Source organism: Bufo gargarizans, chromosome 3 (genome assembly GCF_014858855.1).
Source record: "Bufo gargarizans isolate SCDJY-AF-19 chromosome 3, ASM1485885v1, whole genome shotgun sequence".
Lineage (NCBI taxonomy): Eukaryota > Metazoa > Chordata > Amphibia > Anura > Bufonidae > Bufo > Bufo gargarizans.
The window spans coordinates 235,379,859-235,490,614 of record NC_058082.1 but is presented as its reverse complement, the minus strand read 5'-3'; the positions used below and the strand labels follow the sequence as shown (position 1 = coordinate 235,490,614).

General features: G+C 43.9%; 1 protein-coding gene across 1 annotated transcript; it reads right to left on the bottom strand.

Annotated features, from left to right (window-relative positions):
• Positions 1–253: 253 nt before the first annotated feature.
• Positions 254–62,883, bottom strand: STK24 (serine/threonine kinase 24). The gene is made up of 11 exons (XM_044286868.1): positions 62,580–62,883; positions 39,900–40,130; positions 20,545–20,601; positions 19,914–20,022; positions 16,490–16,647; positions 13,532–13,717; positions 11,500–11,642; positions 11,168–11,291; positions 4,073–4,141; positions 2,802–2,938; positions 254–880 (listed from the first exon to the last, which is right to left on the bottom strand). Exons 1-11 carry the CDS (start codon positions 62,619–62,621, stop codon positions 844–846), a joined length of 1,293 nt encoding a protein of 430 aa, XP_044142803.1. The 5' UTR covers positions 62,622–62,883; the 3' UTR covers positions 254–843.
• Positions 62,884–110,756: the final 47,873 nt, after the last annotated feature.

The following is a 110,756-nucleotide window of genomic DNA, read 5'->3' as shown; positions in this document are numbered from 1 at the left end:
GCATCTAGACTGAATCTTGACCCATTATGTTCAATGGGTCTGTGTATATGAACATTGTTGTTCACTGATCATCTTTACGTTCAGAAAAAATAAAAATAAAAATCGCAGCATGTTCTATATCGTCCATTTTTTCACTCAGTCCTCAACCCCTGGGGGTAACTTCAAACAACCAGAATACCAATACAAATAGCAGTTAAAGGGGTAAAGTGATTAACATTAATAACTTAACCATAAAGAGACCTTCTGACAGTACCCATTTTTAGTCTTTTTATAGCAAATGTACATTCAAAGCTTCAGCAAACATTAGCAATACTGTATTTTTTTACATTGGCTTCATGTAGCATTTTACCTCTAAAAGTAACAGAAGTAGAAAACCACTTCACCTGCCTTGTCATTTACTATATACAGGTAACATTAGGGTAAAATATAAGTGTGGTCTTTTAAATAAGTCATCCAGTAACATTATCTACAGAAGCACTCTCCTGATAACACAAACATCAGAGGCTCTGGGCATGCTCAAGGAGTTTCTGTAAAAATGATGCTATATACATACATCTCTGTACACAACTTCAGTGCAGCTTTTATACCACCTCCCAGAGGAGCTGCCTGCTAAGAGCGAGATACCTGAGTATTCAAAATATTTCATCTGCTTTATCACAGTCCTTACTATACATGTCTCATATTTGCACTATGATTACAAAAAATAAAATCATAAAAACAATAGCTTTTAGTGGGTGTTCAGTAGAGCCACTGCTAATTAGAGCTACATCCACATTCTGTGACTCCATAGAAAAAACTGATCGAGACTATAAGGTTTGTCCATCTTATACAGAAGATAAAACTTCAGTGTGTTGAAGCGTCTGCTCCATTAACAGAATATCTGGAAGAAAGAACAAAAGTCAAAGTAATTACATTAGTATACTGCTCAGAAAAAAGCAATGGTACAGATTTAGGGGTTGTGCACATGGCCTGCTATGACCTTGTACCAACTCCTGATGCTTTTAATTCTTCACATACGCACATGGAGGGTTTCCTAATTGGGGAATCACATGCCATAGGACAAGTATTTCACCTCCCCCTCCATATATTAGCAGAATATAGGGCCCTTCATGGCAAAACACATGGGATACAATCCAGATCTTCACTGCAGGCCTCTAATGCAATATATGTACACAGAATTAAACAAGGTCAATAAAGGTAATTCACACGACTCTGGAGAACAACCGTTTTTAGAACCATTGCCATCTGTGGGGCTATTCACATGGCCATTTTTTAATGGCCAGTGAATAGCCATCATAAAATAGGACAAATCCTATTTTTGGCTGTTGTGGACAGATAGATCCCCACAAAAAATCAACAGGCCCGTTTTTAGCTAGACATGAATGCACCTGCCTAACAGCCATTAAAAATGGCTACATGAGTGGCTCAGAAGGCAGGGTGGTAAAAAATAAAATAAAAATCACCTATGGCACATGCAGGAACACTTGCTATGCACTGGAGGCAGCAAGACCTGTCATTATGTCACATGATCATGCTGGGAGCATCAGGTCCCGCTTCCTCTAGTGTGGTGCGAGTGACTGGTGATGTCAATATTGGGGGGCACTATGGGGTCCATTATATACTGAGGGTACTGCAGGAGTTGTAACCAAAAGACAAAATTAATTCATTCATTTTTAGAGAACATTAATAATGGATAGATGGACAGAAAATTGATGGTTTCAACATTGGTTTTAAACGCAGTGTTGTTGTTTTTTTTAATGCATCCTAATTAGCTCTTTGGAAAACAAAATCAACATTTAGGCCTCTTTCACACGGGCGTCCCGGATTTGCTCCAGATGCATCGCGGGAAACCCGCACGAGTGCGCACGCAATTTCAGTCAGTTTTGACTGCTATTGTGTTGCTCAGTTTTTATTGCGTGGGTGCAGTGCGTTTTGCACACACGGAATAAAAAACTGAATGTGGTACCCAGACACGAACTCTAACTTCTTCACTAAAGTTTGGGTTTGGGTTAGGTGGTCTGTAGATTTGATTATTTTCCCTTATAACATGGTTATAAGGGAAAATAATAGCATTCTTAATACATGTCGATTGAATAAAAAAATTAACTCATCTTATCCACTTGATCGCGCAGGACCTGCAAAAGGAGCTTTGACATAATCGCGCTCACCACGTGGTGAGTGCGATTACGTCAGCGCAGGTCCTGCAAGAAGAAGAAAGAAAACTATAATGGCTGTGCGATCAGGTGGATGAGGTGAGTAATTTTATTTTTTAACTCTGAATGGACATTTTACTTAGCATTCTGTATTAAAGAATGCTATTATTTACCTTTATAACCATGTTAAAATGGAAAATAATAAAAATCTACAGAACACCAAACCCGAACTTCAGTGAAGAAGTTCGGGTCTGGGTACCAACATTAGATTTTTTATCATGCGCGTGCAAAACGCATTAAAATGCTTTGCACTCGCACAAAAAAAAAACTGAACGCAATTGCAGACATATTGCGTGCAAACTCGCACGGTTTTTCCTGAACCAGCCCGCAACGCATCTGCACTGGGCCTTAGAAGCCAGAATTCTGGTGTGCAGGGCTTGATAAACGCCTCTTCCCACCGTCCAAGGTGTAAAGAACATGGCTGACATTAAATAATAATCCATATTCCTCACAAATGTAATAAAATAAACATGGATGTTGGGGATGACTGAGCAAAAAACTGTATGCCAGTTTAACACTTCAAGGACTCAGGGTTTATCTTGTGTAAATTTCCTATCTTGCCGGTATCCAGAGATTATATAGTTTTACCTTTGAAGTCGCATAAGAAGCTGTGATACCATGGAGTCAGATATGCCTGGACAGGCCTCCTCTGCTAGATAAATTGCCTCTCGTAGTTCCTCGATAGATCCTACATTGCCACCGTTGGCTTGGCTTCTCTCTTTTAACTGACAAATATTTAAACAGTGTGAACTTACATTAGACAGTCTAAGGGGCTGTTGCATCACGTTTCTGTCCCACATTTAACATATACACTGGAGAAAAAGGATGCAAAAGCGTAGTACACTATGCTTTTCCATCCAGCAGATTCCAGCAAAAAAATGTATATAAACTTTTTTTTATTTTTATAATGGAACCCTATGGTGATGGATGCAACAAACACAGCCTAAATTTATCAGTGTTTATTTCTGGATGATACATTTAATGCATCTTTAGACACTTTTGTACACTAGCCATCGGTTGCCTAACTTTGCGTCAACACATTGGTGCATCTTAAAGGGAACCTGTCATCAACTTTATGCTGCCCATACTAACGGCAGCATAAAGTAGAGACAGGTGAGTTGATTTTACCGGTCTGCCATTTAAAAGTTAAAAGTAAGTGGTTGCCGAGAACCAACATCACAATCATTGCAGACTGGGCCTGGAAGAGAGTCACGGCCACCTGAGAAGAGTCATGGTTATTCATGACTTCCTGCTCTCCCTGCCCACCTGCTGATGACTGACCGTCTCCTACCTAGTTGTCTCCCTTTCTCTCTAGGAGAGAACGGCCAATCATCAGCAGATGGGTGAGAGAGCAGGAGATTATGAATAACCATGACTCTTCTCAGGTAGATTTGACTCTTTTCCAGGCCTGTACTACAATGATTATGATGCTGGTTCTCAGCAACCACTTACTTTTAGCTGATGAGTGACACACCGCTGAAATCAGCATGTCTGTCACTATTTTATGCTGCCCTCAGTGAGGTCAGCATAAAGTTGATGACAGGTTCCCATTAAGCCATGCCCCTTTCAAAAGAGACAGTGTCCATAATAAACATAATGCAAAGCACATTCCCCATTTATTTGGTGCAAATTAAGTCAGATTGTGTTCTCATTTTACCCAAGGTATTCAGCATCAAGGCTCCTTGCTGCCCCTGAGTAAGATGTGTAAGCCATGTTCATAGGACTCTAGATGGTGGTGGTCCTATGATTTACCAACCTGATGGCTTCCCTGCAGCCCCGGGAAGAGTTCACATGGGTGAATGAAGTAACCAACACTTTCCTATAGAATTAAAGTAAACTTGATAATAAATACTACATACCTCCGCAAATAACGGTGACATTATTGTTGACAAGCACTGAGATAACGGTCTTTTTTGGATGTCTTTAGCCTTAGCAATGAAGAAAAGAATAAAAAAAATCTTAAGAACTACTACAAACACTGCTGAACATAAACATTAAAACCTTTTTTTTTTCCCCCATGTATTGCAAAGCACTAATTTGGACCCATGGTAGATTAAATGAGGGCATAAGTAGCTATCTTAATGTCGTTATTGTCGTTAATACATTTCAAGGCTATAATGAGTGTTTCATAACATTATACATTTTCAATGGCTGTTCATTCAATTGCTGGATATCAATTTTACAATGTCTTTAAATTGGATTAGAGGCATGTATTCTGGTTAAAACGGGTTGTTATTATACAGCTGGGACATGTAGTCCTACACATCCAACATGCTGCAGAGTCTCCCAGCAGGTAGACATGTCACTCAGGGCAGCTCTTGTATCCACTCCCTTAGCAGTGTCATTATACAGCTGGGACTTGTAGTCCTACACATCCAACATGCTGCAGAGTCTCCCAGCAGGCAGATATGTCACTCAGGGCAGCTCTTGTATCCACTCCCTTAGCAGTGCAGGGGGAGGGGCAGAGATTGTTTTTATTGCATGTAAATAAATGGCCAGAAAAGAACCAGGGAAATGAGGAAATATATACATTTATTTTGCATAAAACTTGCTTAGCTCAGTTATATATCAGATTTTCAGTGCTATATTATTTTTTTTCATAACTCGGACAACCCCTTTAAGCGAGATGTATCTGCAGAAAGTTAGACAGAATTTTTTTCACCCATGTCCTATACATGAATAAAACTTTATATAATTAATTATATAAATAAAAAAATCATATTATACCCCATGTATTTTCTGAAGTTACTGTCCAGCACTTTACAATTACGGGTGCGTTCACGCAGTTTTGCAATAAATTGTAACCAGGGGCGTACACAGAAATCACTGGGCCCCATAGCAAGAATCATTTATGGACTCTACACATCTTGCATAGAATTTTCATGCATTTTTTACAAAACGTTACAATCAATGGCGTACCCACCATGTAGGCAGACCATGCAGCTGCTATGGGACCCGTGAGGGGGGGGCCCGCAGTGGAGGAGAGGCCCCGTCCCCTAATTGCTCCCGTCTATCTTTCTAAAGCTAAAGGACCTTTGATAATGTCATCACAGGTCCTGTAGGGGGTCTGCACAGTGTAAAGTGTAGTTCCCAGGTTAGAACAGTTCATCTGTCAGGACCTGTGATGACATCATCTTCAACATCACAGGTCCTGCAGGATCTAGCAAAGGAAATGCACCAAAAATGGTGTAGTTCCCAAATTTTAAAGGTACATCTGTCAGCTCTGCATTGATCCATACAGACTGGAATACAGTGGTAAGAGGAGGTCCTCCACTTTTCTCTTCATTTGCCCCCCACCCATGCCGTTTTTACTCATTGCTCACTCATAATACTTCAGACAGTTACAGTGACTACTATCTCATGTACAACTGACCACATATCTGTACACACTGCATCTATTAAATTTTTTATATATATATATATATATAAATATAAATATAATATCGCCCTATAAGATGCACTTTTTCCCCCTAAAAAGTGGGGGGAAAATACCCCTGCGTCTTAAGGGGCGAATGCTGCCATTTTGCATTGCAGACTGCGATGTATCAGCTGGGGGGGGAGGAGGGGCCGGTGTCATGCAAATGCGGCGGGGCGGTGCGGTCATTCATAAAGTAGGCGGCGCAGGCACGTGACGTCCGTGAGTTACGACCGGCCACCCGCTCTGCCTGCTACAGGACATTTAGTAAGTACGGTAGTACAGATGGGGCTGGGGATCGGAACGTCAATTAAAGTTATTATTATAAAAGGTTTAAGCAATAAAGCAATGAGTGAGCGGCGGGGCCGGAGTACAGTGACCGCACCGGCCCCGCCGCATTTGCATGACACCAGCCCATCCCCAGCCCCCCCCCCCCCCCCCCAGGTTTAGCTATGGTATATTATGGCATCTGTGGATGCCACTATTATGGGGTGGGGGATATGTGGATGGCACTGTTATGGGGTGGGGGATCTGTGGGTGACACATATATAGCAGTGCCATCCACAGATCCCCCCCCCCCCCCCCATAACAGTGCCAAAATGGTTGCAAATGCGACCTAGAATTGCAAAATGGTGACAAGACTTTGCAGTCTTGTCGCCATTTGCACCTAGACCCTCCGCTGCTCTGCCGCTTTAAGAAGAACGGGATTTCATACAGCAGGCAGACGGCAATCAAATAACAGAGCTCTGCACAGTACAGAGCTCTGTTATTAGTGAGGAGGCTGCTGATTGGTCATAGTATCCCCAGGCTGCCCTGCCATTGGCTGCTCCTCTCACACCCCCATTCTCCCCCGCTGAACAGAGTAGCAGCTTGCTCTTCAGTCATGCCGACTGCTCCACAGAACAGGTTAGCTTGAAAAGTTTTTCATCCCATACTTAACATTCCACAAACAATTCACAGTCACCCCTGCGCTGCTAAAGGCTAATCCTTATGTCTTTACGACCCTGATAACACTCAGGGGTCCGCTGCTGGTGCTCCGTGTGAGCGCCCTGCCTGGGCTCACAAAAATTATCTTAATAAGGGAAGAAAAGGATTAATAGGAGCCCCACGCTGGTCAAGACACTAAAAAGCCAGTGAACCATATCTCTTTCAATAGTCCAAGCTTAGTAGGAGGAGATAACCTCCCCTCCTACCAAGCACGGACTATTGAGAGTTATATGGTTCACTGGCTTTTTAGTGTCTTGACCAGCGCGGGGCTCCTATTAACCCTTTACATACTTAACATTAGCAAGTGGCGAAATGACTGATGATCACCTCACCACTTGCCAATGGCTGCCGCTGCCCAGTATCCTCCCACCTACCTAACTCTCTCTGCGAGTTTCCTATTTTATGATGAAGTGTGTGGGGTTGGGGGGGGGGGGCGGGGGGCTTTTCTGGTGTGAGCCCGATAAGTGCGATTGTAACCAGTTCCATCGGTTGGCGCACGTGTGGCGGTATGAGGGAGCACTCCACCATTTGTACAGCCTACGATGCGGAGATGCCACCACGCTGGGGATGCTCAAGTGTGGCTGGCAGTCAAGGTGTTAAGACCGCAGGGCTTCCGGTCGTTAAAGTAACGAGCCTGGTATAACAGGCTGATATAAGGGGCAGCCGCGCAGCTCACCTACTCCTTGCAGGACTCTGATCATGCACCCTCCCTATCCTCCCTTCCCAAACTATGGGCCCACTTACCGGCTACAGTCCCCCTACTATAAACCCAAGGGGCCCTACTGGAAGCCTCCCTACAAGGGGGTCCCAGGGCCCATGAAGTCTGCCCTTCCCTTTGACTGCCTGGATAACTACCGGTGGGCTCAGCTGTAGGCCTTGATCAGCCAGCTGGAGCCGGAGTTGGGGCCGACTGAGCCGCTCTTACACCAAAGATGTAGGGGTTCAGGTGGGGCACCGTACGCTGAAAAGAGGGATGGCCCCTACTGTGCCGTGTGTACTATGCCCGAAAAAAGTGCGTAGTATTGAAATATTAAAAAATATTTCCTATGCGGTGAACGCCGTAACAGAAAAAAAAGTAAACGTGCAATTTGCCTTTTTTTTTTTTTGTCACCTCGTCCCGACAAAAATTAGGTTAGGACTGTTCTATTATGGTCCAGACGTTCCATAAAATCTGTAATGCATGTGTTTTTTTTTGGTGTTTTTATTTTTTTTAACGTGGTATCTAGTATCGCAGTACTTTTTTATGGTATCAAAATAGAGTCAAAATTTTGGTATCGTGACAACCCTAGGTAAGACCCGTTTTTTTTATTATTCTTATTATTATACCGTATTTATGTGCAATTTTAATTTGGCTCCTAAATCTTTCAGGTTAAGAGCCAATGGCTCCTTGATATTTTTTTTTTTTTTTGTCTGGAGCCCTGCATAACAGTGCGTCATCCACAGATCCCCCATAATAGTGTCATGCACAGACCACCATTAGTTCAAAACCCACCAAAAGGACACCTTTTGGTTAAATTTATTTTCTTATTTTTCATATAATTATAAATATATTTTATATATATATATATATATATATATATATATATATATATATATATATACACACACACACACACACATATATATACCACACACACACACACACACACACACACACATATATACCACACACACACACACACACACACACATATATACCACACACACACACACACACACACACACACACACAGTTGCAAGAAAAAGTATGTGAACCCTTTGGAATGATATGGATTTCTGCACAAATTGATCATAAAATGTGATCTGATCTTCATCTAAGTCACAACAATAAACAATCACAGTCTGCTTAAACTAATAACACACAAATAATTAATTGTTACCATGTTTTTATTGAACACACCATGTAAACATTCACAGTGCAGGTGGAAAAAGTATGTGAACCCTTGGATTTAATAACTGGTTGAACCTCCTTTGGCAGCAATACCTTCAACCAAACGTTTCCTGTAGTTGCAGATCAGACGTGCACAACGGTCAGGAGTAATTCTTGACCATTCCTCTTTACAGAACTGTTTCAGTTCAGCAATATTCTTAGGATGTCTGGTGTGAATTGCTTTTTTTGAGGTCATGACACAGCATCTCAATCGGGTTGAGGTCAGGACTCTGACTGGGCCACTCCAGAAGGCGTATTTTCTTCTGTTTAAGCCATTCTGTTGTCGATTTACTTCTATGATTTGGGTCGTTGTCCTGTTGCAACACCCATCTTCTGTTGAGCTTCAGCTGGTGGACAGATGGCCTTAAGTTCTCCTGCAAAATGTCTTGATAAACGTAGGAATTAATTTTTCCTTTGATGATAGCAATCCGTCCAGGCCCTGATGCAGCAAAGCAGCCCCAAACCATGATGCCCCCACCACCATACTTCACAGTTGGGATGAGGTTTTGATGTTGGTGTGCTGTGCCTCTTTTTCTCCACACATAGTGTTGTGCGTTTCTTCCAAACAACTCAACTTTGGTTTCATCTGTCCACAGAATATTTTGCCACTACTGCTGTGGAACATCCAGGTGCTGTTGTGCAAACTGTAAACATACAGCAATGTTTTTTTGGACAGCAGTGGCTTCCTCTGTGGTATCCTCTCACGAAATCCATTCTTGTTTAGTGTTTTACGTATCGTAGATTCGCTAACAGGGATGTTAGCATATGCCAGAGACTTTTGTAAGTCTTTAGCTGACACTCTAGGATTCTTCTTCACCTCATTGAGCAGTCTGCGCTGTGCTCTTGCAGTCATCTTTACAGGACGGCCACTCCTAGGGAGAGTAGCAACAGTGCTGAACTTTCTCCATTTATAGACAATTTTTCCATTCAGAATGCATTAGGGCAAAACTGATCAGTTTTGGACCGCTTGTGAGCGCCCTGAACGGATCTCACAGACGGAAAGCCAAAACGCGAGTCTGAAAGTAGTCTAATACTATGAAGACCCTGTATCCCATCCCACTTGACTATGACCTTTTTGCTAATGTCCCTTGCAGCTTCACATGCCTCCCTTAGGCTACCTTCACACTTGCGGCAGAGTAATCCGGCAAGCAGTTCTGTCGCCGGAACTGCCTGCCGGATCTGGCAAAACGTATACCAACAAGGATCCTGATCAGTCTTAAAAATGCCGGATCAGTAAAAAAAAAAAAAATGCATTGAAATGCTGAAACAGTCTTTCCGGTGTCATCCGGCATTTTTTTTTTTTCACCTTTTTTTTTCCAGTACGGACGGATTCGGCATTCCAGGTATTTTGAATGCCGGATCCGGCACTAATACATTCCTAGTGAAATAAAATGCCGGCATTCAGGCAAGTCTTCAGTTTTTTTCACCGGAGATAAAACCGTAGTATGCTACGGTTTTCTCTTTTGCCCGATTAGTCAAAATGACTGAACGGAAGACATCCTTATGCATCCAGAACGGATTACTCTCCATTCAGAATGCATGGGGATATACCTGATCAGTTCTTTTCCAGCATTGAGCCCTTTTGACGGAACCCAGTGCCGGAAAAGAAAAACGCTAGTGTGAAAGTACCCTTAAACACACACAAACCAAAAACTTTTCTTTTTGCTACCGACTTCAAACCAGTGTTGCATCACAAATACAGCACCTAAAACCTTTTCGTGGTTCTTGCAAAAAAAATACCATAAAATTCAATGTTTTTATAAACTCTTTTTGTAGATTTTTGGTCAGACTTTTTTGAAATGCATTTTTTTCATGTCTCACCCAGAACGTGCTGTAATTAGGAAAAAAAAAAAAAAAAAAAAGATGAACCCAGGAAATGTCGAAACACACTACAAAAAAAAAAAAAGGGGGATGTACTGAATTACTTTATTCCCACAGCCTTACAGCTAACATCTGAAGGCTGCTTTTATTTCCCGATAAAACCCACCAGAATAAAAGGCTGCAAAAATATCTCTCCAGAATACTGGCTTCAAAAGTCGCAAGCAAGTGTGGTGGTTAGCTATGTTAATGAGTCTCACTCCAGATTTATCACTGAGACTCTTTAAAAAGTCGCAAAAAAGTTGCCATCTCATTCCAATGGAAGAGTGGAGTAGGAAAACTGGAGTGGCTTTTCTAGACAAAACTGTTAGGTTTAAGGATAAGACAAATGTATCAAACCCGATGTGACATTTAATAAATGTGGCATAAAGTACTCCAATGCAGACTCAAGCAAAACTGACAAAATATTCCCCTGATGATAAATTCCCCCCATAGTGTGAAGCTAGCCTTACTGATCTAAGGTTAAAACACTAGTTCACTAGAACAGTAACCCTGGTATAACTTGAAAGTCAAGACTAGTACCAGTATCTAAGCTCTAGGCCTAATATTCTAGTCGCAGTAAGGATTTGAAGTCAAGACCCATTACACAGGTCACGGAGCATGCCTAGTACACTCTCCCATAGAAGAGTCATCTCCAAAGTACAAGTTTCTATGGTTCACGTAGCTGCTGTAAAGCATACCTCTATACATTCTCTAAGCTTGTGTGTGATATGTGATACATTCCCTTTGAGTATGGTGACAAACCTCATTTTCCTCCAACTCCTCAAGTTGTGCTGCACCATTATTCATCTTCTTCAGATCTGCCTCCTCCATTGTAAAGTACCAGGGGCCTTTATCAGTTCCACCTGAAGCTTGACCTTCATCCTCCCTTTAAAAAATAAAATAAAAATCAGATAAGATTTAGCAATAGAAATATCAACAGGTTTCATCTTCCCTGTAATATTTAGACTAGAGAACAATGGGGGGGATTTCCAATCACTAAAGCAAACATCAACAAATATACACAGATTTAAGTACCCACACTCAGATTAGAAGGCCAGCAGACTTTATACTAACTTTCATTTCTATGTACTTACCCCTCTGAATCCGAACTGGAATCCTCATGACCTTGCTCCAACTTCCACCGCTTGTACCTATCAATTAGATCTGTTAAATAGGAGGTCTTTTTGGCATGACGTACAATAAATTTGTGCTTCAGAAGTTCCTTTGCTGTTGGTCTCTAAAAGGAAAAACAAAATGAAATCAGAATTGGTATAAGTTTATTACTTAGGCCCAGTTCAAACTTCTGTGATTTGGTCAGTTATTTCCAGCAGTTATTGTGAGTCAAAACCCGTACTGAAGCCTACTCAGAGATAATTTATAATGGAAAAATCTGCAACAGTTCTGTGCTGTTGACTTACGGTATACCTGGTGTTGGCTCACAATAATGGAAATAACTGATCAAATAACTGAAGTGTGAACTCAGCCTTAATAATGAATATATATATATATATGGGATGCCACAATGGTTTGCCTCAAGACTGTGTCACTTTCTGCTCATCAGTGGCTGAACAAGATGACAGGAGCCACCATAACTAGAATAAACGACACTCATTCACCAGCATCATTAAAGGGAAACTGTCACCGGGATTTTGTGTATAGAGCTGAGGACATGGGTTGCTAGATGGACGCTATACTCAGTCCCCATAGCTCTGTGTGCTTTTATTGTGTAAAAAAACGATTTGACTCATCTAAAGGACAGGACTCATCTCAGGTTAATTTGCATATGTATCAAATTGTTTATTTTTTACACAATAAAAGCACACAGAGCTGGGTATTGCGGATGTACTAGCGGCGATCTAGCAACCCATGTCCTCAGCTCTATACACCAAATCCAGGTGACAGGTTCCCTTTAACCTTTATCATTTCTGAAAGGGGTATTCCATCTACAAACATTCATCGTCTATCCATTGGGTAGGTGATATCAGTAGGGGTCGGAGCACCAGGCCATGGCTGCAGTAAGAAGGTATAGCACGCATGCTGCCCCTCCATTTAGGATCTGCAAAAGTTATAAAAACAGCCATGTGCAGGCCTGATCATGATAGCCTGTCATTGTCTATGAGACCTAGATGTCTGTTCTCATAACACACAGCAAATAGGCTTTAGCTGTGTGTAAGATTTGTGAAAGGCTCTGGTTACACTAGGTTCGTGTCTTCCTTTTTATTACCAGAGCCAGTTATGTTATAGCCATTGTGTAAAGGATCTTGCTGGATCCTCTGACTTATACTCTGTTAGATATTATTCAGATTTCTCTTATTTTTAAGTGGAGTGGCAAGAGTAGTTAGAAAATGTAAAAATGGCCATACATTAATACAGCAGAAGTTATTTCTTAATTATGTACAATTTACCTAAACATCTTAAAAGATTTACTTTAAATAAAAAAACAAGATGGCAAGTTATCGTTACGCAAATGCAACCGCCATGTCTACACCTGTTCCCACTTTTGCATCACAGAAACAGAACAGTCAAAGTTTGTTCAGTAGAACTGATACTAGTATATGGCCGGTAGTAATTATCGAGAAACATGTACCGTGAGGCCTGAAATATATCAGACATGATCCTAACTAGGGAAAATCTTTACAGACAGAAGACGGTCTGGTACATTGAAAGTGGCTTCACTGACATCAATATACATTTATTTCATTCTATTTGGATACTATTTGGATAAATAGATAAAAATTGAAATCATGTATCTGGTTATGTGCAATGAATTTTAATACAGTAAATTAAAGCAGAACAACCATTTCAAGTCGGGAGAAAGGACAAAAGTACGGTAGTACGGTAGCTACAGTGCATTCGGAAAGTCTACAGACCCTTTCACTATTTCCACATTTTGTTATAATGCGGCCTTGTGTTAGTTTTCGCCCAACATTCTGCACTTAATAGCCCATAATGATAAAATGAAAACAGAATCTTGGAAATCTTTGCAAATTTATTGAAAAGGTAAAACTAAAATATTGCATGGACATAAGTATTCAGACCGAATGCATCGCAATTCAACATTACAAGCAACATACTAAATACGTGTGTGGAAAAGTCTAACAATACATCTATATTTTCAAGACTTACAAAGCTGGGCTCTTTGTTTAGGCAGGCTTCTACAAATTCTTTGAGGAGCTTGCTGTAGTTTCCTTCAAGTGTAGGTGCGTTGCTTTTGGGAATGTGGAAAAGCACTTTCATAGGATGTAATTCAGAATGAGGGGGTTCCCCTTTAGCAAGCTCTATAGCAGTTATGCCTAGCGACCAGATATCAGCCTATAAAAAAAAGGGGGGATAATAATTATATGTTCACTAACTAGAGGAAGCCAACATTGTGTTTAATACTTCTTCATGCAGAAATTTACGTTATGATAACTATTGGAACACAAGAGTCTCTGTGGAGATTTGTGCACAGAAAACATAGAAACATAGAATGTGTCGGCAGATAAGAACCATTTGGCCCATCTAGTCTGCCCAATATACTGAATACTATGGATAGCCCCTGGCCCTATCTTATATGAAGGATGGCCTTATGCCTATCCCATGCATGCTTAAACTCCTTCACTGTATTTGCAGCTACCACTTCTGCAGGAAGGCTATTCCATGCATCCACAACTCTCTCAGTAAAGTAATACTTCCCGATATTACTTTTAAACCTTTGCCCCTCTAATTTAAAACTGTGTCCTCTTGTAGCAGTTTTTCTTCTTTTAAATATTCTCTCCTCTTTTACCGTGTTGATTTCCTTTATATATTTAAAAGTTTCTATCATATCCCCTCTGTCTCGTCTTTCTTCCAAGCTATACATGTTAAGGTCCTTTAGTCTTTCCTGGTAAGTTTTATCCTGCAATCCATGTACCAGTTTAGTAGCTCTTCTCTGAACTCTCTCCAAAGTATCAATATCCTTCTGGAGATATGGTCTCCAGTACTGCGCACAATACTCCAAATGAGGTCTCACTGGTGCTCTGTAGAGCGGCATGAGCACCTCCCCCTTTCTACTGGTAATGCCTCTCCCTATACACCCAAGCATTCTGCTAGCATTTCCTGCTGCTCTATGACATTGTCTGCCTACCTTTAAGTCTTCTGAAATAATGACCCCTAAATCCCTTTCCTCAGATACTGAGGTTAGGACTGTATCACTGATTTGCAGTGCATTACAGTACAAGCCATGTGGATTAGATTTTAAGAAATCCACATTAAGTGGAAATTTGCAGGAATTGACCTGCAGTGCAAATTTTTACATCTGCAGAATGTCAGTTTCTATCATGGATAGGTCGCAGATTTTTCCACAATAAACTCAATGGGGAAATCCAAATTCACAACAAAATCCAACAGTTTCAGATTTTGTTGTGGATTACGCACAAATCATCAAACTCTGCAAGTGTGGATTTAAAAATTGAGTTTTTTTTCCCCTTTCTGTGAAATCTAAAAGAAAATTGGCAGCAGCAAATCTGTATCAAATTCTGCGCAATATGGTACAGGTTTACTGCTGCATTCCCAGCAAGTATGGAAGTACCCTTAGGGCACTTTCAGACAAGCGTGTCCTGTGCGGAAAACACTGTGTGGCAGCGCAAGCTTCTGTTATGAACACTGCTCCTTTCACTGGACCACACAGCATTACAATGATTTATAATGCCGTGTGTCTCTGCCCAACCATAAATCTACTGTATTATACTGACACCATTATGTAAGTACAATTCAGTAGATGCAAGGTTGGGCAGAGACACACAGAATTATAAATCATTATAATGCCATGCAGTCCTTTGAAACGAGCAGTGTCCATTACCGGAAATCATACTCTTACACGTAGTGCGTTTTCCTCACTGGAGATGCTCACCAGAAAGTACCCTTAGGCTGGATTCAGATGGCCAAAACACTAACATATCTGGCCAAACATGTAGAGGTGTGTCTGTTTTTATTAAGACCCAGGGGCAGCTGGGAACTTAAAGTGGCCCTGGCCCCATGTTCTAGGCCAAATTGACAGAAAGTGGGATAACAGAAGTAAACAGGACCAGCAATACCGCCACAGCAGAACCAAATTGCACAGTTCAGCACAATATCCTGCCTCAGCAGAACCAAATACCACAGTGCAGCACAAAACACTGCCACCCGCGCCACAGTATGAAACCGTATCATCGTTCTGAGGACTGCAATACAGTTGAATTCAGAAGGGCACCCGCAACCGCTGGGCAAGTGCCTGATGCTCCTACATTAATTAATGCCAAGACCATCAGACTTTTATGTAACTGGCTGGTGACTAAGATGAGGGCTTTGCCGGCCCCCTGGGCATTAGCCCATCGGGAAATTTCCTTGTGTGGTCTATGGCCAGTCCGCCCATGTTAAGACCCATTCATTTGAATGTATGACTATCAGATGGAAAATGACAAGAAAAGTGATTGCTGCTGACGTGTAAATTGCATCATTTACTTTAATGGGTCCAGATAGCACACAGATGTCTGACTCAGGCCTTAGAAGATTACTGTGTGTCAACCTTACGTCAGACTGGCTGATACACACATCAGTCTTTATAGAAATCACATTTATTTACTTCCTGATATTAAAAAGCAATAACCATATTCAGTAGGCAGCTAACCAAGCATCCCTGTGCTGCACAGTAACATAGCATCTGTTGTGTTGGGATTAGTATGAATAAAATGTGTACAATATATCAAAAGTATTCATGAATAAAACAGGGGCACTGAGGTTTCCGATACTCCAGAGGAGTTGCCTTTCCCACACTTGAAGCGTGAAGAATGTGAAATCTTGCAGAACAGAATGGCTTGTCTTTAATAATATCTAAATTGCAGGAAAACAAGTCCTGCGATGGGGCCCTACACATTACTGAAGTTGTTTTACAGGTTTGCTGTGTTCCTGTGTGTCCCATCATCAATATTCATGAAGACTTGGCCACAGAACACAAGTATCTCAACCCTTAGTGGGAAACACAAGTTCTTTGTGTACAGACAGTGATTCATTATTCATTATATTACATGTGATCTTTAATTAACATTAGGCACGAGAAAAACAAGGACAGTAACCCTTTCCCCTTACCTTGAAATCATATGCCGACTGTTTTATGACCTCTGGTGCCATCCAGAATGGTGTGCCAACAAAAGTATTCCTCTTAATCTGCGTATCAGTTAGCTGACCAGCTACACCAAAATCAGCCAATTTAACCTCTCCATGCTCCGATAATAACACATTGGCCGCTGGAACAAATAAAATGCATTTCTTCAAAAAAAATACTGCTTCTTAAAGCTGCCGTTCCCCTGTACACTACATAGCACTTTTATATATAAAAGAGGCTGTCCAGCCAGGAAAATGTATTTTAAAAAACAGCTTAGAACCTTCTAAAATAAAGAAATAGTCACCTTTTTAATTCCCCTGACACTTTGCAGGTCCCCTAAAAAGTCTCTTTTCTCCCTGCTCCCTCTCAACATGGATATGTCTAGTACCACAGAATAGGTTATATGCAAACTGTTTTCGTTGCATAATGTTATGTAATATGTTAATGCCTTGTAATGTGCCAGTATATCTCTGTATGGATCAGTTGAGGTTAATAATCTTGACTGTGCTTCTGTAGGTAGTAAGGAGATGGACTTTGGTCTGCCCCTAGATCAGTTAGTTCAGTAGTGTTCTAGTAGAGGAAGCTACATGTGCTCGCTTCTCACAGAACTAGGCCTTCATCCCAGAGAATCACTATCTCTGAGAAATTTAGAGAAAAAAAACATATTTACGTCACAGTACTCCATAAAGCAAGAGAAACTAGAAGGTCCAGAAGTTGCTTGGCCAAGCACTGGAGTTAGTCAGTAAGGTATTTGATGTTTAAAGGATAACTGTCATATTTTTTTTTTTTTTTGCTAAAGTGTAGGGCAAGTGATAGATAACAATTTTGCAATAGACTTATTTTTTTTGCCAAAACGTTTATTTTTGGTAGAAAACTGGGGCTGATATGGCCCTTAGCAGCACTCTTCAAAAGAGCGTTGCTAAGGGCCATCCGTCTCCGATTAGAAAAAAAGACAGGCTGTGCAGCCAGACTCGGCTTCCCTGGGAGACAGAAGTCTGGGCACAGGAGTCTTAGGAGTTAAAATTACATTTATATTCCCCCATTCTATGCAATCTAATGCTCTGTTACATTCACTGACCTGCGATCCCTGTGATAATAATTCATGAATCAGCCACCGGAAGTAGAAGCACTGTGCACAGTGAGCCGACGGCTGCTGCTTCATGAATTATCACAGGGATCGCAAGTCAATGAATGTAACGGAGCAAAGGGGGAATATAAACTGTACTATATACAGCCCTTACCTACTGACAGCCAAAACCAAGAAACAATACTCTGTCCTCCTTCTCCTCGACCTGTCCATTTCAGCCCCAGTCTTTTACCAAAAATAAATGTTTTGGCGTTAAAAAAAGTCTATTGCAAAATTGTTACCTATCACTTGCCCTACACCACTTTAGCAAAAAAAAAAAAATATATGACTGTTATCCTTTAAACATATAAAAATATGACAATTATCCTTTAAGAGTGCATTCACATGACCGGATGTATTTTGCAGTCTGCAAAATGTGGATCTACATAAAATACGGATGACGTCCATGTTTCATCCGTTTTTTTTTTTTTTTTTACAGACCCATTGTAACCATGCCTATTCTTGTCTGCAAAACAGACATTAGGACATGTTCTATCTTTGTTACGGGACTGTAGAACGGACATACAGATGGGGACAGCACAGGGTGTGTTGTCTGCATTGTTTGCAGCCTCAATGCGGGTCGGATGCAGACCAAAAATACGGTTGTGCCAATGGCACCTAAGGCTGATAGTGACTTTACTGCATTGACATTGCTAAAACACCTTTCACCCAGGGACACAGTCTTGCCCACCGTATCTTAATCCTTTACCCATCAGCTGGGAATTACAGCCACTATTGCAAGAATAATATTGCCCGCCTTGAATTCTGCAGAGAGAGACTTTAGAGACATAAGGCGAAGCAGTACTACAAGCCTCATCCTGGACTATATTCTTACATTGCTATCTGGGAAGATTTGCACTTAGAATTGTCTTGAACTGCGTTGTGATAAGATTGGATGTACTACAACTCCTATTATGCATTTTAGCAAAGAGACATTTATCTTCTATAACGGGCCTGGTTACTGACTCCAGCACCATTCACAGGCCATTGCACCTACATCTCCTGCCTTGCACCTTCACCAAACCCACAATACCAAGCACCCAACTACCATCAGGCAGGATCTACAACATTAGGATGTGCCCTGAGGGAAGAAGGGGCGAGCCCTCTTATCACTACCGTGAAGATTGCCACTGTGAACGACTATTGCAGCCCATTGGCTGCAGCCCATGTGACCAGTGCAGCCAATCATTGGCTATAGGGGGTCACTTCTGGAGACAGTGCTAGCCTGCAGTATCAAAAGGGAGAAGGAAAAGGTTGAAGAACCTGGGAAGAGCCATAACCGGAGAGGTGGGGGATCAGTAAGGTTTTCTAAATAATTTTTCATGGCTGGTAGTACAATGAAGTTTGTGGTTATTTTGACAGGGTTAAAGTGCAACTGTCATTCTTTTTATTATTATATTATTTTTAATGTGTAGGTGCAGTGATACTGACCATTTTTTTTGTAATATACTTTAAAATCACTGAAATTGTACATTTCTATCAGAAAAACATCTCTAAAGTGGCCCATTTTGAGCCTTAGCAACGCTCCTCTGTTTACATAACACGATCAGTGCTGAGAGTGTCTACAGTTATGCAAACAGAAGACAGAGGAGCATTGCTAAGGCTCAAAATGGGCCAGTTTAGAGAGGTTTTTCTAATAGAAATGTATAATTTCAGTAATTAAAGTATATTACAAAAATGGTCAGTATCACTGCCCCTACACAATACAAAAATAAAAAAAGAATGACAGTTACAAGGATTTTTTTCTTTGTGGTTATGGAGCTCATATTATGTTATACAACCAATTACAGGTTTAATAAACGCTTAAAACTGGATGATTGAATACAAAGGTTATATGTGTCATGTTTATAGTTTACTTGACACCATACTAAATGTAGAGAATTGCAGTGAGGTAGTAAATATATGTATGTGAAAAGTCACTAGACTATTTGATCTTGATATATGTACCAGATACTGTCTGGTAACTGGCTATTGCTTGCCCACTGTACAACATAAGTGCTTCTACCTTTTTTGTCACCCCCATTTCCCCATGGATTGCCTTTGCGAGTAGGACCCTGCGCGTCTATCTTCTGAATTTGTGATTAGTTGGTTACTCTGTAATGTCTGATTTTGTACATGTACCCTCTGATTTATTGTGACGATTGTAGTGTATGCTGCTGCTGTATAAAAAAAAGATTATTATTATTATAGTGTGACAATGCAGGTAGACAAGATGATGACCACGAAAATTAGTCACCAGTCATCTAGTGTATAATGGTACAATCATTTGGTGACCTAGGTACCTTTAATGTCTCTGTGAATTTTCTTTTCCGAATGTAAATAATCAAGTCCTTTTAATATTTCCCTTAATATTGTGGCAATTTGCGTTTCATCCATTTGACCGGGTTCCAGCTGTAGGCAAACAATACATTACATGCACTTTACAATACATAAAACAGCACAAAGCCTGAAATATAACACTCCAAAACCAGAGGAGGAGAATGTGTTTTAGGATGTATAGCGAACCAGACAAGATTAAATGAGAAGGAGCAACTAACAAGTAAAATAAATTATGCCCAATTATAGCAACTGGTGAATTGCCATTTACTTTCAATTGGGGCCTATAGTCACATTACAATAAGTGACTGGGTCAGCACAACACTATCCCATGTACACATGATGCGGCACAATTCTCGACCAGAATCATCTTGTGGCAACATCGAGCAGATAATGCTTAATTACCCGGCACATCTAATTACCCGGCTGCATTCATTCATTCCTTCTATTCTAGATGTCATTCAGTTATCTCAATTGTGCCATCAGCTGCAGCTCCTTGTTTCATTGCCTATATCAGTATGACTGAATCTGCAGGCTGTAATAAGATACAGCTAAAACCCTACTTATTTTATTGGTAACCTTAATAAATATACACACCAGATCCAAAGCCGATCCTCCTCCAAGATATTCCATAATGATCCATAATTTTGTATCCTAGAAAAACACACAGGTTAACATGATATTATTCAGTGTGGTGAATAGGCAAGCAGATGGATGCTGATGTGAGTCTGTTAGATCTCGATAGTCCCTGAGAGTTTGGTAGTGGACATCTTCCATGCCTCATTACTTAAATTAGTTATTGTTTGGTATTATATGGAGAAAGCATAGCATTACATTTTCTCCTACCTCTTTCCTCTTCTACGTTTTATTCTCTCTTCCTTTCTATGGATTTTTGAGGACTAACTGTTGTGGTCCTCAAAGTTTGTATAGATTGGAGCTCATCTATCACTAGATGGTCCCTCATAGTATACAGCGTTTATTGTATTTTTAGTTACTTTCCCAGACTTGGGGCTTTGTACGTCTACACTGTGGTGCAGGTCTCTTTTCTTTACTGGCCAGATACTGCATACTGTGCTCTTTTTTTTCCCCAAAGGTTTATGTCCCTGTATTATGTTTCTTTATTGTTAAAATCTATTAAAGGGGTTGTCCAGGTCCAGACATATCAACATTTTCACCTAGACAGCCCCCTTAATACCAGCATTGGAGCATTTCAGACTCTGATATGCTCCTTTGCCCTGCGCTGAATCTTTCATTTGGGAAAAGGATTGGCCTGTAAGCGTTCAGGTGTATGACCCGTTTCTGAGTAACAACTATGTTGCTATATTTGTATTTAAAAAAGCAGTAACACCCTTGTGATGTCAGGTCAAAGAGATCCCTCCACCCAATACCTTCTTTACAGCCACATGTTTTTAGCACAGTCAGACAGTATCTACAATTATAATGTAAACTAGACCTGCTAAAATCCAACAACCTGTAGATGCAGAAGACTGGTGGAGATAAATAGTTAGAAATTTATTTTAGGAATATTTTAATTAATTAGAGTAGCACACTATTTACCGTAATTGGTCTGAAAAATGTTCAGCTTTATCTCTATCTTTAAAGAAGCACTCTGGCACTTTTGTTACATATAATGAGAACTCACTGTCAACATTCTCGCATTGGTATCAGCCCAGCTAAGTTGCATTCATACACTGTGAACCCTTTCATTATGGGCAGCTGGGACACGTGATCCCCAGTCTTCCAATCCAAACCTTGCTTTCCTGAGTAGAAAGGACATCAGGCTCTCCTGTTTGGAGGACTTCCTCAGCTCCTCCCTCTTGTTCCTCTGTATGTCCCTCAATGCATAGAGTACTGATGAAAATATCATTTCCACCCTAAGAGACCAGAAGTGCTGAGAGATATACTAGTTGAGGCCATACAATGATTCAATGCAGAGGTATAAAATGTCCCTGACTCACTAACTGTCTATGCTATCTGTGAGTGCTGTATGCAGAACCTCCCATCTATTCCTCATACTATAAGATGCAGATTTACACTGCTCTCCCCTGCCTCCTGCTCATAAGAGGTGACAGGGAGAAACCGTGAGGAGGCCGGAGAGACAGACTGAAGATGCATGTCGTAGGAATACACTCTGCAATGCGAGTTAAAGGTCAGAAGTTCTAGGTCACTGATCTATCACTTGCTGCCCTTGGTGTAATGAAACTCCACCCCGTAAAGCCCTGTAAACATGTAGGCTGCATTAGCGGAACCAGAATCAAGGAATCAACATGTCAGACAACCAACAAAAAGGCACATCAACTAAAAAAGGTGTACACAATCCATACACAAGAGCCTCCATATTATTTTTGATTAGTCTATACTGCAATATTTGGCAATTTTGTTATTGCTGGCGTGATTCTTTAAAGGGTTGTCTGAGATATAAAAAAAAAAAAAACTAAGCAAAAGGCAACCTATCAGAACGCTTACCATTCGGAAGCTCCTCCACCCCCGTGGACCTTTGTTGTTCAAACTGCAGCAGTGACATGCCTTTATACCACACATGACCACTGCAGTCAATCACTGGTCTCAGTATCGTGCTGTTCACCCCTAAGTCAGCGATTGGCTGCAGAGTCACACAAGCACATCATTGCTGCAACCAAAACCTTATGTCATGGCTGTAGCAGCAGGGATACAGAAGGGGTTTGGGATCTGATAGGTTCCCTGCAGTTTGACATATCAATCAGAAAGCCCCTTTAAAGCGGAGTTCATATGCAGTGATAATGGGCCACACAGCCAATTACCACAAGGTAAAGCTGCACATATTTTTCACAGGTAAAACATTTTTAATATGTAAAAACCACATGACCATTAACCTCATAATCATGATCATTAACCTGCAAAATCATAGCAATACACAAGCTGCACACTAGCACTGCATGTGATCCCAGAGTAAACAGTTCCTTCAGTAAAGGGCCTTTTACACGGTCTGAGAATCCCGCAGATAATCGTCAACAGTGTAGATGTGCCAAAACGCTCATTCATCGGGTAATAGATTATTCATCCGGTCACAAAAATTATCGTTTGCCGGCAGCAGATCGTGCTGTCTAAGCAGCATCTGCGGCCGGCAAACAACGAGTCTGTATGGGGACGAGCGATGGCATTAGCGATCGCTCCTCCCCATACTGTGAAGGAGACTGCTATATTTCCATGCAGCAGTCTCCTCCGCTGACAACCAGGCAATTGCAGGGAAGGAACGCTTCTTCCCCGACAATCTGCTGCTGTGTTGTCCCGTGTAAAGGGACCTTTATTTTTATTTGTCCTTAATCTGTTTTTTTTTCCTACATTACGTTATCCCTATTTTATCAAAGATTGTAAGTTCTTGGGAGCAGGGCCCCAGTTGTCTGAACATGTACCCTTTGTTCTGCAGAATATGTTGGCTCGATATAAAGATTATCATTTACAATTATTGTTATGACAAATACAATCTGTGATCAATTGCACAATAAATGCACAACTCAGCTTTAACTATATTGATGACCTATGCTCAGGATAGTTCATCAATAGCACATTGGCTGGGGCACGATTCCCGTAACCCCCTCCCCTATCAAGTGTTTGAAGAGACCACAGCACTCGTACGAGCGCAGAGTTCTCTTCACTGCTTTACATGCTCACTGATGACATTGCAGCAGTGGGCAGGTGTATTTATAGCTCCACCGTCCCGGGCTTCATTGAGTGAATGGGATGCAGGAGCTTTAAGTACACCTGCTCGCCGTGGACAGTGAAGACAAACAGTGAAAAGAAGGCAGAGCTTGTATGAGCGCTGTGTTATCTTCAAACAGCTGATCGGCAGGGGTGCCGGCAGTCAGGCCCCCCGCCAATCTGCTACTGATGACCTATACTCAGGATGGCATACAAAAGGGGCACCAACATTCGTGATAGAGTTGTCAAGGCAGATGTTGAAGGAAAAAAATCTAGATAGACAACTACTCCTGGCCCCCCAAAAATATGGGAATTTCTTTGGTGTCTCATGCTGCAACTGTAGTGGCGTCATGAGAGGCGATAGCGTCCCACATCCATACAGTGGCAAAATATTTAAGTTGAAGGGATATTATACATGCAGATCTAGAGATGTCATTTACATGATACAGTGCCCATGCAGTTTTATATATGTTGGTGAGACGACAATGGAATTAAGAGAGCGGATCAATACGCATAAGAGCACAATAAGGAAAGGGATGATTGACAAACCTGTAGCAAAGCACTTTATTGAATGTGGACATTCCATAAATCAATTACGGTTTCGTGCATTTGATTGGGTAGGGTATCTCCGAAGGGGAGGGGACAAGAACAAGATCTTAAGGAAAAAAAGAACTCAAATGGATATACAATTTGAAGTCACTCCAACCCTATGGATTAAACATTGAGTTCAATGTTGCCACAATAGATTAAATTCGGGTTGTGTGATTTCTTTGTGGGTGTACAATGCTATTATTGTTTTTACATACAGTGGCCTTTTCCCCATCCGTGATTGTCTGAGGGAGTATATATGGCATTTCTGTCTTTTAACAATGGCGGAGCAGGAGATGCTGATGCCCGCTTGAGTTGTTGGGGGGGACAGAATTAGGTGATGAGGAGTGTGTATAGTGACATCAGGATATGGATTATGCCTCTGCGGATTAGATCACATAGGGGTTGCCCTGATCACATGCGTGTCTGACTCTATTGTAATATGCGGATTGATTATCCGGACAGTCTGGGGTCATTACCCCACAATCCATACCTGGATTGGGATCATTGATCATCAAGTTTCCCTTATGCATGTAATCAATCACTGTTTAGAGTTATGGGACTTCTATGGATCCCTGGATACCTTCAGTGTTTCTGTGTGTTGCCGCGGTAACAGTGGGACGCCTTCCGTGAGGTCAGTAAGTTGCACGTCGATGCCAGGATGATGTAATCGGGAGTGCTTGTCGGGACCGGATGACGTCGGCAGTAGAGGACAGAGCAACGTGACGCTTAGGGGCGTACCCACGGACGCAGTACGTAGACCATCAATGATGATGTGAATGATTAGACAGCTGGGTAATTGAGTGGTAAGGAACGCCGGATATGGCAAGTGTTGTTTTGCTTTATATTGGAGACTCAGCAATTACAGACGTTATGCAATGATGGGGTTAACCTTTAGGAGGATTGTTGGATACTCTAGTGAGGCATATAGGTGAATTAGACTTAGTGAATACGCATTCTCATTGGTCAGTCTGCGCCATTGCCCGCAATTGGATAATCCGGATGGGGGTGGCGCACTTGTTTTTACTATAAATTAATATATGTAACACAATGTAAGTAGGCTTGACAAAGGCAGTGTATCAGCCAAAACATTGACATTTGTATTATTGCTTTGAAGTCCGAATAAAGTCGATGATGTGAGATGCTGCTGATACCGTCTGCACATTTGTATCCTCAGGATAGGTCATCAATATAGTAAAAGCGGACAACCCTTCTAACGCTCTTTGCCCTAATGGTATGTCTCAGCAATGCCGCATGCTCAGGAGCTGGGCTGTGCCATCACTAAAAACTATTTTCCCATTTCACATATGTATACAGTACAGACCAAAAGTTTGGACACACCTTCTCATTCAAAGAGTTTTCTTTATTTTCACGACTATGAAAATTGTAGATTCACACTGAAGGCATCAAAACTATGAATTAACACATGTGGAATTATATACATAAAAAAAAGTGTGAAACAACAGAAAATATGTCATATTCTAGGTTCTTCAAAGTAGCCACCTTTTGCTTTGATTACTGCTTTGCACACTCTTGATGAGCTTCAAGAGGTAGTCACCTGAAATGGTTTTCACTTCACAGGTGAGCCCTATCAGGTTTAATAAGTGGGATTTCTTGCATTATAAATGGGGTTGGGACCATTAGTTGCGTTGTGGAGAAGTCAGGTGGATACACAGCTGATAGTCCTACTGAATAGACTGTTAGAATTTGTATTATGGCAAGAAAAAAGCAGCTAAGTAAAGAAAAACGAGTCACCATCATTACTTTAAGAAATGAAGGTCAGTCAGCCCGACAAAATTGGGAAAACTTTGAAAGTGTCCCCAAGTGCAGCCACAAAAACCATCAAGCGCTACAAAGAAACTGGATCACATGTGGACCGCCCCAGGAAAGGAAGACCAAGAGTCACCTCTGCTGCGGAGGATAAATTCATCCGAGTCACCAGCCTCAGAAATCGCAGGTTAACAGCAGCTCAGATTAGAGACCAGGTCAATGCCACACAGAGTTCTAGCAGCAGACACATCTCTAGAACAACTGTTAAGAGGAGACTGTGTGAATCAGGTCTTCATGGTAGAATATCTGCTAGGAAACCACTGCTAAGGACAGGCAACAAGCAGAAGAGACTTGTTTGGGCTAAAGAACACAAGGCATGGACATTAGACCAGTGGAAATCTGTGCTTTGGTCTGATGAGTCCAAATTTGAGATCTTTGGTTCCAACCACCGTGTCTTTGCGCGACGCAGAAAAGGTGAACGGATGGACTCTACATGCCTGGTTCCCACCGTGAAGCATGGAGGAGGAGGTGTGATGGTGCTTTGCTGGTGACACTGTTGGGGATTTATTCAAAATTGAAGGCGTACTGAACCAGCATGGCTACCACAGCATCTTGCAGCGGCATGCTATTCCATCTGGTTTGCGTTTAGTTGGACCATCATTTATTTTTCAACAGGACAATGACCCCAAACACACCTCCAGGCTGTGTAAGGGCTATTTGACCATGAAGGAGAGTGATGGGGTGCTGCGCCAGATGACCTGGCCTCCACAGTCACCGGACCTGAACCCAATCGAGATGGTTTGGGGTGAGCTGGACCGCAGAGTGAAGGCAAAAGGGCCAACAAGTGCTAAGCATCTCTGGGAACTCCTTCAAGACTGTTGGAAGACCATTTCAGGTGACTACCTCTTGAAGCTCATCAAGAGAATGCCAAGAGTGTGCAAAGCAGTATTCAAAGCAAAGGTGGCTACTTTGAAGAACCTAGAATATGACATATTTTCAGTCGTTTTACACTTTTTTGTTATGTATATAATTCCACATGTGTTAATTCAGTTTTGATGCCTTCAGTGTGAATCTACAATTTTCATAGGCATGAAAATAAAGAAAACTCTTTGAATGAGAAGGTGTGTCCAAACTTTTGGTCTGTACTGTACATAAAGATAAACATCATCTGTACCATAGTGTCTGTAATGACCCAAAATATTAAAATATCTTATTATTTAACTCCATGAATCCCCAATGCAAGAATTATCATTTCTGGTCACCTGCCTCCACAAAACCTTGAATAAAAAATTTAAAAAAAATGATCAAAAAGGCGACATATATCACAAAATGCTAATCACAGAAATTGCAGATGGCACCGCAAAAAAAAAAAAAACACAACACAGCTCCTTCAGTAGAAAAGAAAAAAATAAAAAAGATATGGGAGATACAAAGCAATCTTTTTTCTAAAAAAAGCGCAATTTTTTTTTTTCAGAGTAGTAAAAATCTGCATAATTATACTGATCCACAGAATAATGTTAACCTGTCATTTTTAGAGCGTTGTGAACACTGTAATGAAACAATAGCAGAATTGCATTGTTTTTTTAAACAGTCGTCTTCCCCCCACCACCTAGAATCTTTTACAATTATAGAATACAGTAGAGGTACCCCAAATAGTGGCATTAAAGGGAACCCGTCACCAGGATTTTGTGTATAGAGCTGAGGACATGGGTTGCTAGATGGCTGCTAGCACATCCGCAATACACATCCCTATAGCTCTGTGTGCTTTTATTGTGTAAAAAAAAACGATTTGATACATATGCAAATTAACCTGAGATGAGTCCTGTATGTGAGATGAGACAGGGACAGGACTTATCTCAGGTCAATTAGCATATGTATCAAATCGTTTTTTTAACCCAATAAAAGCACACAGAGCTTTGGGGATTGGGGATTGCGGATGTGCTAGCGGCCATCTAGCAACCCATATCCTCAGCTCTATACACAAAATCCCCGTGACAGGTTCCCTTTAAAGGAAACCTGTCACCGGGATTTTGACCATAGAGCTGAGGACATGGGTTTCTAGATGGCCACTAGCACATCCGCAATACCCAGTCCCCATAGCTCTGTGTGCTTTTATTGTGTCAAAAAACAGATTTGATACGTATGCAAATTAACCAGAGATGAATCCTGTATGTGAGATGAGTCAGGGACAGGACTCATCTCAGGTTAATTTGCATATGTATTAAATCATTTTTTTAACACAATAAAAGCACACAGAGCTATGGGCACTGGGTATTGCGGATGTGCTAGCGGCCATCTAGCAACCCATGTCCTCAGCTCTATACACAAAATCCCGGTGACAGGTTCCCTTTAAAAAAAGAAAACTAGTCCTCATATCGCTATGTTGATAGAAAAAATTAAAAATGTACAGCTTTTGAAACATGGAGATAATAAAATTAAAAACAAAATGCTGGAGCCTTAAAAGGGAGTTTCCAGTTTGCATCAATATGTTTTAAAATAATCATTTATAAAGGGTATCCGTAATATTCTCAATTCTGGGTTGTGGTCACTTGACCATGTCTATGCAGACTTTTCTTACTTCCTATGAGGTAACGTCAATGGGAATGTCAAAGCAGTAACAGGGTCAGTGATAGGGGAGTGTTTGTGTGTGTGTGTGTGTGTGTAACTAGCTGAATGGGGGAGCTATAACCTACATGGGTGTTAGGGGCGGTGCTGGAGCGGTGGCTGAGATAGAAACATAGAATGTGTCGGCAGATAAGAAACATTTGGCCCATCTAGTCTGCCCAATATACTGAATACTATGAATAGCCCCTGGCCCTATCTTATATGAAGGATGGCCTTATGCCTATCCCATGCATGCTTAAACTCCTCCACTGTATTTGCAGCTACCACTTCTGCAGGAAGGCTATTCCATGCATCCACTACTCTCTCAGTAAAGTAATACTTCCTGATATTACTTTTAATCCTTTGCTCCTCTGATTTAAAACTATGTCCTCTTGTTTTTCTTCTTTTAAATATTCTATTGTATCCCCTGTCTCGTCTTTCTTCCAAGCTATAAAGGGGTTGTCCGAGTTATGAAAAATAATAATATAGCACAGAAAATCTGATATATAACTGAGCTAAGCAAGTTTTATGCAAGATATATATATATCTATTTATTATTATTTCCTCATTTCCCTGGTTCTTTTCTGGCCCTTTGTTTACATGCAATAAAAACAATCTCTGCCCCTCCCCCTGCACTGCTAAGGGAGTGAATACAAGAGCTGCCCTGAGTGACATGTCTGCCTGCTGGGAGACTCTGCAGCATGTTGTATGTGTAGGACTACAAGTCCCAGCTGTATAATGACACTGCTAATACACACAGGATCTTCCCCCTACCTTCTTGTGCAATGCTCTCTCTAGTATGTCAGCTTCTGTGCCCAGAATTGTCTCCTCACTGCCTGCAGAGCTGTGAAGCTGAAGGGGTTAAGAATCCTAGGAGAGAGAGTAGACGCAGTGAAGGGGGGCGTGGCCAGCACAGTGACCTCGTTTATAAGAGAAGGGAGATAAGCTGACATCACAGGTCATGTGACCCTCAGTGAAATCTGAGAAACCAGCCACTGGAGATAAGGTGAGTTAATTGGAAAGCTGTTACATTTGCTTAGTTAGGAACATAGAAAGAACAAAAAAATTTACTCTGATAACCCCTTTAAGGTCCTTTAACCCCTTAAGGACACAGCCTTTTTACACCTTAGGACCAGGCCATTTTTTGCAAATCTGACCAGTGTCACTATAAGTGCTGATAACTTTAAAACTCTTTGACTTATCCAGGCCGTTCTGAGATTGTTTTTTCGTCACATATTGTACTTCATGACACTGGTAAAATGAAGTTAAAAAAAAATTTTTTTTTGCACCAAAAAATACCTAATTTAACAAAAATTTTGAAAAATTTGCAAATTTCAAAGTTTCAGTTTCTCTACTTCTGTAATACATAGTAATACCCCTAAAAATTGTGATGCCTTTACATTCCCCATATGTCTACTTCATGTTTGAATTATTTTGGGAATGATATTTTATTTTTTGGGGATGTTACAAGGCTTAGAAGTTTAGAAGCAAATCTTGAAAATTTTCAGAAATTTACAAAAACTCAATTTTTAGGGACCACTACAGCTCTGAAGTCACTTTGCGAGGCTTACATAATAGAAACCACCCAAAAATGACCCCATTCTATAAACTACACCCCTCAAGGTATTCAAAACTGATTTTACAAACTTCGTTAACCCTTTAGGTGTTGCACAAGAGTTATTGGCAAATGGGGATGAAATTTGAGAATTTCATTTTTTTGGCTAATTTTCCATTTTAACCCATTTTTTCCACTAACAAAGCAAGGGTTAACAGCCAAACAAGACTGTATCTTTATTGCCCTGACTCTGCCGTTTACAGAAACACCCCATATGTGGCCGTAAACTACTGTACGGCCACACAGCGGGGCGTAGAGTGAAAGGTGCGCCATATGGTTTTTGGAAGACAGGTTTTGCTGGACTGTTTTTTTGACTCCATGTCCCATTTGAAGCCCCCTGATGCACCCCTAGAGTAGAAACTCCATAAAAGTGACCCCATCTAAGAAACTACACCCCTCAAGGTATTCAAAACTGATTTTACTAACTTCACTAACCCTTTAGGTGTTGCACAAGAGTTATTGGCAAATGGGGATGAAATTTGAGAATTTAATTTTTTTGCCTAATTTTCCATTTTAACCCATTTTTTCCACTAACAAAGCAAGGGTTAACAGCCAAACAAGACTGTATCTTTATTGCCCTGACTCTGCCGTTTACAGAAACACCCCATATGTGGCCGTAAACTACTGTACGGGCACACAGCGGGGTGTAGAGTGAAAGGTGCGCCGTATGGTTTTTGGAAGGCAGGTTTTGCTGGACAGTTTTTTTGACACCATGTCCCATTTGAAGCCCCCCTGATGCACCCCTAGAGTAGAAACTCCAAAAAAGTGACCCCATCTAAGAAACTACACCCCTCAAGGTATTCAAAACTGATTTTACAAAGTTTGTTAACCCTTTAGGTGTTGTACAAGATTTAATGGAAAATAGAGATACAATTTCAAAATTTCACTTTTTTGGCAGATTTTCCATTTTAATATTTTTTTTCCAGTTACAAAGCAAGGGTTAACAGCCAAACAAAACTCATTATTTATGGCCCTGATTCTGTAGTTTACAGAAACACCCCATATGTGGTCGTAAACTGCTGTACGGGCACACGACAGGGCGCAGAAGGAAAGGAATGCCATACGGTTTTTGAAAGGCAGATTTTGCTGGACTGGTTTTATTGACACCATGTCCCATTTGAAGCCCCCCTGATGCACCCCTAGAGTAGAAACTCCATAAAAGTGACCCCATCTAAGAAACTACACCCCTCAAGGTATTCAAAACTGATTTTACAAAGTTTGTTAACCCTTTAGGTGTTGCACAAGATTTAATGGAAAATAGAGATACAATTTCAAAATTTCACTTTTTTGGCAGATTTTCCATTTTAATATTTTTTTTTCCAGTTACAAAGCAAGGGTTAACAGCCAAACAAAACTCATTATTTATGGCCCTGATTCTGTAGTTTACAGAAACACCCCATATGTGGTCGTAAACTGCTGTACGGGCACACGACAGGGCACAGAAGGAAAGGAATGCCATACGGTTTTTGGAAGGCAGATTTTGCTGGACTGGTTTTATTGACACCATGTCCCATTTGAAGCCCCCCTGATGCCCCCCTAGAGTAGAAACTCCAAAAAAGTGACCCCATTTTAGAAACTACGGGATAAGGTGGCAGTTTTGTTGGTACTAGTTTAGGGTACATATGATTTTTGGTTGCTCTATATTACACTTTTTGTGCGGCAAGGTAACAAGAAATAGCTTTTTTGGCACCGTTTTTTTTTTGTTATTTACAACATTCATCTGACAGGTTAGATCATGTGGTAATTTTTTAGAGCAGGTTGTCACGGACGCGGCGATACCTAATATGTATACAATTTTTTTTATTTATGTAAGTTTTACACAATGAATTAATTTTTAAAACAAAAAAAAGTTTTAGTGTCTCCATAGTCTAAGAGCCATAGTTTTTTTTAGTTTTTGGGCGATTATCTCAAGTAGGGTCTAATTTTTTGCGGGATGAGATTACGGTTTTATTGGCACTATTTTGGGGTGCATATGACTTTTTGATCGCTTGCTGTTACACTTTTTGTGAAGTAAGATGACAAAAAATTGCTTTTTTTACACCGTTTTTTTTTTTTTTTTACGGTGGTCATCTGAGGGGTTAGGTCATGTGATATTTTTATAGAGCCGGTCGATACGGACGCGGCGATACCCAATATGTATACATTTTTTTATTTATGTAAGTTTTACACAATGATTTAATTTTTGAAACAAAAAAAATCATGTTTTAGTGTTTCCATAGTCTAAGAGCCATAGTTTTTTCAGTTTTGGGGCGATTATCTTGGGTAGGGTATGATTTTTGCGGGATGAGATGACGGTTTGATTGTTACAATTTTGGAGTACATACAACTTTTTTGATCACTTTTATTAACTTTTTGGGGAAGTAAGGTGGGCAAAATTTCAATTTCATCATAGTTTTTAATTTTTTATTTTTATGGCGTTCACCGTTTGGGTAAAGTAACATGACCGTTTTATAGATCAGGTCGTTACGGACGCGGCGATACCAAACATGTGTAGGGAATTTCATTTTTATTTTTTTTAATCAGTGATAAATGTGTTTTTTTATTTTTACTTTATTTTCACTTTTTTTCACTTTCTTTTTGACCCAGACCCACTTGGTTCTTGAAGATCCAGTGGGTCTGATGTCTGTATAATACAGTACAGTACAATATATAGTACTGTACTGTATTTTACACTTTGTCTGAACAGATCTATGCCTTTCAGCACAGATCTGTTCAGCACCATGGACAGCAGGACGCCTGAGAAGGCGTCCTGTTGCCATGGGAACCTTCCCCGTCTGCTCAGTTATGGTCAGAACTGCGCAGACGGGGAAGGGTAAGGACGGGGCTTGGGGGGCTGCCTGGGAGCTCTCTCCCTCTCCATTCGGAGGGGCTGCAAAGGCACAGCAGCCCCCCGATGGGAGAGGGAGGGAGCTCCCTGCGCTGTTAACCTTTTCCATACAGCGGTCCGTACGGACCGCTGTATGGAAAGGGTTAAACGGCTGACATCGCATCACCGATGTCAGCCGTTTATACCAGGGTGCCAGCAATGTGCTGGCACCCTGGTATACCCACTAGATGCCAACGATTACGCAATGGGAGGCGGGCGGGGGATCGCGATCCCGCCTGCAGCACCGCCCGCCTCCCGCACCGCCCGCAACCCTCCCCCTGCACCTCCCACCCGGCAAAAATCACTAAGGGGTGCAGGGGGGAGGGATACAGATGCATTTTAGGAATACTAAAGTTTCTGATCCCCGCGGTCAGGGACCGCGGGGATCAGAAACTGCAGAAATCGCAGCAAACCGCAGGTCTGAATTGACCTGCGGTTTGCCGCGATCGCCGACATGGGGGGGTCACGGGACCCCCCGGCGCATTTAGCCTAGGTGCCTGCTCAATGATTTGAGCAGGCGCCGGGTTCCGATCACTGCCAGCCGCACGGCAGTGATCAGAAATACACAGGGCGTACATGTACGCCCTGTGTCCTTAAGTACCAGGGCACAAGGGCGTACCTGTACGCCCTATGTCCTTAAGAGGTTAATCTTTCCTGGTAAATTTTATTCTGCAATCCATGTACCAGTTTAGTAGCTCTTCTCTGAACTCTCTCCAAAGTATCAATATCCTTCTGGAGATATGGTCTCCAGTACTGCGCATAATACTCCAAATGAGGTCTCACTAGTGCTCTGTAGAGCGGCATGAGCACCTCCCTCTTTCTACTGGTAATGCCTCTCCCTATACACCCAAGCTTTCTGCTAGCATTTCCTGCCGCTATAGAAACACAGAAGTGAATCGTGGTTTGGTTGGATACAGCAACAGAAAATGCTACATACAGGATGGATACAAACCAGGGGGATTTGTCTACATGTTGAAAATGGGTCAGTAGAGTCCAGATTGAGAAAAAGCATGGGAAAGATGTACATGAGGAAAGCATATCTAATAAAACCACCGTAACCCCAGAAAACCCCTTTAACCCATTCGTACATGTACGGCGCTGGAGCGATGTGTAAACATGGCGCCTGCTCGCACGTGCAGCAGGCGCCATGGCAGTCAGGTCTCTGCTGTTTCATACCAGCAATATTGCCGATCGCGGTAATTAAAGGCTTTAGATGCCGTGATCAAGTGAGATCACGGCATCTAAATGCGCAAAAACCCATAAGCTCGAGCTTCCAGGCTTCCTACTAATGCCCCGTGCGACCAATGTGGGCATCGGTAGTTGCTCTGACGCAAAAACCTCCGGTATTCTAAGGGTTAACCTTTCCCTTTCAAATTAAACATTGTGTTTGAGCTGTAGGCAGCATGTTATAGATTGTGAGGAACTGAAGAGATTGATATATAGTTTAGTGGGAAAAGACTCAGTATAACCCGTATTTCATTCATTTATATTCCTGCCCATTCTGGTCTTTGAAGACAAGGAGGCGGTCCTATCAGTGATCGACAGCCTTCCCACTATGACTGTATACACAGATAGCTGTCAATCACTGATAGGACCGCCTCCTGGACTTCAAAGACCAGAATGAACATAATTACAGGTATAATAAAATACAAGTTGTATTGAATCTTTTCCTACAAAAATTATATATGAATCTGCTCAGCTCTTCCAGCCCTGTAACATGCATTTTCATTATGACAGGTAAGTACCAAACTAGACGGCATCTTTAAGGAGGTAAAAGAAACACTGCACTAGGGGTGGGCGATATGGCCTAAAATCTATATTTCGATATCATTTTAAGCATGTGCGATATATATTTTTCTATATTTGGGGGAGGGGTTAAACTTTTTTTTTTTTTCTTTTACTTTTTATTTAATAACTATTAGCCTCCTCAAGGGCTAGAACCCTTGTCATATTCACCCTAATAGAGCTCTATTAGGGTGAATAGGACTTTACACTCTCCCTGCTGCCCTGTGCGTTGTGCACACAGCAGCAGGGAGCCGACTATGGCAGCCAGCGCCTCATGTGCCCCCCAGCCTCTGATCAGCCCCCCAGCCTCTCCCTCTTATCAGCCCCCTCTGGTAACTCAACCCCCCCCCCCTCCCCCCCACATCATTGGTGGCAGCAGCAATGCGCCCCCCCCCCCCCTTCCTTCCTTAGTATTCATCAGGCCCCCTCCCCCCCACATCATTGGTGGCAGCAGCAGTTCCGATCGGAGTCCCAGCAGTGTAATGCTGGGGCTCCGATCGGTTACCATGGCAGCCAGGAGTCACGCTACTGAAGTCCTGGCTGCCATGATATGTCAGCGAGCAGCATTATACTCACGTGCGCCGTGGCCGCCAGGAGCTCCTTCTTCTGTCTGTGCGGCGCATTGCTAATGCCTATAGCATTAGCAATACGACGCACAGACCTATGAGAAGGAGAGCCTGGCGGCCACGGCACATGCGAGTATAATGCTGCTCACTGACATATCATGGCAGCCAGGACTTCAGTAGCGTGACTCCTGGCTGCCATGGTAACCGATCGGAGCCCCAGCATTACACTGCTGGGACTCCGATCGGCACTGCCGCTCCGTGATATCGCGGTCCAGCGATATAGGTGATATGCACAAAATCCATATCGTGGCACAAATTTATATCGCCTATATCGCCCACCCCTACACTGCACTTCTACAAATAAAAAAGTGTAACTTGCTGGTACTCCAAATGTTGATATGCAGTCTGGACTGCATATTAACATTTAGAGTACCAGCAAGTTATCCAGCTTTGAGCTATCAGGCTACACTTTCATCCGCCTATCCCCTGGTGAATCTGCCATAATATTTTGGACAGGGGAAACACGTCGGGAATTTGTTTATTGGGAGCTATCTACTTAGGGCAAGTTCATTCTAGGGTCAGCCACTGATAAGTGGGGTCGCTCTTCTAGGGGGTGATTCTCCCGCATTTAAGCGGGAGACCTCTCCGCTTTTAGGTAGGGCTATATAGAACTATAGGGATATTACCTGCCCCCATCTTAACCTTTGGACCATTTCCTACAGTGGACAAGTCTACAACCCAAGTCTACAGCCTGGACAAAGGAACCACTTATCGCATCTATTTGACCCGAGACCCTGGACTTATTACAGATACCTGAAGATATTGTACATCAAACGGTGAGTGGTTACAAACAATTCAGTGTAATAATAAACATCATCGTATGTTTAACGTGTTATGTAACCTAAAAAAACTCAGCTAGATAACTATTTGCAGTCATCTACAACATATATCAAATTTTGTGGGACTTATTTTAATGAATATCGTATATAAAAGTTAAGTTTTAAGTACCGTAGGTTTAATTCTTCAGTGATTTACTATATGCAATATGTCTTGCACTGCCCTGTATACTTACCTACCTCTGGCTTTTTCACTTATATTTAAAATTATTTTCTATTCTTTCATTTTCTATCATCGGTAGTAGTAATATTACATTTACAGCCAAAATCCCCATTTACAAGTTTCAGTTTTTTTAAACCATTAATTTATGATTGCTTACTAGCATTACAAGTGCTTTTTCAACATTTCAAATATCATACATACTGTAGTAGAATCTATTTAAATCGTACTAGTAATGCAGTTCTAAATGAAATGTTTGAGGACAGTCATTAACAGAGAACAATTTTTGGAATGATATGTTCATGTATGAGCAATCAAAGATTAATGACACTTATGCTGTGCGTCATTGGTGCATGTACATAGGATATTGTTACCAGCACTCTGATTCATTGGAATGGCAGGGATAATTGCCATGTGTAAATGGCCTTTAGCCTGGTGAAGATTGTCACATCTAATGCAATTAAAGAAGAAAATAAACACAAACCCACACAAATCTCAAACAAACATGTTAGTCTAGCACACAGAATATTTCTAGCATGTACTAGCTATATTTATCATTACAGATATTGTTTTATAGTGGTCATCTTCCTTTCTTCCAGCCCCCCGCCCGTGTCCAAACCTGTAGAGGGAAGCATACTTACCTGCTCCCTACCGCTGGGTTCTGGCTCCTTCACTCCGCAGCTCCGGAAAAAAAAATAGAATATGTCCTATTCTTGTCCACAATTGTGGACATTAGGCAGTGCTATGGGGGTGCCGGCCGGGTGTATTGCGGATCCGCAATTTGTAGATCCGAAAAAACACTACGGACGTGTGAATGGACCCCAAGTGTTGAACCTAGGACAACCAAACCTGTCTGCTCTCCTGACAAGTCTCATATAATAAATACTGGCAAACATCCTCATTAAATAAGAATTCAGCACTCCTTTTCTATGAGCTTTGCATAGCGCCATACCCCTTTGATCTCTCTAGGAAATGTATGAATAAATTGACAATGGGGTATTAACATTCCCACTAATTGGACAGGGTCAGTGTATGGACATACCCTATTGAAAAGTGGAAGGGCTATTCATACATTTCCAGGAGGAATAACAGAGTTCTACAAAAAAAATGATCTAGCATTGTCATTTGGCATGCATATACTAGGTGCCAGGAGAGCTGACAGATCATAGACTATAGTAACAATAATAATTGCAATGTGCAAGCCTTTCATGGCCAAAGGTAGAACGCAATCTGACTACATGCCAAGTTGAAGTCGCCGGCATCCCATACACTTCTATGAGGCTGAGCTGCGCCTGGGCCATGTGACCAATGAACGTGACTTCACGGGCGTAAGAAAAGCTGAGAGAAGGCCGTGGCACTCACTGCCTTCTCAAACAGCTTATCGTCGGGAGTCCTGGGTGTCCAACCCCCCACTGATCAGATACTGATGATCTATGCTAGAGGACAGGTCATCAGTATTAAAATCTCAGAAAACCCCTTTAAATTTTTAGAACACATTTTTCGAAGTCACTCCATGTATTCTACTTCCTGTGCTGGCTCTTTAGCTTCCTGTTTGTTTCACCTTTTAACATAGCGAACAGTCTCGCTTTCTCAGTCAGACCACCACTGTGAGCATGGAACCTCCCCCCCCAGTAGTGACTCAATTAGAGCATCACACTGATATGATTCTGTGGGCATCTTTAGCCTAAGACTATCAAGAGAACTATAGAAATGTCAAGATTGTACCCCAAAATTACTCCCATTATCATGAGGATTCATTTTCAGATAACCTCTTCCCCTTACATTGGCAAACTGAAAACTGAATCCCTTTCCATATAGAAGATCTTATCATTTGTGTTGACTTCCACAAATAGACAATATTTCTTATTTCAATTTTCAATGGCACAGAAATGCTGCAGCGAAAAAGAAAACTAATTATAGTGTCCCTATAAAAAAATGGAGATTAGAAGTTTCTCTGACCTCAGCAGTACTGTGGCTATGTATTTTAAACAGCGCCCTGCTGCCAATTGTGCCATATGGCACACGTCCTCAGAGGACTTCTGTCTGCACTGTACTATTACAACACTGGTCAATAGGTTAAAAGGGTGCAGTGTGAAGATACTAAAGACGTAGCCTCACAATAGGTCATCAATATCAGATTTGACGAACGGAAACCCTGTTGATCAGCTCTTTGGAGAGGTAGCGGCACTTTTGTGAAAGCCGCTTCATTTTCAGAAATACCTGTGCATCATCTCGTTTGTAGAGGCGCCTCACTATAATTACAAGAGCTCCGTCCAATGGTATGAGTAGTTGCAGTTACGCTGCATGGCCGCTGCAAATGTGATGGAGCAGTTAATTGTGAGGCAGAAGCTGTACGAGCTCCGCTACCCCTTTAAGCAGCTGATCAGCGGGGGGCATTTTGAATCGGACCCACTCCGATCTGATATTAATGACCCATCCTGAGGATAGTTCATCAATATCTTTTTACTGCACAACCCCTTTACGGGGGGGGTGGTGGTTTATCATTTACGGTGGTTTTGGTGTGAGTTGTAACTGTCTTTGCTTTGTAAGGTTACGGGAGGCTCACTGAAAAAAAATTATTTAACTGGTTGACACTGCAGAGGCAACACTTACTGACCTGCTTTGTGAGGTTGTGCCAAGTTTTCGAAAGTGTGCACAGTAATAATTCATTTGGGGCAAGTGATGTGGTGTACTTCTAGGTCTGTAAAAGTTCACCAGGGGGTTGCCTGGCGTGGAGATGAGACTTTTTAAAGAGTTGCACATCATAAATGAAACTTAAAGCTGTCCATCCTCAGAATAGGTCATCAATATCTGATCTGGGGGTCCCCTGCCAATCAGCTGTTTGAAGCTCTTCATTACACTCTGTGTCGTTTTCCCTGTAGCGATGGAAGTAGTGTAATTACAAGTACTTGCTCCTTTCAAATGAATGGAATGAGTATTTGTAATTACACTTGCACTTCCAAGACAATGAGCAGTGTAATGAAAAGGAAGCGCCTGGAGCGCCGCCTACTGTTCAAGCAGCTGATTGGCTGTCGGACCCCACAGATCATATCAGATATTAATGAACTCTCCTGAGGTAAACAATACAAACAAACTGCACAACCACTTTTAAAAGGTGTTTTAATCCGAAATCCTGACCTACTTTTCACTTCACTTCTAAAAGTGGCAAAGCTCAACAAATGTGGTAAAATTTTACCAAATCTCGCACGCGCGCATCACTTGCGGCTTTTTAATGCAACACCACTGGGGTAGCAGATTTGATAAATTAACCCCTAGATTTATAACTATACTACGACTTTGAGAAACAATTTCTATTTAGGAGTCAAGAATTTGGAAACTTTTCTTAATAAAGATATAATAATTAGTATCAAGATCCTGAAATCTAATTACATTAAATCAGGACTAGCGATGTTCTACTACTTACCTTGAGATAGGACCCATAATACTTTGTCACATATGGACTATCGCACTGGCTTAGCACTGTAATTTCTTGTTGGATATCTTCTATTTCATCTTCTGCTTCTTCAAGATCTATAATTTTTATTGCTATTACTTTCTGAGTCCTATTGTCAATCCCTTTAAAGACTTCTCCAAAGGATCCTTTGCCAATCTTTTCTAGCTTTCTGAACAATTCCTCAGGGTCTGCTTTTAGATTCTAAGGAAAAGAAAGAGATAACAGCATTAAGAAAAGATACACATAAAAGAATATATGGAGAGAGGTTGACCCAATGCGCTGTGAAGATAAAGTAATCCAGACCTATCCGTCACCTGTATCCTCAGTTTATTCTAGAATTCTCCGGGGAACATTGGCCGATTAATGCACATCATTTTTTTATTTTATTTCAAATAACATGTACAGTACAGGTGCCCCGCAGCAAGTACAGGGGCGGCCAGGCAATTAGGGATGTTACACAGACAGATTATCTGGCAGATTTTCTGACCAATCATTGGTCAGATGGCCGTTTACACAAAGATTTTTTGTTATACTCACTAACTATTGGTCTGATAGGACAGAAATTGGTCAGATAATCTGTTGGTGTAATAAAGCCCTTAGCGGTGAGACACATGAAGATCCTGCTGATAGAAGAGTGTTGTATCTGATTAGGGAAACATGTCCGCTTTTTTCCCCCAGAAATGACATCACTCGTTTCTTTGTAGGTGTCTGGTAATGCAGCTCAGTCCCATTCAAGTTAATGTGACACAGCTGCAATACCAGATACAGCCTATTGACAGGAGTGGTGATGCTCAGGGTGGATACAAATCAATTATTTAAAAAATAAAATACATTTTTTTTTTATTTAAATGCTTTTTGAGGAAAATATATTACCATCCAAAAGGTTATTTCATTATGAAATAACGATTACTTTTTTAATTATGTAGAATAAGGCTGTACATGTTTAATTTTTTGTTAAATTCCATTAATCCATTCACAATGTCATGCTCTTCCAGAGGTTTTTGTAAGATTACCGGGTAGTTTCTCTGCCTACAAGATATTATCACAGATGCTTGGTTTAATTTTGAGTTCTCAAAACTGAATTTATAACATGAAAAGAGTTGAGAAAAAGATCTTAATCCTAACTTCTACAAACCTATAAATTCAGAATAAACCCCTTCACTGCTAAGTTTAAAGTTCAGTGAATAGAATATAAACAATATTTTTCTGATTGTTTGGAGTGGAATAGATCTGCACAAGAAGAAAGTGAAACTAAGTGTAAGGAGGAAAAGGCAAGCAGACAAGGAGTACTACAAAATGAAAGTGAAATTTTCTGAGCACAGTACTGCACAGCCACAGACAGACAAGTCTTTTGATCTTTTTAGGTGTATGACCTGAGGTTTATCACATTCTTTCCTTGGAGGAAAAAAACTATAATGGCAGCAGGCCGTAAAAGAGACCCAGTTTGGCAATATTTTAATGAAGTTCCTTTACCTATCGGTAAGGCAGGCGTGTGTGCAAAATGCAAACACTGCAACAAACATGGATGTTTAAGCAAATAACATGCTGTAATGTTATTGTTTCAGTTGAATAAATCCTATTTAAATTGTTATTATTAAGGTAATGATTATTTTTCTCCTTCCTAAGTACAACAGAAAAATTGTCCAAATATGAATCTTTATGTAAAAACTATGATTTAAATCAAGCCTTACTGACTAGTGATTTAAATCGGTTCGATTTAAATCAAATCCACCCTGGTGATGTTTTTCGAAAACGTACAGTAGGTCTAGTGCCCTTCAGTACGGTGTGCATATGTAACTTAATCTCCTTGTTAATGAAGTCTCTGAGTCAAGATCCAGGAGACCTCTGTATGGAACAATATCACAATATGTTATTTGGGGAAGAACCACTGCAGTCACTAAAGTGCTGGCTCAAGAAGTGAATTATAAAAATTCTGTACTCCGGGTTCTTCAAGGGGTTGTTTCAGAGACAAAACCTTTCAGAATGCTTCCCCTAGGACGATGAGCTAATGCCCTGTGCTCTACCCCTGGGATTAGCTCAGATTATGCAATACATAATTCAAATCTGCCAGGGCAGGAGGCTCTTCTACAGAGTCTCTCCCCTTTCTGGCTTATAAAAGGGGCTTCCTGAATGGAGGACCCCCTCTTTCCTTTAATGACATCCATATATCCTAATAGGGCACAAAAAAGGGGGTGGTCTTTATATTGAAACCCCTTCAAAGGCTATGTACACTTTCGGGGGCTTCTTTTTTAAGACGACATTGTACTCATTTTGAGCTAAAAATTCTTTTCTGAATTGGTCTTAAAAACGTTTACTTATAAACCCTTATTAAAAGGGGTTATCTGACCCCTGAAATTCCCCCCATATGCCCGGAACCCTCACACAGATTGTACTTAACTCGCTCCCTGGCACCTTCGGCACTTCTGAAGTCTGCACGACCGCCGCTGCATCTCCCCGTCGTGCGGATTAAAACATCCGGCATCGGGGGAGAGCTCAGTAAATAGCAGGCGGTGACTGGGACGAGCCTCCATACCATCACGTATGACGCTAGGGAGGCTCATCTCAGTTACTACCTGGTGTTGGCTGGCAAACCCCCCCCCCACCCCGAAGCTAGATGTTTTTATCCCTGCAACGGGGAAATGCAACGGAGGCTGCGCAGGCTTCAGAAGCGCCGCAGGTGCCGGGGAGCGAGGTAAGTACAATCTGTGTGAGGGGCTTTGGCGTATGGGTTGGCATTTCAGGGGTTGGATAACCCCTTTAAGCCATATTCTTATCAGTTTGAAAAGATTTGAGCGGTAATGAGTGTTTGAGGTCAGGAGATCAGAGAAAAAAAAGCTACACATGAGCAGTCAGATGACAGCTTACAAATCGACTTTATTTTTAACCCATGAATCAAAAAAATTGCTGAACATTTTTATAAAGAGCAATTGGAAAAAATATTTTTAGTCTAAAATGAGTAAAATGCAATCATTAAAAAAATTGGCCCGAAGGTAATGGGAAATGCACCTATTTTCACTTCCTGCTCAGTTTTGTGACCATGTGTACTGCAATTTCAATGGGGTTAAATAACCAGCTAAAAGCCTCTTGTATTATTTGTTAAAAAAAATATGATAACTATCGCTTAAAGCTCTGGTACTCAGCCTTCTCTAACTAGTGATGACAAAATTACTTCCTGAAATTACTTCTGACTTCCGTATGACTCACTAACTGCAAATCTAGCTCAAACACAGACATAGGGAGTATGCCTATATGGTTTCAATGCACTTTTCTATTTTAGTACATTTAGAGTAATTATACAGTTATTCCTCCTTGCGGTTCATATCCATTAAAAGTATTTCATGCAATATAGTAAACAATTAAATCAATGACTACTCTTTGCCCCCGTACAGTACAGCGATTACAAAATGCATAAAAATGCAAAAAGGGAGCTTCAAAGCGCTGCTACCAAGTAAAAAAATATTCTATTTAAAACTATTAAAAGTTACAGGCAACTCGTATTTAGGTAGCGATCTGCCACCTTCCTCAGGCACAACCACATCCTTCCACCACCAAAACGCAAGTCATTTGTAATTTATATTTTTTAATTGCTTTGAATGAAATATTTTTTACTTGGTGGCGGCACTTTGGAGCTCCCTTTTTTACATTTCTATTTTATCCATTGATGGGACCGGATTGCCAGGCAGAGGGGGAGAACTGTGACTACTACTCCTGTGGTGGGCTTACCAACTGTGCAAAATCCAGAATTGTGCCTGGATTTGCCATCTGGTAAGTGTTCACATTGCTTCATGTGCAGTTGTTTGGTAATGGTGGTAATGCAATAGGGGGCGCCCTTGTTTCTTTTCCAGATTTAAATGTAGTACAAGCCCATATCGACTTATAAGTGGGCGATCTGCGCTCATTTACAGGCAGATTTGCCAATGTAAAAGGGCCTTTAGTTTACCAGTACAAAGTGTAATATCCAAATACACTTTTGCTGCCTGCACATCACTAGACGCCAAAATAAATTGTGTCATTAGCTTCCGACACCAGTTAAAAGGGTTTTACAAGACTTTAATAATGAGGACGTATCTTTAGGATAAGTGGAAACAAAAAGAGGTGGTGGCGCTCACCAGGCCTACTTCACACCGGAAGCACGGATTGCACTGGGAACCAAGCGCCGATATCCAAACTATGGCATCAATATCAGCTGCCTTACGGAATCGCTGCGGCCGCCAGGCACTGGAACAAAAGCACTCAGTGCTGCGGCATGACCCAAGTAGTATGCCATGTGACCGCGATAGCCATTAACTGACTGCATCGGTCACATGTAAAGAGAAAAAAAGTGAGGACCGCCAGAGCCTCAGCACAGGATCAGCAGGAAAAAAGAGGTGGGATTGTTTCTTTTTTGTTGGATTTTTTTATTTTTTGGATAACCCCTTTCCTTTCCTCTGTATGCAGCCAGTATGCTAGTGAAGCACAGTCTATAAGTCTATTTCTCTGTGACAAAAACACAATAAAAAGAGAAAAAAAAAATCTAAATGATAAAAGTACCCACACAATTAAAACCGTGTTACGAACTCATTAATGCAGTCAAAACAATACAAACATAATTTGTATTAAAGAGAACATGTCAGGAGTTTTGATCTGAGGCATTTATGGAATATCCACAGGATATATGAAAATAGAATATGACAGCACAGTGTCAGTCCCAATAGGGAAATACATTTTTGTAGGGTGCTTGCAGCATCGGGCTTCAGTCTCCGAGCCACGTTACACCAAAAAACATAAAACAGCAATGAAAGTGATGCAGTCTTGATTCAACAATTCGGCATGATTACACTGCTTTCATTGAAAGGAGGAAGTGTTGTGGTTTTAGATTCGTTATATTAACAGGATAGGTCATAAATGTCTTATAGATGAGGGTCACAGCTGCACTGAACACTCCCTTCATTCACTTCTATGGGAGTACTGAAAACAGTCAAGCACGCTTGTTCAACTGTTTTTGGGACTCCCATGGAAATGAATGGAGAGAACCGGGCGTGAATGTTCACAGGGGCTGCAGAATGGGGTCCCAACCCTCAATCACAAGATCAATCCCAGATGTGTGACCAGCATTCATATGGCCACACACACACACAAGCAAGTTCAATGTGAGAAATTCGCAGCATATCAGTGAGAGGTCCCGTTCGGGCCTCCGCTCCTCTAACAGGATCGCACAGCATTATAATGATTTATAATACTGTGTGACCCTGAGAGTTCTGGAATCTACCGAATTAGGGCTCATGCTCAAGGTCGTGGTTTTGGTGCGGATCGAATGCGGATCCTTTGATCTCAATCAGGCATCCTCAAACTGCGGCCCTCCTGCTGTTGCAAAACTACAGCTCCCAGCATGCCCAAACAGCCTGCAGCAGGGCATTATGGGAGTTGTAGTTTTACAACAGCTGGAGGGCCGCAGTTTGAGGATGCCTGATCTCAATACTTGTCTTGTCCGTTTTGCACACAAGGCTAGAACATTTTTACAGAAGATAAAAAAGAAATAAAAATAAGGGCCCATTTACACGTCCGTGTGTGTTTTGAGGATCCACAAAACATGGACATCGACAGTTAGCGGTTTTCCTTCAGGCAGGTTTATGATGGTTATACAATGAGGCATCAGACCTCCAACCACTTAATATTTCCCTGTACAACGAATATCCGGTTTGCTTCTGGCCAGGAGGTATTTGATAACCCAAGTTCAGTCTGGGCTTGGAGGTCTGATGTCTCATTGTATAACCATCATAAACCTGCCTGAAGGAAAACCGCTAACATCGACGATGTGCGTTCCGCATTTTGCGGACCGCACATCGCCGGCACTTAATAGAAAATGCCTATTCTTGTCCGGACTGGAGGGGTTAAAAAAAATAATAATTTAACTCACCTTAATCCACTTGTTAGCGCAGCCCGGCTTCTCTTCTGCCTTTATCTGTGAGGAAAAGGACCTGTGGTGATGTCACTGTCACATGGTCCATCACATGATCCAGCACCATGGTGCTGGATCATGTGATAAAAAAATAATTTAACATGGTCTATCACATGATCCAGCACCAGACCATGTTAAATTATTTTTTTGAGTCATCTGGCTGTGAAAAAAAAAAAAAAATTACAATTTTCCAATAAAATGTTGCTTTAGCCCCAGATTTTTCACTGGTGGTAGCATTTTCCCTGAATAAAGCAACAGCCAATACGTGGTCATAAACAATTGTATGGGCACACGGCAGGGCTCAGAAGGGGAGGGGTGCCATTCTGGAGGGCAGGTTTAGCTGGAATGGTTTTCAGATGCCATGTCACATTTGCAGAGCTCCTGAGGTACCAACACAGTGTAAAACCACAAAACGTTATCCCATATTGGAAGTAAACCCTTCAAGGAATTCACCTAGGGGTATAGCGATTAGTCTTTCCCAACAGAATTTTTTTAAGATTGGGACATACAATTAAGTACATGATAGAGCTCATTTGGTTTTTGAAGTGTGGATTTTGCTGGGATGGTTTTTGGGTGTTCATCACATTAGCAGAGACCCTGAGATACCTGTAATCAGAATGACGCCAGCCCCGACACGGCTTTCAGCATACCTTCGTACCACGAGCCGAAGGTATGTTGGGGCTAGCGTCATCCTGGTCTCGAGCATCATGGGTGAGGCTACCTGTGTTATCTTCATTCTGGTTACATGCTGTTGAGGCAGGTGTCAGAGTTTTGTTACTGTGATTTTCAATTATAGTGTGATCTGTGTGTTATCCTTGGCGGCCATTATACAATTATACTCTGGTCTTTGCCTTCTTTATATTGCTGCCACATATGGATGCTATGATTATTGTTAATGTTCCCGAGGATGTATGTTCTCACCAGTGATGACGCCTTTTTCCGCGGCTCATTTTTTTATTTTTATGCATTGATATTTTTGATGTGTAATTCATCAAATAAAGATCCCCATATTTTTTTATTACTTTGGTATGTTGTAGCTCACAAGTTTTGTAGGTTGTATTTAATTAAAAGGAGCAAGGTCCATAGTAAGGTTAACTAGGCTATTCCACATCTCCAGCGCACAGATGTACAGCAGCACTGTGGAGTCAACTAAGCCACACTAAGCACTTGCACTGCACACAAACATATATATTCCCATTTTACACTCCCAGTCCATATGTGATATTTAATGTACACCCCATGACAGCTTCCCTGCTTCCATTACAGTGCTAATTATCAGTAGATAAAAACCTCCAGTAAAATAAGATGTCTACTAGTCAGAAGTAGGGTTGTTTCGGCCCATAATAGAACAATCCGATCCTATTTTTTGTAGGGCTGCAACGATTAATCGACTTTATCGATAATATTCGATAACGGGATTAGTTGTCGACGAATCCAGTTATCTATGCGGGCGGTTTACTTTAAATCAGCGCATCTTTATTTTACCTTACAATGAAGCTCCAGTAACAGGCAGAGTGGACGGCGGCGTAACGTCACTTACTCACGTGACGCGCCTGCTCCGCCTCCTTCATTCATAAAGTGGGTGGAGCAGGTGCGTCACGTGACTGAGTGACGTTACGTACGATCCCCCCTCCCCATAACAGTGCCATCCACAAATCCCCCCCTCCCCATAACAGTGCCATCCACAGATCCCCTCCCTCCCCATAACAGTGCCATCCACAGATTCCCCCCCCCCCTCCCCAAACCAGCGCCATCCACAGATCCCCTCCCAAACCAGCGCCATCCACAGATCCCCTCCCAAACCAGCGCCATCCACAGATCCCCCCCCAAACCAGCGCCATCCACAGATCCCCCCCCAAACCAGCGCCATCCACAGATCCCCCCCCAAACCAGCGCCATCTGCAGATCTTTCCCCAAACCAGCGCCATCCACAGATCTCCCATAACAGTGCCATCCACAAATCCCGCATAATAGTGTCAGCCACAATTTGTTGTAATATGGCCTTTGAACATAATTTTTCAAGTAAAATCATATAAACCTCTTTGTTTTGTAATTTTGGTGTTTTTTCCCGATTAAATTATCGACAAATAATATTTTGGCGTGTTTTTTTTTTTTTTTTTTACTTTTTTTTTTAAAAACTTTTTATTTAATAACTATTTCCCCCCTTAGGCCCTTTTTACAGGGGCGAGTTTTCCACGCAGGTGCAATTTTTGACGTGAACGCATGTTATAAGGGAAAATAATAAAATCTACAGAATACCGAACCCAAACCCGAACTTCAGTGAAGAAGTCCGGGTTCGGGTCTGGGTACCAAACATTCAGATTTTTCTCACGCGCATGCAAAACGCATTAAAACACATTGCACTCTAGCGGAAAAAATTTCCGGCAACGCACCCGCATCCTATCCGGCCCTCACCAGTGACGCCCGTGTGAAAGAGGCCTTAGGGACTAGAACCTGGGATCTTTCCATCCCTTGTCCTAATCACCCTAATAGATCTCTATTTGGGTGAATAGGATCTCACACTCTCCCTGCTGCCCTGTGCACACAGCAGCAGGGAGATTACCATGGAGGGCTTCAGTAGCGTCCTGCCATGGTAACCGATCGTAGCCCCATGTTCTCCGATACTAGACTGCGCAAAAGCGAAGCCTAGTATCGAAAAAAGGCAAATCCTGGTATCGAGGTCGATACCAGATAAAAGTATCGATTGGGTAGCGAAATTTCGATACCCGAAACAACCCTTGTCAGAAGTGATGTTTTAGCACACAGACTGTTGGCATGAATAATAGTTTCCAACTAGCTCCACAAAGAAGCTGTGCGAAAAAGCCTTTATACAGGGTGGCCCACGAAAAAGTAGAACGCCTCCAGTTATAGTATGACAAAATGAACAAGCAAGTGGATTTTATTTATTTTTTATTACCCACAAGTCGCAAACTATGCTGAAAGTGGTCCCCGTTCACGTCCATGCACCTTTAGTCATGTCGGATTATGTTGGCTGATGCAGCTTGCAGTTAGCAACAGTAATGCTGCAGAAGAAAAAATGTCACAAATGCAACATGTCACACCTCACAGAACTCACTGGCATCGAATCATGAACTGTTTACAGAGGAGCAAACTGTGAGCAAGGGGTTATGCCAACCACGTTCCCCAGTCTTGTCCACGTGTGATTTTTATCTATGGGGAAATTTAAAACAAAGTGTCCGCTAACAATCCACATCCCCTGAATGAACTCAAGGAGAACATCACAAACACTAACCCCAGCATCACTACTGAAGAGGTGCAAGCAGTATCAGCCAACATAATCCAACGTGCCTAAAAATGCATAGATGTGAACGGGGACCACTTTTAGCATCTTTTGTGACTTGTGCGTAATTAAAAATAAAAATCCACTTGCTTGTTCATCTTGTCAAACTATCGCGGGAGGTGGGCTACTTTTTCGTGGACCACCCTGTATAATGGATCTATATGTACGTCATGTGTCGTCACATAGTGCATTAGTCAGAAATGAAATTCTCCCCTAGAAACAATTTGAGTGCATGCTCCTACCTTTTTCTACAAGTCAAAGGGTTTGTCCTGTTAAATATATGCTGATGAGCTATCCTCAGGGTGTCGAGTGTCAGCTGTTTGAAGAGAAGGCGGGGCTCGATGCGAGCACTGCTTCCTGTTCATAACACTGCCCGCTGTCCTGGAAGTGCAAAGTAATGACAAGTACTTACACTATGCCACCATTCCACGACATGTAGTGTACTGAAGAGGAAGTAGCACTTGTATGGAGCACTGTCTCCTCTTCAAATAGCTGATCAGATATTGATGACCCAGTGATAGGCAAACTGCGGCTCTCCAGCTGTTGCAGAACTACAACTTCCAGCATGCAAAGACTGCCTACAGCAGGGCATGGTGGGAGCGGTAGTTTTGCAACAGCTGGAGAGCCGCAGTTTGCCTATCACTGACCTATCCTGACGAAAGGTCAGGACAACCTTTAAGGCATCCAGGTGGTGCTGGACACTGAAGGCTATGCATCAGAGCTGTTTTAGGACTTGTCCTATGACTGTGATGGCTAACCACCGACACTCCATCTGTGGTAAAACTTCAACTCCCAAGATGCATACTTGATTGGCTGTTCTCAGAACTCCATAGAAATCAATGGAGCATGCTGGGAGTCGTATTTTCACCACAGCTGGAGTGCCGAAGGTTAGCCATCACTGTCCTATGAGGTATATGAAAAATCTCTATGCATATCTCTCATAATGAGTAAAATCACTTTTTGTAGGATATCAAACTAGTTTAAAGGGGTTCTCCAGGAATAATCATTTTTTAGCAAATGCCCACAGCCTGCCTGTCTAAACAGAAGATTCATACTTACCATGTGACAAAGGGGGCGGACCCCAAAATGTAGCTACATGCTTGCTTGGCACTACTTGAACCTCTACAAGGACCCATGCACAAAGGAATTTATTTGTTAAAGGGGTTCTGTCACTAGGATTAACGATATGTAGATATTTATATGTGCCCATTAGTCTCCATGTAGTGTTTACAATGATACCTCCGTTTATGCTCTGTGTGCCTTATATTCTTATAAAAAGCGATCTTATTCATATGTAAATCGCCTCTGTCAGGAGCCCAAGGGGTTGTCCCACGATCTCCTGGAGCCCAGCCGCGCCCATCGATCCGGAGCCCAGCACCGCCTACTACTTAATTTATTCACTGCACTATCCTGACGTCATGTAATCTCTGCTCCGTAGTTTCGCGCAGGCGCAGTGGACACTAGTCTGCGCCCGTGCGGACTACTGGCACCGGCTTCCACTTGTCCACTGCGCATGCGCCGGCTCCCTGCGCACCCCGATCAGACCGGAAAAGTCTTTCTTTCTCTGCGCAAGTCGGTCAAAATTGTCAAAGGAGAGCTTGCTGCCAGAAGATTCCTCCGCTTAGGACCGACTTGCGCAGAGAAAGAGTCTTTTCTGGTCCGATCGGGGTGCGCAGGGAGCCGGCGCATGCGCAGTGGACAAGTGGAAGCCGGTGCCAGTAGTCCGCACGGGCGCAGACTACAGTGTCCACTGCGCCTGCGCGAGACTACAGAGCAGAGATTACATGACGTCAGGATAGTGCAGTGAATAAATTAAGTAGTAGGTGGTGCTGGGCTCCGGATTGATGGGCGCGGCTGGGCTCCAGGAGATCGTGGGACAACCCCTTGGGCTCCTGACAGAGGCGATTTACATATGAATAAGATCGCTTTTTATAAGAATATAAGGCACACAGAGCATAAACAGAGGTATCATTGTAAACACTACATGGAGACTAATGGGCACATATAAATATCTACATATCGTTAATCCTAGTGACAGAACCCCTTTAAGTATGGACTTTTTACTACTTTATGTGCTTTTGACGGTTAGTCATTGATGAATGCACAACAATGAGGAGCAACTTTAATAAACAAAAACATAAAAGAGAAAGCTATTCGCGTTTTTCATTTATAGTCTGAATTGGAGTCGAGTTGGGATATCGATGTGTATACACCTTTTTGGTCCTATTGCACTATAAAAGAATAAGTGTGCCACTGTTTATTGAATTTAAGGATGATAAATCCCTGTTTGTTTCAAAAGATTACAGACCCTGGCATTTCCAGGAGGAGAGGTCTCTCCCAGCATATGAAAGGAGAGGCAAAAGGGTCAGCACAATATATGAACAGTATTGGAGACCTAGGCTTTACACCTATAGGAGCTTTTATGACATCCCATTCCAAATCCATAGGCAGTACTATGGAGTTGGTCCTATCTTTGCAGGTAAAATACCTTCCACTATTCTGGGAAGGCCTTCTACAAGGTTTTGGAATTTGTCAGTGGGAATTTGTGCCCATTCATCCTGAAGAGCATTTGTGAGGTCAGACACTGATGTTGGATGAGTGGGACAAGCTCACTCGCTCTGTTCTCGTTAATCCCAAAGGTGTATGAGGGGGTTGAGGTCAGGGCTCTATGCAGACCTGTCATGTTCTTCCACACCAAATTCACCCAACCATGCTTTTATGGTCCTTGCTTTGTGCACCAGGACACATTCATGCTGGAACAGAAAAAGGCCTTCGCCAAAGTGTTCACACAATGTTGGAATCTATTTGTCCTTAAGAATGGAGAGTGCCTAACTGACGTGGAGTCTTGTAGGCCAGGCAATGCTCCTTTGAAGAAAAAAAGAAAGTATCCAGCACGCATAAAAGTCCACCTTAATTAAAGGATAACTCATATTTTCACTCAAAATTCAATTTTCCTATATGTTGTTGCTGCTATGGTGATAATCCATAATCACTAATTATTGTGTTCACATACCACTTTTTTAATATGAGTCCGTCCATAGCAACCGCTCCTCACAAGACTTCTTTCTGATAATCTTTTAAAGACGGACGCCGATGCCCTTACACTGAGGTTAAGACCGCCCTCCCTAACTACCCAGAATGACTTAGGATCATCTCGGGAACACACAGCCTCACCCCAACCAATCGGCTTCCTCCAGACTTAAACACGCCCTCTTCCTCCTGAGTAGTTGATTGCAAATTTTTATCGTGAATATCGGCACTATCCCGATCCGACGGTAGCGCACAAGCAGCATTCAGGACTGCCCACTACAATGTCCTCCGTCTTCCCTGAGCTCTTTAGAATGACCCAGGTGCCGTGCATTCCATCTTTTATTCAACATGAAAAGCGGGGGCAGAATTTCTATTCATCTTCCGCTCAGTGACCCGTATATATGGAGTTTGGTGTGTTCATAGCTTTTCAATGTGTAGAGTGGGTGGAGAAAATTTTCTGCAGGCTAAAAAGCACAACATAAAAGGCAGAGAGTTGATTGTGTAGGAAACAATTCCAAAGGTGCTCCGATCCATGGGAAACAATTTAGGTCTGGGATGCATAACACATGGGATGCCAAATTTCCAGAATAAACAAAGCCCAATGGCTACAATAAAACTTTGGGGTATTACCATCTGAGACATTTTTGGCATAGCAAAATTATATGTCGTTAATGTCTGATAGGTGCCCTTTCAACTTGCAGGACTCCCACTTATTGGGAAAACGTGGTCCCTGCATGCTTCTCTCTCCAATGTAGTTTGTGCGTGAGATACTGAAACAGCCATGTGTATAGCTATTCCCATAAAACTCCAATGAAGATTACAAGTTGAGCGAACTTGTGTTTTAAGTTTGGCATCTAAAGTTCGGGTTATCGAAGAATCGCGTTATGGATTCTAAATTCCGTTATGGTCTGTGGTAGCGGAATCCATAACGCGATTCTTCGATAACTCGAACCCGAACTTTAGATGCAGAACTTAAAGGGAACCTGTCATGTGGATATTTGATTATAATCTAACTAATTATATACAATCATTAACTACTAAGAAGTACCTTAGATGTATTCACTTACTGGTGTGACAGATGGTTACCTCATAATATACACTAGGCCTGCACAATATATCGCCAAAGCAATCGCAATTAATCGCCATATCGCAATCGCCAATTGGCCGACCCAAAAATGCTGAAATTATATTACCATATTTTTCGCTTTACAAAGACAAACTTTTTCCCCCCCAAAAGTGGGGGGAAAATGGCACTGCGCCTTATAAAGCGATGGTTGACTTTTTACATGGTTGACACGGATGTATCGCCAGCCGCTATGCTGCACAGCGCAGCCGGCGATACATCAGTTACAGTGCGGGGAGGGAGGAGGGGCTGGAGGCAAGTCGTTATTTTAATGAACAAATGTTCTTTTATTTATTCTATGTTATTTATCTGTTCTGTGCAGTGCTATTAAGAAAATGGCAAGTTTTGTATTTTGTACTTTTACAGTAATGCAAATATATTATTTCATTTAGTAAAAGATGTTTTATTTAGAAAAACACTGTGCATTTCAGTTCTTGAGTTAAGCATAACTACATTTCAGCATTATCAGTAATTTGCGTGTGCTTTTGCCTTGAAAATCCAAGCAAATAGACCTCTAGCACAATTCCCTTAAAATATTGCATCGCATCGCATCGCGTTATCGCAATTTTTAGGGCCCTTATAGCACAAAATTCCCATATCGTGCAGCCCTAATATACACACAAAGATGCTGCATGCTAATGAGCTGATTCGAGTCCAGCGTATATTTAATTCAGAGCTATAGCCACTCCCCCCCTGCTGCTGATTCATATGGAAACAAACTGTCAATCAGCAGCAGGTGGGCGGGGAGAGTCAGGAGCTCATGAATATTCATGACTCATCATTATCAGCTGGAGCTTTTCAATACAAGATGTTGGCAGATTGACTGGGTCAATTAAAGAAAGTGACCCAGTATTTTGCTAAGCGAATCAGTCACTTATTTATGTTGCCCTTAGTTAGGACACCATTAAACTGGTGACAGGTTCCCTTTAAGCTCAGAAACCATGTTCAACGTGACAGGCTCCCTTTTTTTTTTTTTTTTTTTTTTTTTTTTTTTGTGTACTCACTATTAACAGCGGAATCAAGGTCCCCCCGCATATATTTAGGCATTTTCGCCATTTCTACATGGCTCTGACGGTCCCCCACGCACTGTTTACATCTATGTTTACTTCAGCCCATCTTCCTGCTGCACTGCACTGTGGTTCCCAGCGCAGCGCGGCATCACGTGGTTTCCCACCTCCTGCAGCATATCGTCACCTCCTCCATGCAGTAATTGCTTATTCCTACAGCCTGCCGCCCAATTGCCGTAATTACTGGAGGTGTTTATTATGCTAAGTAGCATAGTGCTCTGCCTCCTTCATTCATAATAAAGCACCCTGTCCGATGACGTCACCGGACCAGAGGGGCGTGGCTTAGCGCAGTTGGTTGCCGCCTTGTTTCCACCCATCTAGGCACTTTGAATAATTCATGTGGCTGAGGGTGACGTCACCGGGCTCCCTGCAAAGCGGAAGAAGAGGCTTCACTTGGCAGAAAGGGACCCGGTACGTCACTGAGTCTTTGAAACACAGCACAGCACATTTTGATGCCACTGGTATTTTGCAGAAATGAATGCGCACAGGACCATGTAAAGTGAATATGGCAAGTTTTCCACATATACAGCATTTAAATTCCCAATATGTTGTGCCCAGCTAGTGCCATCTGAGACTCACACCATTGGGTAAGGAAATGCCATAAATGTGGATGCAAGATGTATGGGCACATGGCAGACTCAGAAGGGAAGGCCTTTTGGATCATGGATTTTGCTGGAATTGTTCTTGAGCACTAGATCACATTTAGAGAGCCCATGAGGTACCTGTTCATGCTGTATTGTACTGCATTGGAACTAAAAGTACTACACTGACTGTTGCCTATGAGACCCAGCCCTGGGGGCTAGATCTCAAAAAGCTTTGTAGCTGGAAGGCCCCAAGGTTTTTGTAAGGCCCTGGACTTCCTTAATAGCCATCGGCACCCCACAATCAAATCACGGGGAGCTGAAAGGTTTAGAGAAGAGTCCCCTTCCTCTGTAAACCCCTTAGATGAGGAAATCAACATTGACCGTTACATCTAAGGCAGTGGTTCTCAACCTTTCTAAAGCCGTGACCCCTTAATACAGTTCCTCATGTTGTGGTGACCCCCAACCATTACATTTTTTTCCTTGCTACGTCATAACTAAATTTTGCTACTGTTATGAATTGTAATGTAAATATCTGATATGCAGGATGTATGCCCAAGGTGTTATGGGGGATCTGTGGAGGACGCTGTGTTATGGAGGATCTGTGGAGGACGCTGTGTTATGGGGGATCTGTGGAGGACGCTGTGTTATGGGGGATCTGTGGAGGACGCTGTGTTATGGGGGATCTGTGGAGGACGCTGTGTTATGGGGGATCTGTGGAGGACGCTGTGTTATGGGGGATCTGTGGAGGACGCTGTGTTATGGGGGATCTGTGGAGGACGCTGTGTTATGGGGGATCTGTGGAGGACGCTGTGTTATGGGGGATCTGTGGAGGACGCTGTGTTATGGGGGATCTGTGGAGGACGCTGTGTTATGGGGGATCTGTGGAGGACGCTGTGTTATGGGGGATCTGTGGAGGACGCTGTGTTATGGGGGATCTGTGGAGGACGCTGTGTTATGGGGGATCTGTGGAGGACACTTATGGGGGACCTGTGGAGGACACTGTTATAGGGTGGATCTGTGGAGTATGCTGTTATAGGGGATGTGTGCTATGACACATAGGGCCATGAGGGGGGCCAGCATAAGACATATAGCATCTTATGCTGGTCCCCCTCATGGCCCTATGTGTCCCCTCATGTGTCCTAAACTGAGCACATAACTGTCTTTGCGTGTAAAGAATGTTACTCCTGTGTGAAACAATCTCTCTCCTATTTGTAGCGTTATACTTCCCTACCTCGTGAGATTTCCCTACCTCCTGACTTCCTGTCGCACTGCTAATGACGTGAGGAGGCGTTCCTGAGTTTTGACGATCTGCGCATGTGCAAACCGACAGTTTATGGAAAATCTCAGCGGAGTTCAGCTTTACACCGGGACACTGCGCATGCGCAGGAGAGCCTTAGTAGGGAAATATTACGGCCCAGTGCGCAAGCACGGCTAACTCCGGCCGGCGCATGCGCAGTGTCCCGGTGTGAAGCTGAACTCCGCTGAGATTTTCCATAAACTGTCAGTTTGCGCATGCGCAGATCGTCAAAACTCAGGAGCGCCTCCTCACGTCATTAGCAGTGCGACGGGAAGTCAGGAGGTAGGGAAATCTCTCGAAGTAGGGTAATGTAACGCTACAATCGTGCAGCCCTAATAGGAAGCCCCAGGCGACCCCCCGGAAAGGGCCGATCGACCCCTAGGTTGAGAACCGCTGATCTAGAGGGTTAATCTGCCAGCATTGGAGTTCTCACAGATGCCAGCAGTTACAGCATGGGCCTGGCTGTCAGTAACAGTCTGCCCCTGCCGCTGACTGGGCAAGCATACCTCCTCTGTCTGCCCAATCAGCGCGCTGTACATGTACAGCACATGTTGGGAACTCACTTCCCCATGAGCAGTACATGTATGGTGTTTGTCAGGAAGGGGTTAAAGGGCTGTCTCACTTCAGCAAATGCCATTTATCATGTAGAGAAAGGTAATACAAGGCACTTTCTAATGTACTGTGATTGTCCACATTGTCTCCTTTGGCACTTTTTCCTATAGTGTGCAATCACGGCCACCACTGCTGGATTACAGGGTGGTCATAATGCCTGGATACGAGCAGTGTAGAATGTGATGGAATAATGAATGAAGCCAGCAGAGGAGACAATATGGACGATACATTAGGAAGTGCCTTGTATTTACTTTCTAACATGATAAATGCCATTTGCTGAAGTGAGACAACCCCTTTAATACTGATGTCCATGTAAGTTTTTATGTCCTAGTATAAGGCTACTTTCACACTGGCGTTTTGGCTTTCCGTTTGTGAGATCCGTTCAGGGCTCTCCCAAGTGGTCCAAAACGGATCAGTTTTGCCCTAATGCATTCTGAATGGAACAGGATCCGCTCAGAATGCATCAGTTTGCCTCCGTTCCGTCTCCATTCCGCTTTGGGGGCGGACACCAAAACGCTGATTTCTGACGAAACTGAGCCAAACTGATCCGTTCTGACACAATCTGGCACAATAGAAAACTGATCCGTCTTCCATTGACTTTCAATGGTTAAGATCCGTCTTGGCTTTGTTAAAGATAATACAAACTGATTCGTTCTGAACGGATGCAGACTTCCGTATTACTTGAACGGATCCGTCCATGACGGATCCGCACAAAACGCGAGTGTGAAAGTAGCCTAAAAGAGACAGATTGGCTCACTGAGTGGTATAACTGGCTCCTAAAATGTACAATGTTTTGTCCACCGCTGGCGTACAGTATTAGAAATGAAAGTTAAGTCAATGAGGAGTTTTCTGTACACCATTTCTACAAGCGCCCCTGTATTTCTAGCACTTCTGAGGTGATTAGACTACTCTCATCTAATGACAGGGTACCTCTGCACAGTACCTGGCGGCACAGCTAGTAAACAGTGCCACACCTGCAGGTAGCTTACAATTCTCTGTATAAATTAGCTCCCTACCAGTCCTTCCACCCAATGTCTATTCCTGACTCACATGTACGCAACATCGAAACCAGCTAATAGCCCGCAATCATCTGCTTGGCCTGCACCTGCCAACACCTGACCTAGAGCCGTGACCTGTCAGACAAGTTACTTCACATGAGTCACAGAGGCTTCTGCTTCAGGAGGAACTTCCTTAGATAGAAGAAGTCTTAGATGTGTAGCATGTGGCCGGATGCACAGGAAGAGACACTCCTCCTTACAGCCTTCCATGGCAGCGGAGGGGTTAACACCACAGACAAGTCTCCGTCTCCTCACACACTGGACGTGACGCTGCATCTGGCACTGAACAAGTCACACATTGCACAATATTAGCAATGTCCCAGATGTTCCTCAGCCTGAGGAGGACTACAGGCCTCATGAGCAGGAGCATGGGAAAGGGGCTAGCGGGGCGTCATCTATAGATACATATAAATGCCTGCGCGCACCGCCACCTCATACACAGCACAAATTTTCATGTCGTTCAAAATGAAGTCTACGTACACCAAGAAGAGTGGTGCAGCTTACAGACATTTGATAGAGATTTCTATAGAACATGAGTGCTGCTCCTGAGGCACAGGCTATGTGAGGAAATATGACAAAACCTGCCACTAAGGCCTCATGCACACGACCGTTACGTTTTTTGCGGTCCGCAAACCGAAAAAACAGAAGCCGCCCGTGTGCCTTCCGCAATTTGCGGAACGGGCGGGTCCATTGTAGAAATGCCTATTCTTGTCTGCAAAACGGACAAGAATAGGACATGTTATATTTTTTTTGCGGGGCTACGGAACGGAAATGAAACGGGTCCACATCCGAGCCGCAAAAACGGCGGCTCAGATGCGGACCTGAAAAAGGGTTATGTGCATGAGGTCTTATACCAACAGAATTCTCTATAAAGGAAGTAACATTACAGGGGCGTAAAATACTTTCTTACTAAAGAAACGCAAGACATCCAGAAAACGCGAATTCTTACACACAAAGGGAGATTCAGCAAAACTGGTGGTAAAGAAAAAATTACTTAGTTGCCCATAGCAACCAGATTCCCCCCTCTTTTTTTTCACAGCTTCTTTGGAAAATGAAAGGTGGAATCTAACTGGTTGCTATAGGCAACTAACTCTGTTGTCCTTTGCACCAGTTTTGATAAATCTCACCCACTTTGTGGTCAAAAACACCTAGAAAATGCTGGGGGGAAAATTACAAAAAAATAACATTGACCTATGTAGGCGTTTTTTAGGCCCTTTTTTGGGCTAAAAAAACCCACAACCTAAGGCCCCATGCACACGGCCGTGGAACCGCGGCCTGGATCCCTCCTGAGAGCAGGAGCGCACAGCGTCACTGGTTGCTATGACGCCGTGCGCTCCCTGCTGCCGGCACAGTACATATAGATCATACCAGTGTATTACGGTATTGCGGCGGCGGCAGCAGGGAGCGCACGGCGTCATAGCAACCAGTGACGCCGTGCGCTCCTGCTCTCAGGAGGGATCCAGGCCGCGGTTCCACGGCCCGCACACGGCCGTGAAACACGGCCGTGTGCATGGGGCCTAAGAGCTAAGAGAAGCAGTCTTAGGCCTCTTTCACACTACCGTTTTTTTTTTCCGTTTTGCGGTCCGTTTTTTGCGTTCCGTATACGGTACCATTCATTTCAATGGTTCCGCAAAAAAACGGAATGTGTTCCGTATGCATTCCGTTTCCGTATTTCCGTTCCGTTGAAAAGATAGAACATGTCCTATATTTGGCCGCAAATCACGGTCCGTGGCTCCATTCAAGTCAATGGGTCCGCAAAAAAAACGGAACACATACGGAAATGCATCCGTATGTCTTCCGTATCCGTTCCGTTTTTTGCGGAACCATCTATTGAAAATGTTATGCCCAGCCCAATTTTTTCTATGTAATTACTGTATACTGTATATTCCATACGGAAAAACAGAACGGAACAACGGAACGGAACAACGGAACGGAACGGAACAACGGAACGGAACAACGAAACGGAACAACGGAACGGAGTAACGGATCTGTGAAAAACGGAACGCAAAACACTCATTCAACATACTGTAGTGTGAAAGAGGCCTTAAAGGGGTTGTACGGGTTCAAAGCTGAACCCAGACATATTCCCTTCTTCCCCTACTCAGCCCCTCTGACATGAGCATTTCATGCTCCGATGCGCTCCCTTGCCTGCGTGATTCGGGAGAGTCGGTGACGTACCCGGGCACTCCATGGGCAAGCTAGGTGGAGGCTTCTGCCTAGCAGTGAGCTCGGTGTAATGTAAACAAAAAAGCGGGGGAGGAGGTGGTTATGTCCAGGTTCAGGGCTTCAAAGGGAGTCTGCCACCAGGAACCGCTCATCTGAAGCAAATGCTAGCTTTGGTTCATAAATCAATGCCTCCGTTGTGCACTTTTCATGATCATACAGACAGGGGTGCACCTAGCCTTTCTGCTCCCTGAGGCGAAAACTGAAACGGTGCCCCCCCATGCCAATTTCTTAACCTAACCCCTTTGCCACAATGAAAGCACTCATTGCCCACAGCTCTTGTGCTGCCCCAGGTGATTGCCTCACCTGGCCTCATAGGTGGTGCACCTATTAGTAGTTCCACACTGGAGCATGCACTGTAGACTTGTTTTTGTCCTAGCAGAGACTCTGAGATCTACTGCGCATGCACCAATGTGTAATCGCGCAAGCGCGGACCAGACAAGATGACGTATGCAATGTCTCGCCATGTCAGCCAACATTCATAGGGAGGGGCTAGGTGCCTGGAGGAAGGGATCTTTCATTCATTGAGGGGAAGGCTAGGGCTACACGTGGTCGTGGCCAGGATCACAGAGTACCGGTGAATGGGATCTCAGGGCGAGTAAAAAAATAAATAAATCCAACTGGCCGGTCGCCACGTAGCCCTAGCCTAACAACAACCCCCCTCCCTGGTGAACACAAAAAGTAAAGTATTATTTCAGCACAGCGGAGGCATCAATTTACAAAGCAAAGCCCGTGATTCTTCAGGTGAGCCCATACACACACATATACCCTGTGAAAAATAAAAAAGCCACAAAAACCATACTGCATGCGGATTTTATGGCTTTTTTGGGGTACTTTCACACTAGCGTTATTCTTTTCCGGCACTGAGTTCCGTCCTAGGGGCTCTATACCGGAAGATAACTGATCAGTTTTATCCCCATGCATTCTGAATGGAGAGCAATCCGCTCAGCACGCATCAGGATGTCTTCAGTTCAGTCTTTATGACTTTTCAGGACGGAGATAATGCTACTTTCACACTGCCGTTTCGGGGTCCGCCTGTGAGATCCGTTTCAAGGCTCTCACAAGCGGCCCCAAATGGATCAGTTCAGCCCCAATGAATTCTGAACGGATAAGGATCCGCTCAGAATGCATCCGTTCGGCTCCGTTCCGCCTCCATTCCGCCTGGCGGTGCGGAGCCATACGGATCCGTCCTGACTTACAATGTAAGTCAATGGGGACGGATCAGTTTACATTGACACAATATGGTGCAATTGTAAACGGATCTGTCCCCCATTGACTTTCAATGTAAAGTCAGGACGGATCCGTTTGACTTACACTTAAGACTTTTAGGCCTCGTTCACACTTCAGTGTTTAGTCAGTGATTTCCATCAGTGATTTGTGAGCCAAAACCAGGTACAACTCTAAACACAGAACAGGAGCAGATCTTTCCCTTCTACCTCATGTCTGTGGAGGCTCCACTTCTGGTTTTGGCTCACAAATCACTGATGGAAATCACTGACCAAACACTGAAGTGTGAACGAGGCCTTAAACTTTTTCTTGACTAAGTGTATGCAGACGGATCCGTACTGAACGGATACCATCGTTTGCATTTATAGGTGCGGATCAGTCTGTGCAGATACCAGACGGATCCGCACCTAGCACAGGTGTGAAAGTAGCCCAATACCGCAGCATGCTTTGATTTTATCTCCGGACCAAAAAACTGAAGACTTGCCTGAATGCCGGATCCAGTATTTTTTTCCATAGAAATGTATAAGTGCAGGATCCGTCATTAAAAATACTGCAATGCCGGATCCGTCCTTCCGGTCTGCCCATGCGCAGAACTTTAAAAATGTGGATTTTTTATTTTTTTTAAACAGATCCGTTTGACAGACGGATCCATTCTTGCAATGCATTTGTGAGACGGATCCTAAACTGGATCCATCTACAAATGGTGTCCGATTGCATGCAGATTGCCGGATCTGGCAGGCAGTTCAGGCGACGGAACTGCTTGCTGGATCACTCTGCCGCAAGTGTGAAAGTACCCTTAGTGGCGTTTTTTTCTAAACAATTGTGCAAATTGGTGATGGCTTTTTCCTATAAAGAAGGAGCTGTCAAAACACCAGAAAAGACATGCCAGAGCCCCAAAATACGCCAGCCCTGTCAGCCCCGCACCTCATACTTCCCTCTGAAGCTGGCGTTTTCACCACCCAAAAAACTGTGTGTGAACTCGCCCCATAGCAGCTCCAAGACCAGGGCCACACCACAGGCAATCCAGTGCACGGGAAGGACATGAAGTTAATGAAGTCCCTGCAATGTTAGCACTCTCTGAAGTAACTCTAAAGCTGAGCTGAGATACCAGGAAGGGGATACAGCCCCGGAAAGAAGTATCGCAGCCCGAGAAAGAAGTATCGCAGCCCAGCCAGCGCCGCGGATCTTACCTGCACCCCACGCAGGCCGGTGTGCCCCGGGGACTGAGTCATAGTGCCGGAGCCCGGATCCTGCCGCACTGCCCCGGCCCTCAGCTCCACAGCCACACGAGGATCCCTCCTCCACGCCTGGGCTCCCCTCTACGTGCCAGTCCGGGGGCAGCAGAGGGCAGACACCGGAGAGTTTGGCAGCAGGAAGAGATTTGCTTTATTGTGATGATTTCCGGCTGCAGAGAGGACATGTATGACACTAGTGCTGGCCGCTGCCGCCTGTCATCCCTGCTGCAGCCTCCTGCTTCTCACAACTAGACCAGGAAACCAGAAGAGAGAAAAAAGAGCCATTAAGCAGCCACCTCCCCTCTCCCAGCTCCTCCTGTCACCATATTGCCCTGCACAGAGGACATATTATTCCTCTATGTCAATACACTTGTGCTTAGGTTTGGGTTATGTGAGGCAGAGCGACACATTAGTATCAGCCATACAAATACATGTGCCATTGAGACAGCATAAGGCCCCTTTCACACGAGCGAGTTTTCCCGCACGGGTGAAATGCGTGACGTGAACACATAGCGCCTGCGCTGAATCCCGCCCCATTCATTTCAAAGGGTCTGTGAACATCAGTTCTGCATTGCGTGAAAAACGCAGCAGGTTCTATATTCTGTGTTTTTCACGCAGCCCTGGCCCCATAGAAGTGATTGGGGCTTCAGTGAAAAATGCATTGCATCCAGAAACAAGTGCGGAAGCAATGGGTTTTTCGCTGATGGTTTCTAGGAGATGTCGTTTTTAAACCTTCAGTTTTTTAATCATGTACGTGAAAAACGCATCAAAACACATTGCTCCCGCGCGGAAAAAACTGAACAACTGAAAGCAATCGCAGACAAAACTGACTGAACTTGCTTGCAAAATGGTGCGAGTTTCACTGATCGTATCCGGACCTAATCCATCAAGATCGTGTGAAAGGGGCCTAAAACATTGCACTTTCTATGATAATTTCCTGTTGCATGTATATAGAGCCAACATATACTGCAGCACTGTACGTCGATTGCCATCCATTCAGGTTCTGGAATCGGGCAGACTGGCCATAGAACTACTTCCCAGGGGGCCACCTTGCCGCCAGTCAGAGAAGTAATGGTCTAAAGCTCCCACTGTCAATGCTGGGGGCGTCAAGCACTTACATACTTGCCCGGCGGTGCCCTACTGACTCACTTCTACCATCCTGAGGCGACTTGAATAGGAGAATGGAACATGGCACAGACCACAGAGGGGCAATTTCTTGGGAAGTATTTGGTTCTGCTGAGTTATTTCTTTGAGCTGTACTGTGGTATTTGGTTCTGCTGGGGCGGTATATTGTGATGCACTGTGGTATGTTGCTCTGCCAGAGTGGTATTTTGTGCCGCAATATGGTATTGCTGACACCACCTACCTGTGTTGGCCCTGCTGGACACTTTTAGTTTTTGTTTTTTTACAGGACCACCTTCCAGTCTGCCCCTGGGCCTTATTCACAAGAGTGTGAAAAATGTGACAGACATTTTTTTAATAGCCATCACGCAGCAGTTTTCTGAACAGTGACAGTCTATGGCGTCATGAACACGACCATTGTTCGGGTCCGCATCCAGTTTTTGCGGCTCGGATGCGGACCAATTCACTTCAATGGGGCCGCAAAAGGTGCGGACAGCACTCCGTGTGCTGTCAGCGTCCATTGCTCCATTCCGTAGCCCTGCAAAAAAAATATAACATGTCCTATTCTTGTCTGTTTTGCGGACAAGAATAGGCATTTCTACAATTTGTGGTCCGTTCCTTTCCACAAATTGCGGAACGCACACGGGCGGCTTCCGTGTTTTGCGGATTTTCGGGCCGAAAAAGACATTCGTATGCATGAGGCCTATGGCAGATATACATACTCTGAACAAAAATATAAACGCATCACTTTCGGTTTTGCTCCCATTTTGCAATGAGTTGAACTCAAAGATATGAAACATTTCATGGTCAGGGGGTCAGAAAACCAGTCAGTATCTGGTGTGGCCACCATTTCCCTCACGCAGTGCAACATATCTCCGTCGCATAGAGTTGATCAGGTTGTTGATCGTGGCCTTTGGAATGTTGGTCCACTCCTCTTCAATAGCTGTGCAAAGTTGCAGAATATTGGCAGGAACTGGAACACGCTGTCGTGTACACCGATCCGGAGCATCCCAAACATGCTCAATGGGTGACATGTCCGGTGAGTATGCAGGCCATGCAAGAACTGGGATGTTTTCAGCTTCCAGGAATTGTGTACAGGTCCTTGCAATATGGGGCCGTGCCCATAACATGGGATTATAGATTAAATTAAACCCATATTCTTAAATTACACCAATAATGCTACAAATAAGACAAATGGACACAATTCTAAATGGATAAAATTAGGCCATGGCCAACTTTATTAAAGAACAGCTCAAACAATAAATAACCATATGAATTTAAGATGAATAACAACCACTGAATTAGACCAGCTATAAACTTGGCCTAAATACCTGAATCAACTCGTCCGCTCGCCGCTTATTGACAAGCGACTTTACCCCTCCTTCTAATAAAGTGGCCGTGACAGGACAAAATAATGGGGAGGCAGGAGGGGCAGCTGAACAAAGAAGCGGCTTGGCAGACAGCCTAATGCTGGCGGCCACCGCATTATATACACCTTTTTCACACCACCCCAAACCCATCCACCAATGCCCCAACTGTTGCTGGGCCTCAGCACAACAATCCCACTATAGGACAACCCAACTAGCCAATCCCTGTAATCTGCCCCTAACCCAGCAACCATAATAAATTTAGCCTTCTTTACCCTGATTTTGGTGGGAAAAATCCTGCCAAAAATGCCCTAAGCAACCTATGGGATAATCATAATCCCATGCAGATCCCTCCAAATGGGATTCTCGGGATCTCTACATACGCCTGCCCATACCATAACCCCACCGCAAACCGCTCACCCACATGACGCCACATCTGCCATCTGCCCAGAACAGTGAAAAACGTGACTCATCCGTGAACAGAACGCCTCTCCAACGTGCCAGACGCCATCGAATGTGAGCATTTGCCCACTCAAGTCGGTTATGGCGATGAACTGCAGTCAGGTCCAGACCCCGATGAGGACGACGAGCATGAAGATGAGCTTCCCTGAGACGGTTTCTGACAGTTTGCGCAGAAATTCTTTGGTTATGCAAACCGATTGTTGCTGCAGCTGTCCGGGTGGCTGGTCTCAGACGATCATGGAGGTGAACATGCTGTATGTGGAGGTCCTGGGCTGGTGTGGTTACACGTGGTCTGCGGTTGTGAGGCCGGTTGGATGTACTGCCAAATTCTATGAAACGCCTTTGGAGACGGCTTATGGTAAAGAAATGAACATTCATTGCACGGGCAACAGCTCTGGCAGACATTCCTGGAGTCAGAATGCCAATTGCACGCTCCCTCAAACGTTGATACATCTGTGGCATTGTGCTGTGTGATTAAACTGCACATTTCAGAGTGGGCTTTTATTGTGGGCAGTCTAAGGCAATATTCATGCTGTCTAATCAGCACCTTGATATGCCACACCTGTGAGGTGGGATGGAATATCTCGGCTAAGGAGAAGTGCTCACTAACACAGATTTAATGCCCAGTCACATGTCCGTATGTGTTTTGCATGCAGGACTTTTGTCTCCGCTCAAAAATCATATTCTGAGCGGACACCGAACAGACTCAATTATAGTCTATGGGGTCTTTAGGCTCCGTTACGCTCAGTTAGGTCTCAGTGATCTGCAGAATCCGTCCTTTCCGTTAATGTGCCAGTAAAAAATGCCCCTTCTTAGTGCCACCAGATGCCCAAATAGTGCTCCACTCCCCCATAGTGCCCCCAAATAATGCCCCATAGTGGGGCTCTCCCCAATAGTGCCTCCCATAATGTGCCAGTAAAAAATTCCCCCTTAGTGCCACCAGATGCCATAATGTGCCAATAAAAATGCCCATTTCGAGCCCCCACTTCCCCATAGTGTCCCCAAATAATGCCCCTATAGTGCCAACAGATGCCCCATAGTGCCGCTCTCCCCTATAGTGCCCCCATAGTGTGCCAATAAAAAAAAGCCCATTTAGAGCCCCCAGAGTGCTCCTGTCCCCCATGGTGCCCCCCATAATGTGCCAGTAAGAAATGCCCCCATGGTGCTCCCCAAAATGGGCAAGAAATATATGCACCCACAGTGCCACCCCAAAAAAAATGGTGCTGTAAGAAATGCCAGATGCCCCCATAGTGCCAGCTCCCCCCGCAAAGAACACCCCCCCCACTAATACTTACCTCCATCAGCAGTGATGCGATGCAGGCCTCTTCCGGCCTGTGTCCCTGCTGTGTGCTGCCCGGCTCAGGCTGCGCGATAATAATGACGTCATCGCGCTGCCTGAGCCGGCCTCTGATAGGCCGCAGGCATTAGTGCCTGCAGCCTATCAGAAGAACAGGGAAGGGAGACGCCTCTCTCTCCCCTGCCCTGCTGCAGCACAGCCATCTGTATCGCTGTCCTGAGGACGGCAATACAGATGAATATGGAGATGAGCGCTTCCGCAATCGAGGAGGAATAAAAAATAATAATATTCGTTAAAGACGGCCCAGCGGCCATTTTTAACATGCTTTAGGGCGGCCTGGGTGGGCAATTGCCTACCTGCCCCCTGTCCCAGCCCGCCCCTGGGTGGCTTATCAGGTGCCCTCCAGCTATATCTGTCTGTGAGGTTTGTGGTCAGTCTTTCTTGTGTCTTGCTGGGTGTAGCACCTTGCTGCTCACCCCGGAGGTCAGTCTATCTTCTGCCTTGCTGTGTGTTGCACCTTGCTGCTCACCCAGTGGGTCAGTATGTGTTGTGCCTTACTGGGTGTATCCCTTTGCTGCTGACCAGGGGCATCGTAGGTCAAAAAATTCGGGGCTGGAGCCCTGAATGTTTTGTCCAGTGCCCCTAATGTTTATGCTGGCAGCTGGTGGTGGGCTGAGGTTCTGTCATGGCGGGGAAGAGCTATACTCACCTTTTACTTCCTGGTCCTCGGCGCTCCACTGTGAAGGCTGCACAGACTATACAAGAGGATTACAGAGTGGAGAAGAGTGGCAGCGTCCAGAGCAGGAATAGTACGTTTTTTTAAATTTATTTATTTGGGGGCTGATATCAGGCACTGGGGGGCTGATATGAGGCATTGGAGGCTGATATGGGGCACTGGGGGCTGAAATGAGGCACTGGGGGGCTGAAGAGGGGCATTGGGAGTTCATGTGAGGCACTGGGGGGCTAAAGAGAGGCTGCTGGGGGGGCTGATATGAGGCACTGGGGGGGCTGATATGAGGCACTGGGGGGCTGATGTGAGGCTGCTGGGGGGGCTGAAGAGAGGTTGCTGGGGGGGGCTGAAGAGAGGTTGCTGGGGGGCTGAAGAGAGGTTGCTGGGGGGGCAGAAGAGAGGCTGCTGGGGGCTGATATGAGGCACTGGGGGGGCTGATATGAGGTACTGGGGGCTGGAGAGAGGCTGCTGGGGGCTGAAGAGGGGCACAGGGACCTGATATGAGGCACTGGGGGGCTGAAGAGGGACACTGGGGGCTGATATGAGGCACTGGGGCTCTTATTTGAGGTCTGATTGGGGGTCATTCACATTGTGGTCTGATCTGAGGTCTTATTGGGGTCTTATTAACATTGGGGGTCTTATTGGGGCTATCAGCTGAAGTCTGATTAACATTGGGGCTCTGATTGGTGGTCTGACCTCGGGTGTAATGAATTATTTTTTTTTTCTTATGGTCCCTCTCTAAAACCTAGGTGCGTGTTATGAGCCGGATCGTCTTATAGGGCGAAAAATACGGGTACGTTTAAAAATGACTTCTTCTCCCAGGTCTGTAAGTATGTATGCAGAGTTTATTTGTGTGTGTATGTATATATGTATATGTGTATATTACAGTGGGATGCGAAAGTTTGGGAAACCTTGTTAATCGTCATGATTTTCCTGTATAAATCGTTGGTTGTTACGATAAAAAATGTCAGGTAAATAATATAATATAGGAGGCACACACAGTGATATTTGAGAAGTGAAATGAAGTTTATTGGATTTACAGAAAGTGTGCTATAATTGTTTAACCACCTCAGCTCTCCTAACTTAAAGGAAACCTGTCACCATGATTTTGCGCATAGAGCTGGGGACATGGGCTGCTAGATGGCCACTAGCACATCTGCAGTACCCAGGTCCCATAGCTCTCTGCGCTTTTATTGAGTTAAAAAACACTTTTGAGTGATATGCTAATTACCTAATATGTGTCCTGTAGCCCGAGATGAGTCAACCGGAAAGGAGCCCAGCACCGCCCCGCGTCCTCCAATTCTCCTCCCTGCTGGGTGACGTCGCATAGCCGGAGCGCCGAAATCTCGCGATACGCGAGCTAGCGAATGCGCAGTGTCGGCATCATGTTCATTCCCTGTGCTGGCATCAGCACAGGGAATGAACTGCGCATGCGCTAGCTCGCGCATTGCGAGATTTCGGCGCTCCAGCTATGCGACGTCACCCAGCAGGGAGGAGAATTGGAGGACTCGGGGCGGTGCTGGGCTCCTTTCCGGTTGACTCATCTCGGGCTACAGGACACATATTAGGTAATTAGCATATCACTCAAAAGTGTTTTTTAACTCAATAAAAGCGCAGAGAGCTATGGGACCTGGTTACTGCAGATGTGCTAGTGGCCATCTAGCAGCCCATGTCCCCAGCTCTATGCGCAAAATCATGGTGACAGGTTCCCTTTAAACCCCCTTAATGACCAGAGCACTTTTTACAATTCTGCACTACACTACTTTCACGGTTTATTGCTCGGTCATGCAACTTACCACCCAAATGAATTTTCCCTCCTTTTCTTCTCACTAATAGAGCTTTCATTTGGTGGTATTTCATTGCTCCTGACATTTTTACTTTTTTTGTTATTAATTGAAATTTCCAGATTATTATTTTTTTTTTTGTGCAAAAAAATGAAATTTTCACTTTCAGTTGCAAAATTTTTCAAATAAAACTAAATTTCTATATACATTTTTTCTCTAAATGTATTGTTCTACATGTCTTTGATTAAAAAAAATGCAATAATTGTATATTGATTGGTTTGCGCAAAAGTTATAGCGTTTACAAACTATGGTACAAAAAATGTGAATTTCTGCACCTGTCATGTTTCCTGAGGTTCTACAATGCCCAGACAGTAGAAACGCCCCACCAAGTTCTTCTGAGTACGGCGATACCACATGTGTGACACTTTTTTGCAGCCAGGGGCGTAAAGGGGCACAAATTCCTTTTAGGAGGGCATTCTTAGACATTTGGATTCCAGGCTTCTTCTCACGCTTTAGGGCCTCTAAAATGCCAGGGCAGTATAAATACCCCACATGTGACCCCATTTTGGAAAAAAGACACCCCAAGGTATTTCGTGATGGGCATAGTGAGTTCATGGAAGTTTTTATTTTTGTCACAAGTTAGTGGAATATGAGACTTTTAAAACAAAATCACAGAACTATAGTGGCCAATATGAGGAACTGCCCAAGCCCCAAACACTGTAGCGTGTTTCTCATTGGGCGAGCAGTCCCACCACATGTGAACCACAAAAATACAGTGGCAAGTATGGGGGAGCTGCTCAAACCCCAAACACTGTAGCGTGTTTCTCATTGGGGGAGCAGTCCCACCGCATGTGGACCGCAGCAAACGACCATCCCGAGCAAATAATGCGTACAAATGAGGACGCCAGCGCGGTCCACATGCACCACAGAAGCATCCTACACAGACTGAAGCATTGTGCGGATGAAAATACAATTATATAAATCACTGAAAAAAATGCACCAAACGGATATATCACTGACTATACTAGCTGGTCATACAAGCAGATATTAAAAGCTGAGACTTTTGCCAATATATTCCTGTCAGGAAGATATCGGAGCCCATCATGCACCACGTCACGGTCACTCAGCATGGCAAGGGGTCCTACCACTGCGCTAACTCTGGTGCACTAACTATGGTGTGAACACAGTCTGAAGGTGATGAAATCCAGCTCACAGCCAAACTTCCACACAACCGCATAGCAGGACAACTAATACAATGTGAACAAAGCAAGACTGTGAGCCACACCCATATCAGACCATGTGATGGAGGTCTCCACCAAAAACTTCTATGAACTCACTATGCCCATCAGCGAATACCTTAGGGTGTCTTCTTTCCAAAATGGGGTCATTTGTGGGGTGTTTGTACTGTGCTGGCATTTGAGTGTCTCCGCAATCATTACATGTATGGCCAGCATTAGGAGTTTCTGCTATTCTCCTTATATTGAGCATGGGTAATGAGATTTATATTTTTTTTTCCGTTCAGCCTCTGGGCTGAAAGAAAAAATGAACGGCACAGATTTCTTCATTCGCATCGATCAATGTGGGTGGAAAAAATCTCTCCCCCAAAAAAAAAAAAAAGGTTGGGAAAGGCGTCTGCCAGGACATAGGAGCTCTGCCCAACATCCATACCCACTCAGCTCGTATGCCCTGGCAAACCCGATTTCTCCATTCACAGCAAAAAAAATTATTATTTTTTTTTTTTTTATATACAAAGTGTTTGCCAAAGCATATGAACACCACCCCTCAGCTCATAAGCCTCGGCAAACATATCTTTTTTACTGCAGAGGAGAAATCTCGTCTTGCAGTGCCGCATACACTGACTTTCGTGTAATCTGACAGCAGCGCAATGCTTCTGTCAGAATGCACATCAGTGCTGCAGCTGGTTCATCGGTTGGTCCACCTAGAAGGTAAAAAAAAAACACGCCGCAACGTAATAAATTTATTAACATGAACTTTATATAACATTTGAACAGAACATTAACTTTTATCAACTTTCTTGAACTTTTGGAACAGAACATTAACTTTTTTGCTTACCAGTGATTTTATTTTTTTTTTTGTGCTTTTTCTCCTTCCCCATAGACAATGTGCAAAGCGCAAAGCGCCCAGAGATGTGGCGAAGTACATTATGCACTTTGTCCCAGGTGAAAGGAGAGGTTTGCAGCAGCTCTGTGTCAAAGGGCCCTAAGAGCCCTGTGTGCCTGTCCTGTGAGATGCAATCCCTATGCTAATAGTGTACCTGTGCGTGGTACTTCCGGAAAATCTCCCCTAAGCTTAGGGCAAAAAAACATAGGAGACATAGGAGCTCCGCCCAACATCCATACCCAGGAGTGACACCCGCAGTCAGGACAGAAATAGCGGGTGTCACGCCTTATTCCACTCCTGCTACAGACACATCTTTTTCGGGGTGGCGCTTGGGTTGAGGTACCAGAAACGACATTGGGGAAATGTCGCTCGTGTAGATGGCTCACTACACTGGTGGATGGGACCACTGAACCTCCTGGATACAGGAGGTTCTCGATGATCTCTTCCTGAAATTTGAGGAAGGATCCTGTTCTCCCAGCCTTACTGTAGAGAACAAAACTATTGTACATAGCCAATTAAATTAAATATACAGACACCTTCTTATACCAGCATCTGGTTCTGCGGGACACTAAATAAGGAGCCAAGTGGCCCTTTCACAGAGCTTATACAATTTGACCCCATACCGGGCGCGCTTGCTTGGGATGTATTGTTTGAAGCCAAGGCGCCCGGTAAAATGTATTAGGGACTCGTCTACGCAGATGTTTTGCTCAGGGGTATACAAATCTGCAAATTTGGTGTTAAAGTGGTCTATGAGGGGCCAAATTTTGTGGAGCCGGTCAAAAGCTGGGTGGCCTCTGGGACGAGAGGTGCTGTTGTCACTAAAGTGCAGGAAACGCGGGATGGTCTCAAATCGTGTCCTAGACATGGCAGCAGAGAACATGGGCATGTGATGAATTGGGTTCGTGGACCAATATGACCGCAATTCATGCTTTTTTGTTAGGCCCATGTTGAGGAGAAGGCCCAGAAAAGTTTTAATTTTGGAAACTTGGACGGGTTTCCACCGGAAAGACTGGGCATAAAAGCTTCCCGGGTTGGCGGATATAAATTGAATGGCATACCGATTTGTTTCTGCCACGACTAAGTCCAAGAGCTCTTCAGTCAAGAACAGCTAAAAAAAAAACTGTGCCGATCCGATTTGAGCTGTCTCAACCCGAACTCCAGACTGGGCGGTGAAAGGGGGAACTACTGGTGCAGCTGAAGTTGGGGGCTGCCAATCAGGGTTTGCCAGCACTTCAGGGACTCTAGGGGCTCTATGGGCCTGTCTGTGCGGTGGCTGCGACGGGGGAACTAGTGCTCGTGCCACCGTACCAGCTTCAACTGCCCTTCTGGTGCTCGCCACTTCACCATGTTGTACGGCAGTGCTGGTACTAGGTCCAGGATGGGCTGCGCTGCTGGTGTATGCCTCACCACGTAATCCGACAGCGCCAGCCCCACTCTGCTGCCCTTGAAGCGGATCTTGCGCAACCCGTGGTCTAGCAACACAGGGCCGGGTACACCTGGTGGTATCAGGGACCTCAACCTCATCGTCCGAACTTTGGGTCAGAGTGCCACTGCTTTCTACAGGTTCATATTCTGACCCGCTGGATTTGTCAGATGAGGGTTCCCATTCCTCATCCGACTGGGTCAGAAGCCTGTAGGCCTCTTCAGAAGAATACCCCCTGTTTGACATTTGGTCAACTAAATTTAGGGGGTATTCCCTGAGACTACCCAAGAAAAAAAGCAAGCCTGTCTTACAAATGGGAGGCTAGCAAAGTACTGGAAGCCGCTGTGATTGATAAAAAAAATATCAAAACTGATTTTTTTTTTTTTTTCATCGCCGCAGCGTTCGTAAAGTGATTGTGCAGTGATAAAAAAAAATTAAAAATTTGTCACTGCGGCAGGGTGGGCGTGGGTGAACGCACGTGTGGGCGACCGATCAGGCCTGATCGGGCAAACACTGCATTGTGGGTGGAGGGCGAACTCAGGTGACACTAATACTATTATAGATCTGACTGTGATCAGTTCTGATCACTTACAGATACTATAAAAGTACAAATGCTGATTAGCGATATGCTAATCAGCGAATAAGGGACTGTGGTGCGGTGGGCTGGGCGCTAACCAACGCTAACTACCTAACAAAGGGGCCTAAACTATCCTAAAACCTATCAGTCAATACCAGTGAGAAAAAAAGCGACAGTTTACACTGATCACTTTTTTCCCTTTCACTAGTGATTGACAGTGGTGATCAAGGGGTTAATTGGGGTGATGGGGGGGGTGATCTGGGGCTAAGTGTAGTGTTTGGTGTGTACTTACAGTAATGTGTGCTCCTCTGCTGGGACCAACCGACGAAAAGGACCAGCAGAGGAGCAGGGAAGCCATTTAACACCTTATATTTATAAATATAAAGTGTTAAATGGCTTCTGATTCGTTTTTTTGAAAATCGCCAGCCTGCCAGCGATGATCATTGGCTGGCAGGCTGGTGACGAAATACTCCTCTAACTTTTGCCGGCCCGCAATGCGCATGCGCGAGCAGGCTGTGTGCGTAATCTCGCGTCTCGCGAGATGACGCACGGCAGCGTCTACGAGAAATGAATCAACCGCCTCCGGACCGCGATCCTGCGTTAGGCGGTCCGGAGGCAGTTAAACAAAATTAGCCAGGTGCGTAAATTTGGGCACTGTTGTCATTTTATTGATTCCAAAACCTTTAGAACTAATTATTGGAACTCAAATTGGCTTGGTAAGCTCAGTGACCCCTGACCTACATACACAGGTGAATCCAATTATGAGAGAGTATTTAAGGGGGTCAATTGTAAGTTTCCCTCCTCTTTTAATTTTCTCTGAAGAGTAGCAACATGGGGGTCTCAAAACAACTCTCAAATGACCTGAAAACAAAGATTGTTCACCATCATGGTTTAGGGGAAGGATACAGAAAGCTGTCTCAGAGATTTCAGCTGTCTGTTTCCACAGTTAGGAACATATTGAGGAAATGGAAGACCACAGGCTCAGTTCAAGTTAAGGCTCGAAGTGGCAGACCAAGAAAAATCTCGGATAGACAGAAGTGACGAATGGTGAGAACAGTCAGAGTCAACCCACAGACCAGCACCAAAGACCTACAACATCATCTTGCTGCAGATGGAGTCACTGTGCATCGTTCAACCATTCGGCACACTTTACACAAGGAGATGCTGTATGCAAGAGTGATGCAGAGGAAGCCTTTTCTCTGCCCACAGCACAAAAAGTGCCGCTTGAGGTGGGCTAAAGCATATTTGGACAAGCCAGCTTCATTTTGGAATAAGGTGCTGTGGACTGATGAAACTAAAATTGAGTTATTTGGCCATAACAAGGGGCGTTATGCATGGAGGAAAAAGAACACAGCATTCCAAGAAAAACACCTGCTACCTACAGTAAAATATGGAGGTGGTTCCATCATGCTGTGGGGCTGTGTGACCAGTGCAGGGACTGGGAATCTTGTCAAAGTTGAGGGACGCATGGATTCCACTCAGTATCAGCAGATTCTGAAGACCAATGTCCAGGAATCAGTGACAAAGATGAAGCTGCGTCGGGGCGGGATCTTTCAACAAGACAACAACCCTAAACACTGCTCAAAATCCACTAAGGCATTTATGCAGAGGAACAAGTACAATGTTCTGGAATGGCCATCTCAGTCCCCAGACCTGAATATATATTTTTTAAAATTGATTATCTTTATTAATTAGTATATCAAAACATTACAAATAGAAGACAAAGAATACAATTTCCCCCCAACCCCAATTCCCTAAAGAAACCCTCCCCTCCCCCCCCCCCTACCTGTGGTGCGTCAAAATAAGTCCTTTATCATTAAGGAAATTAAACGCAACTAATCAAGTTCTCCAACCACCCCATATCTTAATCCACTTCTCCTCAGCCTCCCTCTGTTTGTACATGATTTTCTCATAATTTTTTACCTTAGCAATTAAATTCATCCATGTAATTATATCTGGAGTATATCGAGCAAACCAGGTTCGACTGACCAGCACTCTAGCCAACATCAATATCCTGCCCAGGAGAATCTTTTGATACTTATGATTATTTAATTTGGAGAGATCATTAAGCACGAATACTTGTGGTTCAAAAGGGATTCGTATTTTTAGTTTATACCTAATACAATTATTTATAGTATTCCAGAAGTTTGTAAGTTCTGGACAAGTCCATATCATATGAAGAAAATCCGCTCCTACAGTATCGCATTTAGGGCAATTAGACTTGTCTCTTAATCCACATTTATTCATCCATAAAGGAGTAATATATACCGTATTTTTCGCCGTATAAGACGCACCGGCGTATAAGACGCACCTAGGTTTTTGGGGAGGAAAATAAGAAAAAAAATATTTTTAACCAAAAGGTGTGCTGTGGGTTTGGAACTAGGTGGTCTGTGGATGGCACTATTACTGGGGATCTGTGGATGACGGACACTGTTATGGGGGGATCTGTGGATGACGGACACTGTTATGGGGGGATCTGTAGATGACGGACACTGTTATGGGGGGATCTGTGGATGACTGACACTTATGGGGGGATCTGTGGATGACGGACACTGTTATGGGGGGAACTGTGGATGACGGACACTGTTATGGGGGGAACTGTGGATGACGGACACTGTTAGGGGGGAACTGTGGATGACGGACACTGTTAGGGGGGAACTGTGGATGACGGACACTGTTAGGGGGGAACTGTGGATGACGGACACTGTTAGGGGGGAACTGTGGATGACAGACACTGTTATGGGGGGATCTGTGGCTTTCACTGTTACAGGGGGATCTGTGGCTTTCACTGTTACAGGGGGATCTGTGGCTGGCACTGTTACAGGGGGGGATCTGTGGATGGCACTGTTATACATGTGTCATCCACAGACCCTCCCAGCCCATAACTGTGCCATCCACAGATCCCCCGCCGCTCCTGTATACTAATATCATATGTCTTATTCAATTAATAGTTTTTAAATATGCCTCTTTATTCCTAAAAGTACCTTAAATCCGAAGCGCTTCAGTACAATGCCGGCAGGCCGGGCAGCCGGCGCGGCGCGGCGCGTCACTCACTGACGTCACTTGCCTGCGCCGCCTGCTTCATTCATAAAGTAGGCGGCGCAGGCACGTGACATCAGGGAGTTACGCTGCCGCCCGCCCAGCCTGCATACTACTGAAGCGCTAAGGATTTAAGGTACTATTAAGCATAAAGGGGCATATTTAATAACCATTCATTGAATATGACATATTTTATTAGTACACCGGAGCGGCGGGGCGGGCCTTTAGTACAGTGACTGCACCGCCCCGCCGCTATTGCCGGCCCCAGCTCCTCCTCCCAGTCCCTCCCCGAGTCCTCGCTCTCTTTACATCGCTGCCAGCGATGTAAAACTGACTGCATTCGCCGTATAAGACGCAGGGGCATTTCTCCCCCATTTTGGGGGAAGAAAAAGTGCGTCTTATACGGCGAAAAATACGGTAATCTATGGCAAATATAAAATTGTATTAAAACATGGTTGAAGTTCTGGGATAGTGAAACTAGGTTCCCAAAAATATTCTCCCATCCTTCTATTTGTAAATTCGGACAATCCACCTCCCACGCTTTTTGTCCTGGTGACTGTGTGTCACTAAACCGTGCCTTAAGTAATAACTTATATATATTTGAAATTTTTATTCTAGACAGTGTACCCCCTACCCAATCATTCAAAAAAGATGAATTATCTATATCCAACACCAGTTTATCATCCAAACTGGATAGGACTGAACGCAATTGAAAATACCTAAACCAGGAAAGGTTTGTTATACTGTGTGTCATCTCTATAAACGGTTTAATTTCTCTATCTTTAACTACCTGTGAAATATACAAAATTTTATTCTTCTGCCAAAATGTGTCAGCTGCAATATCATCTAGCCTTTGTAAGTACAGATTATGCCAAAGAGGCGTAAATGTAAGTGAACCCTTGACCTTCAACCATGTCCTAGTTGTAGCCCATACTTTCAGGAGTAATTTTATGGTCTCTCTGTAGCCCCACTCATAACTCTTTAATAAACCAGATTCCAACAAGGTAAAAATATTATTGTGGGCATGGCTAGTTACCAACTTCCCCAACAATGCACTATTCTCTGATTCATAGCATCTCAATAACTGGGCTGCAATAAAATACCCTTTAAAGTAAGGGAGATTTAAACCCCCGCACTCCACAGATTTATACAGATATTCCAGCTTTATTCGAACTCGCTTTCTTCCCCATATTAAATCATTGATTATTTTTTCAATGAGTTTAAAATATTTGTCTTGTATCCAAATAGGTGTATTCCTGAGGACATAAAGAAATTGTGGTAATATCACCATTTTAACTAGTGAAACTCGATCAGCTCTGGATAGGGGAAGTCTCAGCCAGATCCCTATTTTAGCTCTAGTCCTTACCATTATGGGAATCAAATTAAGTTGTACAAAATTTTCAACCCGAGGTGATATAGTCAAACCCAAATATTGAAAAGTGTCAACAATGTCTAACTGTGTCCCAAGAACCTCTTTCTGTGGCAGGGGGTCTATTGGCATCAAGCTGGTCTTGGTCCAGTTTATAAGAAGACCAGACACCTCACCAAATGCTTTAACCATTTGAATAATCCTAGGAAGAGTGATTTCCGTATGGTCTATAAAAAACAGAACATCATCCGCATATAAGGAGATACGGTCTTGTACTCCTAGCGTACCAAATCCTTTAACCTGATCATCCTGCCTGATGGCCATCGCAAGGGGTTCAATATAAATATCGAATAATAGGGGAGATAATGGACAGCCCTGCCGCGTGCCTCCTTTTAAATCAATACTACTACTCAAGATTCCATTAAGACTCAATTTTGCCCCTGGGGATCTATACAATAACTTAAGAGTACGTATAAACTTTTCCCCAAAGCCCATCCTTGCCAGAACCTTCCAGAGGAAGCGCCACTCCACCCTGTCAAAGGCCTTGGAGGCATCCAACGACAGGATGGAGCGAGTGGTCCCCCCAGGGGCCTGAATATTAGAAAAAAGCCGATGTAAATTATGATGTGTGCCCTTGTTTTGGACAAAGCCACTCTGATCCGGATGGACAATAGAAGAAATGACCCTAGAAAGCCTTGTAGCCAGGACCCTCGCAAGAAGCTTTACATCTGCATTAAGCAGTGAGACTGGTCTATAAGATTCTAAATCTAAAGGGTCCTTGCCTTTTTTTGGAATTAATATTATCACAGCCTCCATCATTGAGTCTGGGAGCTTTCCATCCTCCATTGATTCAGAAAAGACCTCCAACAGTCTCGGGAGAATGCAATCCCTATATTTACTATAGAATTCATATGGGAGCCCATCTGAACCAGGAGTGGAATTAGCTGAACATAATTTAATAGCTCCCTCAAGTTCCTGAATTGAGACCTCTAGTTCAAGTGCTTTCTTTTGTGTCTCAGTAATAGTTGGAAAGATGATCCTGTCAAGATAGAAATCTATCTTATCATCTGTGATGTTAGATTCGGCTTTATACAAATCAAGGAAATAATCAACAAAGGCCTTCTCTACCGGGCCCTGTCTAGTGACCATCCTACCATCAATCAGTCGAACCTTATCTATATATTTTTTAGATTGTTGACTTGAAATTACTCTAGACAGAAATTTACCGGGTCGCCCTGACTCTGTAAAATATTTTTGCCCTTTAAAGAAAAGGCTCTGTTGGGCCTTATCCAGTAAAAAATTAGAATATATTTGTGTGGCTCTTTGCATATTTTCCCTATTCTGCTCCGTCTTATTCATGTAAAAGGATTCTGTCGCCAGTGCAACACGTTCTTCTAGATTTTTCTGTTTTTTCCCATACTCCTTTCTAAGGTTCGCGATGTTACTAACCATCAATCCCCTCATATACGCCTTAAACGTATCCCATACCACTTGAATTTTTGCTGAACCATAGTTATTATCCCAGAATCGGCCAATTTCATTTTGGATTATTTCATGTGTCTTTATAACTGATAGCCAGACCTGAATATAATTGAAAATCTGTGGTGTGACTTAAAGAGAGCTGTCCATGCTCGGAAGCCATCAAACCTGAATGAACTAAAGATGTTTTGTAAAGAGGAATGGTCCAAAATACCTTCAACCAGAATAATTCCAAAATACCTTCAACCAGAATCCAGACTCTCATTGGAACCTACAGGAAGCGTTTAGAGGCTGTAATTTCTGCAAAAGGAGGATCTACTAAATATTGATTTCATTTCTTTTTTGTGGTGCCCAAATTTATGCACCTGCCTAATTTTGTTTAAACAATTATAGCACACTTTCTGTAAATCCAATAAACTTAATTTCACTTCTCAAATATTACTGTGTGTGCCTCCTATATGATATATTTAACTGATATTTTTTATCGTAACAACCAACGATTTGTACAGGAAAATCATGACGATTAACAAGGTTGCCCAAACTTTCGCATCCCACTGTATATACATACATACACGTGCAGCGTGTGTGTGTTTGTGCTTTAGGGTGCACACCCTAATGCAATAGGCTGATTTTATTTATTAGGCTATTGCTAGCAGTGTGGGCAATCCCACAGATCAACCCCCAACCCCCCTTGTACTTGTTCCGCTACTTGCAGGTTGTACGGGCATGAGTTCAGAACTTCAGTCCGGGGGGTTGATGGGTTCCAACTTCTGTGATTAGTTTATAGTTTGGGGGTTTGCTTCATTTTAAATTAGGCTGACAATAAGTTAAGATGATCTGTGGGGTTGCCAAGACGGCTAGGCCCTTCACTGTAGTTATTAACCCCTTTCAGCAGTCCACCATTCACTAAAGGGGTGACTGCTGAAAAGGGTTAATAACTACTGTGAAGGCCCCCGATGCGGATGAGGGCGTGGCTTCATGGGGTGGGGGCATGGCTTCATGTGGGCTCGTGCCCCAGATGTCTTCAGACCCTAGCAACGCCCCTGCTGCTGACCAAAGGGGTTTTGCCGTCTTCCCTTGTTTGTGGTGTCTCCTGGTAATGCATTGTTGTTGCTTTGTCTGTTCTTCTGTACCTGTCCTGTGATGTTGTTATCCTTGTCCATGCCTTGCCTGTTCTTCTGTAACTGTTCTGTCTGGATCCACTATGTTTCATAGCCTAGCAGTGCTCTAAGGCCTCTTTTACACGAGCGTGACAGATTAAAAGAGTCCTGCAGTTTGTTTAAACTGATGATCTATCCTCTGGATAGATGATTAGCATCTGATCGGCGGGGGTCCCAGGCCTTCTTAAATCAGCTGTTTAAGAAGGCAGTGGCACTGCTGGAGCGTCACTGTCTTTTCACTGTTTACCGCAGGCCCAGTGACATCACGACTAGTATCAACTGGCCTCGGCGTGGCTAAGCTCTGTTCACTGGAATGGAGCTTAGCTGCGCCAAGGCCAGTTGATACTAGTTGCAACGTCACTGGGCCTGCGGTAAACAGTGAGAAGGCCACGGCGCTCCTGGAGCCCCGCTCCCTTCTCAAACAGCTGATCGGCGGGGGTCCCGGTTGTCCGACCCCCCCCCCCCCCCCCCCCCCACCGATCAGATGCTGATGATCTATCCAGAGGATAGGTCATCAGTTTAAACAAACTGCAGAACCCTTTTAAGTCCGGGTGCGTTCAGTGAAACTCGCACAATTTTGCAAGCAAGTTCAGTTTTGTCTGCAATTGTGTTCAGTTGTTTCTGCGCGAGGGCAATGCAGTTTGATGTGTTTTTTACACACGTGATAAAAAAACGGCAGGTTTAAAAATAACATTTCCTCGCAACTATCAGTAAAAAGCGCATTGCATCCGCACTTTCTTCCGGATTCACTGCGTTTTTCACTGGAGCCCCATTCACTTCTATGGGGCCAGGGCTGCGTGAAAAACGCTGAATATAGAATATGCTGTGTTTTTCATGCAACGCAGAACTGATGCGTGAAAAAAATAAATGGGTCAGGTTTCAGTGCGGGTGTTATGAGTTCACGTCACACATTGCACCCGCGTGGAAAACTTGCTTGTGAGAAAGGGGCCTAAGGACAGGTCTTCACAGCGACAATTTTTATAATAGTAGTCTATGTTGTCGCGCTGCGACATGCGACATGCTGTGACTGCGACACGACAGTCACAAGTACCCATTCAAGATGGATTGTCGTTGTGTAGACCTAGCCTAACTGTGCCTGATAGCCTGGCAGTGCTTAACTGCTTCTGATCTAGTCTGTTCCTTGTCTGTCTTGCAGTGCCTTACAGCTTCTGTTCCTGTGTTTGTCCAGCCTTCGTAAGGGGGTTCCTGGGTTCTCCGGAGGGAGGATCTCTAGTCTGTGTGCAGCTCTGCTTCCATTCCGCATGGGGTCCAGGCATCTGCTTCTGTGCTGGTTCCCGTTTGTCTTGTTGTCTGTTCCATGTGCTGTGTTTGGTTGGGTTCCAGTCCTGTTGTCTGTTTCCGCTGGTGCTTGCACCAGCGTGGTTCTCTGCAGGTAGCGGCCAAGTGTATTGGGCCCTTCCTGGAGGGGCGACCAGTGAGCCCTTGGCCCACCCCCAGGGGCTCTTTGAAGTACGGGGCTCACTGTCTCTCCGCCCTCTGGATTTTGCCTCTGTTCTGCCGGTGCATTTGGTTCTGTGGTAGTGCTGCCACTATTGCCTAACCTGCTTTTCAGTACTGTCCCTGATCTGAATCTTGCCTGTATTCTGTTTGCTAGACGTTCCAGATGTCTGTCCCGGGCCTCCGGAACGTGACACTAACATACCCTTTGTTGTAATTCTGTGCCGTTTTCTATATTTCAGACTTTTTGCCAAGTCTTTTGTGCTATCAGCATAGAGATCCTGTCCATAAAATGGCTGATGATGGAGGATGATGTGACCAGGCAAAAACCCGTCATGTGATGTCTCCTCAATTCAAATCTACTGCACCTGCAGTGTGTTTTAATAGAGGGGGCTTAGTGATGTGTCTGGTAATGTGACCCTCCATTGACAGCATCTTATGGACAGGAACACTATGCGGACAGCACGAAAGATCTGCCTAACAATGGGGCATGACTTATTAAAACGGCACCGCATATCAACAAAGGCTATATTAATAAATGCCGTCATGTTATGTAGCCAGCAAGTGGACAACAACTTTAAAGGGATTGCCCGCTTTTTACTATTGATGACCTATCCTCCTGCCTACACCGACCTATGTGATCAGTTCAGGCGGGAGAAGAGGCTGAACGATCAGGCAGCACATGGACAGACAGTACAATGCTTGTAAGTGTAAAGAAATGTGAATTTATATTAAAGATAATAGCGTGTGTGTATGACACACTAAGGTTAAAGGGAACCTATCATGCCAATAATTCCTTTATTTGCTCATGTATGGAAAAGAGCTGAAGCCAGACGCAGTACATGCACCTTCACAGAGCCGGTGGCTGGTGGAGTCAGAGTGCTCCTGTGGGTGAGATGTTGAGATGGAAAAGGATGCCATGGCAACTGCAGCGAAGCATCAATCATGGGGTGGGAGGCAGGATTTGGATGTGGCAATTGTGACTTGGAGGGTGCAAGCGCCAGTGTCCTTGAAATAAAAATGATTATTAGCATATGGGAGGAACAAGATATAAAGTTCATTTTTCAACAACCATGAAACGCAAAAACGTAAGAAAGAAGGCATCGGGACAGCATTCTTGTATTGATAAGGTATGTGTATAGCTAAAAGTGGAATGTCAGCATGACGGGTTCCTTTTAAGAGCAGCTGACCAAATCTATTAACCCCCCTCTATGCTAGAGCCCAAAGTTAGTGACCATGTCCCCTCCCCTTCATTAAACCACCAGGGAAGGTTAAATAAGTAGAAAATATTTTTTTTCTAATTTTCTGTTGTCTAAACTGGAGGTGTGTCTTTTATTAAGTTGCGTCTTATAGTCAGAAAAACACAGTATATCAAAAGAATAACATTTAATGGTGGCACAACCTCCTGTCTCCCTTAAAATGTTGTTCTGGCTTTTTTTGTTCACTAAATAAGACCATAGAAACCACTCATGTTTTTTCCATACAGCACACAATTTTTTGGTGGCTAGTCCACACAATAATGTTCCAGAATTGCCATTTCTTGTTCATGAAAGCTCCCAAAAAGTGGAATAAAAACTAATCAAAACATTGAATGTACTCCGAAATAGTACCAATGAAAATGACAGTTTGCCCTACAAAAATAAGCCTCCACAGACCTCCCGTGACAGGGAAGTGAAAATGTAATGGTACTTAGATATAAAAAATAACCTTTTTTTAAATCAAAAGTGTATTTATTGTGTAAAGTGCAAAACGGCTACGTCCGTTGATTCCTCTGGACAGGGCCATAGGCACCAGAGGTTTGCCATTAGGTCCAGTATTGACATGTCTTGCTGGCTGAAGTTATGGAACCTTGGGGGGTAGAGGCACTGACTGCCGGAGAGTTTAATCTTGGTGTAGGGTATGGGTCTGGGAGGCATCAAAGCACAATCGTGTGAGGGGTAGAAAAGGTAGGACAGTACAATACTGGCCTGTGATGGAGGGGGGGGGGGTGTAAGGCAGCCGAGCTCAGTGTGTGGAGGGGTCTAGGAAACAGCAGGAAGGAGGGGATATACTGCTCTGGGGTTGGGGAGGGGCTGGAGCCATACTCAGCCCAACACATTTATTATAATTTAGGCCAGAAACTGGTGTAAATGATACTGCAAATTTATGCCAGCTCATAGGTAGCTGCCGTAGCTTTGCCTAATTTATTAAGAGGTTTGCGCTCTTTAATAAATTAGGCTCAACTAACTCTATAATTTGTCCCAAGGAGTTTTCTAGAGTTTTTTGCAGTGTCTCTCTAAGGGCCCTTTCACACTTGCGTTGTCCGGATCCGGCGTGTACTCCACTTGCAGTGTCCCAGGGGGTCAGTAGTGTATGCTGGGCTTTGTAGTGCAGATTGACCACTAACCTGGGATCCACTGTCGTCTTCAATTGGGGCAAATACTGGAACAGGCAGGTATTTAACAGTTCGTGACGCCAGTGTCAATTAAACGGTGACACGCCGTGTATGGTATTGTAGAAGAATGAAGCAAGCATAGGATAGCCAACAAAAACTGGAACTTTTACTGAATATCAGTGAATACAGCTGGTTCTTGGGAGTACAGAATGGCCGGTCTTAGCAAGGCATTATACAGAGTGTTGATTACAGGAGATGCAGTACAGGCGGCTTGCACACTATTCCTGACCGGTCCTGCTACATGTGACTTTCTCTCCAAGGTCTAATGCCCTTTATCTGGCGTACCCTTGAAGCTGTCCTTATCTAGTACCTCCTCTGCTGTCTTGAGTACCTCTTGCTTTGTCTGATCGGCCTCTGTGGTATTCTGTGTCTTCAGGCTTATTAGCTATGCCCTTCTGACTTCTATGCATACGGACTCAGGAGGGAACCCTCTCTGCACTGAGTCTGGAAACTTCTCCCTTCCTGAGCTAGGCCCTAGCCTATTTATACTGAACTGGGGGCTCCCTCTGCTGGCTGTGATAAGGATTGCCGGTAACCGGCCTGACTGGCTTAAAGGGAACTACGCACTCAAATCTTAGCAGTGTCGGGTAGCCTACCCGTATGCTGCACACCCCCAGACTTTAACGTGAGTAAGGCCTCGTACTCACACACATGCCTGAACCAACATAAGCTGATGCGTAATTTAAACATGACATTATAAATATGATAAACAACTATTTCACACAAAAAATATAACATTTGCAACAAATGACGCAAGAAAAAGGGGCGTCTTCTTTCTTCTTAGGCACGGCCGCTGACCTGGCACAGCGGACTTAAGGTGAACCAGGTTAGTCTATTTTTCTTGACTGAAGTATAATAGGGAACTACACAGGGTTTCCCCGTGGGTGTAGAACAGGCAAGGGCTCACGTGGAGGAGTCCATTCTTGCGCACAAACATCAAGCAGGCTATTTCCGATAGTAACTGTTCGGGAGGAGACACCACCAGCATAGTCAAAGTCTCTTAAATGGACTGGCGGACGTCCCCTGGTCATCCGGGTGGACCTTCTCAACACAGGGGTTTCCTCTTCCCTTAGCACCGAGGTAGAAGAGAGAGGAGCAACAGGAGGATCTCCATCCGTGAGACCTTGGTCAGGAACAACGGGAACAACAGGAACAACAGGATCCACTAGAGGGGGAACTGGATCCGGGGCATCTTGAACCGGCTCTGGGTCCTGGTGTCAGGCAGAGCTTTAACCGGTTTCGGTGTACAATTTGGGATCCCCTGCCCTCCCGGGTGATCTCATAAGTGTGAGTTCCAACATTTGGGATTGCAGTGACAACATAAGGACTTTGCTCCCATTTACTGTCCAGTTTACTGGTACGGCGGTTATTTTTTAACCATACCACAGCCCCTATTGTCAAGGGTTCTGCATGGGCTGCTTGGTCATAGTCTCTCTGCTGCCGGTCTCTAGCATAGTCCATACGTTCCTGAACAATAGCTTGGGCCGTATTCAATCGCCTTTGGTGTTCAGCAACCCAGTCGGTATTAGGGAATGGGTTGATGCAATCAGGTACGAGTACATCCAAGGAGTGGTCAGCAGGCAATAACCCTTGGCGCCCAAACATCAAATAAAAGGGGGTATACCCGGTGGAACAGTGTATGGTATGATTGTATGTGAACATGAGCTGTGGCAACAGATTAGGCCAATCTCCCCTGGTTTCAGGAGGCACGGTCCTCAGCATCTCTATCAAGGTCTGATTCATTTTTTCACATAATCCATTACCTTGCGGATGGTAGGCCGTCGTCCGGATCTTCTTACAGTTGTGCAGGCGGCACAGTTCATGGAACAGGTGGGACTCAAAAGCAGGACCTTGATCGGTGAGGATCTTTTCTGGACAACCGTAGGGCAGGAGGAAGTGTTTCCAGAACAGTTCGGCTGTAGTCTTGGCCGTCTGGTCTCTCACAGGCACCGCTACAACAAACTTAGTGAAATGGTCAATAATAGTCATAGCGTACACATACCCTGAGCGACTAGGCTCCAGTTTCACATGGTCAATGGCGACAAGTTCAAGAGGACGAGTACTTACAATGGGTCTCAGTGGTGCCCTCTGATCATGGTGTTCACCTCGTTTCAAGGCACAGGCTACACACTCCCGACACCACTTCTCCATGTCTTCTCTCATGCCCACCCAGTAAAACCGCTGGCGGATATTTGCCTCGGTCTTTTGGACCCCAAAGTGACCGGATTGATTGTGGTACATCTCCAACACCATACCTGCATCTCGTCGGGGTATGAGAATTTGATGCACTCTTTCGTTGGACACTGGGTCTAGGCTTCTCCGTAGCAACAGGCCCTTTTGTATGAAGAGTTGATGGCGCTGTCTCCACAGTTTGATGAGCTCAGGATCTGTACTCTTACGCCGAATCCTCTCAGGGGTTCTGCCACTGGTAATGAAGTCCAACAATTCACCCAGCACTCTACTTTCAGACTGTAGTTTCACCCACCTTTCTTCTTTGAGTTCCGGCCTACTGGAGGGTGAAGGAACTGCAGCTCTGTTACTGGTAGCCCGAGCCTGATCCTGTTGAGCAAATTTATGGTAGAAGGCCAGCATTTCTACATCTTCCCAAGCATCTCGCACATCATCAGGAGCTGTCTCTGTGGGAAGTCTGGATAAAGCATCAGCATTGTCGTTAGTACGTCCAGCGCAATATTTTACAGAGAAATCATAGTTGGCGAGACGAGAGGCCCATCTTTGCTCCAAAGCCCCCAATTTAGCTGTATTTAGATGTGCCAGAGGGTTATTATCAGTGAATGCAATGAATGGGGTAGCGGCTAGATAATCTTTGAATTTTTCCGTCACTGCCCACACTAATGCCAGGAACTCTAGTTTGAAGGAACTATAATTCTGGTCATTTTTCTCAGCTCCTTTCAGGGAGCGGCTTGCATAAGCTATCACTCTTTCTTTTCCCTCTTGAATCTGGGCTAACACAGCCCCCAGGCCTCGCTTGCTAGCATCAGTATACAGATGGAAGGGCTTGCTGTAGTCGGGATAACCTAACACGGGAGGCTCGGTCAGTTTCTTTTTTAACAACTGGAACGCTATCTCTCTCTCTTCATTCCACTCAATGAGCACTGGAGTTCTAGGACTTTTCTTGGGCTGCCCCCTCAAGAGTTCCTGGATAGGATCGGCTATTTGAGCAAAATGGGGGATGAAACGTCTATAGTAGCCGGCAAAACCCAGGAAACCCCTCACCTCTTTGACGGTAGTGGGTACCGGCCAGTTACGGACAGCCGCTAACTTATCAGGGTCAGGCTGTACGCCCTCTCCGCTTACCACATGCCCCAGGTATTTTACCGCAGGTTTGAGCAAGTGGCATTTAGATGGCTTTACCTTCAGGCCATATTTGACAAGGATTTCAAAGACCTCTGCTAAGTGTTTCAGGTGGTCTTCATATGTTTTTGAGTACACAATGACGTCATCTAGATACAGCAGCACTGTTTCAAAGTTTTTGTGACCCAAACACCGCTCCATTAGTCTCTGGAAAGTTCCTGGGGCATTACATAACCCGAACGGCATACAATTAAATTCAAACAGGCCCATGGGAGTGGTGAAAGCAGTCTTTTCCCTATCTGCCGGGGCCATGGGTACTTGCCAGTAGCCACTGGTCAAGTCCAATGTGGAGAAATAGGCAGCGGAGCCCAGAGCAGTTAGTGACTCTTCAATGCGGGGCAGTGGGTACGCGTCTTTGTGGGTTATTTGGTTAATTTTTCTATAGTCCACGCAGAAACGGATACCACCATCCTTCTTCTTTACAAGGACCAGGGGTGCCGCCCACGGGCTACGACTGTCCCGGATTACATTAGAGTCTTTCATCTCTTGGATCATTTCTTTTACAGTCTGATATGAAGTAGGCGGTAAGGGTCGGTATCTCTCCTTGATAGGAGGATGAGAGCCAGTAGGTATGGTGTGTTGTATGGCACTAACCTCTCCATAATCAGCAGCATGTTTACTGAAGGCCTGGTGGTGCTCTTTGACAAGCCGTAGTATCCCTTCTTGTTGATGTTGGGGGGTAGTCTCGTCCCCGACATGTAGCTCTTCCCACCAGGGTACCTGTGACTGGGGCACCGGCGGACATCCGCTGCCTGCAGCTGGCGGCTTTTCTGTCACTGGAAGACGGATGATGTCTTGGAAGAACACCTGAGAAAGCTGGGCAACAGGGTAATGCTTAGTAAGCGCAACAGGATGATCACTCAGGTTAATCAGACGGACAGGTACTTTACCTTGGGAGACGTTCACCAGGCACTTGGCAGCTCTCACATAAGGGTAGTTCTCCATCTGGATTGGCTCCACCAGGGCTGGATAATCTTGGCCTTGGACTCCCAGGACAGCACGACACCATAAGAGAGTTTGGGAATTAGGAGGCAAAGTCACAGGCTTATTATCACGAATCTTGGCAGTACAAATTTCTCCTTTCCCGTTAGCAAACCTCTGCTGGGCACTTAACACAGTGATAGTCTTTTGAATCACCCTCTTGGACGCAGAGGAAGCGGTGGGCAGAGTCTGGTGTAATACGGCAAGTATTTCAGCATAACAGTGTTTGAAGACATTGGTGCCTAGAATGACAGGATGTCCTCCTCTGTCGCCGGCCTGGACTACTATCACCCCCTGTTGAGGCAAGGTTACTTCTCCCACCTGCAGGGTGGGTTCCCAGTATCCATGGATCTTTACCGGTTTGCCATTGCTGGCGATAATCTCTACCCAGGATTCAGGCGGCTGGGTCAATTGATTGGTGTCCCAGAATCTTTCAAAGGCGGGCAGCTGAATAGTAGTGACCTGAGACCCAGTATCTAATAGGGCTTCAAAGGGGACCCCGTTAATCTCCACATTGATTTTAGGATGGGATCCTACATACCGTGGCATCCAATTTGGATCTTTTGGACCTAGTGTTCTACCTCCCGAGGGGTGGTCCTCAGCCTCAGGGGTTGCCCGTTTAACTGCCAGCAAGTGGATTCTGTGTGTCCCATCTTTTTGCAGTATGTACACACGGGCCGCTGGCGACCCCTATTGCGCCTCCCAGGATCCCTGGGGTGAGTCTCTTGGTATGGAGGTGGGAACGGCTTAGAGGGTGACAGGAACTCTTCTTCTGACATCATAGGTTTTTCCCATTCCTCCATTTTTCTGCACACTCTCTCTAGGCTTTTAGTGAGGTGATTTACTTGCTCTGTCAGCATGGCGATAGTATCGGTAGCTGTAGCTTGAACAGCTTGACCGGCCTCAGCTCGGTTAATAATAAACGGTTTTGACCTGCAGGCTGATAACTCAGGTGGGGTGCTCAACTCTGTAGATACTGCTGACCCCAGAATTTTTATAGCCAGTTCTTTAAAGTCCAGAAAGGTACTGTTAGGGTGTTGGGCGGACAGCATCTTTAATTGGGTCCTTATTTGCTCACTAGACACTCCGGTAATAAATTGTTCCCTCAGGGTCTGATCCTGGTTATCAGCTTCCTTGGGATCTATCTGGATTACAGCCCCCAAAGCCTCCTGAAGTGATAGGGCATAGTCACGGAGGGACTCACCGGACTTCTGTTTCTTGCCAAAGAAGTGCATCTTTATCTCTGAGGCAGTCCTCGTTTCAAAAGTGGCCCTGAGGCGGGTGAATATCTGCTCCAGAGTACTCCTTTCAGCAGCAGGCCAGGATAATACCTCTCTGCGGGCAGCCCCCTCCAGTTGCGCTAGCAAGATTTCCATTTGCTGATCGGCATTTATGGGGTACAGTTTGAATAAGGCCAGCAACTTTTCTTTAAAGTCTCTTAGGGTATGGACCTCTCCGTTATAGCGGGGAAACCATGGGGCCCCAAAGTAGTAAGGCATGGTAAAGGGCATCATGCTGGGGGCTATAGGATGATTAGGAGCCGCAAGCTCTCCCGGGTCCGGCCGCTCGGCAACTCCCGGATCTGACATGTTAACTTATTACAAGGTGGCCGCTGGTGACTAAAGGGGCCGGAACAATCCCCTTCCCTCCGGATACAAGTTCTTACCGGTTTCGCCGGGTGTGCGCAGGCCAAATCTCGTGAGACTCCGGACGTCCTGTGTACACGGTGACGTTGCTGACGCAGGAAAAGCAGGGCCGCGGCGGTGTAATGATGAAGAGGGGCGGGATTCTCTGTGTCTTTGAAGGGATCCGCCCACGGAGGTCCTCAGCAGCGCGGGAAACCTTACTCCAGGCGGCCGGTGGCCATCTTGATCACGATTCCCTGACAGCAAGCAGGGTGTTGCAAAGTCCAATAAATCACAGTCCACAAATACGATTTTCTCTCTGGGGGTAGCGCAACACAGTACAGCGTCTCTGATTCCTCCCAGGCACAATTTCAATCCACCGGCTTGGAAATAAAGGGTACAGTCCTCGCAATACGGTGGTGGAATAGTTAAAGCACACAGTTCACACTTCTCTGCACTGTAGAAGTATGCGGATCCTGTTCGTGACGCCAAAAAGAGCGATGCAGTGTCCCAGGGGGTCAGTAGTGTATGCTGGGCTTTGTAGTGCAGATTGACCACTAACCTGGGATCCACTGTCGTCTTCAATTGGGGCAAATACTGGAACAGGCAGGTATTTAACAGTTCGTGACGCCAGTGTCAATTAAACGGTGACACGCCGTGTATGGTATTGTAGAAGAATGAAGCAAGCATAGGATAGCCAACAAAAACTGGAACTTTTACTGAATATCAGTGAATACAGCTGGTTCTTGGGAGTACAGAATGGCCGGTCTTAGCAAGGCATTATACAGAGTGTTGATTACAGGAGATGCAGTACAGGCGGCTTGCACACTATTCCTGACCGGTCCTGCTACATGTGACTTTCTCTCCAAGGTCTAATGCCCTTTATCTGGCGTACCCTTGAAGCTGTCCTTATCTAGTACCTCCTCTGCTGTCTTGAGTACCTCTTGCTTTGTCTGATCGGCCTCTGTGGTATTCTGTGTCTTCAGGCTGATTAGCTATGCCCTTCTGACTTCTATGCATACGGACTCAGGAGGGAACCCTCTCTGCACTGAGTCTGGAAACTTCTCCCTTCCTGAGCTAGGCCCTAGCCTATTTATACTGAACTGGGGGCTCCCTCTGCTGGCTGTGATAAGGATTGCCGGTAACCGGCCTGACTGGCTTAAAGGGAACTACGCACTCAAATCTTAGCAGTGTCGGGTAGCCTACCCGTATGCTGCACACTTGCCGGAATTACACGCCGGATCCGGAAAAACGCAAGTTTACTGAAAGCATTTGAAGACGGATCCATCTTCAAAATGCGTTCAGTGTTACTATGGCACACAGGACGCTATTAAAGTCCTGGTTGCCATAGTAGGAGCGGGGGAGCGGTATACTTACAGTCCGTGTGGCTCCCGGGGCGCTCCAGAATGACGTTAGAGCGCCCCGTGCGCATGGATGACGTGTTCCATGTGATCACGTGATCCATGCGCTTGGGGCGCCCTGACGTCACTCTGGAGCGCCCCGGGAGCCGCACGGATGGTAAGTATGCTGCTCCCCCGCTCCCCGCTACACTTTACCATGGCTGCCAGGACTTTAGCGTCCTTGCAGCCATGGTAACCATTCAGAAAAAGCTAAACGTCGGGTCCGGCAATGCGCCGAAACGACGTTTAGCTTAAGGCCGGATCCGGATCAATGCCTTTCAATGGGCATTAATTCCAGATCCGGCCTTGCGGCAAGTGTTCAGGATTTTTGGCCGGAGCAAAAAGCGCAGCATGCTGCGGTATTTTCTCCGGCCCAAAAACGTTCCATTCCGGAACTGAAGACATCCTGATGCATCCTGAACGGATTTCTCTCCATTCAGAATGCATTAGGATAATCCTGATCAGGATTCTTCCGGCATAGAGCCCCAACGACGGAACTCTATGCCGGATCCGGACAACGCAAGTGTGAAAGGGCCCTTAGTTAAGCGTGTGTATGGGGACGGATGTTGGGAGGGATAGCTGGAGGCTTAAAGGCTATGTACCCTTTAGGGGCAATTATTTTTATTATTATTGCATTGTACTCATTTTGAACTAAAAATAATTTTAAAATTGGTCTTTATAAAAAATATAGTGTCTTTTTTTCTGTACAGGGCTGACGTGCACTAGTACAGGGGTGGCCAACCTGACAATCAGAAAGAGCCAGAAAAAAAACGTATGACTACCCGGAGCTACAAGCTATACATTTACACACGAGTCAACATATTTTTCACCCTATAAGATGCATCTAGGTTTTAGCGGACAAAAATAAGAAAGAAAAAATGTGCGAAAAAACAGCTCACCTTCTCCCTGGCTGTGATGCGCTCTGCTGTGATTGGAGAGCGCCACAGCCAGATAGAAGAGATGCCCACTGAGAAAATCGGATGTCTCCTCCTCCCTGTTCTGATGCTATTAATTAGCATACAGGGCGCCTAAACAGAACAAGGGGCACAGCGCCGCAACGGAGGAGCATATAATGAAAACAATTTGTGATATGACATCTAGGGAACATGGGCTACAGTGTGAGGCATCGCTTTTATAAAGTAAAAACTGGTGAAAGGTCCTCTTTAAACTCCAGTAAACAGCCACAAACGAAAAAGAACGTGGCCCACGTTTACTAATGTCAATGCACCTAAACACTGTGGTAAACTGTGCCAAAATTTGACACAAGTTTGAGTAATTTGAGGTGTTTTTGGTGTAGGTTGGTGTAGTTTTTGAGACATTCTCTGCATCTAGTTCTTTAAAAACCCTCTGCACAAAAAGGTTATGCCTTTGCCGGGAAGTTTTAGCCTATTCTGGCGTAAATTATGTTTCAAATAAGGTCTTTTGCACACAAACTTTTTTTTCCCCTTTCCGTTCCGTTTTTGCGGATTTCATTTGCAGTCCGTATGTGGAACCATTCATTTCAATGGTTCCGCAAAAAAAAACGGAATGTACTCCGTATGAATTCTCTTTCCGTATTTCCATATGTTTGCCATTACTTTCCCATGTGTATACTGTTAAAACACATTACTGTACATGACATTAATAATTAAAAATTCAATGTTTCTGTTTGCTATTCGCAAACAACGGATCGCATATGGACGCCATGCAGAAATTTTTGGTGGAACTATGGAACGTAAACGGAACAGAAACGAAAACACAACGGAAACAAAAAAACAGAACAACGGATCCGTGAAAAATGGACCGCAAAATACAGGAAAAGCCATATGGTCGTGGGCAAGAGGCCTAAGCCAATAGTTGTTATAGAGGAAAACAGAAGTGTCAGGTGGCTGCCTAACAAGATTACACATGAATTGCACTGATGATGCAAACCCTACAGCATCAGTGCAGTTCCAAGGCTAGGAAAGCTCAAGACCCTGTGATGACATCATCACATGTCTTTAACCCTTAACATTATAGGAACTGCACTCATTGTGCTTCAGTTCGGAGGTTAGAAGGGCACAAGACCAGGCTGCATTGGGATCATCACAGGTTCTTCACCCCCTGACTGCTCCTTCTTAGTCATGCTAATTTGCAAGAGAGTTGAGAAATTTAAATGTGAACAATGCTGCTGCCAGTGGGGCAGGGTTAGTCAGGGGACGATAATACTGGGTATATTTTGCTGTGCTACGTTATTTAGTTGGCACTTTTGTGGCGGGACTTCTGCTGCCATATGGAATTTATTTTGTGCTGCTCAGGAGATATTTTGTGCAGTAATGCAGCATTTATTTGGCACTGTTGGGGGGACATATTTTGTGCTGTGCAGTGGCATTTATTATTTGATGCTGTTGGGGAGATATGTTGGGCTGCACTGTGGTATTTGTTTGGCGCTGTTGGGGAGATATGTTGGGCTGCACTGTGGTATTTATTTGGCGCTGTTGGGGAGATATGTTGGGCTGCACTGTGGTATTTATTTGGCGCTGTTGGGGAGATATGTTGGGCTGCACTGTGGTATTTATTTGGCACTGTTGGGGAGATATTTTGGGCTGTGGTATTTACTTTGCACTGTTGGGAAGATTTTTTTGTGCTGCACTGTGGTATTTGGTGCTTTTGGGGAGATATTTTGTGCTGCACTGTGGTATTTATTTTGTGCTTTTGGGGAGATATTTTGTACTTGGCGTTGTAGGGGAGATATTCTGTGCCGCACTGTGGTATTTACTTGGCGCTGTTGGGGAGATATTTTGTACTTGGCGTTGTAGGGGAGATATTCTGTGCCGCACTGTGGTATTTACTTGGCGCTGTTGGGGAGATATTTTGTGCTGCGCTGTGGTATTTTCAGTGGGGAAAAAGCATAAGCATTTGATACACTGGTGATTTTGCAAGTTTCCCCACCTACAAAAAATGGAGAGGTCTGTAATTTTTATCGTGGGTACACTTCAACTATGAGAGACAGAATGTATGATTTTTAAGTAATGCATTTTATTGCATTAAATAAGTATTTGATACAATAGAAAAACACAACTTAATATTTGGTACAGAAACCTTTGTTTGCAGTTACAGAGGTCAAATGTTTTCTGTAGTTCTTGACCAAGTTTGCACACACTGCAGCAGGGATTTTGGCCCACTCCTCCATACAAATCTTCTCCAGATCTTTCAGATTTTGGGGCTGTTGCTGGGCTACTGTACATTGAGTTTCAGGTCCCTCCAAAGATTTTCTATTGGGTTTAGGTCTGGAAACTGGCTAGGCCACTCCAGGACTTTGAAATTCTTCTTACGGAGCCACTTAGTTGCCCTTGCTGTGTTTTTCAGGTCATTGTCATGCTGGAAGAACCAGCCACGACCCACCTTCAATGCTCTTACTGAGGGAAGGAGGTTGTTGGCCAAAATCTTGCGATACATGGCCATCCGCCGTTGCCAGCTGAAACTCTACAGTGCAAAGAAGAAGCCATTTCTAAGCAAGATCCACAAGCTCAGGCATTTTCACTGGGCCAGGGATCATTTAAAATGCAGTGTGGCAAAATGGAAGACTGTTCTGTGGTCAGACGAGTCACGATTCAAAGTTCTTTTTGGAAATCTGGGACGCCATGTCATCTGGACCAAAGAGGACAAGGACAATCCAAGTTGTTATCAATGCTCAGTTCAGAAGCCTGCATCTCTGATGGTATGGGGTTGCATGAGTGCGTGTGGCATGGGCAGCTTGCATGTCTGGAAAGGCACCATCAATGCAGAAAAATATATTCAGGTTCTAGAACAACATATGCTCCCATCCAGACGTCATCTCTTTCAGGGAAGACCCTGCATTTTTCAACAAGATAATGCCAGACCACATTCTGCATCAATCACAACATCATGGCTGTGTAGGAGAAGGATCCGGGTACTGAAATGGCCAGTCTGCAGTCCAGATCTTTCAACTATAGAGAACATTTGGCGCATCATAAAGAGGAAGGTGCAATAAAGAAGGCCCAAAACGATTGAACAGTTAGAGGCCTGTATTAGACAAGAATGGGAGAGCATTCCTATTTCTAAACTTGAGAAACTGGTCTCCTCGGTCCCCAGACGTCTGTTGAGTGTTGTAAGAAGAAGGGGAGATGCCACACAGTGGTGAAAATGGCCTTGTCCCAACTTTTTGGGATTTGTTGACACCATGAAATTCTGATTCAACATCTTTTTCCCTTAAAATGGTACATTTTCTCAGTTTAAACTTTTGTTCCGTGATTTATGTTCTATTCTGAATAAAATATTAGAAGTTGGCACCTCCACATCATTGCATTCAGTTTTTATTCACGATTTGTATAGTGTCCCAACTTTTTGGGAATCCGGTTTGTACTAGGTTCTGTCTCTTTTGCTTGTATAAACATATAAGACACAAGGGTTATTATAACTAACATTTTCATAACAAATCGCAGCTCCATATAGTTGACTTTATAATGTTAAAATATGCTTCTGACTACACATAGAATAAATGAGGGAGGCCAAGTGGAACCCAAACCTTTGCTTAGTTACTGTCTACTCCTTCTTTGTGTGATGATGATGTCAGACTGTGACTTCAGTCTGAGCAGATGGAACCATTTGAAAATGAGTCAAAAGAGAGCAGCTTTTGCATAACCATATTGTGAGAACAATAGTTCAAATCCCAGTTACATCTGAACAGAATCTGTGATTATAAAAATGATATGCATTTAGAGCTTGGGTTGTAGCCATTAATTAAATAAAACAGCACATAACAGAATTTAACAAATGTTCTACGCTACTTTTTATTAGCCGTAATCTTAAATGTCAGGCTGCATTAAAAATAGCAGCGAAACCCTGGTTTCCCAGGAGGAGAACAAATCATTTCCTCATCAACTATGTAAAACGATGTGTTCTCTAAATCTACATGTAGATAAATAGTGATATGTCTTCAAGCGGTGAAATTAAATATAACAGTTAGAACTAAAGTTATTTTCGGATTTAAAGGATTTGTCCAACTTCTATGTATGTTTTTAATATAGCAGAAGCAGTCAAAGGATGAATACTTAACTGCTCCCCAATACTCAGTTACAGCTCTGTGGCTCCACCTCTGTTTTCTATGCGTGTAAACTTCCAGAATGGGACAGGGGTCATGTGCGCCGCTGTAGCCAATGACTATACTCAACTGCGATGCATTCCCAAGAAGCATGTGATTGGTAAGGAGACAAAAAAATATGCATGAGTATTGTATGCTAAGTGACACTACTCTTTGGTTACTGATTTTCAGAGACAGTTTTGGCAAATTTGCACTGTCCCAGGCTGAAAATGCAATGGGCTTGCATAAACCCCACCCATAAGTAGATGTTCCTGGGCAGGATGGGGTCTTATATACCCCGATTTTACCAACTGAAAGGCTGGCAAGTATGCAGAGAAAACCATGGGTAGAACATTCAAACTCCATAAAGATGCTTTCCTTGGTCAGATTTGAACCTAGGACCCCAGCGCTGCAAACCACCAGTGCTAACCACTGAGCCATCGTGCTGCTCTATTACTTGCACATTTTCAGTGAAGATTGTATGTATGTGAGGGGATGTTACAAAACCATATTCACATTCGGCAGAAAAAAAAAAAATTAGAGAGCGTTTAAAGGCGTGCTATTCATTTTCAGATCCACAGCATGTACTATATTTTATAGATTTCTTGTAGATTTGCCATAAATTTGGTCCATTGTAAAGGGTGACTTCTACTAAGGGCTGTCTGAGATTAAAAAGCAGCCCTGGCACACAACCCACTCCCCTACATATAGCAGAAAAATGGCGGGATGTAGTACATGTGTGTTTATACAGCTAGACCAGCCAATAACCTTAATACAGTTCATATGTTTGTGTGTTAAAGACAAAAGCAGAGTTATTTACAGTGACTTCATGTTTGGATGTTGTATAACTGTTGTGTTTTGTGTTCACAGAAGCGGAAAAGATAGTTTGCCTTTAAGATTCATTATATAATATGTCTGCTGTGTCATTAAGTTTACCTTACAACAGAAAGCATTAAACTGTTGCTGGGCAGGAGTCTTCACCAGTCACCGCCAGTCTTGCACATAGTAGGAGTCTTGACCAATCACAGCCAGCCTCACACACAGCCTGTGTGGGAAATCCCCCTAGCAGGAGCTGTTAGAATCTGACTGCTGCGCAAAGCCTTCTCCATCCAGCACATCCCAAAGATTCTCAATAGGGTTAAGGTCTGGACTCTGTGGTGGTAAATCCATGTGTGAAAATGATGTCTCATGCTCCCTGAACCACTCTTTTACAATTTGAGCCTGATGAATCCTGGCATTGTCATCTTGTATATGCCCATGCCATCAGGGAAGAAAAAATCCATTGATGGAATAACCTGGTCATTCAGTATGTTCAGGTGGTCAGCTGACCTCATTCTTGGAGCACATACTGTTGCAGAACCTAGACCTGACCAATTGCAGCAACCCAGGTCACAACACTGCACCCACAGGCTTGTACAGTAGGCAGTAGGCACGATGGGTGCATCACTTCATCTGCCTCTCTTCTTACCCTGATGCGCCCATCACTCTGGAACAGGGTAAATCTGGACTCCTCAGACCACATGACCTTCTTCCGTTGCTCCAGAGTCCAATCTTTATGCTCCCTAGCAAATTGAAGCCTTTTTTCTGGTTTGCCTCACTGATTAGTGGTTTTCTTATGGCTACACAGCTGTTCAGTCCCAAACCCTTGAGTTCCCTTCGCATTGTGTGTGTGGAAATACTCTTACTTTCACTATTAAACATAGCCCTGAGTTCAACTGTTGTTTTTCTTCGATTTGTTTTCACCAAACATTTAAGTGATCGCCAATCACTATCATTCAGGTTTTTTTTTCCTGCCACATTTCTTCTTCGAATACGATAGATCCCCACTATACTTCCACTTTTTAATAAGGCATTGGACAGTTCTTAACCCAATTTTAGTAGTTTCTGCAATCTCCTTAGATGTTTTATCTGCTTGATGCATGCCAATGATTTGACCCTTCTCAAACAGAGTAACATCTTTTCCACAACCACGAGATGTGTCTTTCGACATGGTTATTTAAGAAAACCCAGTTGGGGTTAAATAACTTATTGCCAGCTGAAAGATAATCGCCCATGCAGTAATTATCCAATAGGAGACTCATAACTATTTGCTTAGTTAAATCCAGGTGTATATGTGTCATTCTAATCCTGCCTGTAATGATAAGCAGATAATTGCGATAGTACAGACCAAAAAGTGGCGTCTATTATTAAGCTTAGTGACTAGTGCCAAAAACTGAATGATTTTATTATTTTTATTATTTAGGTATTGACCTATCACTGAAAATTTTTTGAAAATTATGTTTGATATAAAAACATAATTTAAGCAATAGGTCATTCTCTGCTGACATATTCCCTTTAAAAGAAAATATCAAGCTGGGCAGAAGCACAGTCCTTTCACTATTTACAGTTCACATTTACAGTCTGGATACATTACTTGTCCCAAGGAGACAAAAATGTTTGGTCACTAGGCCTGAGGTTCTAGTGTGGGGTCTCTTCTCCACTTCCAGTTATTACTCTTTTCAGGTATGTTACTCTTCTCGCTGCTCCAGTGTTCCCCCGGGGCTGACGCATGGACCAGGTTCTTGGCTCCTCTTTGGGCCAGGAGCACTATTCCATACCACCCAACTTTGCAAACGAACAAAGAGGGACACGTTGTGCAAATACCTTTTTCCGCGCTAGGCCACGTCTCTAACTCCTCCCAAAACATAACTATACACCTAATCCGACACAGTCCCCTTAATGCCCCACATAGTAATTATTTCCCCTTCATGCCACTGCAAAGTATTTATGCCCACATTGTGCCTCTTTCACAGAATTATGCTCAGCTGTGCCCCCAGTAATATGCCCAGTTATGTACCCCCAGTATAATGCCCAGTTTTGTGCCCCCAGTAATATGCCCACATTGTGCCCCCCAGTAATTTGCCCAGTGCCCACACTTTTCCACCCAGTAATATGCCCACATTGTGCCCCTCACAGAATGTAAAAAAATAAACACCACATATCTACCTTCTTCCTAGTAACAGCAGCAAGACATCGGCTGCTCTAGTCTGTGGAGGAGGCGGAGCCGGGGCTGACTGCTGGCCGGCCCCGCCACCCACACAGACCAGAGATGTGGAAAGCCGGCAGGGGGGAAGGAATGATGAAGCAGGGAGCCGGTGCCAGCTCTCTGCTTCATCATACAGGCAACTGTCTCTGCTTCCTATGGATGCAGAAACAGCTGCCAGAAAGCGGGACATACCTCCCCCGTAGCGGGACAGCCACTGAAATCCATGACTGTCCTGCCGGATCCACTGTACATGTTCCTGCCAAGGATTTCCTTAACCGCCTCCGGACCGCCTAACGCAGATGTGCGGTCCGGAGGCGGCAGCCCTGCGCACAACGACGCATATACGCGTCATCTCGCGAGGGCCGGGATTTCCTGTGAACGCGCGCACACAGGCGCGCGCGCTCACAGGAACGGAAGGTAAGCGAGTGTATCTCCAGCCTGCCAGCGACGATCGCTCGCTGGCAGGCTGGAGATCTGATTTTTTTAACCCCTAACAGGTATATTAGACGCTGTTTTGATAACAGCGTCTAATATACCTGCTACCTGGTCCTCTGGTGGTCCCTTTTGTTAGGATCAACCACCAGAGGACACAGGTAGGTCAGTAAAGTCGCACCAAACACCACACTACACTACACCCCCCCCCCCCGTCACTTATTAACCCCTTATTAACCCCTTTTGAACCCCTGATCACCCCATATAAACTCCCTGATCACCCCCCTGTCATTGATCATCCCCCTGTCATTGATCACCCCCCTGTCAGGCTCCGTTCAGACGTCCGTATGATTTTTACGGATCCACGGATACATGGATCGGATCCGCAAAACACATGCGGACGTCTGAATGGAGCCTTACAGGGGGGGTGATCAATGACAGGGGGGTGATCACCCTGATCACCCCCTGTCATTGATCACCCCCCTGTAAGGCTCCATTCAGACGTCCGCATGTGTTTTGCGGATCCGATCCATGTATCCATGGATCCGTAAAAATCATACGGACGTCTGAATGGAACCTTACAGGGGGGGTGATCACCCTGATCACCCCCTGTCATTGATCACCCCCCTGTAAGGCTCCATTCAGACGTTCGCATGTGTTTTGCGGATCCGATCCATGTATCCATGTATCCGTAAAAATCATACGGACGTCTGAATGGAGCCTTACAGGGGGGGTGATCAATGACAGGGGGGTGATCACCCTGATCACCCCCTGTCATTGATCACCCCCCTGTAAGGCTCCATTCAGACGTCCGCATGTGTTTTGCGGATCCGATCCATGTATCCATGGATCCGTAAAAATCATACGGACGTCTGAATGGAGCCTTACAGGGGGGTGATCAATGACAGGGGGGTGATCACCCATATACACTCCCTGATCACCCCCTGTCATTGATCACCCCCCTGTAAGGCTCCATTCAGACGTCCGCATGTGTTTTGTGTATCCGATCCATGGATCCGTAAAAATCATACGGACGTCTGAATGGAGCCTTACCAGGGGGGTGATCAATGACAGGGGGGTGATCAGGGAGTCTATATGGGTGATCACCCCCCTGTCATTGATCACCCCCCTGTCATTGATCACCCCCCTGTCATTGATCACCCCCCTGTCATTGATCACCCCCCCCCCCCCCCCCCTGTAAGGCTCCATTCAGACATTTTTTTGGCCCAAGTTAGCGGAAATATCTATATTTTTTTGTTTGTTTTTTCTTACAAAGTCTCATATTCCACTAACTTGTGTCAAAAAATAAAATCTCACATGAACTCACCATACCCCTCACGGAATCCAAATGCGTAAACATTTTTAGACATTTATATTCCAGACTTCTTCTCACGCTTTAGGGCCCCTAAAAAGCCAGGGCAGTATAAATACCCCACATGTGACCCCATTTCAGAAAGAAGACACCCCAAGGTATTCCGTGAGGGGCATATTGAGTCCATGAAAGATTGAAATTTTTGTCCTAAGTTAGCGGAAAGTGAGACTTTGTGAGAAAAAAACAAAAAAAAATCAATTTCCGCTAACTTATGCAAAAAAAAAAAAAAATTTCTATGAACTCGCCATGCCCCTCATTGAATACCTTGGGGTGTCTTCTTTCCAAAGTGGGGTCACATGTGGGGTATTTATACTGCCCTGGCTTTTTAGGGGCCCGAAAGTGTGAGAAGAAGTCTGGGATCCAAATGTCTAAAAATGCCCTCCTAAAAGGAATTTGGGCACCTTTGCGCATCTAGGCTGAAAAAAAGTGTCACACATCTGGTATCGCCGTACTCAGGAGAAGTTGGGCAATGTGTTTTGGGGTGTCATTTTACATATACTCATGCTGGGTGAGAAAAATATCTTGGTCAAATGCCAACTTTGTATAAAAAAATGGGAAAAGTTATCTTTTGCCAAGATATTGCTCTCACCCAGCATGGTTATATGTAAAATGACACCCCAAAACACATTCCCCAACTTCTCCTGAGTACGGCGATACCAGATGTGTGACACTTTTTTGCAGCCAAGGTGGGCAAAGGGGCACATATTCCAAAGAGCACCTTTCGGATTTCACAGGCCATTTTTTACAGATTTTGATTGCAAGGTACTTCTCACACATTTGGGCCCCTAAATTGCCAGGGCAGTATAACTACGCCACAAGTGACCCCATTTTGGAAAGAAGACACCCCAAGGTATTCCGTGAGGGGCACGGCGAGTTCCTAGAATTTTTTCTTTTTTGTCACAAGTTAGCGGAAAATGATGATTTTTCTTTTTTTTTCTTTTTTCCTTACAAAGTCTCATATTCCACTAACTTGCAACAAAAAATAAAAAATTCTAGGAACTCGCCATGCCCCTCACGGAATACCTTGGGGTGTCTTCTTTCCAAAATGGGGTCACTTGTGGCGTAGTTATACTGCCCTGGCAATTTAGGGGCCCAAATGTGTGAGAAGAACTTTGCAATCAAAATGTGTAAAAAATGGCCTGCGAAATCCGAAAGGTGCACTTTGGAATATGTGCCCCTTTGCCCACCTTGGCTGCAAAAAAGTGTCACACATCTGGTATCGCCGTACTCAGGAGAAGTTGGGGAATGTGTTTTGGGGTGTCATTTTACATATACCCATGCTGGGTGAGAAAAATATCTTGGTCAAATGCCAACTTTGTATAAAAAAATTGGAAAAGTTGTCTTTTGCTAAGATATTTCTCTCACCCAGCATGGGTATATGTAAAATGACACCCCAAAACACATTCCCCAACTTCTCCTGAGTATGGCGATACCAGATGTGTGACACTTTTTTGCAGCCAAGGTGGGCAAAGGGGCACATATTCCAAAGTGCACCTTTCGGATTTCGCAGGCCATTTTCTACACATTTTGATTGCAAAGTACTTCTCACACATTTGGGCCCCTAAATTGCCAGGGCAGTATAACTACCCCACAAGTGACCCCATTTTGGAAAGAAGACACCCCAAGGTATTCCGTGAGGGGCATGGCGAGTTCCTAGAATTTTTTATTTTTTGTCGCAAGTTAGTGGAATATGAGACTTTGTAAGAAATTTTTTTTTTTTTTAATAAAATCATCATTTTCCGCTAACTTGTGACAAAAAATAAAAAGTTCTATGAACTCACTATGCTCATCAGCGAATACCTTAGGGTGTCTACTTTCTGAAATGGGGTCATTTGTGGGGGTTTTTCTACTGTCTGGGCATTGTAGAACCTCAGGAAACATGACAGGTGCTCAGAAAGTCACAGCTGCTTCAAAAAGCGGAAATTCACATTTTTGTACCATAGTTTGTAAACGCTATAACTTTTACCCAAACCATTTTTTTTTTGCCCAAACATTTTTTTTTATCAAAGACATGTAGAACAATAAATTTAGCGAAAAATTTATATATGGATGTCGTTTTTTTTGCAAAATTTTACAGCTGAAAGTGAAAAATGTCATTCTTTTGCAAAAAATAGTTAAATTTCGATTAATAACAAAAAAGTAAAAATGTCAGCAGCAATGAAATACCACCAAATGAAAGCTCTATTAGTGAGAAGAAAAGGAGGTAAAATTCATTTGGGTGGTAAGTTGCATGACCGAGCGATAAACGGTGAAAGTAGTGTAGTGCAGAAGTGTAAAAAGTGGCCTGGTCATGAAGGGGGTTTTAGCTAGCGGGGCTGAAGTAGTTAAAGAGGACCTTTGACCTTTCACCAGAAAAAAAAGTATCTAAACTGACTATACAGACGTGTAGAGCGGCGCCCAGGGATCCCCCTGCACTTACGGTTATCCCCGGGCGCCGCTCCGTTCTCCGGTTATAGCCTCCGGTATGTTCATAGTTAGGCTCCACCCAGGGGAACCTGCCGGCGTCTTTCTTCTATGCTGTAGCACTGGCCAATCGCAGCGCTCAGCTCATAGCCTGGCAATGACAGGGGGTGATCTGAAATTTTTCGCAAGTTAGTGGAATATGAGACTTTGTAAGGAAAAAAGAGAAAAAAAAAAATCATCATTTTCCGCTAACTTGTGACAAAAAATAAAAAATTCTAGGAACTCGCCATGCCCCTCACGGAATACCTTGGGGTGTCTTCTTTCCAAAATGGGGTCACTTGTGGCGTAGTTATACTGCCCTGGCAATTTAGGGGCCCAAATGTGTGAGAAGTACCTTGCAATCAAAATGTGTAAAAAATGGCCTGCAAAATCTGAAAGGTGCACTTTGGAATATGTGCCCCTTTGCCCACCTTGGCAGCAAAAAAGTGTGACACATCTGGTATCGCCGTACTCAGGAGAAGTTGGGGAATGTGTTTTGGGGTGTCATTTTACATATACCCATGCTGGGTGAGAGAAATATCTTGGCAAAAGACAACTTTTCCCATTTTTTTATACAAAGTTGGCATTTTACCAAGATATTTTTCGGACCCAGCATGGGTATATGTAAAATGACACCCCAAAACACATTCCCCAACTTCTCCTGAGTACGGCGATACCAGATGTGTCACACTTTTTTGCTGCCAAGGTGGGCAAAGGGGCACATATTCCAAAGTGCACCTTTTGGATTTCACTGGTCATTTTTTACACATTTTGATTGCAAAGTTCTTCTCACACATTTGGGCCCCTAAATTGCCAGGGCAGTATAACTACCCCACAAGTGACCCCATTTTGGAAAGAAGACACCCCAAGGTATTCCGTGAGGGGCATGGCAAGTTTTTAGAATTTTCTATTTTTTGTCGCAAGTTAGTGGAATATGAGACTTTGTAAGAAAAAAAATAAAAATAAAATCATCATCATTTTCCGCTAACTTGTGACAAAAAATAAAAAGTTCTATGAACTCACTATGCCCATCAGCGAATACCTTAGGGTGTCTACTTTCCGAAATGGGGTCATTTGTGGGGGTTTTCTACTGTTTGGGCATTGTAGAACCTCAGGAATCATGACAGGTGCTCAGAAAGTCAGAGCTGTTTCAAAAAGCGGAAATTACACATTTTTGTACCATAGTTTGTAAATGCTATAACTTTTACCCAAACCATTTTTTTTTTTTTGCCCAAACATTTTTTTTTAATCAAAGACATGTAGAACAATAAATTTGGCGAAAAATGTATATATGGATGTCGTTTTTTTTGCAAAATTTTACAGCTGAAAGTGAAAAATGTCATTTTTTTTGCAAAAAAATCGTTACATTTTGATTAATAACAAAAAAAGTAAAAATGTCAGCAGCAATAAAATACCACCAAATGAAAGCTCCATTAGTGAGAAGAAAAGGAGGTAAAATTCATTTGGGTGGTAAGTTGCATGACCGAGCGATAAACGGTGAAAGGAGTGTAGTGCCGAAGTGTAAAAAGTGCTCTGGTCATGAAGGGGGTTTCACCTAGCGGGGCTGAAGTGGTTAAAGAGGACCTTTTCATCTGTTTAACCCTAGTCTGATTAGGGTCTTACCTCATAGGGTGGCTCGCACTGATGTCATCGCACTTTTTTTTTTTTTTTTTTTTTAGATGTTCGTCAACTGTTATTCCCTGTTGATTTTGGCGCCTTATATTCTAACTAGCCAACTTAGTTATACTAGGCGGAGACTGGAGCGGTTCTCTTCTCCCTGGCTGTGAGCGCATCCAATCAGAGCGCACTGTTCATAGCCAGGGAGAATGAGCTCCTATTAGGTAAGACCCTAATTAGACTAGGGCTAAACAGATGAAAGGTCCTATTTAAAACCTGGTCTGTAGCATTCTTCTTTGGGGAGACACTTGCGGATGGTCACTCCCCTCTGCACAGATTAGACGGTTCACTGCTCACTCACTTACAGCAGCCGATACAGCGAGCATTAGTTCTTACTGCTTACCCCAGTGGTACTTATAATGGACGCCTCCACTCCTTCTTTTAAGCCATGAAGTGCTACGTACAGTACAGAAGCTGCGTCACTACTTGTGTCACATAAAGGGGCTAACACTTTGCTCTTCAGGTTCTGGCATTGAGGTGAGCAGTCCTTTGGTGGTGCAGCAGCACCATCTAGAAGCCGGATCACACCACCACAGGCATTCTAATTGCAGTTTAATGAGCGGCTGATGCAATTGTCTCCTGATTGCTAGCACTTCCTCCTATCTGGGCACATCTTGTTGGAGTGGCACCGGAACTCTTTACTTTAGGGCAGTAGCTCTTGATTTAAAGTGAGTGGTGTTCCCTCGCATTGCAATATTAAGCTTTACCCTATTTTTTTTTTGATATATATACTTTGTTTGAGAAAGACTGGAAGGCTCATTGGAACTGAAATGTTGCTTTGGGGAATAAAGGCGTGTATTAATTGGAGTGCTGCCTTAATTCTATTTGTTTGTTTATATATAGTAGTTTACCTAATGTATGCATTTACAGCTTGACATGCAAAAGACCATTATTGTACATGGATTATACAGATGTCTGTAACACCTGGTTAACTCAGTGTGGGTGTTCAGATGACGTCACTTCCTATACATTTTCCACCAGGTGTGACTTGAGGAACCCCTTTTCAGTACTCATTAAATGCCAGTGACACAAAGCTATGGATATGAAGACGAAGCATTTATTGCCATAACATTTTTTTCTACTGGAGAGCAGATTAACTATAACACTAGCAGGCATCTAACAATGTGGGTATGGCTACACATGCACCTTGGTTGCATGATTTCCAGTCTTTAGTACAACTTTCATACAACTTGGTCATGTGTCTTATTTTTTATTTATTTTTTTCCCCCTCATTTTGTAATGGTAACATTTTGGTAAGTCTACTTTCACTCGCATTTTGGATTTCTGTTTGTAAGATCCGTTCAGGGCTCTCACAAGCGGTCCAAAACTGATCAGTTTGCATTCTAATGCATTCTGAATGGAAAAGGATCCGCTCAAAATGCATCAGTTCAGTCTCCATTCTGCTTTAAAGACGGACACCAAAACTCTGCCTGCAGTGTTTTGGTGTCCGTCTGATGAAACTGAGCCAAACAGATCCGTCCTGGCACACAATGTAAGTCAAAAGGGATGGATCAGTTTACACTGACACAATCTGGCACAATAGAAAACGGATCCGTCTTTTATTGACTTTCAATGGTGTTCAAGAAGGATCCGCCTTGGCTATGTTAAAGATAATACAAACGGATCCGTTATGGACAGATGCAGATGGTTGTATTATCTGAACGGATCAGTCCATGACAGATCTGCACAAAAAGTAAGTGTGAAAGTAGCCTAAGGCTACTTTCACACTAGCGTTCGATCGGATCCGTTCTGAACGGATCCGCTCATATTAATGCAGACGGTGGCTCCGTTCAGAACGGATCCGTCTGCATTATAACTTCCTATAAAATAAATTAGACTATTGCACAACAGTTGCAGGACAGAGTTGTGAGGCAGTCCTAGATTAAGCTAGTAAACACAGAACAAAATCTATATAATGCACTGCAAGGGAAAAAAAGTTCTCTATTTCCTTTAGACTCTTCCCTATTTAACTCTCTACCCCCCATTCTTCAGAACTGAACAAAGTCATACAGTCCTAATATCCACTCTCAATGCCCAGGCTCATGCTGCTCGATCTGCACTACTCTATTTATTACAAAGATGGCTGGATTACTTACCAGATCAAAGAAATGTGACCTTTTGTGTCACCCCAATTTCCTGATAGATTGCAAGCTCCTAGTGTTTTAATTGTACAGTATATTGCGGTACTCCATATAGTGCAATACCCTGTTTTTGTTTCTTTTGGCTAGCTTTCCATGTTCCTATTTAATAAATGTCCTCCTTACTAAGTATTGTATTTATGCAACTGTTACCTTTATATTGCATTTGATGCTATGTGCCTGGTTTCCAGCAGGAGGTGTAGGTCGAGCAGAGTCCTAGAGAAAAGACTAGAACTAACCATTCCATTGTTTTCCCCCTTTGGGCAGAAGTGCGCTGTCCTGCTTCCTACCGAGGGAAAAGTTATTCTGGAAGCTGTAGTAAGGTGAAGTTGGAGTCCTAAGTGACAAAACATAGCAGCGAGGGAATGCTGCAAGAGCTTGGGAAGCAGCTCCTAAAGCACCCCAGCTCCTTGCTTTTGACTGAACTATAGACTTTATTTTCGAGAGGGAAAATGGGCAAGAGACACCCTACTCATTAAACAGATAACATACTTAAGCCAGATAGGAACCAAGAGAAGCATTTGGACCAACTACTGCCGCCTTGCACCCTTCTGGTACCAAGTGGAGTGCATTCCAACCAAGTAAAGAAACCTTTTTGTATTAAAAAGTTAATTCACTAAACAACATTTAAGTTTCCCAGTCTGCTTCAACTCAGGTATTGCTGTGAACCACTCCTAGGGAGCGACGGCCTGAGGTAGGACCACCGTGACACAAGGACACTACAATAGGCTATATTATACCACTCACTGACCTCAACAAGAATATACTGTGGCTCCCTGGATTGTACGTTGCAATATTAGACTATAATTCTGTGATATCTGTTTTCGTTTGCACAGTACCCTCTGAATTGTAAAGTGCTGTGGAATATTGTGGTGCCATATATATAAAGATTATTATTATCTCCCAGAACTTGCACCCATGATGATATGCCATGTTAGGGTATGTGATTTGCCATGTACTGTGCCTTTAAGCCACTGTGGAACATCAGTGAGGGAATGGTAAATGTACGTGCACTACTGTGGGTGAGACAGACACCCTGCAAATACTAAGACCAGGATGGCAATGTATTGTGATGACGTCATGGGCAGACCGTGGCAGAGTGCTGGCATATACTTTCGGTAGGATGGAAAAAAAATGGCAGAGATGGCAATGAAGACAATGGAAAATACCTTGTAAAAATATATATTTACGGCATAGAAGAATATACTATATAATGAGAATTTCTAAAAGCATGTCTGGTTGGAACAACACTAAGGCTAAATGCACACGATCAGGCTTGCGTGCGGATTTTCCATGCGCACCGTAGGTAATTTAGATTGTATTCTATGAAGATTTGAAATTCTCAATGCACACGATGCAGATTTTTTCAGCGCGGATTGTGACCTGCGGTGCAGATTTTAAAATCCGCAGCATGTCATTTTTATTTTATTTTTTATATTTCCTGACCGGATTTTCTCCATTCACCTAGTAAAATCTGCATGGCAAAAATCCGCACCAAATCTGCATGCAAATACGCACCAATTGATGCGGATTGACTGCACAGATTTGCCTACAAACACCTGCGGATTTTAGTGCGGATTCTCCGCACATGAATCCTGAACATGTGCATTTACACCAACAGATTATCTGGCAGAGTTTCTGACCAATCATTGGTCAAATAGCCGTTTACACACAGATTTTTTGTTATACTCCCCAACTATTGGTCTGATAGGACAGAAATTGGTCAGATAATCTGTTGGTGTAACACAGCCTTTAAGTTTGCTGCCATCTATTGTATGATACCTTCTGAAAAGCTGACCTAATTAGCATCAAAGGTTGTATGGTAAAGTTAGTTCTCGGGGTAAGCCATCCCCTGGAAGGTCCCTGGATATGTAGTTGAACCTCATCACATCAGAGGATAAAAACAAGTGCCATGCAGGCCACATATTCAGTATAGGCAGAGTGAGTGAGATATTGCGATGGAATAGTATGTGCACACTGCTTGTGAATTGCGGTACCACAACCTGAAACTATGTGTGTCGCAAGTCAGAAATGCCACGACAGATAAGCGTGAGCACAGTGGTTGTAAAGTGGGACACCGCAACCTGGGAGCGATTGTTAGAGATTGTACATATTGTGTGATGCTGCGCCACGTGGAAAGATATCCGTAGTGATAAGTACAGCTAAGGCCATCTACATTGCTAGCACTCTAAGGAGACTAAAGCCAACATGTCTGTGCCGATGCTGGATAATTGAGTGCAAAACAAGCCAGAGGGAAAGTGAGTTATTAGTTCTTAAAGGGAACCTGTCACCGGGATTTGGGGTATAAGGCTGAGGACATCGGTTGCTAGATCGCCGCTAGCACATCCGCAATACCCAGTCCCCATAGCTCTGTGTGCTTTTATTGTGTAAAAAAAACCGATTTCATACATATGCAAATTAACCTGAGATGAGTCCTGTACATGAGATGAGTCAGAGACTCAAATTGTTTTTTTTACACAATAAAAGCACAGAGAGCTATGGGGACTGGGTATTGAGGATGTGCTAGCGGCCATCTAGCATCCCATGTCCTCAGCTCTATACCCAAAATCCAGGTGACAGGTTCCCTTTAAAGCATGTGACTCAAGTAACATGGGGTTACAATTGTGTCTTTCACAATAGTGTGGGGAGCCACGTATAGAACTTGGGGCCAAAGAGATCCTTCAATTTTCTGTAAGGGAAATTGGCTACCACAACATTATGAACACCCACCCTTATATAATGGTAAATAAAGAGGATTTGGGGAATAATATGTCTCCTTAAGGA

Coding starts and splice junctions, on each gene's coding strand:
- STK24 (XM_044286868.1), bottom strand. CDS start 62,621: ATGACTCAGTCCCCGGGGCACACCGGCCTGCGTGGGGTGCAG. Junction 13,718..16,489: donor AGTCGGCATATGATTTCAAG/GTAAGGGGAAAG, acceptor TTTTTTTTATAG/GCTGATATCTGGTCGCTAGG. Junction 2,939..4,072: donor TGTCACCGTTATTTGCGGAG/GTATGTAGTATT, acceptor AATATTTGTCAG/TTAAAAGAGAGAAGCCAAGC.